This window comes from Notolabrus celidotus, chromosome 10 (genome assembly GCF_009762535.1).
Source record: "Notolabrus celidotus isolate fNotCel1 chromosome 10, fNotCel1.pri, whole genome shotgun sequence".
Lineage (NCBI taxonomy): Eukaryota > Metazoa > Chordata > Actinopteri > Labriformes > Labridae > Notolabrus > Notolabrus celidotus.
Window position 1 is genome coordinate 8,209,816 of NC_048281.1, and position 141,620 is coordinate 8,351,435.

Here is a 141,620-nt window from a genome sequence, read left to right on the forward strand (position 1 = left end):
GCGTTAAGGTCAAGTAGTTGTTCTGTGTTGTAAAAGACTGGCAGTGGCTTGTCTTGTATTTAAACAAAGCAGTAGCACATTTTGTTATGTTGGTACTATAATTGAAGAAAAATACTTTGCACTTCTACAAAGTATATCATGAGACAGGTGCATAAACGAGGAGTAAGTCCATCAAAAATTCATGCAAACTGCTTTACACTGTTTCACTGTCAGAAATACATGTTCTAAATATTGTACATTTAAATACTACTTTAGAAAAATATCTCCTTTTTGAGTCCTTGAAGGATGAAGCTTAGCAGATACATAAGTTGCAGCTCTGTTGAATTATTTGTGTAAGTTTTAACAATTAGGCACAGGAATAAAACTTCTGTATGATACTTAAGTGGAAGTAATTTCAGAAAATGATTAGTGGAAGCAGGACAAGTACTTAAATGTCCTTTAAATGCCCATTCATGTCTGTGTGTGCACATACTTAATGCCATCCCTGAATACGTTTGTGCCCCAATAAAAAAGTCTGGACACGCTCCTGGTGATGAAACAGTTCTGCTGCTTGAAATCGCATAAATAAATAAGCTAAAGTTCTGTTTGTTGAATGTCACTTGAAGCAGGTGTTAAGAAAAACAAATTATTTTGATTACCTGCATATTTACTTATTTAACAACCACTTTGTATAATTCATACAAATATGGAGCAATTACAAGTCAATAAACTGCAATGATAAATATATCTGACTTGTATTTATACCATGATATTTAACATATATAAGGATAATGTATTTTTATTTGATGGTGTGTAAACATAAACATAGAATAAGAATAGAACAAAGTAAACAGTATAACTACCAATGTCTGTAAATACAAAAAGAAAATAGGGACATTAAATAAAGAACTAAAATCCACACAAATAACAATTAAAGTGCGGAATATTATTTCATTAAATCTGCAAAAGATGTTTTCTCCTTAGGTGTGCAAGAGATATTACAGCATTTTAACCCTTCTGTTATCCTTGGGGTCAATTTGACCATTCAATGTTTAACGTCTCTAAAAATATGGTTAACATATTTTTTTGCTTCATATTTCATGACTTTCCTAATTCAAAGGGGACAACTGGGATAACAGAAAAATGTATATGATGATATGTTCCAATGTCCACCATACATTTTATACACATCTGTGTTCCTTGGGGTCAATTTGACCCATGGTTGTTTGAGCTGTTTAAAACATAAGAAATATCTACTTTTTACACATACTTGTTTTGGTTGTTTTTGGATGATACTGAGGTCCATGTAACATGCAATTGTATTATCTAGAAAAACCTCCCTCTGCTTTGGGGCCCTAACCTGACATCACCATACCTGTTGTACTGTGAGAACTTCTGATAGGTCAAACAACATGAGACAGGGGGGACACTTCTTTGCCATGAGAACATTGATATTTGCTGTAATGTGGGGTGGGAAATATTGTCCTGTGAAGACATTGGTGATTCACACAACATAGGGGTTGAGCTGACATATAGAGGAATGCACAGCTCAGTAAAAATTGAGGATAACAGGAGGGTTAAGATGGTTAAGACCAATAGCTTAAAAAACTAAAATTGTTTTAAAATAAAATAGAAATAAAAATATATACTGTAATTTTCGGTATTAATCCTTTATGATATTTTGTTTAAAGTGTAATTCTCCTATTTTTCATCTTCCCCCTGCAATAGAAGAGAACGTTTTCGTTAAGGGTAAGTACGGAAGAGAAGTCATGATATTTCTGTCGTTTTAACAGTAGCTGTTACACTCCACACCAGCAGGTGGCGGTAATCATTCAGCCAACAAACAGGTTAACATAGAAACCGACGAAGAAGAAGCTGCGTGTCAGAGGTCAGAGTTCAACTCGCTGAAAACATGGTTGAGCACGGGGATATCCGCGTGGTTCACCGAGGAGGCAGTAAAATAAACTTCAGGGAGCCTGTCATAACCAATGATTCAAGGTTAGTGTGTCTTTACACAGCGGCGATGTTTAATATTCACTTTCAGAGACTTTGGCGCTTTTATAATGGTGTATACGGTTAAATGAAAGAGCCGGTGCTAGCTGTTAGCATTAGCCGACATGAGTCTGTTGCTGTTTACAAAGATGCACCACGAACTTTTCTTACCAACGCGACAATTCGCTGTCACGGAACGTTAACTGACGTACATATTTTCTGAACACTGTAATCTCTTGTTGTGTAAACCGTAATTTTCTCAGTGAGACACTTGGTTTATGTTGTTTCAGGTTCCTGTTGTGCGCCTCAGGAGAGTGTGTGAAGGTGTTCAGCACCTCCACTGAGGAGTGTATCCACGACCTGCGGGGACACACCGACCTGGTGACAGGTGTTCTGCTCAAACCCTCCAACCACCTGCAGGTACAGTCATCTTAACACGGAGAAACACAGAGAAACACAGAGAAACACAGGGGGCAGAGGAAGTTAAGCTCAGTCTTTAGATGTATGAACAAGTTTAAGAGGGGTTCCCTTGATGTGATAGTCTCCTGATATTAATGTTATTGACAGGATTTATTTGGTTTAATTGCACGTGCTGGAAATACATGTAATATAATAATACTTTGTAGTAACTTAAAAGATAATCTAATTTTCCTTAGTCTGATTAATAACTCTAACTTTGTTTTTAGAGAGACATACAACCTATTCAGACATTGCCTGTAAGATTTGTTTCATACAAAATATGTTTAAAGGCTATCATTTTTAATTAGGGGTGCAATATTTTACTCAAATATTTTAGTAATCGAGTATTCAATTGATTATTCTTGTGATTAATCAAGGAAGGTAATTCATTTACCTCAATGCTTTTTTAAAAATGAGTGTACTTGAGTTATTCAATGAATTGTTTCAGCTCTATTTTTAATACCACAGTAAAGCCTGGATGAATAAATTGTTACAGGAAAATAGAGAATGGATTTATTTTTGCTGTAATGTTAGCGTTAACTGTTTCTGAAAGCATTGAAATGATTCTTAAATCAAGCAATGCTTGGAGGCTTTAAGTAGAATAGAATATATCTTTATTATCATCTCTCAACTCATTTTTATTCATGTAGCACCTTTCATACATTCAAGCATGCAGCCCAAAGTGCTTTACAGAAAAAAGAAGATAAAACACCGGAGAGACAGAAATAAGCAGTACTAGGTAAAAGTGGAAAGGAAAGGGATATAGAAAACTTAACAATAAAACCAGGACAATTATATTAATAAAATAAAATCATTTTAATAAAATCAATAAAATAAAATCAGATAAACAACAGAAACATAAATATAATATAATAAGATAGAATAAAATAAATAAGAATGCTGTTGAAATAATGGTCATAATGTTAATAATGCAGTCCAGGGCTAAAAGAGAATTACTCCAAGTTAAAAGCTAGATTTAAAAGGTGAGTCTTAAGTTTACCTTTAAAAACAGTTGTACATTGTACAACGACATTGAAGTGCAAACCTTATCAGAGCAAACAGATGCATACAAACAGCATCAGTAAAAGAGTAAAGTCACAAAACAGTAGATAACATGCATCCATTAAGATGTTCTTGAGCTTTGTTCTTGATGTGATGAATATATTTTCATTTTAAAAAATGTATCGCATTACACAAATTTTCCGATGCTAAAAAATATGCTTTTAGAGAGAAGGATTAAAGAAAGGTTCAGTGTCTGTAGAGATTACGTTGTTGAATTTTGTTCTGTGTTTGTTGCAGGTCTACTCTTGCTCAGCAGATGGCACTGTCAGACTTTGGGACTTCACAGATGGCATCCTCATTAAGGTGTGGATTCATTCTTTGTTTTATGCTTCAGTGTTTTCAGTCTGTGCAGGACGTATTCCTCTCTTCCCTTACGTTTGTTTTGTGTTGTGTTGGATGTTATACACTTGTTCTGCTAACATAATGACATCTCCGTTACTCTCTGTGTTGCTGTTCATGGATTAGATCATGAAAGAATCACCTCACAGCCAATTATGTAATTTTTCGATTTATTGGTTATAGAAGATAAAAACTCTGATAACACTCGTGAACACATACATTGATTGGAGAAAGACTTCTCATTTGTGTTTTCAGCATCTGTTGATGTTTTTATGGACATTACTCTAACATGTTAGCCACCCTGTATATGGGTTGATTTTAAAGCTGTAAGTTCGGCGTCATGCTCCTTAACACATTCATTAAGTGATGATGGAGAGTCTTTGTTGTATGTTCTCTGATACCCCGTGCTCCTGATCTCTGACAGCTGTGTGATCTCTTCTAGACTTACGTTATTGGATGCCCAATCTACTCCATCTATGCATCAGCAAACCATGAAGGAGTCATCTTTATTGTTACTTCCACAAGTGACAAAAGATCAGGTAGGTTTGGTGTTTTTTTCTCTGTGTGAACATTGCTTCTGTTTAATGTCTGAGCCTTCTCAGCAATGTCTCAAAGTCCCCTGTGCTTTCCCTGATGACTGCAGTGAACAGTTAAATAGTGCTGCTCGAGTAAACCTTGAGTCAACTCGCATTTTGTCTGCTGAGTCTGCTCTTTATTGTCTTAGCAAAAGGATCCCTCAGTGTTCATCTTTAGAAAATTATCATGAGCCGAGTTAGCTTTAATGAGTAAGCCTAGTGAGTAAAATGTTGCGGGGCATAAAAACTAAAAATAAATAAATCAGCTAATGCAAGAAAACAGAGAGGTGTTTTTATGTTATCATCATCCAAAACAAACAGACCGGTTCATTTAAAACCGTAAAATCAATGAACTGTGCAGTTTCCCTCATCAAGAAAAGGTGCTTCTCCAACCGTCCTCAGGGCTCAGGAGCTGTGGACCAAACACTTGATCTTAATTATATCTTATATGAGCTCTTATGATGTATTGTTGTTTCATTGTCATGCTATCATGATCTGTTTTGACCTGCCTGGGACTACAGATGAAGATTAGCCCTATGGCTAATTCAGGCATATTTACATTGATGCAGCGCTGAAATGTTCATTAATATGCACTTTCCCTTTTTAAATGAATAAATAAAATAAATACATTTACCAGGAGAAAAACATCTTTATACAGACAAACAGTGTAACGTAAAATAAAAGATGTAAGTATCTCAGTATGATCAAGTTGGTCTGAACTTCTCCACTGTCCAGCTGACAGCCAGGCATTTAGAAACCTGATAAACTTCAGTCTTACAAGTCAAAAATGAGACCCATGTAGGTTGATATAGGGCTTAAATGTAGGACTTGAACAAATTCAGCAGCTAACTCTGATGAGACAAACTTTTGGGTCAGGTAGAAGAGTAAATTTTGACGCGGGAGTTTTCAAACCTGAGCAAACAGTGCAGTAAGTTATTCAGCTACATGAGAGAAAAGAGCGACGGTATTAACTAGCAGAACAGAAATGGTATCAAACACTCTGTGATGTACTTGTTTGCTTGATAGTAGCACTAGAAAGCTTCCAGCAGCCTCTTATTAGAAATTAAAGTTGGTTGTTTTGTCTAAAATGAAACTTCCTGAACAAACTTCACCTGAAATTTTAGACTGACAACTGATTAGATTTTTAAAAACATCTGTGTGTGTTAAATGTTGGGGCTGTGTCATTGCATTTATTTTAACATGAGAAATCCATTTGAACATTGGTTCAGTCTGTGTGTTACTTTTAGCCCACTCCAGTTATTCCACTCTCTGCAGGTCAGATCAGGGATCAGAGAAACTCTTTGCCTTTTATTTCAGTGTCCCTTTTTCCAGATTCTTCCACTAGGAGGCGCCAAATATTCTCTAATGCGTACGAGACAGAATGTGGGTAAAAGGTCACTGGGTAAGAATGTGCATTAGGCTAATGTTTGATTGTTTGTGTGTGTGTATGTGTGCGTGTGTGTGTGTGTGTGCGCAGAGTTGTTCCAGCTGGTTGCCGTACATCTGCCGCAGAGTGGAGATCAGCTGGTGGAGGCCCGAGAGCTTTCTGCCGTGCTCGGGGACGTCAGCTCCAACCCAGCGGCCACTGACTTCGGCAGAGGGGTACAAACATCTCCGCTACAACAAACACACACCCACACACACTACCTGGCACAGATACACTCCTGAAATTTAACTTCCCCACTGAGTTAGCTGAAGAGAGTATCAGAGGCAAGAGTTTGTTGATGTCATTAGACTTTCCTACTCTGACAAAATCTAATGATAAATAAAGAAGAAAGTTTTTTCTCCTTAGATGAAGCTGTAATCTTGTTTCAAATTGTATCCGTCTCCAAAGTCTCAAATCCTAAATCTAGTGTAATGAACTTCAGATGAAGAGCTGTCCCTTTTAAATGGGATCATTAGCAGCGTTGTGTTTTTAATATTTTATAGTCAAAGTTAAATGTTGTGTGTGCTAACTGAAAACAAAACCCCAAGAGTCTTAACCAACTGTTCTCTTCCTCATAGGGGGAATATATCGCTTCAGCTGCAGGTTCACAGCTGCAGGTTTACTTCTTCAAGAAGCAGAAAGCATACAGGTGAGCAAAGGCGGTGTGTGATGCTTCAGCTGAGACTGAGTGTGTGTTTTATTCATCAAGGAAAGTCACTTCACAAATGCTGCTCATAGTTTGTAGTAAAGTCATCTTTCTTTCACAGAAAAACACTGTCTTAACCTTTATTTGAGCATAAAATGATGTTAAGACGAAGAGGGCAGCTTTTTCATTAGTGACTATATTTGATAAATGTGATGCTCAGAGTCCTACGTTTGGACAAAGAGTCATGCTCAGTGATACTTTCTGTCTGAAAAATAGGTTTTCCCTCAAAGAAGACAACAAGAAGGGTGGAAAGAACACATTCACGTGTATCTCCTGTCACCCAAAAGATGACTGCATTGCCACTGGACATGAAGACGGCAAAATTCGCTTGTGGTGAGTGAAGTGACAGCATGGCATCCAAGTAACCACACTGACATCATGTTGTTAAAATGTTCTGATTACTTTTGTGACAATATCCACAGCATGATGGGTAAAACTTTGAATCTTGTGCTCCATGTTTACCTGCCCTGATCTTTCCACAATGTATAACTAAGCGCTTTGGGGTCTCTTCATGCTCCTGTGAGGAGATTTTAACTTCTTATGAAGGGGGGGGGCGCCATAATCATCACAAACCAAAGTTCCTAGCAGCTTAAAGTTGGAGAATGTGGTTCATTAGCTGAGGCAGAGACACTTTATTCCTCTGACATCACTGTCCATCATTTCAGGAGAAACTTTAACCAGAAGAAGGAGTACACGTACTCCACCCTGCACTGGCACCACAACGCTGTCAGCTCGCTCTGCTTCACCCCAGAAGGTGAGTTCAGTTTATGACCTGTTTTAAGATGTTTCACTCTTCATCTTTGGTAAATGGAGTTTGTGACGTGTTTAATATATAATTGAATCAGTTTTGGGCTGGTTGTGTGGGAGTAAAAGTTTTATGTATACCTCTTTATGACTTCCTACAGAAACTGAGACCATAAACAACAGGACAGATGAGGTCTTGTTATTTTATGTTTGTGACCACTGCTGCAGGGTAGAGGTCAGACGATGTGATAATCTGCAGGATGTATCATTAGTGATTTGGTGAGAAGGAAGCAGGAGGAGAGTTTTTCAGAGAAGTGTTGGGACAGGACAAGATCAGCAGAGTTATAAAAGAGGTGCAGCTTTGTCCACAGCGGGCGCCACAATCAACACAAACCAAAAGTTCCTCATAGGAGCTTTAAGTAGAAGTCATCCTGTCCTGTCCGTGCCTCTGCATCACTTTCTTCTTCTCTCGTCCAATCAGGTACAAACCTGCTGAGTGGAGGCATCGAGTCTGTGCTCGTCCAGTGGAGATACAACCAAGAGAGCCAGCGGGACTTCCTGCCCCGTCTGGGCGCCGCCATCACACACATCGCCGTCTCTCCTGATGGAGCGCTGTACTGTACCTCCCACAGTGACAACAGTAAGGAGCTGAAGGATGTAACACACTCAGATGAACAATAAGCTCTGTGAATGATACATTCCAATCTGTTTATACTGATATAAAGTGAATAAACATGACAGTTTGAGGGATTTGATGGATTATCAGCTCCAGCGTTAATTCACTTTTTGGCCTCTTGGCTGTAAACCTTCAAAACTTAATTTATGGAGCACTTTTCTAAACCTGTATTACAAAGTGTCACTACAACAAGTTAGGAATGGATAGATTTTTTTCCATTTTTTTTTCACTTCATACAAAAAAATGAAGCGCTTTACAAGTCCTAATTATTGTTATTATTCTAATTGCTCTTATTATTATTATTGTTATTATTATTATTATTATTGTTATTATTATTACTATTATTATTACTATTATTATTATTATTATTATTATTGTGATCCATATTTTTATCATATTTTTTTTATTTGTATTAATATTGACATTATTATCCATATTTATTTCATTATAATTTTCTTTTTATTATTATTATCATTATTCTTAGATAGATAGATAGATAGATAGATAGATAGATAGATAGATAGATAGATAGATAGATAGATAGATAGATAGAAATATGTGAAATTAATACAAATTTAAAAAACAAGAAAAGTAGTTAGTATAATAAAAATTAACAGGTAATCAGAAAAGCACAAAGACCCGCTCGAGAGCAAAGGGATAAAATGATCCAAAACCCAATTAATGTTGTGTAAAATCCCAACAGCAAAGTTTCGATCTGAAGCTCACGTCTGCTTTTCTGAAAATGCTGAGAGGAATGTGAAATTGCAGCACCAGCTGCATCCTTTAAATGTGCTTATAGACTGCTTATAAGTGGTTTTTTTTTTTTTTTTTTTTTTACAGTTTTTTAAGAACTGACTTTTAACTTGTAGTTTGTGTTTGTTGGATATCTGGTGTTTTATTTGTATTCTCTCAACTTGCACCATGTACAGTTTTAGCAATTCTAATTTAATTGAGAAATAAAGGGCTTTCTATTGTATTCAAATCCAACAACATCCCCAGAAGGACTTTATACATAAAGTATAGGTATAAATAAACACAGCCAGTTAAAGGATAAATGTACAGTTTTGAATCCCCATCTCAGACCTCAGAATGAAACTGAAATCCTGAAACCAAAGCTCCAGTAACTGATTCATGTCTTTCTTTGTTTCAGAGATCACGCTCATCCAGAGCTGTGTCAAAGTGTCAGCTGTTATTCAGGGTCTGGTCAAAGGTAAGTACGGATTGTTTTTGGCACGGCACGTACATCGACCATAAACATGCCGTGCGGCCTCATAAATGATGGAAATAAAGAATAAAGAAGGGTCACAGTTCCTGGAAAGCAATCAGGCTTCTAAGAAAAGATTATGACATGATTTAGGTGCCAAGTTGAACTTACTGTTGAGTCTAAATGTGATATTTAACCTGATACACCTCGCCTTCTGTTATATCATTATTTGATGTCAGTGTTTAAGAAGGCAGCAGAATAAGTGAGAGGAACACAAGGTCTCATGTGAAACCTCATTTTGTGTCATTAGACAGAATAAAACATATATCCTGTTAAACCAACCGTCTAATAAATGTGTCCCTCTGTCCCTTGTTTCAACCCGTTCCTCCTGTATATGAATAACAGTTTTTTATCCTGGTGTAGGAGACAGTGTGAGGACCGAGCTGATGGTGGACCCTCGCAGTAAATCTCTGGTGCTGAATGGGAAACCAGGTCACCTCCAGTTTTACTCCCTCCAAAGAGACAAGCTGCTCTACAATGTGAGTTCTCCGCTTTGTTATCTGAGCCCCTGAAGATATTACTCAAAGTGTAGAACGAGGAAGTTTGTGATTATTATTTCCTCACTTTGAAATCGCTGCCCCTGATGTAGGATAAATGTGGTTATTACAACTCGGACACGACTTCAGCCACAGCAAATCCAGGCCAGATCCAAATGAGTTCCATAAAAGGGCTTGTTGTTGTAGGTGACAGGTTCAGATTATTGTTCAAAGTGTTAGAGGATAATTATGTAGGGTTAGGGTTAGACTTTTGTTCCATGTATACAGAAGTAAAAATGACTTAAGAGTGAGTCTCATCTGTTCTCCTGAGTTTTGGCGTGATATACTAAACCGACAAACTTACAATTAGAGACACCGAGTAAACAAGCTTCTCCTCCATGTTGACTGGTTTGTTGATGGAGTTGGGAGGCTTTGAAGAAAGGGATGTGGGATACAATTGTATGTATTGTAACTCCAAAATTCTCTCTGCTCCTTAAGTCATTCAAACTCAAACTATATTAAAATAAGAAATGGGCCAGATTCAACTAAGAACTCTTTGGCTTGAACAGTACTAATATTATGTATTTTCTCTGTGTCTCCTGCAGCTGGACATCGTGCAGCAGGAGTACATCCATGAGTCAGGTCTGCAGCAGTTTGAGGTGGTCAAGGCGGCCTTTGATGGCTCCGGCAGCTGTCTGGCTACAGTGGAAGAAAGAAAACAGAAGGTCTCTGAGCTGGAGCTGAACCTGAAGCTTTGGGCATTTGATGAACAAACACAGAGGTACGAATGTCTGCGTGACGTTTAATGAATGCAGAAAAATCACTCTTTATAATCTCAGGGTTCAAAAACAAACCAGCCACCACACAAACCTGTCCAGGAGTCTTATTTCACTTTAAATTCATGTTTAGTGTTCATTTTTCTCCCCCTTGTTTCAACCACGACCTCATAACACACCTCCTGTTTCACCTGCAGTTTTGTGCTGAACACAACCATCTCGGCCCCCCATGATGACCGGATAACAGCCATGTGCTTCAGCCACACCACAGACAGCCAGACCACCATGCTGGTCTCCACCAGCAAAGACGGACACTTCAAAGCCTGGCAGCTTGCTGGACCGGCCCACACAGAAGGTGAGCGGCAGTCTGCTTCACTTTTTGACCATTTCACAAAAAGCAGAGCCTGGCTGTGCTGCCTTCAGGTTCAGTTATATTTGCTGCATTATTACCAGATTTATATATGGATCAATGAACCATCAGGGTGATCTTTGAATGATCTTTAATAATCAAATATCAGGTAAGAAACAGAAACACCACAACAGATCATGACACCTGTCCCACCATCACTGCCATGCAGTTGGACGGTGTTTTAATCCACAGCCTGTTGTACAACCATGAATGTGCTCATTTTTGATGTCTGTAAGAATAAAGTCACTTCCCTGGTACCAGCCTCTACCACTTTGACTTCAAACCCGTCAGGTTTAAGTCTGAGTCTCTCTCTAATCCACCTCTCTCTCTCTCTCTCTCTCTCTCTCTCTCTCTCTCTCTCTCTCTCTCTCTCTCTCTCTCTCTCTCTCTCTCTCTCTCTCTCTCTCTCTCTCTCTCTCTCTCTCTCTCCTGCCTCTTTAACGTGCCAGCAGATGAAGGGCCGTCCTGGTCGTGTGATTTTGTCGGAGCCTATCACAGCCTGGTGCCCGAGTGCTGTTGTTTCTCAGCCGACGGCTCACTGTTGGCCGTCAGCTTTCAGGAGGTAGTGACCGTGTGGAGCTCGACCTCATGGGAGCTCCTCACAACTCTGTCCCAGCCTCCAGGAGCCATCAGGTTAGAGGAAACACACTGACCAACATATCCACACATTCACAAGACTAGGTGGTGAACTTCAATACCAGGAAATATCTCAAAATACTATTTAATGCTTGGTAAGGGTCTGTTAGTGACACATCTTCCCATTTGTAGTCAAATTAAATTCTACATTTATCTTATGAGACAGAGTAGGAATTTTGTTTCCTTTCATTGCTTTTCTCCTTTGCAGAAAAACACATTTACTCTGCAAAGAGTTATTTTAGAAGCAGGTATCACATTTTACTGAAAATTTTGACTCAATTTTTTAGGACCAACATTCGCCCTTTATAGCAAGAAAAATGCATATCACATTGGATGCATGCAAAAACACGGAATCTATCTTTGTGAATAAGTAAGTAGTGTTGTGACTAAAAACCTTTAACACAAAACTACAGACTGAATACTTAGACATGTCTGCCTCAAGTGCTCTACAGACCTCAATCCATCCATCAATCCCAGGGGTCAGACAGGAGAACTCTTGGAGGTTTAAAGAGATCCAGTCTCAGTGTTTTGTAACATAAGAAGCCTGTTTGGTATTTTTACTTTCTGTCAACTTGAAAATACTTTCTTACCTCCCTTTCCCATCTCTTGTTCTCAAACCTACACGTACTGAAGCACGAGTGTTAACAAAAGTGTACGCTTCTAAAAAGAACACTTGTTTTTACTGAACAAGTCCTAAACATACCTTTGACAGTTTTGAAATGAGAACTAATCATAGTTATGGTTTAATATGGTAAGGTGCATTGATGTGACACAGCTTCTTTAATATTGTCACAGTAGATTAGCATCTGTCTGCGGCATTAAGGAAGTCACATTCTTTTTGTTTGAACCTTCAGTTACAAAAACTGAATTTTTATGCTTTAATTTAGGAAAGATGTCCAAAAATGATCCAATAAGTGCCGATCCAGAGACGGAGAATGTTTATAAGACAATCTTCCAGCGTTGTGTGAAAGACGTTTTACAATGAGCTACATTATAAATCAAAGTTGGCTTTAAAATCAATCAAAAGATTTATTAAATGAATATTTGCTGCTGTACTTGAAACGGTTTAAGTCGTCCATCCTCAGTATAGTGAACTGGAAACACTGGGAGTTGAGCTTGTTCTTAAAAGAGTCCTGCAAGTTACAGCTGACAGTGATTTAAGCCTCTCCATTCAGATTTCCTGATCCACAGGCTGTCTGAGCGATTAACTGTCGGGGCTCCTCTGCAGAGGACTCCATTAAACAGTTAAACAGCCCTCTTTTCAGCACTCTGGCAGATGTCCACGGTGTTGTTACTCACAGCGGACGGGAGGCGTAGCAGCCTGTCAGCCTGCTGAACACTGAGGCTGCTCACAGTTTCGCAACGTTGCTGGAGTCTCAGAAATGTTGGCTGATGTCCCCTCTCTCTGAGGACAGGGCCCCAAGGCCACTGAGGACATGAAACTACTGTTGTTAGTTTCTGTACCACTTTTTGAGGAAAACTCTGGATCGCTGAGTCAGCCTTTGACTTGTATTTGATCTCTAAAATGAAGGAACCAGCTTCACTAGACATCATATTCCTTTAACCGCATCAAACCAGACTTGCACAATCATAGTGTGCACAGTCATTGTTTGATAGAACTTACTAAAAACTGTGGTAGCTTCAGCCGTTGCTCTTTTTGCAGAGGGAGTCTTTCCTCTTTGGTATTCTCATGTTGCAAGCTTGTTGCAGATGTCGTACAGTGAATGTGCATGCAGCCGCGGTTTTATACTAAAGACTAAAATGTTGGATCTGTATCAACAAGTACCTCATCTCTGCACCGATCTAAAGACCTACAGCCTTTAAATGAAATACTTATTACTAATACTGAATATCAGGAATCTGAATCAGTATCAGGAAAGATGCTGGTATCAAGACATCTCAAATAACCAAACCGTCCAACTGATCTAGAAAGAAACTTTTTTAAGAGCCTTTTGCAACAGAAAAATATGGATTCCACGTTTGCATCATGTTACACTTTCCTGTATGTATTCTTCACGTTGTGTTCAACAGCTTCAATTTGGTGACAACTCTCAGGCTGCAAGGTGTGACGGTTACCTCGCGGGAGGACATGTTTGTTTGTGTAATCCTGTTTGAACTCTAAATAAGCACAATAGCTAAAGTGTAACTTGTAAAACCAACACAACTTTTAGGTTGTGGAGCATTTCAGGACATATTGGCGCCATCACGACGCCACATCAATAAAAAGCAAGAATACTAATGTTGGTGTGTATTCAGACCAAACTATCTGTGTCTTTGCACTCTGCTATTAGAAATGAGCACATTCAAAAACTAAAACAAGTCCAAAGGAAAAGAAAAGGACAGGGCAGATCAGTTTAACTCGGAGGATAAATCACATGCCCCCATGAGGCTATAGTGGATGAAGCCTGGGCTGCAGGCCTTGCTGCATACCACTCTCCCCATTTTCCCACTCTGTCCACTGGCCTATCTCACTTTATTTGTATTTATTTTATCATCATTTAATAGTTTATTTTATCTCATTTTATTTATTTATTTATTCACTGGCCTATCTCTAAAAAAATACATAAAAGCCCCAAAATAAACGTAATATTTGTTTTTGTTTAAATATAGGTTTTTAAATGAGTAATTGTTGATGGGTCAAAAACTTTTGTAAGTTTTTAAAGCTTTTCTTTTTTTTTAGAATAAAAAGGTTGAGATTCTATTTTATTTTTAAATTCTTGATTAAATTTGAATCCTTTTATGAATAGTTAAGATTTATAGACTTACAGAACGCATTCAAAACTAGCCTTAAAAGTAAAATCCAGATTAAAGGAAAATTACAACATCAGAACTAATAGGTTTTTTTTTCTATTTCAGTGCTCTGAAGGTTAAAGGTAGAACAAGACTGAAAGGATCCTTTGTTCAGAGCAGACATTTAGGTTTGAATTAATAATGCATAATCAATGAGCTGCCTTGCTCCAAAAACTCTCTCACCCTCAGACTCCTCTGAAGCAGCAGCTTCCCGTGTTTTCCGGAACTGAGCAGGAATTTCTGTTCAAAGGACTTGAAAATTAAAGAAGGGAAACTGTAAGACATGAAGGGTTTATCTGTTGTGACAGCTGCGCGGTGCCCTTACATAACTACCACCTATGGACGTGTAGATTTGGGTCAACTGCTCGACCTCCACCTTTAACTTCATCGACCCCAGAAGCTTTACATGCTGCTGAAAAATGTGCAGCTTTTAGTCTGATAACGTGGAGATAAAGTCTCCAGCCTCGGCTGAAATTTAAGTCTGAAAAAAGATGGCTGTCAGTGATCCGTCAGTCAGACATCAATTTTCCGGATGTTTGCTTCTTGGTGGGAGTTCCTGCTTGCGTGTTCCCATTCGAAGCCCCCAAAGCTCCAGAGGAGAGTACCTCAAAAGCTAATCCTGTGAAATATGTGTGGTGTGGGGGGGTGAGCTTTGGATTCTTGAAAGTCACTAGAAAAAAGTTTTTTTTTTTTCCTCCACCAGGAATCTTTGTTTTGGGCGACTAAGCTGCTCCAAATATCTGCTGGGAACCACGGCCAACAACCTGCTCTGCTGCTGGAACCTCCTCACCTGCTCACGTAAGACTGCGTGTGTGGTGTGCATGTCAGAAAGACAAGCTTGCAGCTTCATGTGGAAACGTATTTTAATTTGATGCACAGACATGAATACGTTTTTCTGTCTCCTGCAGTGGAGTGGAGCACCTCGATGGATGTCAGCCTGCTGCTGGCTGACCAGCTCTCTGAGAACATGGCGGCCTTCTGCGGTCAGGCTGGAAACACAGACTGTGAGCATGAAACGCTTCTTTTTAAATAAAGGACTGTCTCACTTTAGGTCAGCCTCATGGTCTGAGGCAGGATCCTTTTTAGGCTAGGTCCTTCAAAGAATACTGCCCCTGAGTTGGGACACAGATATTTAAAATTTTAAAAGTTATGGAATGTTCTGCCCTTCTTTCTGTCCATCAGTTTCTCTATAAAGTGTGGAAATCAATGCTACCATGTAAACGTTTCTGCTGTCTCTTCTTGTTCTCTGTTTTTCAGTGTTTGTGTTTAAGCCCAGTGAGCCTCGTCCGCTGTTTTCCCAGAAGGCTGTGTGCTCTGGGAAGGTGACTCGCGCTGTCTTTGCCCCGAGGGAGGAGATGCTAGAGAGCTGTGAGGAGAGCAGCCAGTGGCTCAACAGATCCCAGCTTTACTTCATCACTCAGTACATGGTAAACTCCTCCACCAGGAAATCACACACAGTTTTAGATGGATTAAAAAAGAGAGAGATCTTTATTCTGCTGTTCATTTGGAGAAGATGCAGCAGGTGAAATTACAGGAACTCTGGAGCTGATCTTCTCTGATTGGTTAGAGTAGAGTAGAGTTCTCTGATTGGTTAGAGTAGAGGTCTGGTTTGTTAGAGTAACTCGACCTCAGTTACTTTATTTCAGTTGTGTTTGTGCTCTTACGGGCTTGATTAAACAGTCTGACTGCAGCAGGAAGGAAGGATTTGTAGTATCTCTCCTTCACACACTGCGGATGAAGCTGCCTGTCACTGAAGGAGCTGCCCAGTGCTGTAACATTACTATGTGAGGGGTGGGAGATGTTTTTTATGAGAGTTGATAGCTTAGCCATCATCCTCCTATCCCCCACCGCCTCCACAGCTCAAAGAGGGAAACCCCGAGTTTGTAGAGCTTCCTCCTGTCTGCAGCCGTGATTCTCTTCCTCCAGTTTTCGGTCTGGTCCAGTTTATTGTTAGAGTCCACAATCTCTATGTTCCTTTCCTGGATGTTCACCATTGTGGGAGGAGCTTGTGCCTTCCGTGATCCACCACCAGGTCGTCTGTTTTCCTGCTTTAATCTGACGGAGGTTCTGTTGGCTCTGGTCCACACAGTCATGGGTCAGTTCTCTGTGCTCCTTATCGTCTCAATCAGTGCTGAGGCCGACAGTCTGAGTCATTTTTAACATTGAAATTAAAACAAAGCTGTCTTGCAGAGTCTTACTGTCCCGCCAGACACAGAATCACAACTGATCTCGTCTTATCTGAAATGAACCTTTTAACTATTCACCTCATCTCAGAACTTCTTCTCAAGGATTAAGACTCACACACTAAGTCTTTTCTGTGTCGAGTCGCAGCCCGAAGCTGGCTCAGACCTCTTGACTAACCCCACAGGGTGCCTGTATGCCCAACATATAATTGTAGATCCAATATAAGGTTAATTCCATAACGCCATACCTTGTCAGAGAAGAAGACACATTTACACACTGACAGTCTGGACAAACACTTATACTGGAAAGGTCCCAGTAAGCAAGGTGTGTTTAACCATCAATCATGAGGGAGTTTGAGGTAAAACTCTGAAAAGCTTTCTATATGATCTTTACTGAGTATTGATGTCGTTTTAGTATCATTTTGTTCATGCTGTTGTTGTCTCTCTCTGCAGGATCTGATGACGTTCACCACCAAGGCTGAGGAGGACAGACTGATGGCGTCCAGCAAACAGGTACAGCTCACCTGAGCTTCAACCTCTGCTCAGCAACAACTTTTTCATTACTCAAGTTTTTCTGAAACACAAGACTGTTTTTGCGTGTTGATCATGACCCCAGCAGTTTTTCTTGGCACTGGATAAAGAAACTCATACCTGGTTCCTCCTTAGACTCCTTCCTCATTCTAGCTGAGGGAATATGGAAAAGAGATGAAGGGGAAACTGATGACTGTATCATATTAACTCACATGTTGTGTCTGGTATGAACACGAGTTTGACTGAAGTCACAGAAACTAGTAAGAAGAAAGCTAATCTGTCCCGTAAACAAAGGTTCGGTGGATTCATGCAGCGTCATGTTTTTAATTTCTGTTCATAAAATTAGATGAGAGAAAACTGAGTGCTACTAACCCCCCTCCTTTTCCTCGCTCTTTGTATTTGTCTATACAAACACAAACATCCTTGCTGAGGACTGAACTCTGACCTCTGTTTTCCTCTTGTTAAGCTTGTGATTGATGACAGCGTCGCCATGACACCATTCTACCTGTTGCTGGGAAAACACAGGCAACAGGAAAACGAGGACACACCCAGCAGCCTGTCTGCAGAGAGAACAGCTCTACCACAGGGATCAGCTGCTATCAGAGAGGTCCATTGTCATCTTTGTGTTGTCTATGTGCTGATGCATCCAAGTTTCAATGTTTGCTTTAATTTATCGGCTTTTTAAGCTCAACAGAAAAATATTTGCTCAGTAAATGTTTGACATCTTTGTTGTTTGTTCCAGTTTATTAAGACTTATTGTTTTTCTTACAGCTTCTGCAGACACCGGCCCACGTCTTGCCCTCCACCTCTTTCCTCTGCTCCATGTTTGTACGGTCTCTGCTCATCTCTGTTAAAGACACAAGGTCAGTGATCCCAAGTGCTCAGAAGAGCTTTATAATAATAATAATACTAACTGTATTTATATAACACCTTTAAAAATAATTGTTTACAAGGTACTTTGACAAATAAAGCATGTTTTGAATAACAAAGTAAACCCTTTGACAGACAGGGAGGAGACATTTTAACACTGCAAAACAGAATACAACACAAGAGGTTAAAAAGAATACACGTAAATTAAACAGAAGGAAGAAGTGACAACAGACCAATAAAACTTTTTTTCAGAGGTTTTTCAAGGATAAATAAAACAAATAAATAAATAAAACTGGATAAGTAAATAAAAGCATTAAAAGGACAATAAAAGAGATTGTCAGAATGAGAGGACGACATCAGGAAAAAGTGAAAAAGATAAATTAGGAACATTAAAATTATAAATGAAATAAAAAATTAAAACAATAAATAATCAAATACAATTTAAAACAATTAATTATCTGCTTTGAGCATCTTTTGAGATTCAACACACTTTCAGAGTGAGCATCCAAAAGTTTGTTCTTTCGCCTGGAATAGCTGAGCGAGTAGTTCTGTTTTTATAATCCTGTTACATATATCTAAGATAAAATCAGTCAGCACATTTGTTGTTCTGCAAGAAACATGAGGACTTCCTTCTCAGGCCTCATAACTCAGTACTTTAATGACATTGTTACATCACATGAACATGCATAAGGAAACTCATGGTCAGAATGAAAGGTGGCTGCAGGAGATTATTGTTTCCTTTTTCAGTTGAAATCAATTAAAAACCACAACAACTGCGGCATAAAGGACATGAACGATAATCAGGTTTACTGTTATTATTACACTGATTTAAGAGACATGAAGCATTTGAAGATGCTCCAAAAATGGAATCATAACATGTTGATGTAGGGCAGAATTTTCACTGCAGCTGAAGCCTTTACACTCCCTTTGATTCTGGAATAATTCCAGTATTGAATCAGTTGCATGTGTAAACTTCTAGTGTTAGGCATATAAAATACTAAAAATGTTCCTGTTTTCATCCAGTAACCATCACGCGCCTGACTTCATGAACCTGATTTAGAGAAAGTGAGGTTGCTGATGGTTTATTGTTGACCCCTTGTTTATTTCATAACTGCTCTGAAGTCAGCGTGACTCGAGAAAAAACTGACACGTGAAAATCTATAACTCAAGACCCTTGGCTTATAACGGAGCACATGAAAAAACTGTGGTCTTACTGGTTTATCTCTGGAAATATGCAGACTCATGTTAACTTCTTTTTTCTGCTTCTGTTCTCATGGGATCAGAGAGGAAAACAAACAGGCCGAAGAGGAAATGGAGAGTGAGAAAGAGGAAGAGGATTCAGAGGAGGAAATGGAGTCCAGCATCTCGAAACCTAAGGAGTCAGTGGGAGTCAATGCTGCAGAGTCTGCAGCCCCCCCTCTGACTAAAGCTCAGCTCAGAGAACTGAGGAGGGTGAAAAAACTGGACCACAGCTGGCTCTCAGGCCTGCTGGACCCCTGAACATGACTGTGCACAAAGACAGACGCTCACTGACGCAGTGCTGAGAGGAAGTGTTCATCATGTCTAGATTTTTTTTCTTTTGTATGTTTGTTTTATTGTTTTACACCATTAAAAAGAAAATATGTAGAAATGTAAACAAATATCTGTCCAAATACAACGCGGACCTTTTCAAAGTCTAGTTTTCTTGGAAAATAAAACATTTCCTGTGTTACAGATTTGTTGCAAACTGCAGAGAGTTTTCCTCTGAGATTTCTCTAAATCATCCTCCAGTCCTGGAGCCTCTACCTCCACATTTGCAACAAGCTGAAAAACGCTCTTTTGGATATAATTTTCTTTATTTCTTCTTTAGACCAACCACAAATCAATGATTAACTTGCTGCTCAAACACAAGCATGCTGCTCTTTGTGACGTGTGTGAGCAGAGTGTTTGAATACTGTAGGTACAGGGGAGTCTAGAAACATCAGCAAAAAAAGAAGCCTGTAAACTTATTCAATGCTGCAAGAAGTTTACTCAATCACAACATTTCAACCTGCTGCTGCCAAGTGATGTCTATCACCTAACAAAGACCAGCAAGTCAAAATATGGAGATTTAATAAACTACTTGCAGCAGTGAGGAAGTGCCTTTTGTTTTTCAGCTCCAAAAATCCCTCCTGTTAAAAGTCTCTTACTTTTTATCTACCAAACCTTCAAGCTTCTGCAGCATTGAAGCATCCCCATAATGCTTTGCAGCAGATTTCATGCAGATCACTGAGGTGTTTTTTTTCCTAGAAGTTTTTGGTTTAGATATTTACTTCTAACAGTTTAAGGGCTTGTTTAAAAAGACTCTGTGTTCAGGCTGTGTCTCTGTTTTCCACTAAGCTTGGTCAAATTTGTGTTTTTACTTTGACCACTTTAGCCTGATAACCAAACAACTTCCTTACAAGGTGGGAAACACTTTTTGAAACTGTGTGTACATCCCCCTTGGTATCCAAAAAGTGAATTTGTTTGTAAACATTTTATCCGCAGTTTTATAAAGTTTTTTCTTGTGAAATAAGAGGAACCAGTCAACATCTTTTGAACTATTCCCTGGGGTTTCAGTACCTATAGATTTAAAATTATGCTGAATGAAGTAAAGTTGAATCTTTAACACACCTTCATCTAATATGCCATTATAAAACCTGCATGATTATAAATGAGCTTTAAACAAAGTTTAAAAAAAGCTGCAGGGGTTTAAATTTACACAATAGTTTTTTAAAGTCAGTTTTTTGCTGTGTACCATTGTACAAAGAAATTGGGGGCATGATCCAAACATTTTATTTATTCTGTTTCCCTGTTATCAGAAGTTAATTTCAGTCTCTTTCTTGTGATCTTTTCTTTAACATCAGATAATCATAACTTAAATCATCACAGCTGCAAAACAGAACAGAAATAGTCTTATTAATGGGAGCTATGGCAGCATGGCATGTTGTCTGATATCACAGTGAGCATTCTGTTTATCCCCTTGAATTATCCCACTATTACAAGATCACAAGAAAACGCATTGTGTTCTCAAGATAGAGATTAAATTGATATGTTGTAAGAGGAAAAGCAGCTTTTTCATCCTGAGATGATGAGAAAATGAAATTTAGACCTCAAGAAAGAAACTGAAATTAACTTATCACGTTAAAACCAGCGTTTTTATCTGGAGATGATGAGATGAAAAGCTGATATGTTGAGAAAACAATGGAAAGAGTCGTTATGAAGGGATTAATGCGTAATGTATGGATGGATGTCAGCTTAGGGCTTGAACTCTAAAAGTCCAGTGGTATGTAATGTGAACTTTCTGTATGCATCTTCCTGTGCAGTTACACATTTTTATTTTAGTACTCTTTTTAAATTCTAATAAAAAGATGTCTGCCTTTCTTAAACCTGTCTGTCTCACTGACTTCTAACCTGTTACACAACGTCAGTGTGTCTTCCAGAGTCCAACCTGAGAACCTTCTTCATGGTCAGCACTGTGATGTTATTCAGTGTAGAGGCACTTAGAGGTTATATGATGTATGTTATACAAGCAGATGAACTATGAGACATTCATTCATTCAAGGTAAGGATCAAAAGTAGGCCAAATTCATCTTGACATAGATTTTAAATTATCGCCTGTATTTGTTCCTGGACATGAAACTGAAGATGCGTCACTTTCGTTTGTTTCTTGGAAATCTTCCCCGTAAAACTTTGATTGTTGGAACACGACCTGGCACAGTCACGTTATTGGTGCTGTAAAGTCAGGCTGCACTCAGCAGACTCTGAAATCTTGAGTAAATTGTCAGCTGAAGGAGAAGGTCACGTTTGGTTAAAACATTGCACTTTCATCTCAGCAGTTTTTAGTTCCTTTCTTTATCAGGTGCTCGAGCCCGAAGCCTTCCGCCTCCGAGAGCTGATCCATAATGCTCTCTGACAACTTCTGCATTTAACACAGTGAGGAGCCTATAGGAGCCCTGCGGATCAATCTGGGTCACTGTCTATACTGTCCTTATCCAGTCCTGAGCTCTTTATCTGTCAGTTTTACAGACTTGATACGAGCAGGGCTTGGATTGTAAAACAGATCATGTAAGCCAAACAAAGAGAAAGAAGTCCCTCAAACATGAAAAGACAGAAATCATTAAAATGACTGAAATGATTTGTTGTTGCCCTCTTATTCACCACAGTCAGAGGTTATGTCCACTTATGTTGTACTTAGGATAGAAGCCAAAAAGCCGTTATCAGAGAGTTCAAGGTCACAAACGCTTTCATCATCAGGAGTCTAACACAACATCTTAAAACAAACTGTTTAAATTAAAATAGGCCATATTTTAAAGCTCCTGTGATGGGTTTGAGCAGTTTATGGAACAGGCTGAAATTAATATTGATGCATCTGTTTGACCCACGAAAGCAAATAAGACCATCAGAGACAAAGCTGATTGGTTGAATAAAGTTATTTATAACAATTAAAAGCACTGCCGCAGGGGAGGTCTCAGTAACAGTGGTTGACAGCATGCTGTACGTACAAACAGACAGTTTTTACTTTTACCAAAGCAAAGGTTTGTATTAAGATGTAAGTGTGGCAGGTTAAAAAGCATTATATAAGTTAAAAAGGTTAAAAAGCATTATATAAGTTAAAAAGAGTTTAAAAACAGTTTATTAAGTTCATTGTTTATAACAAAAGCTAAAATCTACATTGTGTCTAAAAACAAAATGATTTCATAAGTTCTAGAGAGTGATTAAAAATCATATAGAAACATTTAAGTCATTTGAAATACATAAAGTCAGTTAATGGTTAAAAACAAACAGTAATTACGCTAAGAGTGTTTAAATATACTGTTTACTATGTTTTCTATCGTTTAAAAGTAAGATTTATTCATGTTGATCTGTGATCTACTTAGTAGTCTGTGTCAGATGTTCATCTGTGATCGATTGCTTCGGTCTCCACCTGCAGAGCAGGGAGATCGCGCTCTTTTCTATATTCTATTAAACGCTCTGGATGAGGAAACACAACACGATCACGCTCGTGATTCTTTCTTCGCTTTTTCCACGAGTGTAACATTTACAGTGGTGGACAGTAACAAAGTAAATGTACTTGAGTACTGTACTCTCAGTGGTTTAGTCGTGCCTGTATATCGTGCGTCTCCACGGTTGAACGTGGAGCAAACACAGAGCAAATTTCACTCAGATCAGGCAGTTCATGTAGAGGTGGTAATGATGGCTGTAATCCTCCACCCGAACACCCATGGCCATATCTTCAGCCCGTGTCAGAGGTTTTTGAAATGAAGAATGATACATATGGTTTGAAATGTTCTCCCTTCTTCCCACTCTGCACAAACATACAAACATTCACTGTCAAATTCAACATTTGTTTCATTCCAGATGAACATTTCAAACTAAGTTGTCTGTGCTTGGAGTAACTTAGTGTCTGTTTTTATTCCATGGTATAGTTTTTAGAGATTTCAAGTAATGGTTTCTAAATAAACATAATGTGACTGAATGTACTTCCATGTATTCTTGACTGCGTTTATGTATTGTGAAAATACAACGTTTTAAGATATTTTAAGAAGTACTTTGAATACTTAAGCATTTTTAAAAGCAAGTACTTCAGTACTTTAACTCAAGTAATAATCTGACAGAGAAACTTTCACTTGTATTGGAATAATATTTGACATGGAGTATCTGTAGTTTGACTTCAGTAATGAAGCTGTGTACTTTGTCCACCAATGGTGATAATAAACCTGGTCCTATTTGACACAAGTTTTGGTCTATATGACTTTAATTACTGAAATACATCGCCTAAGCTAGCAATCACAAGATGAGCTGCAATGTCTGCATCAGAGTTTGTTTTTGATACTGATGGGCTAAAATGTTCATTTTAAGGGTTGTAAAACATTTTGTTTTGGTTTATAGAGATTTATATTCATCTTTAAGGCTGGAGGAGCTTCATCATTGTGGCAACAAACATAAACACAGAGTTTAAGTTTGTGAAAATCATGAGCATACTTTCCAATATACATGTCTCCCCAACCCTAACCCTAATCCTTGTGTCTGTTTTATCGTCCATCCACCCACACTTATCTCCTCTTTATTTGCTGCTCTTTAACATTCTCATCTGACTTCATTGTTCTGATCATTTCTGCAGCACCTAGACGACTTTAGAGGGTAGATATATGTGGTTCTGGGGAGGGCGTAATTTTCCCCTGAGGACAGTTTCAACAATAAATACTCTCTTATTGTGTGTGGCTCGGTTGCAGTGGGACTTATTATCACTTTGTCAAATAAAGATGAATCAATGAAGTTTTGAATTAGCTGTACTTGTAGATATACAACATGTTCAGCTACAGTCCACCTTTCTGTGTTGTTGCCATGGCTATAAGAAGTGGAATGCATGAATTGATCAGTAGACTGTTTTGCTGTGACATCACAGTCCTGAAGACATCCTGCGCAGGCTTTAAACCAGGACTTCAATCCTGTTGGAGCTTGTGGGTTTGTTGGTTGGAGATTAGAGAGAGATAGAGATCGTTTTTTGTTTGAGCTACTGTGTTGTATTTTCCCTTTACTCATGGAGTTCATTGAAGCAAGTAACGGTATTTACAAACCGATCAGGGTGCTGTTTGACACACCCATTTATGAGCGTGCCAAGCAGATCTGCTGGCATGTTCAGTCATACAAAGCCAAGGTGGCTTTCATGGTCGAGCTCCTCCATCTTCAGCAGAGAAACAAGCTTCCATCTGAGCTGACTGCTGAGGCCATGATCGACCTCTTGGTGGAGGACAGCAAGAGCACTACAAGAATCCAGCTGTGGGAGTTTGAGATGGAGGATTTCGACAATGATGTCAAGCCTCTACTCCACCTGGTTTGGGAGGTCAACACCAGCATGCTGAAGCGGGACGTCGAGTTCGAGGCAAGAAGACTCCTCGACTCACCAGCCAGCATACCTGCCTCCTTTAAGCACCCCAAGGTCGTCAGGAAAGCATGGGAGTATGCTGGGACTCTTGTGGAGCAGCATCAAAAGGCTCCTGGGCCAAAACAGCTTGGCCCTCAGGACGTGGTCTTGAATGTGGTTCCAAAAGTCCTGCAAGGCTTTTGGAGACCAAAAGGACCCATTCCCAGAGAAATGCCATCTCAGAAGCTCAGTGAGATGGCTGTCGGAGTCACCAAAGCTGTGCTGGACCGTGTCTCCACAACACTGTCGTCAACCCTCCGGAAAGTCACCTTCTCTCAGTCTGTGAGAGATCAGATGGTCATCGAGATCGACAAAAAGGTCAGACAGATGTACACAGCGGACACCCTGAGGAGGAAGCTGAACTCCTTCGAGGCTGAGGTGCTAAAGATCCTCACCTGGTTCACTGCCAATTCCATCTGTGAGCTGTTTGAGCCTCGAACGCAGACTGTCATCCCTGCTGCTCATCCTCGTACCCTCATTGCCGTCAAGGAGCCAGATGTAAACCAGGCCACACAAATCCCAGCTCCCGCTGTAACCCTGCCAGCTGAACCTCCAGTTAAGGTTTCAGTCCTGGAGGGAGAAGTCATGGAGGAGGAACCATCTGATGAACCAGACTCTGCAGTGTTACGAACTCCATCACCTCCTGCTATCCTGCCAGCTGTTGCTGTTGACCTGGCTTCAGACCTGGAGGATGAGGTGGTGGAGGAACAGTCCACCAAAGAAAAAGAACCTGTCATGCTGGACCATCCAACAGCTGTTGATCCTGATGAAGATCCTGCTGTGGTGCCATCTCCACTACCTCCCTTTATCATGCCAGTTGAACCACCAAACATGGTCTCAGTCCTGGAGGATGAGGTGGTGGAGGGGCAGACCAGCAAAGAACAAGAATTTGCCACGCTGGACCATCCAACACCTGTTGATCCTGATGAAGATTCTGCTGTGGTGCCATCTCCACTACCTCCCTATATTCTGCCAGTTGAACCACCAAACATAGTCTCAGTCCTGGAGGATGAAGTGATGGAGGAACAGTCCACTGAAGAACAAGAACCTGTTAAGCTGGACCATCCAACACCTATGATCCTGATGAAGATCCTGCTGTGGTGCCATCTCCACTACCTCCCTATATCATGCCAGTTGAACCACCAAACATGGTCTCAGTCCTGGAGGGTGAGGTTTGTGATGTGAGGACCAGCGAAGGACCTGCTAGTGTGCAACCTCCTGTGATCCATGAAGAAAAACCTCCTGCCATCAGCCAGGTACCAGAAGAACCATCACCAGTGTCCCCTGTGGGAATGACTTCATCGCCTCCTGCTACCCTGCCAGCTGTAGCCACTGCCATGGCTTCAGTCCTGGAGGGTGAGGTCAAGGACAAGGTCAAGGTCCCAAAGACCAGAGTCCAAAGGTTCCTAAGGCGGCTCAGAAAGTTGCTGTGCTGCTGCACTCTGCCCAAAGACGACTGAGCAATCATCAGTGTCATTATAAATGACATATACCTATAAATAATTGTTCATTCAAAAACTAAAAAAAATAAAAATGTTTCACTGCAGTCCGTTTTCAGATGTAATTTTCACTTGAATATATTGTGAATGAATGAAATCTAATGTAAAGGTGTTCTCTGACAGGTTATTGAAGGTGCTTTTCATCATGTTGGTCTATTTTAAAGCTGTTACAGGGACTCTGTCAATGTTAGAGAGTTTGAAGGTTTTAAAGACAAGAAGTTTTCATGCAGACATTTTCATACAGCCAGAAAAACACTCGACACAGAAAATATAACATACAATGGTTGATCAGAAGCTCTTTTGAGGTACAAAGGTTTGGTCTTTTACTTCCTTTTTCAAATGTTTAACATTTTTAAACTCAAAACTTGTTGGTTTGTGTGAACTAAAAGATGAGCCTCTCTCACTGTGCAGAGATGACGGTATAACTTTCTACAGTATGTGATCGTAAGTGATGGTGCTTTACTGCCTCACTGCAGCTCTTTTTAAAGCAGGTACCTGTTCCTAGAGTTAAGTTGGGATCCAAACTCTTGCCTGGTTTGCCTGTCACAATGTTTCCCTTCTGGCTGTAGGTAAAATACTCGATCTGTTTTCTTCTCTCAGTGGTGACAGAAGCTGGGAAAGTTGGAGACCCTCTTGCAGAAGTCTTTTTCCGTGAGGAGTACATTCTCAACAATGCTATAGGTACGATTATTCAGAGTTATACCTGTGTTATCTATTGAATGGAGACACATGAACTTTATCAGTTTGTTTATTTTAAGTCAGATTTATTTCTCGTCTACATCTTTAATTTTGTCCTTCAAGAACATACAAGAAACCGTACATCGCTCTTACTGATGGGATTAACGATGGGAGGAGTGAGTACTTTGATTTTTTGTATTTAAATGTATTATTTATTTTTTCATTTGAAAGGGCAAAATAACCAAATAAATACAAACAATATTCTTAAATCAAATCCTTTTTCAGTTATTGTGAACATGTTAGTGCAAATATAAAGAAAGAGGTGCATGGCTGTATCCACTATACCCAGGGGCGGATCTAGAAAAATATTTATGGGGTGACAAGAGGGGGGCAGTACATTTTTGAGTGGTGGCAACATGGCAGATGTCTATGTGCTGAATTCATTTAAAAACGTATACTTTGGTCAAAGCTTGATATTTTTTTTACAATGGTTGTTCTGTTTTCTGGATGTCTTTTTGAGTTGATTTGTCCATATATAAAATGAGGGTGTATTCCTGCTTTGATAAGGGGGCGCCCCATCCCCTCAATCAGACTATGTTAAATGATGTCATTTGTGGTTCTTATTTAGTTGTAACTTTCATACCCTGTGGACCAGCTCGACTGCAGATCATCTGTGATGACTCTGGCTCTGTCTTTTCCCTCTCACTGTCTGGAATCTGTATGTTGTCTTCTTGTCTCTCTGACAATGCTGTCCCTCTTCTATCTCTTCATTACTGTGTTTTTCTCCTTCCATCTCTTCCTGTCTCTGACCACCTTGGCCTTCCATGTTGATACTGACACTGCTCCTCCTCTTCTCCTTCTGCCTGGTCTTGTCCCTGGTCATCTCCTCCATCTACCTTGCCCAGTTGCTCAGACTTTATTTTTTTCACTTTTGTCTTTGGTGAGAAAAAACTGCTAATGTCTTTCCTCTTCATTTCTGTCGGTAATGTGCGTCATCTCGTGCTGCATTCACTGCAGTCGGTAATTCACATAAGTGTCCAATGAGGCATAACTTTTCTTTGAATTAAATCCTTCCAACAGGGGTGGCAACAGGGGTGGCCAGGCTGTGTTTTAGGGTGGCACTTGCCACCCTATGCCACCCCTGTAGATCTGCCCCTGACTACACCCACATGTATTTAATGTATATACATACACTCGCAGGACCTGATGCAAAGCTAGCCTGTAAAGTTAACCAATTTTAATGATTACAGAAAGTAATTTTTTTGCCACATTTAGTGTCAACAGGCAGAGGGGAAATGTTTAGCACGACTATCTATCTTCCCTAGTGCTGCATTCGTTTAGTTTTAATCTCTCTTGTTGTGGGGTATTGACCAATCAGAATCAACACAGACTGGTGATGACTAAGAAAGCTGGGTGATAATATATTTTAAATTGATTATACTTCATATCTTTTATATTTAACATCCACACTTTATAATTGGAGCCTCCCAACAAAAACCATTCCACACATTTGTACTTATTTAACCAAAGTGACCATAAATATATTGAACCTTAAAGACCATCACGTTTATAGTGCATATTGCCTAAAGTGTAAGAATGATTAAATGATCACAAAGGCAGTTCACATGCTCCACGCCAAAACCCTTCGCAATGTGTTATGCAAAAACCAGGTCACTCTCATCCTTTCCCTTTTGGCAGGCATGCAAGTCCAGATCAGCTCAGCTTAAAGTCAGAGAGTTTAACACCAGTTGGAAAGACAGAACGAGAGAGAAAGAAAGAAAGAAAGAAAGAAAGAAAGAAAGAAAGAAAGAAAGAAAGAAAGAAAGAAAGAAAGAAAGAAAGAAAGAAAGAAAGAAAGAAATGAGCAGCTAACTCTGCTGTGGTATGTGACCTCACACAGCAGCAACAAAGCTCAGGCTGAGTCCAGGAAACCCTGTGAACATACTACACTGTGATCGTTCACAAACGCACACACACAGATTTGCACACACACACACACACACACACAAACACCCACACATATACACACACACACACAACTTGAGACAGGCGATTGTAAAGGTTTTCTTTATTTATAAGACCTCATGCAATACAGTACCAACATGCTCATACTCAGTGGAGTGCGATTTTGACATGACAATGATTTCTTTGTTATTTAATGCCTGTGTCTATGAAACTACAATAACACTGATATATGCTGTATGTACAAAGAGTTATATATTCAGATCAAAGCAGTATTAAACACGTTTTCAAATGCAGTAATTGCTTTGTACACAAATTTCAAGAATCGTAAAGAAACACTTGGTATATAAAAATGTAAAAACAAAAAAAAGACATCTCCAGACCAACCGCATGACAACAGTACACACATTTTTTTTCCATTTTCCAAGTGTAATCGACACATAATGTTATTTACATAGAGTTATGGCCATGTGTGGTATTCCTGAATCAGCAGACCAGCCGTTTTAAGAGCTGGTTTTCTTCTTGTGCCCAGACCGAGTCTGTGGTTACAAAAATAAATGGTCAGTGGAACATGAAAATTAAGCTCCATTCCCTGTGAGTCTGCACCTTCATGGCACACCTGCAGACACCCTGACACACCAACACGGCATCCAGAAGGTTTGGTGGGAATGTGCAACTAGAAGTGGCTTTTGTTCTCCTACATCTGGTGTGCTTACTCCTGTTGCCAACCTAAATATCTCCCTCCCTACCTCCCACCAGAATCTGGCTAGACTGGCAGGATTTTACCGTCAGGCAGGATGCAGCTGGCAATGTCTGGATGTAGCCACTTGTGTGCGTTTAACAGCTGATTTACATTAAGGCGATAAATCACTGAAGGTCAGAGGCGGAAAGGAACTAGTTAAGCTATATTGGTTACTTCATTAAGTCGCTATTATGGGGTTCGGCTGTTATTACATTTTAGACCTCAAAAAATAAAAAGCTGAATTTAAATGCAATATAAGACGGCCGTACTGATACTTCTTAGGCTTCTTCTGGTGACTACAGTTAGAACATTTTAGGCAGTTTGTTGTTTCTAAAACTGTGACTCTTCACTCTATAACTACGTTTCAGTGTTTTCAGTTATCCTGTCATATTTGCATACGTCCACATTTAAATAACCTCACTTGGAGTCTTTTATGAGGCTCACAGCCTACCCTCAAGAGAGACGAAGCCTGCAAGAAACTTTCACAAGATATCCTCAGGTTGATCCTGTAAAGCCAAATGTTCCAACCTCTGCTTATGATTTTAAGAAATAAGAGCTAAAACCCTGATCCAGTCCACATCCAGGGGCTGATTTCACAAAGAGCACTCGACTCTGACCCTCACATAAACTTTACAGTTCAGGCTTGTCATAAGCAAGACCATGGTGCAATGAATTATGATTACATTTATCTTATTTAAAGTAAAGAAATATACAACTAAGTGACTGCTTCCAACTGGTAATTTCCATATATTCATGCAGAACATGTTTATCTTTTGGAAACAACAGTTACAAGGACATTTCACACAAAACAATCCGGGAGAGTATTAAAAAGGACAAACTCTGCAGGAAAGTTTGAGTAATGATGGATATGTGGCCTGTGGGTGAGGGGATACTAAGAGGAGTATGTGGGGTCAGTAGAGGTTTAACTTCACATGTCTTGGACCTGATTTAGTCTGGGGGTAAGGATTAAAATGAGTCAGTGTTGACTTTTGTGAAATGGAGCTCAAACAGAGAGCAGACTGTCGTTATTCTACGATCCAGTCCAAAGCATCTTTGTGAAAACAACCTCAGTCTGTTGGAAATTCGCTGCATGGATCAGAGTTTGCTGATGAAGCTCTACTGCTTTTCTCTTTAGGGATATCTGAGGTAAACTTGAGGTGTTTTTGTTTCCACAGGACTTTGTTTAATTTGTCCTCATGGACACGTGGTGCTAAAGGTTAAATGATGTGCCTTTTTGAACTGAGACTTCCCCTCAGGGCCTGAACAAAGACTTTAAGTGATTAAACTAGATAGAGCATGGAGGGGGAGGGGGGAGAGGAGGGGGTCAGGACTTCAGCCTTGTGCAAAAGTATTGATCAAATGCCTGATCACGCGTTGGGTGTAATGACAGACGTCAATCACTTAAAGTGCCGGTGTAACAACAATCATGATTCTAAAATTACTCAAGGAAGAGAACATAAAAATCAAACAGTGACAAAATAACACTACAAATGTAAACTACGGCATGATTCAGGTACAATCTCAGAGTGGGTGCGAAGTATTCGGATTTACAAGGTGTGTATGAAAGCTTTAGTGAACCTACACAGCTACTGTCACCTGATGTAAAAATATAGATTTGGAATGCTCCAGGTTTCCCTCACTTCCTTAAACGCCACATAAAGACTTTGACTTTGGTAACTGAGAGAGATCTTGACTAAGGGTGCATAGGATTTCTCATGTTGCTCTTATGGCACAACTGCGACAATACTGATGATACATTTCTGTATTATAAAAACCACCATCTGCATCTCCTGAATAAATACAGTAAAGAGCTCCAACCATAGACTGCATGTGAGAAGCTGACAGCTGCAGAAGTTTTCTCAAGTGCCTTAAACTTGCATTCCCTCTAATGGCCAGCAGGGGGCGACTCTACCTGTTGCAAAGGTTGTCTAATTGTATTCAAATGTTTATTTTTAATCTGTTGTTTTGAGTCTTTATCAATTCAGTATGTTATTTATTTGTAAAACATGATCTCATTTAGAGTCAAATCAATGAAGAGTCTATTTTTTAGGTCAAGACTACAAGACGCAACCACGGAGACTTTAAATACATCTTGCCTAACATTCAATGCTGCTTCTTTTTTACCAAGTACATGTAATTTCCACCTTTTCCAGTGTCAGCCACTTTTAGCACCCTTACAAGTCACACCCCTGCTAACCGAGCAAGCACTGCTATAGATTGGTAGCTTAGGGTCTGCTTCTCTTCAGATCCACCCTGTCATCCAAAAACGGTCACTTCCGGCTTTAAAAAATCAAGATGGCATCTAACAAAAGTCAAACCCTGACATGCAGTCTATGACATCGCTTCTCATAACCATGTATAAAAGAGACTAGATCCCAGTTTTGTGTTTGGTTATATAAAAAGTATCTTCCCACCCTTGGCAGGAAGACATCCACAACATGCTCTTCATACATGTATGCTATCAGAGAACAGCTAGCAGACACAGCTACAGCACCAACAAAGTAGGGGACGCTGTCTTTTCGCCCTCAGTTCCTGCTTCCCTGCAACATTTCTCCCTCCTCCTGTCTTGTGGTCAGCTGAAGCACCTTTGAAATCTTTACAGCTGAACCTCAGGCTGTTTGGAGGAGAGAGTTTACAGTTCTTTTATCCCCTGACTTCTTCAGCAGGACTCACTTTGGGGTCTCAAGCGTAGTAGCGATGGATCCTTGTTTGACAGTACATGTATGTATCAGAGAGCGTGGACTGAGGCTCGTATCTGAAAGTTAGAGAAACCCTGCCACATCCTACGTTTGACTATGGATTAGTTTTCTATGACTGCAAGCTTTCTACTCACCTCCATCTGCCTATGATTAATGCTCTGTTAATGGCTACAGTATGCATAGCATGTTAGGTTACCTTTCTCTGGCTCTGTTAGCATTCTGTCAGCTACAAGCAAAGAGGTTAGTTAGATAAATACGATGCAGGGTTGGTGTAAGGCTTGAGAGATATGTACCCAGGACACAGTCTCTTTGACGTGGTTAGACGGTTGTAGGAAGTGAGGGGCTCTCCACCGTCTCCACCTTCTGCTCCGGCGAGCAGCAGAGGAAGAGCCGGCTGCCCAGGTTCTTGAAGGCAAACCCAAAGTACATGATGTGACCCATGGCCACGAAGGAGACAGAGATGATGACCAGCAGGCCGAAGGCCTCCGGGTTTGGCGCCAGAATCACCATGATGAAGTGCAGCAGGTCTAAGAGGTAATTCATGGAGTTCTGGACGCCGTTGATCACACCTCGCTCCGACTCGATCACATTCTCCTGGATGAGCTGGGTTACTGTCAGGTCAAAGGACCACAGGCCTGCAACACAGAGTTCAACAGTCACTCTAATGGTATTTTTACAGCGGCTGTAAAATGACTTCGTAAGACAAAAGAAGCGGTAGTGGAAATTGTCAGCAAATAATATTGGAATCAAAGGTCAAAAATATTGCTTCAACATCCGCAGAGGTCCTGTTTGAAATTCCGGTGACTTATAAAAAAGGTTCAACCTGTTGAGCTTCGTCAGGATGTCATAATTTATGAAACAGCCTTTTATAATCGAATGACAGGATGCAGGCTTGCCAACAAAGCATGAACATGCTAATTTCCTTAAGATAAAACCAACTTAGACTTCAAACCACGTATTCAGCAGAATCAATAATCGTTTGCACTTTGAGCTTCTGCTCTGCTCCAAAACAAAATCATGTTAAAGCCCCTTTGAGGAGTTTGAGACGTTTGAGACCGGTTATGAAACAAACTGGAATTGAGTGATGCCTTTTTATGACCCACAAAGGAAAAGAAGACCGTAAAAGACGAGAGACACATCGTCTATATTGTGATCTTTTAGGCTGTAATGACTGTGAGAGGGTGGTGGACGAGCCGCACACAGCATGATGAAACAAGATCACAGAGAGGGATACATTTCACTGATATATGATTTACTCACCAACTCTAGCAGCAATGACGCCGGCAAACAGCAGGCTCACAGACATGTAGGACTGCAGGGGGGGCATCACTTCGGTTGGTGCAGCAGTAGTTGAGTTTCCAACAAGAACAGGAGAGAGGATGTGGTCAGCCTCAGGGAGCGTTGTCTCTCCCATCAGGTGGGTGTAAAGGTCCGTGAAGGGCGACACACTGAGGTCGAAGGGGCTCCCGGGAGCAAAGACGGAGACGATGCACAGCATGAGGCAGGACAGCTGGGCAATGCCCGAGATGAAGCCGGTGCGGATCAAGCCACACTTCTTACGAACCCAGGTAAAGGCCACGGTGCCGCAGATGCCCGATATGGCCGAGGCCCCCATCAGCAGACTGAGCACTGAGCCGTTCAGGCCCTGCGTGTAGGCGTAGCCCGTGGTGATGCAATCGAAGCCCAGCACCGTCATGTAGAGGAAAGCCAGGGACATCCCGGCAAAGAAGATGTTCTGGTTGTAGTAGGCCACCCAGCCGGCTTTGAGGGTGCGCAGGGGTTCGCTCACTTGGTGGCAGAAACCGTGGTTCTTGGGGGAGTCGGGTTTAGCTACAGCAGAAGTTTCATTCATCAGCGGCTGAGACGACTCCTCTGGACTCTGGCCGCTCTCCAACTCTGTGAAGGGGCAGAAACACGGAGAGGTTCAGTCGGATCATCACACGCCAAAAAGCGAGATGCTTATTAGCAGAAATAACATCAGACTCAAGCTCCTTGAAGTTACCTTTGGGGGTGCCGAGCTGTTTGAGCTCCTGCTGCTGCTCCTTCTGACCGCCTTTCACCGCCAGCGCTGGTGTCTTCTGGTAGACCTTCCAGAGCAGCGTGTACTCCAGACACATGGAGCACAGGTTCCAGCCAGAGATGAAGCCGCAGCCGATAAAGTGAGAGCCAAAGGACATGATCTGACCCACCAACATGGGGGCCAGGATGTTAGTCAGCTGGTCGATGATGCGCACGGTGGCATTCATGTCTGTTTGAAGCAAGAGTGGAAGAAGGTGTGAGTTCAAAAAAGTCAAATTTAAGTCTTAATTTCAGCTTCAGTTAGCTGCTCCAGTTTGAGCCGTGATCTTTTGTTATTAGTTATATTGATCAAATGCATCCTCTAATAATTGCCATTCAAGATAACCCAGGAAACCACACGTTATATTGTTGTATCCGGGTCCATTTACACAACCTCAGGTTTTATGACAGACCTGGTGCGAGCACAGCTGAATAATTGAGGTCATTGAGTTCATAAGTTCTTCATTTTTAATCATGTGAGCAACCTTTTAAACATTTTACAACAATCTTTAAAAGCAGCAGGAGCATAAAAGATGAAAACGAGAGTGAGTCAGCGTCCAGGGTTCAAAGTCTGTTTCCACTGCAGAGATCTGATAAGTGATCAAGTGAAGCCCACGTTCGATGATAAGCCAGAGAGAAGGGAAGAAACACTGACCTGCCAACTTGCTGCTGTCCTGACCCGCTACAACCACCACCCAGTCCCTCTGGATGGTGATCGATGTGGCCGTACTGGCCAGGTTGGCGATGTTGGCGACGGTGATCACCAGGATGTAGCAGGTGGTCTGAAAATTCAACACAAAAGAAAAAAGGTTATTTTTAATTGCAGTTCCTCCGTGTCTACCTGACATGTAATCGAGACAATAAAGGAAAGTCAGTAATGCTCTTAATGTTCTCACTGTCAACAGATTTCAAAGAGCGTCTAATATCAATGGTTTAAAGTTTTAAACTTGTACGGTCTGATTAATTGTTTGAGGTTCACCACATTCCCAGATAGTTTTGAGTTTTTTTTAGAAAGTTCAACTGGAAATAGTATTCAGAGTTCTCAAGCAAATACAGTCAAATCTGACCTTTTTATCTCAGATAAATATCTCCTCAAGTTTCTCCCCACAGACTGAAAACAAATGTGTTCATCCCCGCTGGAAAATATTCCCTTAAAGGCACTTTTCATTCACTTCTTTACAGATGTTTCTAGAAATTACTGTGATAAAGGGGAAAAAAAGTTTAACCACTCATATTGAACCAGTTTGTACCGGTCATTCACAAGTTCAGGAGGAACCGTTGGTAGGGCTGATTGTCACATGAAGGTCATGGGAAGCCGTGAAGTATTTTAATTCAAATAAATAAATGAGTTAAGTATTGTTTGTCTGTTAGCTTACAAAAAATACAGAAAATGTAACACGAGACATGACAGGATTTAATCCAAAAATGTAGTTATTTTCAAATTTAAATGAAATCATGAAACTCTCTTTGTCACGTTAAATCATAAACTCAACTGGAAAAAGAGACAGTTCCTGAATGAACACCATTTTAGTACATATTTCACCTGACACCAACAAAACATTTAATATTTGATGAAAGATTGACAAAGCTGCTTTCATGTTACTGTTAACAAACTTTCTAAAGAGAAATTACTAAAATTATGTGAACAATTAAGAGGCCTTAAAGTGAATCTCAGGCTGCATCATGAGACTTAAAGAACAGCAGTGACAAAGAAAGGCTTATAAAAATTATAATACATAAACGTATGAGGCCGACTGCTCAGTTTGTTGGTGTGTATGTTTGTTGTAGCACAGCTGCTTCAGACACTGAAACAACAATTCAACAGGTCAGGCTGCATTTCTCTCCCTCACTCGCACTCTCTCTCTCTTTCCCCCTCTCTCCCTCCCTCTCTCTAAGTCATGTGACCAGCCTTGAAGAACCTGCTGACTACACAACCCCTGGCAACACACTCAATCTCCTGTTTCACCAAATCTCTCTCCACCTCCACACACACACACACACGCACACACACACACACACACTTCACTCTAAACACTCTCACATGGTTAAAATCCATCCCTCCACCTCCCCCTGGGGACCCGAAGGAAAGGCGTTCCACAAATGCAGAAAGCAATGCTGGAGACACGTTCTCGCTGACAGACAGGCTTTTGTTTTCGGACCTGACATCCAAAGCAGTCTCCAAAGATGGATGGAAACATCTATGATACGGCTTCACGATCAATCTGAATGTCAACAAGCCTTAATTCAACCTGGTGCATTAAACCAGTTCTTTGATAAAAGGTCGATGAGGAGTATATTAGTGCTGAAGAGAAGCCAAATCTTGATGTCCACATGCATGAAAACATCTTCTCTCAAACATCACAACTTAGTTATTACATTATCGTCTGTCAAACAAAACACCTGGTGTCCAAATATAATAATAATGACAATAACAATAATACATTTTATTTAAAGGCGCCTTAGTAATCAGTCGTTATATTGCATTTGTAGGTCGTGTCCCAATACCCTTTGTTCTGTCAGTGATATCTGGGTCAGCTTTAAAATCAGGTCTGTCTCTTTGTAGGGACGGGGACTCCAAAGATAACACATAGCTCAACAAGTGTAAACAAGCCCCGAGCTAAACTCACACCAGCTATTTGTTCCTGAAGACTGTTGAGGACCAACTTCTCATTGGTTGCTTTTTACATGACACAGCAAGTTATGTAGGCTTGAGGTTATGACACTAAAATCCCTGTTATTAAATAATGACTGATTGATGAATCAAATTTAATACTGCTAATGTAACCCACTTTTAAGCGGTTGATTTTCTGGCTGCAGCTTTCTTAAACACTGTTTTGTGTTGAAGACAGAGTTAACAGTTTAACGTGCTGAACTGGGAAAGACTGCTTTTTGTTTCTCTGCTCCTGACTCCTGGAACAAGTTGCAGCAGCGTCTTGAATTAAATGCTCTTTAACCTTGTGGACAATTTAGAAACTTAATTTTTCAACCCTGCTTTGTTACTGTTTTAGCTAGGTTTACCTGTATATATTTATTGTATCATTTTAATTAATAGTCCCTTCCTATTTTAGGGCTTTTATAGTCAATCACATACATCTCCTTTTATTTGTATTATTTTATTTGATCTTTTAATTGCTTTTTATCTCCAAATAAAAAAATAATCCTATTTGATGACTTTTGATTCTCTTGATGCCTTGTTGTTTTTTTTTGGTTTTTTTTAAATGCAACTGTAACTGACTTGATATCATTGTAAATGAGGTTTGCCCCTCAATGATCTCTGGAGTATAAATAAAGGTTGATTGATTTAAGTGTCTCAGCTCTGCATATCAAGCTACGTCCTGATGACTGAGGAGACTTATAGAGATAAATTGCTCACTTTTATTAGAAATAGTGCATGCTGCAAAGTGTTCAACCCCTTCTTATAACTCCCTGGAGCTAAGGGAAGTTGTGACAACTTTGTATTGTAGTTACACAAGTAAAGTGAATTTTTATTTCTGAATGTTAAATTAAATTATCTGTTCAAATCTCTCCAGCTATAACATATTTTTAAAGTTCACTTATCAATAATGTAAGGCAAATAAAAGGAAAATGTTGAGCACCATAAAAATAACAAAACGGAGGGAAAAGTTTTCTGATGTCTAATTTTACAAACCACATATTTAAGTAACTTTCTTGATCTTTCTATTTCAGGTAGTAGAACAGTCTAAGGTCTTAAATGACTTGTTTCATTGTTCTGTAAAATCTGTTACAGCTGTCATAAACCACACTGACTCCGGAGTCCATATCAGCTAAAGTAAGCAGGTTTCCCTCCCCGGGGTCAGAGCGCTGAATGAGAGGAAAAAGTCTAAAAACGCTTTCACTGAAAGTCACATCAGATCATGTTTGAACAGCCAGTTAGTAAGGATGGCACAGGAGGGGGATCTCACCAGAATCCATCCATTGTAAAGCTCCACAAGCTGTTCTTTGAACTGGAAAACAACCATCAGGAGGATCCCACACACGATGACGCAACTGTTCTGGACGAGCAGCGAGGTCTGGGCCACTGTGGAAACACACGAAGGACATTAGGGACAGAAATGTGGTCAAAGACAACAGATTCCTGTCTGATAAATTAGTTCATTAAGCGCTTTAACAAGACAGTTGGAAAAAAGAGTGTCTTTGCCAAATTCTTCTGGATAAACTCTCAACAAGTGGAGCATTAAAGCTGTGAAAGTGAGGGGGAATCACTGAACTGTGAGGGTGTTTTAAAGTGCTCCACATTTATGCTTTAGCATCAAATCGACAAAATGTTAAACTTTTATCACTAATTTTTATTATTAAATGCCGTTGCCTTACCTTTGAGTCTGGGATTCCTGTCCACCCAGTTCCCAATGATGGCTCCCAGCAGCAGCACAGAGCCGGCCACAACCAGCCCGTACACGGCCGTGAGCAGCAGGCTGTTCCCATACAGCTCCACCAGGAACACAGCCACGGCGAAGTTCCACATTCTGTCACCCTTTGGAAACCAAAAAACATATTATTAATCTGCCATTTGACCTTCAGTTCAAAACCTCCCAGTTTGTCCAGGTAGGAAATGTGGTGCATGAATAATAAGAGCCTCTTCTGCCTCATTGAGCTGCAAAACACCCTATTTGTAGTGACAAGTATTTCGGTGAACCACACATTGAAAACATGTCATTTTGTGTTGTAATGACAGCTGTAACAAAAACACAATGATACAATAGTGTATTAATGTTGTATTACATTCAAGTTGGCACAGAAAAGCCTGTCATCACAGAAAGCATGCCAAATATATGATAGTGTGTATTTGAACAAATATGTTGGGAACTGTGAAAACTTTTCATATGTGCAATATCTTAAACCCAAATACCTATTTTCCCGACTGGATTGAATATATTCAACACCTGTTTTATATTATTGCTATATTCATATTGTCTTTTATACATATTTTCTACCTGTTTTTATTGTATTTGTATTTATAACATGCACCTTCAGGAGCAGTGCTTCTAATTTCATTGTACACCTGACAATGACAAATAAAGGCTATTCTATTCTATTCTATTCTATTCTATTCTATTCTATGTAATAGTGACAGTATTCACTTACCCATGTTGACAGAGCGTGTCCCATGTAAATAAGGAATTTAGCTGAAGTGAAAAAGTCTCTGACAGATTCTGTGAAGATTTAGAAAAATTCATGTTACAGCTGATGCTCCAAATACATGTCTTTTCATTCATGGTGAAGGAATGTTTGGTTTAAAAATAAAAGCATGAAATTAAAAATAACCTACCACAACAGGTCTTCTTGGGACCAGAGTTATCCATTTTAAAGCTGTCCAAGTGTGAAAAATAAATCAGATATTGTTTTTCTGCTCCTCTTTTGTAATGTGACGCTGAGGGAGATCGACCCAGCTGCTAACACTGCATCCTCCAGTCTGCAGCGACGCTTTCTAGAATAAAGGAATAACACGGCGTTTCTCTCTGTCCTCCTCTCCGAACTTAGCTAACACTGTAGCTGAAGTTGGAAAGAAATGCTTTTAGAAGCGAAAAAGCCGGCTGGTCTTGATAAGCACGAAGCTGCAGGAGCTGTGTTCCTCGGTGCTCCGGTGCTCGGTTCCCTCCGTTCTGCTGCTCTCTGTTTACGTCCCGCCTCGAATATACCCACGGTGTCACGTGATCTTATTTACGTTCCGTCAAAAACAGACGAGGTGCTCGTATCGCGCATGCGCCAAGCTGGAGAATAAGAAAAGCTGGACCTTAAAAAAAAAAGCTGTCTTTGTCATCAATGTCTTAAATCTACCTGTTTACCTGCAAGCGTGAGCCTCAACAATGAAGCCAGTCAGACCTCAAACCAAAGAAGTGCTGAAGATATTACATTTAACAAAATCCCTACAGAAATATGCGTCTTTGTTTAAAGCTAATTTTTCAGGAATATGTTTATTCACCACTATATTTACAATTAGAGTCAGTATTTTTCAGTGTACTCACTTCTGTAAAATAAAAACATTTCTTTGCAAGTCCTATATTAAAATTCTATGTATGCAGTTATTTAACAAAAATGTGCATGCTGTATAGTGTTATATTATTATATATGTATTTCTACACTTTAATATGATAATGCAAATGTTATAAATATACTGTTATGCTGCTTTAAATTGTTCTAATACTTAATTATCATATCTAATGTCACCATCTTCTATCTATCCTTACCACTTTAACCTTCTTTATATATAACCTTAATTCCCAGTGCTTTTGTACATAGCTAATTCTAACTATTCTTCGGTTCATACTTTATTATTATATTTTATTTTATTTTTTTCATATCTATATTTTATTTTATTTTATTTTATTTTATTTTATTTTATTTTATTTTTTTCATTGTATTTTCTATTTTATTTTATTCCTTTCCTTTCTATTAATATTTTGACTTTCTTACATACTGTGTATAAGAGCATACTGTAATAACTGAGTTCCCCCTGGGTTAAATCAATCAGAATCAAAATCAGAAATACAGTGGTGGAAAAAAGTTTTTGGACACCCTTAAAATTTTACACAATCTCAAATATCATCATGAAATATTTGTGGAAAAATCTTTTTTGTGTTTCAAGCATTACACAGACATAAACAGATACAAATGATATATTTGTTGTTTATTGTTTACAAGAAAAACTAACCAAGCTCAATTCTTGAAAGTTCCAATATGTCCGTTCTCAACATTGTCAGTATCAAAGACAACAAATAATAGAATGTGTTCAAAACTGAACAAAAATAAATAAACCTGGCTGTGACTGTACTAAAATAAATTGCACTTGAAGACTAAGGGTGATTCTCAATGCAATATTTGGGGTATATTTCCACCACTGTACTTTATTTATCACAGGGGGAAATTCAGTCTTTAAAGTTGCTCCTATACACAATAAGTAAGAATATCAGATGATATTAATGGAAGGAAGTAATTAATAAGATGTTAATACAAATACAATGAAAATAATAATAACAAAAGTATGTAGAGAAGACAAAATAAGCTATGTAGAAAATACGTGGTTGAAGTCCCCGGAGATCAGGAAGAGGGCACCCTGGTGGTTTTGTATATATGTCATAAAGTATTTCTGATTCTGATTCTGATTAATGTCTTACTTTCTGCAAATCTTATCATTGCTGCAATTGCTACTGATACTACCTGTTCTTATATAACGTTTGATATACTTACATCTGTGCAAGCAGAATTCATTGCAATAATTTGATATTGATTTAGGTTGTCTAACTATTTCTTGTTTTATAGACCTACTACATATTTGTATGTGTAAAATCTAACATGCAGAGTTATTCCAAAGTGGAACAGATGTGGAGAGGAAGAAAATGTCGATCCTGGATTTAATTGCTTCCACTGATAATTGCTCTGTGTCCAATACTTGAGTGAATTACTTTCCATCACTGGCTGATTGCCTGAAGAGGAGTATCAAGGTGTTACCAATAAAACCATAAAACCCCTTTAATCACAGGTGAGTAGGTTAAACAAGGTCAGATTCATTCCACAACTGTGTCACTAATGAACTATGACCAAGATAAACTAAGATTCGTGCCATAAATTCAGAGCAATGAAACAGCTCCACCTTAACTGGAGCAAAGTTTCAGATGTTATTATTTGACCTTCTCTAAATCCAATAAATCTTCAAGGCCTTTTATGAAACACAACCTGCACTGTGTTTTAATATATAAAAGTAAAGATAAATACTTGATGTTAAAACAGAACAAACAAGCAGTGTTAAAGTAAAAGACTATCCAAACCTGCCTAATAATAGAGGAATGTTGGGCGTGTTTGGCAGCTGGACCTGGCATCCCTACCCGACCTGGGGAAGATGTTTACCAAGAGCTTGGCAGTGAACAAAGAACAAAAGTGAACAAAGCACACCTTTGAATGACTTGCATTTGTCCACCTATGTCAACAAAACAGGACCACAGCGATAATTACCAGCTACATGAATAAGGCCTCCTTGGCCTGAATCCATAAAAGTGATAAACACCAGCTAAGAGAGGTCATGGCTAATATGTTCCTTTAACACTGTACGAGGATGCACAAAAGACTATAAAAGATGTACAGCTGAGTGAGACCCCCTGTGTCCAGTGTCACTGCTTTAACCTCATGTATTTCATATGTGATGAATAATACCAACACTAAGGTATGACAGGTGTGTGAGCTGCTTGCTGCAGCATCTCTCCTGTGTGGTTTTCATTTAATGCCACGAAGAAAAAAAGATTAATTATACAGTAAATTTGATCTAATGTAGCCATGCAGCAGCCATTTCCCTCTAATGACGTGCTCAGGGTGAGAAATTTGGTAATATATTATTTTCTGCTGTATTTTAATTGAATAGAGAATGAGATACGTAATTTCCTATCTTATCATGTAGCACAGTTAGCAATGATTTGCAAGGTTAGATACAAGGGGCTACCTTTGATGTTGAAAAATGGAGCTAATGCTGAAGTGCGAACAACTGCAGTTCCTTGAGTGTCCACTTGAGGCTGGCCCCAAAGGACAAGGACATCCAGTTCTATCACACTGTCATAGCAGAATAGAACATGTGTAGCTATTAGCTTTTCAGAACAGGCTGTCAACATGTTCATTTTTTGTTGTAAAGAACGCTTTTTGAATGGGTGTGTAAGTGGTTTCCGAAGCCAGCTTCAAGTGGACACTCGAGGAACTGCAGTTCCACTTTGGCTTCATTTCTCAAGACCAGAGGTTGGCACTCGGCCTCAACTCCACCTCTTTGCCTCTCTCTTGATTAGCCAAATTTAAATTGGAATCAGCATTTCCATTATGGCAACTACCATCATAGTGCTTCATAAATACTTTCCACAACCAATAGGCATCACTGATACTACCTGATGTGATCAGAAGAACTTAAATCCATGCTAACTGTAATGTTAGCTAATGTTAGGAAAAGTAAATAAGTCCACACTGACTTTCTCGCTCAAACAGTGCTCAAACATCTAAGGGGAAAGTCCATCACACATAACCACCCTCACAAACGACTCTTCTGCCCTTCATGCTACATAATTTGTATGTCCACCACAAAAATGGATCCCGACTGACTTTCAATTGGCACAGTTTCTGTGGTTCTGGTTCACAGTCTTAACATGCCACCAACACACAATGAGGTATTAAGAAGTTGTGGTTGTTTTAAGCATTTTCCTTGCAACCACACTGTAATTACTACAACCTGTGCTATTACGAAATTCTGTGAAATCTAATCTCAGATTACAGAAGTATTTGCTGGCAGGTGTATTGATTTTGTGTCCAGACATGAAGGTGGATTTATGCACTCATTTAAGTATAGATAGAAAGGCCTATAAGCTTATTTTGCAACATTTCAATAGCTTTAAGGTTTTAGCAATGTCTGCCTCTCTAAATTCTCAGATAATGCACAGTAATTTTAATCTATCCTGTTGAGAATGCAGGGTTAGTGTGCAAAGGAGTGTCGATGAGGGTCCATGGGCTTCCTGTTGAGTCAATGTAGCTCTGTATTATTTTGTTTGGTGTGTCTCCTCTATCTGTTTGGTGTGTCTCCTCTATCGGTTCTTTCTCCAGCCAAGAAGGTCATGTTAGCCTTCTGTTGGCCAGAAGGCTGATATTGTTGAATTGGAAGTCCTTTGTCCCACCTACTCATTCGAGCTGGAATGGGTAGGTAGGAATGGAGTTGTATTTTCTTAAACTTGAAAAGATTAGGCTGACCCTGAGTGGCAACACTCATTATCTTTAAAAATAAATCTGGGATCCTTTTTTTATCTTATGTTGATAGCTCAGCTTGCTGTGTGTTTTTAGACTGAGCGTGATGCTCAGTCTGTTGGTATGGTCATGGTATGTCTTACTTTGTTTAAATTATTGATTTCATCTGTTTATTTTTATTATTCTTGCTGTTTGTCTTATGTGCTCCATTTTTAGAGTTCTATTTAGTTAATCTGGAGAGAGTATGTGTCAGGGTCGGGGGTTATTTGTTGTTTTTTTTGTAAAAAAAAAAAAAAAAAAGGAAAATGTACCAACCTCTAATTTTGGATGTGATTGTTTTTCTCTGTGAAAATCAATAAACAAAGTTTTTAAAAAAATGTATCTCTTTTATTGTCTTTTTTTTGTTTAGCTTAACCCTTGTTCAACACTTGTGGAATTATGTAAAGAAGATATCACATAATCACCATGACACTAGTGCAGTATTGTATTGTGCAACTCATCTCTCTAAAAGTCTGAACTGAGTTGGGAAAATAACTTTTAGGTTTTGTGCACCTTTTGTCTGGAACAATCTGCAGATTGATTTTGAATTGCATCTTTTAGTTAGCCTGAATGTTTTTAAATCCTTGGTGAAACTTCTTGAATCAGTATCGAAATGATTTAGTTGATCACTTTTAATGTGATGAGTGTAATTCTTTATTTTTGAAACTTTGTGTTGCTATTATTCTTGGCAAGACCTCCCTTTGACTCACCTAGCTATATAAGATGCATGATTTAGCCTATGGAACTATGACTGTAAGGCCAAACCTCAGTGCTGCATGGCTCCTTATAAATCTCCATTGTATTATTTTTACACATACAGATGTTAATAGTGACTTTCTGACCAAGCACAACATGTAGGCCACTGTGCCGTCTCATCATATGAGTGAGCAAAACTGACATCAACAAGGAGCGTGAGCACGTCTTTTCATGATCCCAGTGTTGACAAAAGGCACTTCTGTCCCTTTGTGATCTATTCAAGGATCACAGAGAGCTCTCAGCCATTTGAAAGTCTGCACACATTGAGCCGGTACAAACAGATTACCAGCCGCACTATTAGTGGGCCACTGTGTCAACCAGGTACCTGTCATCAGCGGTCAGACGGCTGCTGTGTCATTTTGTGGCCATGTGACCTGCAGGTATGTCTGCCCCAGATGGAATCCCTTTTCAGTCAGGCAACAACAAGAAGTGTTTACGTGGGCTAAATTTGGACTTCCAGTACAAAAATATGAGAATGACTTACCTCATGTGGCCCAACATTCAGAGGCCACAGCCAAAGAAGAGAAAGACTCCATGAAATCTTACCTGAAGAGCCGTGCACCTGAGGCTGGATCCGATTATTCATCTATTCTTCATGCAGGGATTCTGTTCTCTTGTGTGCTGATCTTTAAGACCTTGTTGCAACAGAGATAAAAGGTATTATAGTGCAGCTCTATTGGCTCAGCAATTTCATGGACATATAGCCTGAATAACAGAGGAGGGGCTCTTGAGGTGTCCCAAGATCTTATGACGCTGGACACAGTAGGATTACAAAACATCCCAGTGACCAAGAAGCACTAAAAACAATGATTATAATTATCACCTCCACCCATTTTTGGATCATAACAGTGGGTGACTTTTAACAGTGTGGTCTCATTGTTGCAGAAATCCTCCACCTGAGATCTGAGATTTGGATGTGTGCCCGACAGAGAACGATAAACATCTAAGGTCATTGCACGGTTGTGACAACCTGACCACCTTTCCAAAAATGACAGCCCGTGTTTCCAGGGAATGAAGCGGTAAACACCTGACTGCTGGTTCAAATCAATATATCAATACAACATGGCAGCACATTGGGATTAAACCAACGTGAGCCCCCAGACAGGTGTGTTTGCAGGTTTGAAGGTTACTCGACACCCAGATGGAGCAAGATCAACAATTGTGTCATCTATGTCGGTAATTTCTCTTCAACAGATGTTGACCTCTGCAGGGTCAGTTAAATCTCAGGTCTTCTAACACATTTCTTTAATGTAATGGTTCCAAAGTAAAAAAGATCAGAGACTTTCATCTCAGTCTCCGTAATGAGGCCACTCCTGACGTGCATTACACCTGCATTATTTCTAACAGCCAGCAGGAGGAGACACCACAACAGTTCTACTTTATGACGCTGTCTTGGTTGACAGTTTGCAGTGATAACGGCTTTGTGATCACAGGAAGCCATGCCCTGATTTCTAATCATCATTCTATAACTGGAACATGATTTACAAAACCAACATGATGCTATGCTGAAGATGATTTGACATGTAGATGAAGAACCTAAAGCCAAGATTTTTTATTCTATCATGCTGAGGTAATAAATTAACTGCAAAGTTGGGTGTGCTTCACTTGACACCAATATGGTACCTCTGCTAAACACTGTTTTTAAGTGGAATATCTTGACCTGTCATGAGCCCTAAACTCAATGGGGCTTGCAATTTTCATTACAGGGATGGTTTGGAAAAATTTCCCAAATTATACTGATTTGCTCACTTACAATGCATATTTAAGACATTCATATAACTGGGTTTCATGAAGGCATTTTGAGATATTCAGGCCTCAGACAAACCTGAGGTTGCAACAGCTTGGGAAACAGCTCAGTGTTGTTTCAAAGGTCAAAAACAGACAAAAATTAAAAACAGATGTGATAAATGAAAACTGTGATATGTTCTGTGTTGACTTTGTTTCATTTGCAATGCAACAAGCAAATGTATTCTCTGAAATAACCTAAACCTTAAATCATAGGGTGTCTTTTAAAAAAGATATTCAGAGAACTGTGAGAAAATCGTTTGAATAAAATGATCCAATATTTTTGGCTATCTTATCAGAGACAACAAGATCTCATTTACACCGCACAATTACTGTTTTGGATGGATGAACAATCAAAAATGCAATCTCAACAAAGTCCCATTCAACAGGTTAAATGACAAGAGCCGCTCTCCCTCCAAAAAAGTCTCATTCAACATGCAAATGAAGAAGCCTCTTCCCTCAAGCTTCTCAAGCCTCTGCAGGATTCTAGAAATCATCTGTGCATGTGATGGTGAAATGCACAGTGTATGTAGAGGGCGTGGTCTCAATAGCCCAGCAGTGTGCTATGTGCATGTGATTAAGGAATAGCATAGATATTCAACTGTACTTACTACTCAACTGTAATCTGTCAGGATTGTGCTAAAATATATTTCCCCCAACTATATTTAAGTTCCCTATTAAGAGCCAACCTTCAATTTAGTAAATTCCTGTTTTATTCTCGTTTATTCCCATAAATTCCCGTTAATTCCGATGGACTAAAACAAATTAAAATGCATTGCGCTTCACTCGCCCACCTCCAGGGGGCGATACTGCCAATCTCGACAGTTCGACGACTCCGCACCCGGAAGAGCTGTAAGAATTGCATGGCATGTGAGCGTCTGCCAACTTCTGTCACCTAAAAAGAACCTGTGATCTGCGTTTGAGGACTTCTCTTTGGCCAACATGTCTTCGAAATGCCAAGATAACAACGACAACTTTGAAGAACAATCTACAGTGAAGGAGGAGCTGAACAGAAAGGTAACTTTAATGCTGTTAGCTGATACAAATATGAACATGCAGCGTTTCTGAATCATGTGACTGTTATTATCAGACTCAGGAATATAAAGAAACTTGGGACATTGTTTTGTTGCCTGAATAATTTGTTTTATCCCGTCAGTCATATGTCTAAAACAGTGTACCGCTATCATGTTCACAGATCAAGGAGCAGAAGGTTGTGGTGGACGAGCTTTCAAATCTGAGGAAAAACAGAGTGAGTAGAGAGTTGAGGTACCTCCAGATGTACATAAAACTGACTTTTATTCATTGGATTGTGATTTTGCCCTGTTAAATATGAAGAGAGATGTAAGTGAAGTGAATAAAGAACGTGTTTTGATCTTCATATTTATCTGTATGTCCCCTCAGAAAGTCTACATCCAGCAGAGGAACAGCAACATATTCTTCCTAGCAGACAGAGGTCAGACACTGAGCTCAAGCAAACGTAAGTTCAGAACTGAAAACTTCCAAAAATAAACGTTATTTTACTAGATCAATAAATTAGGCTGTACAAATAGAAAAGAATCATGCGTTGTGTAATCTTTAAATAATTTTAGGGCCAGGTATAAAATTAAATGTGGTTAAAATGTTATAAAGTGGAGAGAAATGTGAAATTGGTAAGCATAAAGTTGAACTTTCACTGCATGTGACAGAGATAGAACATAACAAAGCATTTTGAAAATAGAGTAAGACTTTTGAAAATGAACATTTCACTTAAGCAAAGTTTTGACAGGTCACAAAAATAAATCTTCCTTCTCTGATTAAAAAATATCTTCCTGTGTTTTGATAAATGGAATTACTGTTTTGAACTCTTATTCTTAACATGCACAAGTAGAGTTTTATCTGGCTTGTAGGAATAAAGTTAAAATTCAAAAATGCAACTCTCTGATTTATTTTTCTTAAACATGACATTTCAACTTAATTCTCAAAGTACAAAATAAAAGATTGCCCTCATATTTTTATACCTGGCTCTTATATTCTTCAGCATGTTGTGGATCAACTTTTTTTTTTCTGTCTCCAGAGGAACTGGACTACATGAAGAAGGAGCTACAGGATATGTGAGACTTCACGGCTCGGCTTGTCTCCGCAATAATGTGCGGCATATTTTGTCTGCTAAGTGTTTCCCCCGCTCAGATTGAGTGGGACGAAACGGTTCATGAACATTTGAAGAGAAGAGGACCCAACTTCAGTCAGGATCTCACAGTTGGAGATACGAATCCAGGTTATCAGTGTTTGTTCTCTGCCCATGTTCTTCACATGAGAGGTCTCCTCACTCCTCAGCCGGTTCAGGACGATGCCGGAAATGTCCTTTTGTGGAATGGGGAGATTTTTGGAGGCGTCCCTGTGGCGCCAGAAGACAATGACACCGCTGTGGTCTCTCAGCGTCTTTCCTCCTGCAACAGCTCTTTAGAGATTCTATCCATTCTGTCCTCTATACGTGGACCATGGGGGTTTATGTACCTCCAGAAGTCTGCAGACTGCCTCTGGTTCGGCAGAGACTTCTTTGGTCGGAGGAGTTTGATGTGGAGATTTGATGCAGACTTAAACGCCTTGACTCTGACTTCAGTGGCAGCCTGCAGTTCTGGACCTGATCAGTCTGCTTGGAAAGAAGTCCCAGCAGTTGGTGTGTACAGGATTGATCTGAAAGCAGCCACAGAAGCTGGTCCTATGAAGATTGAGGTTTTCCCGTGGGCTCGTGGGCTCGTTGATCTCATCTCAGGCTGCAGTGAAGCTGTTTTGAAGTCTGTGCCGAGCGGTTGCAGAGCTGTGATGAACCCAGAAGACCAGGTGCTGCCCTCACCTGTATGTCCTCTCAATACATCCATCCCAGAGTCAATAAATACAGAAGAAGTTCATCCAGACTCATGCTCCAACGATCTGGAGCAGCTCCTTGCAACCAAAGAGAAAAACAATGAAGTGAATCGTCTTATCGATGTTCTCAGTGAGGCAGTGAGACGACGTGTTCAGTCTCTGCCTTTCAGGATGCAGGACGATAACCCTCCTTCTGACGAGCAGGCTAATGTGGCTGTACTTTTCTCAGGAGGTATTGACTCAATGATTCTAGCTGTGTTAGCTGACCGTCATATCCCTGCTCTTCAACCCATAGACCTCCTCAATGTAGCCTTCAAACAACTGGAGCCAAAGAGGCAGAAAGAGTCTACAAAGAAACCTAAAAAGGACAAAAATAAACCGACAGATGAGAAACCTGGAGCTGACAGCCAGGTTCACAATCCTTTTGATGTCCCAGACAGGATCACAGGAAGAGCTGGTCTCAAGGAACTGCAAGACTTGAATCCTGAAAGAAGGTGGAACTTTGTTGAAGTCAACGTAACGCAGGAGGAGCTGCAGGAGAAGCGGCAGGAGCGTGTTCGTCATCTGGTGCATCCACTGGACACGGTGCTGGATGACAGTATCGGATGTGCTGTGTGGTTCGCAGCCAGAGGGAAAGGCTTCATCGCAGAGGAGGGAGAGCAGAGGCCCTTCACATCAGCAGCAAAGGTGAGGTGCAAACTTCCAGGAACAAAGGATGTTAAGATCAGATTTTTAATTTATAGATTTGAAGAAGTAAACAGTAGACTCATAATTATTGTTAAATAAATGTTTCCAAAATGCTTCCGATAATATTAAAAAACAACTTTCTTAAATGTTTTAGAACTGCCATGACAAATAGTTCTTCCTGTTGCTTCTTCGTCCTGTAGGTGATTTTAACAGGGATTGGAGCAGATGAGCAGCTTGCAGGTTACTCCAGACACAGAGTCCGATTTAATAAATCTGGATTCGAGGGACTGATCCAGGAACTTGCCATGGAGCTAGATCGGATCCCTTCCAGGAATCTGGGCAGAGACGACCGAGTGATCGCAGACCATGGGAGAGAGGCAAGGTAAGTCTGTTGTAAGAGTTTCTTTAAGTATATCTCAGAAGTATCAGCTTTTTCAACCAGTTGAACTCCATCAAAGTTGTTCTATGGAGCAAATTTTTACATTTATATTTAGAAGTCCTCTCTGCAAAGTAAAAAAGATGCACAATTTGCATCAATGTTTGCTAGCTTCTCCTCATTCAGAAGCACACCTGAGGCAAATATTAAACTGCAAAACTTTGTGGTTGTATTTGCACATAAATATCATTAATGTCATCCTTATCCTGGGACAAAATGTTGATAACGCAGTTTATCTTCATCTTGACTTGTGGTATATACAAGATAATGAGTCACTGCTCTGGTCTTTGTAGGTTCCCCTACTTGGATGAGGATGTTGTGAACTACTTGAACTCTCTGCCCGTGTGGGAGAAAGCAGACCTGACGCTTCCTCGAGGCGTCGGGGAGAAACTCCTCCTGAGGCTGACGGCGAAGCAGCTCGGTCTCGGCCAATCAGCCATCCTGCCAAAGAGAGCAATGCAGTTCGGCTCCCGCATCGCAAAGATGGAGAACAAACACGAAAAGGCCTCTGACAAATGCAACAGACTCTTTACGGAGTAGACAATAAAATAGAATCAGTTTAATAGAAAATATCTGTTGTAAAATTACAAACAAGAAATACTTAAAGGCATATTTATAGATTTTCTGTCACAGACACATTCTTCAAGTTAACCGATGATTCATTTGATGATTTTTATCTTGGATGTTTCCCAACATGATGAATTAAACGTGTGATTTTGTTCTTTTGAATTATGTCTACACCATGTAAGACTCCACATCTTGTTTTTCTTTGAAGTAAAGGTCACACTCGATGTAGGAGGGCAGGTTTCCAACGTCAAAGCGCCCACAAATCTCATGAACGTAAACCGGCTTCCTGAAAAGAAGAGAAGAAAAAGAGAGTTAATAGGACATAAATATTGCAATTCAAAACCTGTTATTTTAGCAGAGTGTCAACATTATTTTACATCAATGATCAATATACTGTAACAAAGCAGATTCTGCACTGGAGGACACTGAGGGGTCGCACACACGTTACCTTGGAATCAGCCATGACACAAAGTTACCTGGAGCGTCCTTCTCTTCAATAGGAGCCTCCTGTGGAAAACAAGATGTTTAGAATGAAAGTGAAATTCGAAACAAACACACTTAATTCACACTCACTCTTAAATATTACACGTACCTTCTTTTCCTCCATGAAGGTGTCCAACAGGGGAAGGCTTTTCTTAGAGAACACGTAGAAACACGGACACTGAAAAACAAGGGGAAATCATTAACGTGCCTGGAAATTTAAACTCGATGTAACTTGTTTCTTGTGTTCAACTGTCAGCTCATTGGGAAGCATGATTTGTAGCCTATCACAGGGTTCCCACGCGTCTTGGAAAACCTGGAACACCTGGAAAACAGTTGACCAGTTTTCCAGTACTGGAAAACACCTGGAAAATGGGAGAAAAAGTCAAATGTCCTGGAAAATCACATATAGTCCTGGAAAATTATTCCAACATGGCTGCGTGCGACCTGACCCGATTAACAAAACACATCCCCATTCATTGAAAGTTGAGTGCACACTGTGCTGGAAAAGACAGCGACACTGCACAACTTTTTTCACATCTTTTCTCCTTCACTTCATAATCATGCATTCACAGAAAACGGGGGTATATTGTTTATGTTTTATGGTACATTAACCTTGTAGAGTGCTCTATTGATTCAAAGAGTCTTATATTTAAGTTATAGTGTGACCAGTGGAGTCGGGCAGAGAGCTTGGGGGTCTGTGCCTCACAACTTTCTCTGCAGGCTGAGAACTCAATTACCGTACTCTAGCTCAGTTGTTCTCAAAGTGGGGTCCTGGGACCTCTGGGGGTCCGCGAACCATAGCGTGGGGGTCTGTGAAATAATTTGAATAAATTTCTAATAAATTATAAAATTGTGCTGTGTCATTAAAAAACAGCATATACACCATTCTTCTGATACCATTTGGTGTCTGAAGGGATATGTGAGTCTTGCTCCTGTTAATTTTCTGAAAGCGTTTCAGATAAATTACTTGAAAAGTATAAATGCTGTCATGTTGAGTCCACAAGGAATGAAATGACCCTCTGTTTTAAAGGATACAAGTGGTATTTACTTGATTCAAATTGAAGTGTTATCTGTTTATCACTATGGTACAGGTCTGAAGGATTTACATTTATATGTTTTACAATACAAATAGTTCCAAGGGCAACTAAGAGTGTAAATGGTAGTAAGCATGTTCTTTAGTGATGGGAAGTTTGGCTCTTTTCAGAGAGCCGGCTCTTTTGACTCGGCTCCCAAAGAAGAGCCGGCTCTTTCGACTCCCGAACGGCTCTTAATTTAGGCTCTTGTGTAGCCATATATTTTACCTTAACTTTGCAAAACTAATGGTTTGTGTTGAAAACCCTTTTACGTACGGTGTTTTTATGAGAAGACTTATAATTGACCAATTTGGTGCATTTATTCTGTTACAAAACCATTCACACCCTAATCCCAGGGTTAGGATTGTGATTAGGGTTAGGGTTAGGGTTAGGATTAGGGTTGTGATTAGGGTTTAGGGTTAGGGTTGGGGTTAGGGTTAGGGTTAGGGTTGTGATTAGGGTTTAGGGTTAGGGTTGGGGTTAGGGTTAGGATTAGGGTTAGGGTTAGGGGTGTGATTAGGGTTTAGGGTTAGGATTAGGGTTGTAATTAGGGTTAAGGTTATGATTAGGGTTAGGGTTGGGATTAGGGTTTAGGGTTAGGGTTGGGGTTAGGGTTAGGGTTAGGATTAGGGTTAGGGTTAGGGTTGTGATTAGGGTTTAGGGTTAGGATTAGGGTTAGGTTTAGGGTTGTAATAAGGGTTAAGGTTATGATTAGGGTTAGGGTTGGGATTAGGGTTTAGGGTTAGGGTTGGGGTTAGGGTTAGGGTTAGGATTAGGGTTCGGATTAGGGTTGTGATTAGGGTTAAGGTTATGATTAGGGTAAGGGTTAGGATTAGGGTTAAGATTAGGGTTAAGATCAGGGTTAGGGTTGTGGTTAGGGTTAGGGTTGGGATTAGGGTTAAGATTAGGGTTAAGATTAGGGTTAGGGTTCGGGTTAGGATTAGGGTTAGGGTTAGGTTTAGGATTCGGGTTAGGGTTAGGGTTAGGATTAGGGTTCGGGTTAGGGTTAGGGCTAGGATTAGGGTTAGGGTTAGGGTTGTGATTAGGGTTAAGGTTATGATTAGGGTTAGGGTTAGGATTAGGGTTAGGGTTAGGATTAGGGTTAGGATAATGGTTAGGGTTAGGATTAGGGTTAAAATTAGGGTTAAGATTAGGGTTAGGGTTCGGGTAAGGATTAGGGTTAGGGTTAGGATTAGGGTTAGGGTAAGGGTTAGGATTCGGGTTAGGGTTAGGGTTAGGATTAGGGTTCGAGTTAGGATTAGGGTTAGGGTTAGGATTAGGGTTAGGTTTAAGGTTGTGATTAGGGTTAAGGTTATGATTAGGGTTAGGGTTAGGATTAGGGTTAGGGTTAGTATTAGGGTAAGGGTTGTGATTTGGGTTAGGATTAGGGTAAGGATTAGGGTTAGGGTTAGTGTTAGGGTTAGGATTAGGATTAGGGTTAGGGTTAGGATTAGGGTTAGGGTTGAGAGTAGGTTTAGGGTTAGGGTTGGGATTATGATTAGGGTTAGGATTAGGGTTAGGATTTGGGTTAGGATTAGGATTAGGGTTAGGGTTGAGAGTAGGTTTAGGGTTAGGGTTAGGGTTGTGATTTGGGTTAGGGTTAGGATTAGTGTAAGGATTAGGGTTAGGGTTAGTGTTAGGGTTAGGGTTAGTGTTAGGGTTAGGGTTGGGATTATGATTAGGGTTAGGATTAGGGTTAGGATTTGGGTTAGGGTTAGGATTAGGGTTAGGGTTGAGAGTAGGTTTAGGGTTAGGGTTAGGGTTATGATTAGGGTTAGGGTTGTGATTAGGGTTAGGGTTAGAACCAGAACTAAACGTAAGCAAACAGAACAAGAACCAAACTCAAGCAAACCCAACCAGAAACAAACCAGAACCGAACCAGAATCGTACCAGAACTGAAACCAGAACAGAACCGAACAAGAACCGAACCAGAACCAAACTTAAGCAAACAGAACCAGAACCAAACTTTAGCAAACCATACCAGAACCGAACCAGAACCGAACCAGAACCGAACCAGAACCGAACCAGAACCGAACCAGAACCGAACCAGTACTGAACCAGAACAGAACCGAACCAGAACCGAACTGTACCAGGACCGAACCAGAACCGAACCAGAACTGAACCAGAACAGAACCGAACAAGAACCGAACCAGAACCAGAACCGAACTCAAGCAAACAGAACCAGAACCAGACTTTAGAAAACCGAACCAGAACCGAACCAGAACTGTACCAGTACTGAACCAGAACAGAACAGAACCGTACCAGAACCGAACCAGACCATACCAGTACCATACCAGTACTGAACCAGAATAGAACCGTACCAGAACCGAACCAGAACCGAACTGTACCAGGACCGAACCAGAACCGAACCAGAACTGAACCAGAACAGAACCAAACAAGAACCGAACCAGAACTGAACTCAAGCAAACAGAACCAGAACCAAACTTAAGCAAACCGAACCAGAACTGTACCAGTAATGAACCAGAACAGAACCCTACCAGAACCGAACCAGAACCATACCAGTACCATACCAGTACCGCACCAGTACCGAACCAGAACCGAACCAGAACCAAACTCAAGCAAACAGAACCAGAACCAAACTCATGCAAACAGAACCAAACTGGAGCAAACATTATTAATGTCCTCAGGTTGACATTGAGAAAAATCAGATGCTTCAGTTTGGATGGTCTGATCTGATTTCTCCTCTTAGTGAGTATTTGCCCGGTCTTCAAGAAGACTCTCTCTGAAGGAACAGATGAAGCCAGGATACACAGCCTCCCCTCCATCACCTGAATCCTATATCCTCACATATGATTGGCCGCATGGCCGCCATGCTGACAAATCAAAACAAAGTTCTGGTGAGCAGAGCTGGGGCTGAGCACTGTGAGAGCTAAGCAGCGAAAGGAAAAAACTGGGAGCCCGCTCTCTCTAGATGCAAGCCAGCTCTCCTGATTCACTATAAAGCATCGGCTCTCAGAGCCGCAGCTTTTGATCATGACACATCACTAATGTGCTTAATCTGTGTTACAATTATGAGGGGGCCTTGGACAATTTTCTCACCTGTAAGGGGTCCCTGGCTCCAAAAAGTTTGAGATCCCCTGCTATAGCTAGTAGGAGTCCAAATCCCAATAGTAAAAACAAACGGAACAAAAAGAGTGACACAGCTGCACAGAAACTCCACGTTGTAGACATTGCTGATCATAATAGACATCGCCATGCAGGAAGACAGTTTACATTTTTTTAAACCTCTGAGAGATCTTCAAATACAGAGTGCGTCTTTACACCGGTGCGATTTTTTCAGAGTTTACGGTAACTCAAATTTAAAACGTTGTTTTATATCGACCACTTAGCAGGATGAATATCATGATTAAGCAGGTATATTTTGAGTTTGAGTTGAGTTGAGAAACATTTGCGGCCATTTTTGTCGTTCAGTTCTATTTAGGTCATTAATGCACTGATCCTCTGATCATTATTATTATTTAATTATTTCAGTAAGGCAGCTTCCTGATTCCTTTGCAGGCTCTTTTTTTCTTCTCTTTTTTTTTTTTTCTTAGCTCATTTTATATTTTTTGAGAAAAGAGAAAGCTGAGATGTTGCCCATCATTGTTACTTGGTTGCACTAATAAAGTGAAGTGCTGTACAGCTGGGGTTGCATTATTCTATTATCAATTTGCCATAATTTTTAAGTATGTAAGAGATGATTTCATTGATAGCCATACACTACATGTCTTTCAATGTAGACTTCCACTGAGAGGAACATATTAGACTATTTAGGAACTAAATTAGAAACTAAATTTAGACTGTCATACCAGCTTGATCATCAATGAAAATGTCCTGGAAATGTCCTGGAAAATGATCTCTGGAAAAGAGTGGGAACCCTGCTATCATAACCTCAGATCCAGGTTCCATGATTAACTATTACCAACACTCAGGCAGCCCTTCATGGTCTAATTCGCCTCAACACAATGGGTTTAATTTGAATTAATCACCGCTTTCTTTAACACTCATGGACATTTATTTATACACTGATTATGTTGAACTTACTGCTCTCCTTGACTTTGTCTCAGAAGGAAGAGGTTTCTCCTTCATGCACAGGATGCGAAGATCGCTGTCTACTTCCAATATCCCATATTTACGAGTTTCTGTCCAAACACAGATTTGATTTTGAAAAGGCTCAGCCACATTTAACATTTCAGTTTTACACTCATGGGGTTCATTTGTTCTGTACCTTAAGATGAACTCACCCTCCTCTTTGCACTGATAAGACAGAACCAGGCAGTTGTCCTCACACTTTGCTTGGAGGTTAGAAAATCTCTCTTTGATTTTGCTGAGGCTGAAGTCTTCTTTGAAGAGGGTGTCACTGTCACAGACAGAGAGAGTTGTATTTATTAAACAAAAGAAGAGTTTATTCAGCACATGTTAAAAAATGCTGCTTGTATGTATAACTCTGAGATCTGCTTAAAGGCTTTAAAGTTGAAGACTCTTATATATGTAACTGCAGGATGTGGTTCCTAGCAGCTCTAACATACCCCCCAATGACGACGACATGGTCCTCGATCTTGAAGTGCTTTACTGCAAGCTGAAGGCAGGCCACAGCACCAAGACGGTCCTGTTGATACAAGAAAGGAGGCTTTGATCAGAAGTTCAATCGTTGAAAGTAAAAGGCTTTATCAGATTTACTCTGACTGATGCAAACGATAAAAGAAGTTTAAACAAAAAGAAGAAAAACTGTATTTTACATCATTGCTGCTTGTCTGATCGCTGAGAATCTTCACATTTGTGAAATGTGAAGCCCACTCTTCAAACGCAGTGCAGTACAGAGCATTCGTCTGTGGAGGAGAAGACAGTTAAAGGGAGAGAGAATGTCATCAGCCTCAAACAGGTTTTCACATTTATAAGAGATGAATTTCAGCCCTGACTAAGTTCAGACGAAACTGAACTTTAAATATGTTAATTTCTTGCAGTCATGGGTCAAACTATTGCTAAGTTTGACTGAATTTTAAACTCCTAAAACAATAAAAGCAATATTAAACACAGACTGCTCATTCTGTGACAGATTTCCAGTTTTCTATCTATTTTTTAGGCACTGATCTGTAACTAAAAAAACACATAAGAACTATGCAGATGTTCAACATACAATAATAATATAATAATCAAAGATTTTGTCAAATGTATAGTATAGTATATGTATAGTTGATTTAATAATGTTTCTACCTTGTTGTAATTCCCAATACGTTTTAGCTGCCTTTCCTCAAGAAGGTAGAGCAACATGTGAAACTAATAAGAGAGTTATCTAGATTTTTGATATCGCTTGTGTTTTTATTATGCAACATACTCCCTTATCTTTAGTTAATATGCTATACACTAAATCTGCCTCCAACGTTGAAAATAATGCTTTATAAACTGTGTTACTAAAATGTTAAGCTTCGTTTTTTACATCATCATAGTCATTGTATGTTGATTCTATTTTGTAATGCAACTACAAACTAATACTTACATAAGTTATTTATAAGTTAAAGTATGTGCATATTATTTCCCTGCTCTATAATGACTTTAAAATGCACAAAATAAAAGTACATCAGCTTTGTGGATAATCTTGCACTGTATTTAAGAAGGGATACACTTCAATGCACTGTTTACTCACAACAACATAGATGCCGTCCACACATCCAGAGGAGGTCAAAGCATGAACCCAGTGTGATATTAGAGCACACCTTCCCACTGGCAGCAACGGTTTGGCAACCCCGGCCAGGTGAGCGAACCTCCCGCTGCTGTCTGCCACCACATCCCTCTGGAGCCTGGTTCCGTACCCGGCGGCTAGAATGACAGCTTTCATTTAAACTCCAAACTTAAAAGATTTCGATTAGTTTTAACTGTGTTATCAAGTAGGGAATGTACTGCCTTAATATGAGTGGGGAAAGTGAAGTCGGAACACAGTCCACCGAGCAAATTCGGATAATCTCGCGAGATTTGCAAACGTTTGTCAAGTGTCCAGCAGGTGGCGCTGTCTCTGTCTATGTGCTGCGCTTTTTATAATAGTAGAAGAAGAGTGATACCGCTAAACATGGTGGCTTCCCTATAGAGCTAGTAAACTTATGGAATATCATGAAGATACAACATTATTAAGTCTTTAGCATTGTTCCCATGTTATTACAATTTACAAGGATATTTAGACTGTGCAGCTGTGTAAGTATCACACATCTGTTGTTATCATTCGAAATAACCAGCAGTGTTATCAGTACTGTTAGCTTCTTGCTAGCGCGCTAACTTAGAACAAAGTATGTTTGACTGAAAGACTCAGTTCTAAAGCCTGAGTGTTTAATGTTTCGTGTCTGTGATATTTTAAAATATAATTTCCCTATGATAAATAAAAAAATAAACCGAGTTAATTGAAACTGTAAATGTTGTAAATAATGATTAGCACAAGTCAAAGCTGCTGTCACTTTGTGTTCACTGAACATCATTGAAGCTAAGCTCTAACGTGCTTGTTTACTTCTGTCTTACAGTTCATCACACAGGTTTCAGAGTTTGAAAGAACCTTGAAGACGATGTTAATCACACAGTGAGAGAAGCAAAACAACATCATGGAAGTTTCTGGAGACGAGGGGGACACTGAAGCCCCCCATGCCATCGATATGACCACCAGTGAAAAGGTGAGATGTCATTTCTCTGTCGGATGTCAGGTGTTGTGTTTTGAGACTCAATATTTGCTTTCATTTTCATGCATGAACCAAATATCCATAATACCTTACTGATCTGTGGCTGAGTAAGAGTTAATTATGATGTATTCAGTAGACTAAGACACATAGCTGTCAGATTGACATGAATTACCTTGAAACGTGTTGAAATGCTTCTCCAGTTGCACGTGTGTTCTTAACAAATACAAATGAAAACTTAAAGAAACAAGATATATGTCCCAATTGTTATAGCCCAGACACTTCCTCGTTGTGTTGTGAATACCTTTTTACCTAAGTAAGCAAGCGTTTGCCTTTCCATCCAGGTGGTTGAACTCCTGAACCAGGCTGCTCTCATATCCACAGATGAAAAACTTACCGTGCTCAAACAGGTCAGTTTACTTTCAAATCAGGACTCAAGTCACATCCAAATTATTGTTATGAAGCAGTTAGTGCTTTGAGAACAAAACATAATCTCTGCACCTTTCAGGTCCAGGAGCTCATCACCAACAAGGATCCTTCTCTTCTTGACAACTTCTTGGATGTAAGTAACTCCAGTTTTTCTAACGTACTGTTGATTGACCTGAACACATGTTTTTCTGATGGGTGCGTGTGTACAGGTCACATTCATCACTATTATTCCATTTGCTTCTTTGCTCTGTAGGAGATGATCGCTTTTCAGACCGACAAATCTATTGAAGTGAGAAAATTCGTCATCGGCTTCATAGAGGAAGCTTGGTGAGTTATTAACCACTCATCTTGTTTTTGTAAGATAAAATACTAACAGTCTGTCTGAGTTGTTTTCTGTTTTGTCTCCTCCAGTAAAAGGGACAGTGAGCTCCTTCTCAGGCTGATCGCTAATCTGAACATGTTGCTGAAGGACGAAAGTGTGAACGTGGTGAAGAAGGCCATCCTCACTCTCACCCAGCTCTACAAAGTCACTCTGCAGGTGTGTGATTTAGCAACAAGAGTTAGACTTACTGTCTAACCTGGTCTTTTATAACCCTTTACTCTTCTTCCTCCTTCTTGCTAGTGGTTGGTGCGATCTAAAGCAGTGTCAGAGAGGCAGGAAGCATGCTGGGATCTGGTCACACAGATGAAAGGGGATGTTCTGGCCTTGCTGGACTCTGAAAATGATGGAGTGCGCACTCATGCCATTAAGTTTACCGAATCCTTAATCATCACTCTTTCACCACGGACATCAGACTCTGACATCCCCAAGCGACAGGAGGGAGACATCAGCCTGGACAAAGTTCCCAAAGATCACTCGTACATCCGCTACAGTATGGATGCTAAAACCCTGACGTTAAGGCTTAAGTGTCTTAGTTCAGTCTGTTTAAACTTGTGATTTATTGCTGCTGTTTGAATCCACAGATGTTTTGTGTGAGGAGGGAAAGACTGCACTGGAGAGGCTGCTGAAGTTTATGGTTCACCCGGCCATCTCCAGCATCAACCTCACCACAGCACTTGGCTCCCTGGCTACAATCGCCCGTCAGAGGCCGATGTTCATGTCCGAAGTGGTGCAAGCATACGAGATGCTGCATGGTAAGTGCTGCTGAGTCGGCTTTGAGCCATGTCTCCTGTCACAAAGCACCCATAAAGAACGATGATTTCTTTACCTGAATTCTTCAAATTAAATAGATGAATTGCGTCAAAATGTTGAACGTGATTGTCACGTTTATTTCTTCTTTACCTTTGTAGCAAACCTGCCGCCCACCCTTGCAAAGTCTCAGGTCAGCAGCGTGCGAAAGAATCTGAAGCTGCACTTAGTGGCGGTCCTGAAGCATCCCTGCAGCCTGGAGTTCCAGGGTCAGATCAGCACTCTGCTACTTGATCTGGGAATGCCCCAGAGTGAAATAACACGATCAACACCTGCACCCCGTGAGCAGCGCAAAAGGCCGCGCCATGAACAATACAAAGAGGGGAAAAAGGTCAAGATGGGTGAGTGATGACTGCACTTCCAGATATTTTGGTAAAGTTATTATGCTTGCATACTGTCTTGTTTCTGCTTAGGTATTCATCAATACTTTTAAGTTTACAGTTAACCCCTAAATCAGTGAGAGAAGTACCTCAAAGGTCGTTGAAGTCGCTTGTAACGGAAGTCAATTAACCATATCGTTATGTTACTAAATTAGGTGGATAGTTTTAAATCTCTTAAACCTAAAAAAATATAGAAGTCAGTTTGACAGGATAGTGTAGCGCCCACTGAGGATTAAATGCCTTTTAAAGCACTGTGAGGAGTTTTTAACTCATGTTGAAATACTCTCACTCTTACACAAATGCCTATTTTGACTGCTGTGTAACATATTTGGCTATTAGTTCATATTCTGGCACATAAATCTTTGAATGGTATAAGCTAATTCTGATGGAAATCCAACCTTAAAAAAGTGTCTTTCAAGAACACCTGAGGTTCCTCCCTGTTTCTTGAAAACGTGTTTTTTTTTCTGTGTTCAGAGCCTGCCCTGATTGAAGATGATGAGGACAAAGAGGAGCCGGCCCCTCTCTCTGTTCCCAAACCAGCCCCTGCTCCAGTCGCTCAGTCTGCCATCGACCTCACAGCAGAGTTCCTGCACCCACTGCTCAACGCTGAGAACGTTGCCAACCTGGTGAGCAGCAGGGGCGTCTTCACTGTTTATATCTGTGCTTTAAGCCAGACTGGGTGAGTTCAGCTCCTATCTCTGTGAATCTGTCTCTTAGGTGCTCATCAGCATGGTGTACCTGCCTGATGTCATGCCAGCATCCTTCCAGGCCACATACACACCTGTAGAGTCAGCCGGCACTGATGCTCAAATCAAACATCTGGCTCGCCTGATGGCGACACAGATGACAGCTGCTGGGATCGGTCCAGGTTAGTCAAACATACACACAGACTTCCATCCACAGTTTTTGTTTTGTCATCAGTTATATTTTAGTTTTAGTCAGTTTTATTGTCCTCAGATTTGAAGGAATCCTGCATTAAATGTTTACCTGTTGACTTAATGGTATTGACTAGTGTGATTATGACTCTAACATGAAGCATAATGTCTCAGGACTTGAGCAGTGCAAAGCCAGAGAAGACGAAGCAGGCAAAGAGGGAGGCAACGAAGAGGAATCCATTGGTAAAGATCTGCTGATCAAGCGTAAGAACCTGGCAATGGTGGGACAGGCCATCTCTGTGGTGGGAGGTTACCAGGAAAAGGCTCCGGCTCAGGAAGCTCCCGCTACAGTCAAGAGGCTCCCTGAACCCATCCTCCCTACGACACAGCCAAAGTGAGTCCTGCTGCTCAAATAGAGATGGATGAAATATTGCAAGCTTCACCTCAATGTGTGAGCCAGACTAACCACCCGGTGGGATTCTGTTCTGTTACAGAGTAGCAGGATCGAGTGGGAGGAAAAAAGTGTTCCGACTGTCAGATGTGGTCCAGCCTTTGTCAGAAACCCAGATTGAAAAGTTGACCTCCAAAGCAGTGGAACGCATCCTGCATTCAGAGAAGGCCATCGCTCAGAGCGGCATGTCACATGTAAGATTTCAATTTTCTTCTTTTCTTCATACAATGATTTATTTATTTATCGAATTTATGAAATTCAGACCATGCACATTAATGAACTTATCGGCAGTATGCTTCAATGTAAATATGCTGGATTTAGATTTCATCTGTAGTCCTAAGGCAGGTGCTTAAGATGAATTCTAATGTACGATTACAGAACATAGAGGTTGTGAACACTTTTTAGAATAGGTCCACTATCTGTGTTTTTCGACCGCAGGAACTTTACCCCGGACCTAGGGACTTTACCCCTCAACTACGTGTGTTTCGACTGAGGGACGAGGGTCTAAATTTAGTTCAGGGGTAGTTAATCTCCCCTCTGAAAAGCCCCTACTTCGGGGGTAGTACTTTTCAAAGGTCCCGGGACTTTTGGGGGGTAGGGCCTGCAATGCTGAACGTGTCTGATTGGTAGATTACCTGCAGTGTTTTTATTCTGCCCGCCATCCACAATAACATCACACACATCTGTGATTCACTTGATTTCTTTTTCTTTCATTAGTTTTTATTTGTTCTATCTTTTTTGTATGTGTGTGTACTTTTCAAAAGAAGAAGCTGTGATTCTCTTGACTAAGCAGCTTGTAACAGTAGTCTTCTCTCAGTCCACCGTGAATGCGTCTCTCCCGGTGTTGCGGTTTTAAAAGTGACCCTGTAAACTGGAGACCTTCAGCTGAACGCGTCAGTGTTTGTGGAGTTTACACAGCTGTTGAAACACAGAGGGAGTTCCTGGGAATGCAAACTAGTTTAGATTTCAAAATATCCTCATCAGATATTTAATGATCGTCTAAAGACGTTTATGAGGGATGCATCCAGCTGAAAGTCGGCAGTTAACAGGGTCGCTGTTTAAACCAAAACACTGGTCGATTTCTGCCACGGCTTTTTGAGTTAAAAAGGATTTTAAGCCGTGTTGAAACGTCTTTGCTACTCGTGCTTATCTCCTCTCAAGTGTCAATGTATGAAATGTTTGAAAACACAACATAAAGGGCAGTGAGTTAACTTGAAGTGAGCAAAGTTAGCACCACATAATGTGTGAAGACCTCTGATTCAAACTGCTCTAAGTCATGTGCATAGAGTTTAATACTATGGAGAAGTTTGGGGGAGGTTTTGCAGATCCATTGGTACAAATGTTTCACTGAATCTGTGCTGCAGGTCAGAGTGAAGCTCCTCTCCAGGCTCGTCACACAGTTTGAAGGGATGATGAAAGAAGATGTACTGGGATTCATTCTGGATGACATCAGGACCAGGAGCGACCTGGCCTTTTCCCTCCTCTACCAAGAGTACAACACTTACCTCAGCCAGCTACCGTCTGGACTTCTGGACAGCTATGACCACTGTCTCTACACGCTGCTGTCGGGCCTGCAGGAGAAACCGGAGCAGAGAGACGGGTGAGACTAAACAACACTGAATGATCAAAGTGCCCTGTTGAGATTGCTTATACTCTAGCCATACTTAAAGACAATAAAAGAAAATTAATTTTTATCTAAAAGTGAGTCAAACCTTCATATTTTCTGTCTCCTGCAGACTTTTCACCAAACTGGTCCTGGAGGCTCCCATCATAACAGAATCAGCGTTGGAGGTGATACGACGTTACTGTGAAGACGAGGTGAGACGTAGACGTAAGACAGAGTTCCTTTTAATAAAGCCACTTCTCTACCTGTCCCCTCACCTGTTTATTATGACCTTCGTTTCAGTCCCGGGTGTATCTGGGCATGACGACTCTGAAGGAGCTCATCGTCAAACGTCCCTCGAGGCAGTTTCAGTATCTTCACGTACTTCTGGATCTCAGCTCACATGAAAAAGAGAAGGTGAAACATCTCTAAATTTTTCATCCATGTGTGACATACTCTCACAGTCTGCTCAGTTAATGTGGTTATGATATTTCTCTTTGTTTTGTTTTTTTATTTAGGTGCGGACCACCGCTCTGGCTTTTCTGAAGCGCATGTATGAGAAGGACCAGCTTAGAGACTACATTGAGAAGTTTGCTCTGAACTACATGCAGCTTCTGGTCCACCCCAACCCTCCGTCTCTGCTCTTCGGCGCTGACAAAGACACAGGTGTGGAATACGTTTGAAGATAAATTCAGTAGTACCTTAATAGCAGATGCTCCTGATGAATCTCACAGGATATTAATGATCCATGATACCCTTGAAAGACCTTTTAAAGCTGATTTATACTTCTGCGTCTCCCCTACGCAGCAGGGGCTGACGCGGACATGAGCACTACATAATTCTGCGTGGATGTGTCCGTGTCGCGCAGCAATACTCTGACAAAACACTTGAGGGCAGTGCGGTCTCTCTGATAGCCGGTCGCCTGCTTCCAGCCCTGCTACGATCTCTGTTCACTTTTCCACAGAGATTCAGAGCGTGTTATGTTAATCTGCAGCTGATACATGTTGCTGTTTATCATACAGACATGATTACATGAAGAATAGAGAGGAGGAGATGAAATACACGGCAGATGAGCGGGCGATGTCGGGGATCCCGGAAGTGCTGTAAATGCAGGAAATACAATGCCGCTGAGCGGACCAATCACAGGGCTTGCGGTCCATGTCGATTAGACGCATATTTACATTTTGGAGGAGGTGTGTATCAGCTATGTGCTTAGACCTCTGCGTAGTTACGGGAGCTACGCGGCCCCCCGTTGTGGGCTACGCCGTCGATTCAACGCAAAAGTATAAATCTGGCAGATTTACAGGTGATAATAAAACAAATGTAAAGTGCTTTAAGATTTGGTTAGATTTGCCATAATACAGATTTAATAGATCAACTGACTGAGATGAGTAGTCATGAAGACTTGAATGCTTGTCTAGTGGATTCAGTGAGAAGAGAGTTGTCATTGTTGTTTTTTTATAGGCCCTACTCACCACCAGAAGTGTGTTCAGGGTTCAAGGCTGTCTCTGTTATTCCTGCAAAGAGCAGTTTGTTTTGCAGTAAAACATCCATCAGCCCAAGAATGAATGCAAGATAAAAGACACTACAATACACATAATACTCATGGATGATAAATACAACAGTTCAAAATTAACTCAAGCCCTGAAACGAGTCGTTTAAAAAGCAAGTGGCAGCCATCACAAGAGCAGACCTTCACTCCAGCAAGCAGCCAGCTGATCTTGTGTCTTGTGTGTCTTGTTGACGTAGAGGTGGCCGCCCCCTGGACTGAAGAGACGGTGAGACAGTGTCTGTTCCTCTACTTGTCCCTCCTGCCTCTGAACCACCGGCTGGTCCACGAGTTGGCTTCTGTCTACACCGAGGCCATCGCTGACATCAAGCGCAGCGTGCTACGAGCGATAGAGCAGCCTGTGAGTCAAACCTCTCTCTTAATCTGTGTTAAAACTGTTGCTTTGAAAGATTATCTTTCAATTCAATAAACTACATTGCACACATCTATTGAAATGTGCTGTTTGTGAACTTGACCAACAAGTGTCCTTTCCCCGTTTCTGTAGATTCGTGGGATGGGGATGAATTCTCCTGAGCTGCTGCTGTTGGTTGAAAACTGTCCTAAAGGAGCAGAGACGTTGGTTACTCGGTGTCTGCACATTTTAACAGATAAAGGTAAGCATCACATTTTATCTATGCAACAAGATTCAGTTCAACAAGCTCAAAATGTAACAAAAATGATTAACCTGCTTCTCCCCTTCCCCCTTTCAGTGCCTCCGTCTCCTGAGCTGGTGGAGAGGGTCAGAGACCTCTACCACAAACGGGTTCCTGATGTTCGTTTCCTCATTCCAGTCATAAACGGTTTAGAAAAGGTAAAGTGATGAAACTCATCCTGTCACTTCATCAGAGGCCAGTGCACACAATCTAACAGAATCAGTAGACACTGGTTTGGAATAAGTGATGTTTGTTGTATGTAATGTAAATAGCAGAATGAGGACGTTTTGATAGCATTTTTTAATCATTATATTTGTCAATCAGCATATTTCAATATTTCTCAAAATCAGTGTGTCCAAGAAATATGCTTTGAATTCCCTGCTGGATTTCACTCAGCGTTTTTCTTTGTGATTGTTCAATCAGAACGAAGTCATCCAGGCTCTGCCCAAGCTCATCAAACTCAACCCCATCGTGGTGAAGGAGGTTTTCAACCGTCTGCTGGGCACTCAGCACAGTAAGAACTGTTTATACTTCACGTTACTGCATGTCATCCAAATATTTTCACATAACAAACTCTTCTCCCACATTTACAGTTTTTAAAAGAGTTACCACAGAATTTAAACATTAGTCTATTTAATAGTTCATTTTTAGAAAGTGTTTAAAGTATTTGGTGTTGTTGTCTGTCAAAGTAAGTCTCATCCAGCTGATTTTAACAGTCAATTGTCTTTCTTTAGCATGCTGTTTAGTGGTTTAGTCTTATACCTACCCCTACCCCTAATATTCTGATCTTGTTGCTGTTGGTTTTGTTTGCTTGTGTAGCTGATAAAGAAGACTCCGGATAATAGCAGTCTGTTTCATAGCCAGTTATAAATTCCTCACAGGGGCTTTAATAAAGAAAAAATATCAGAAGATTCTCTTTTCCCGTTGTGTTCCTTCTCTTGATTCTTCTTTTCATTCGTTTTTATTATAAATGACAGTTTTGCCTTCTGTTTTTTGGGGAGGATCTCTTAAGGTTTGTGATGGATTCCCTCTGTTGTGTGTCTTTCAGGTGAGGGCAGTTCATCCGTGTCCCCTCTCACACCAGGAGACCTGCTGATCTCCTTACACAACATCGACTCCACCAAATGTGACATGAAGTCCATCATAAAAGGTCAGTGAAGTCGAGACTAAATCCTCAATGCCAGATGTATTTAGTTTGTTAAACTGCTTCTTCAGTCTGACTGGTAGTTAACTCATTGCACTGATGTGTGTTTTCACAGCTACTAACCTGTGCTTTGGAGAGAAGAACGTTTACACCTCAGAGGTTTTGGCGGTGGTGATGCAGCAGCTGATGGAGCAGAGTCCCCTCCCCATGCTGCTCATGCGTACTGTCATCCAGTCCCTTACGATGTACCCTCGACTGGGAGGCTTCGTCATGAACATCCTGTCCCGCCTCATCGTCAAGCAGGTCGGCATCAAAATAACGATGGGTTCTTTGGCCAGGATTGTCCCTGAGTTTTCTTGAGTTTATCGTTTAACTCGTTAGTTATTTAAAGCCTATCACATGCACAACCTGAAGCATTAAAAATGAACATTTCTCTAAAAATACCAGACTTGAAAAACTTAAGAACTCAGCTCTTTTTGTAATTGTAGATTGTAATAACTTATAATAATCACCATGTTTGGTCTCCAGCAACACTTCTGCTGTCTCACTTTGGTTGCTGTTCCTTCCTGCAGGTGTGGAAGTATCCCAAGGTGTGGGAGGGATTTGTGAAATGCTGCCAGAGGACAAAGCCTCAGTCATACAGCGTGCTCCTCCAGCTGCCTCCTGCACAGCTGACAAGCGTGTTTGAGCGCTGCCCAGAGATGAGAGAGCCTCTTCTTCAGCACGTCCAGTCCTTCACACCTCATCAGGTACGAGTTGTCCCCGAGTTGTCCCCAATGCACATTTAACACTTCCCTCAATTTACTGGAGTTTTCTTATGTACCAAATATCTTTGTTTTTTTTAATGCAACAGCAAGCTCACATCCCTACCTCAATCATGACGGTCCTGGAAGCAAATAAGAAACCAGAACCACAGCCTGTAGAGCCCGTGGAGGAGAAAGAGGTAACTGATAAAGATAGAAGAATGATACAAAGGACCTTTTCCTGTCATACACCACATTCACACCACATAACTCAGATTTCTTATGTATGTCATATCCAGAAGACAAAAATAAACCAGTCCATGAGTTTGTATGTAAGTGTGCCTTTGTTTAATCCTAAAGGTAGAACCAGTTCCTGTCCCCGTTGAGGAAGAAGCTCCCAGTGCAGCACTGAAAGGGCCGGATACGCCAGAACAGCAACACCATGCAGTCATGAACGAGGAGGAGGAACCAATGGAGCAACAAGAGTCTGAACCCGTGATTCAGGATGAAACTGTTGACGCTGTTTCAGAGGTAACATCAATATATCTTTGGTCTCTATGGTCTCTGAAGGATCAGTTTTGAGCATAAATGCAAAGAGAGAGAAATCATAACTGAGTCAGACTTAATAAAACACTATGCAAACAAAGAAACAGCTCTCAGTTAAATTTGAAAAAATCAAGATGTTATCATAAATTCTGTTCTCACTAAAATCTTCCTAAAAGTGTAATTCCAAACGCTTTGCATTGATGCAATATTTTATTCTACTCAGGAGGAACTTTCCAGAGCAGAGAGGACGCCATCACCTCAACCAGAGCCAGAGGAGAAACCGATGGAGACGTCTCAGTCTGAACCCTCAGACCTCCAGGAGACAGAAAAAGATGTAGAAGCCGACACTACTGAACCCGAGGCTGGAAGCGGGAGTGAAGACGCAGAATGATGACTTGAAATTAAATGAACATTTCTTTCTCCTCTGAAAACATCCCACAGATTTCCCAAGATTTATTTCAATGTTTCTCTTCTCTTTTTTGTATTTGTAGGAAACAGATTGTGAGGAAAAAATATCCATGTTTGTTGAAAGCAATCCGCAGGCGTTCACGTCGGGATGTGTTGGAAAATAAATAATCAAAATGTTGGTTTACTGTGTGCTTCAATTCTGTTTTGTCCACTTTTTCTATTGATACATTACAGGGATAGTGATTCTCTGTCTCATTAAAAACTGAATTGCTTTTTTAAAATAAAGGTGTATTGCTCCTTCAAAGCCATCAGACTGTACTGAAAGAAAATAACTTTACCTCCCAGAACTCAGGAGTTTCTATTCTACTGCTGCACAATTAGTTAAAACTGTTGTGAGGAACTTTTTTTTTGTCTCGATTCTGGTGCCCCTCTTGTGGACAAAGTGATACCTCTTATCTCTTGTCCTATACACGCAAGAGTAGTGTTTTCAACAAAAGCCTCATTCTGTTGTCTTCAACAGTCAACTTTATCATGCAATGTGATTATTTCCCATGAAAACAGTCATATAAAGGCTGTTTCTGAAGCGAGATATCCATCATCTGGTCTGACACCTACCCCCTCAGGGCGGTTTCAGGCATTAAAAATGACAACAGAGAACGTGTTAGTGTTGTTGCTGATGGACTTGTTTGCTATTGAAAGTCATAAAGAGGCATCAGTATCATTTTCAGTCTGTTTCTCAGCCAGTTCAAAACTCCTCACAGGGCCTCTTATCTATATTATTTTGTGTTATATTGATGATGTGTTTATTTCAAGTTAACCTTTTGAACCAACCAAAAAAGGCCAGAAAGGCGTGAGTGACTCATCAACCAGCTGCAAAGTTTTTCCTAGCCTTACATTTAGAAGTTTATGTCTACTGTGGTCAAATTTGGGCTTTTTGTCACTGAAGGGACTAAGAATTATGGAGGAAGACTAAAAGTCACCAGGCTGACACGCTGTTTTTCCTCAAAAAGTGAGCTAACAGAAAGATTCTGTCTAGATGCATAATGCAATAATAATTCAAAGAGTCCTGTCTGCATTCAGTTTCAGTTTCATTTCTTGGTTTATAGGAGAGTTCCCAAAGTGGGGGCCAGTGGTTGTTTTATGCATCATTGAAATAAAAGAATATATCAACAAAAATAGTAGTTACATTTGAAATAAAACTTTTTCCATTAGTTTTCTGTCTTTCTTTGTTGCCAGATGACTCAGGTTCGGGTTAGTTAACAGTTAATTATCGAAAGCATCAGTAGCAGCAGGTTAATTCATAACAGCAAAGGACACACAGCCGTGTCCATGCAAGCTAACTTTTTGCATACCAGTTTTGAAGCCACATTAAATCACAGGAGGGGTCGAGAGTCTTTGGCATCTTTATTTTATTTTGGGGGTCATGGGCTGAAAAGTTTGGGGAACTCTGGTTTACAGCATCTCTTTAAATGAATCTTATGAAATGGTGAAAGCCAACTGAATTGCACACAGTTCTACTTTTATATTGTGAACTGAAATGTTTATTAGATGAGTGTAGACCTTTGTGATCCTGGAATTTTCCAATTTATGCCTTACTTTAGTCAATCACAACGCCTTTTATAATTAAATACACAGTTTTTTTATTCATACCACTAGTATTACGACGTTAAATTGTTAATAATATTCAGATAAGTTCAGTTCAGATTGCTTTATTTGCATGGACAGTTTGCAGAGTAAAAAAAGATTAAACTAAAAAATGCAATAATTATAATAATACATTGTTTCATTTTTTATAATTCAATATAATTGATCCATACATAATAATAACATTATAATATTAAGCTTTATTCTGAATCTGTTTAAATCGACAGAATAGTTCAATAAGACCCTCAACTCATAATCCGCTCCCCGGGACTTCATTTCCCAGAAGCCTCTGCCGCACATAAGTGATGTCACCTGATAATGAAGACAGGAGAGTGTGCTAATGTTTACAACCGTTGAGCTGTCAATTTTATCATAAAAACTGGGAGTTTATCGATTTTTCAGCAGGAAACGACAAGATGAATCAACAACGGTGCAAGATAAATGAAGTCTACTAACATTCAGGTAATAATTGTTCTTTAATGAGGCGTTTTGTCAGGTAACCAAACAAGCTTGTTAGCGCTTGGCTTGTCAGCGTTACAGACCTGATATTGATAAACTTAGTGTATCGATTTTATTCTCTGACTGTATCTGCTGTGATTAGCTGGACTTAACCAACTCATTTTGACGAACTATCGTTAACCTTACATTGGAGGAGCAGATGTAGCATTTTTCTCTAGTCTGTCACAATTTAACTGCTGCTAAAAGTGCTAGCTAACAATCTACTTGGCTAGCTTTTAGTTGTTACAGGAGAGGATCCTGTGAACACCAAAGTTTGATTTATCTGCTCATGTATGAAATAAATGGATCCTGTTTGTAGCTAAGAGCAAAGCAGTTCTGGAGTTGTTTGTTTTGCATCACCCACAGCTGACATTTAACTAGCTGGTAATTATCAAAGCTAACAGTTTTAGTTTCTCACACAGAGTTATATATAGCACACTGTTAAGTTAAATACTGGAACTCTAAGGAGTGGGTTAAAAGTGTAAGTGAAAGACAACTCTATGATGTGAAAATATAACAGGATGAGGAGAAACAGTGTTAAAATGTTGACTCAAGGAGTTTGGTAGAACTTCTCACATGTGTTGTGCAGTGTTTATGGAGGGAACAGACGATTTGATACCCAACACGTTACCACTCACAGTGATTATCATTTGCTAGACACTCATATAATGAAACATCACAATGTCTGATACACTGGAGAACACAAAATACATCTGAAAGGTGAAGTGCAGGATTATTGTCATGTGCAATCAGAGGCTTTTAAAGAAATCATGAAGTCCTGGTGCATGGTGGGTCATTTTGTCTCACCCCTACATAGTATTATGGGTATTTGTGCAAGCAGTGCAATTATAACTTTATATATATATATATATACTAAATGGAGAGCCTTAATTGCTTAAGCAAAATGCCATTAATGTCTGAAATTAACACTTCTTTTCAAAATCATGTGCACACCGTAGTTAGGCAGCCGCAGTGTCTTCCTGCTTCCTGCTGCAGCTGTGATGGAAAATAATAACACCACTGCTCTTTGAATGTCACATTTCACTTTAATACTCAAAAAATACTCTCAGGCTAAACCGGCAAGTCAAAAGTAATATGCTTTGTGTGAAAGCATCACCAAAGTACTTTGAGTTTTAACTTCCACCTATAAGCTGAGCATACAGGTGCTGCTGATGAGACTGATGTCAACATTACAAAAGCCGGCAGAGCACTATGTAGAAGTCTGCAGATCGCTGCAGACCTGTGGATGAAACAAGTCGAAGAAGTTAAATCATTAGCAAGAATTGCTTTACATTGTTAGAATGGATTTAAACAGTTCTGAAATGTAAAATAATGGAATTGTAAACACAAGATTAATCTGTTAATTGGGAATTAAAATGAATGAAAAAAGTCATAATTTGTTCGCATTAATACCAGTGTTTTTTTGTGTCCATATTCTTAGTTGCTTGTTATAAAGAATAACATTTCTGCCTTGTCTTGTCTTTTCTGTGGCAGGTTGTCATTGACTGGGAGTCCTATGGTTTCTCTTGAAGCTCTGCTTTTCACAGTTAATCGGAGCCGGCATCCAGAGCGAACTTTTAGGAGGGTAAATTTTGTTGTTGTTGTTATCTGAGCCTGAAAATGACCTTAGCATCTTGTCACTTTATCTTGTAACTCATTGGTTTTCTCCACATCCATCATCAGTGCACAGATGGAGTGGGTGTTCATCATGAACCGGATGAGCTCTCAGGGTAGCTCTTCTGCTCAGAGGAGGCGGATGGCTCTTGGGGTGGTGATACTCCTGCTGGTGGATGTCATCTGGGTAGCGTCCTCTGAGCTAACGTCGGTAAGGACAAAGGAACAGTCAGCTCGTTTTCTACAGCTGTTGCAGTGAGATATATTGCAGATGACACTCACAGACTAAAATTAGATGTTCTTATCAACCAGTGTGCATCTTACTCTTTGTACAAAGGATCTATCACCATAAGAATCTTTTCTGTATGTTGTCATACATTTAGAAAAACAGTCTTCGCCTGAAAGTGGCACAAACAAGCAAATTCTTTCAGCGGGTGCATTTTCTCGCAGGGGATTACGTTGAAGCCATTCCAGCAATGTTGCAGCTGACGGCTGAGGCGATTTACTGGAGCAAATCCGTAGTGGTTCTAACTTTCTAGTCTTTTAAACCCCAAAACATGAGACATAGAGCACTACCCTTTTACTATCACTAAAGCCACTTTAAGTGTGATTCTAAAAGTCAGAATCGAGATTTATACATGAATAAACTTGCAAGTATTAATAGTTAAGTGCAAGATCATTTTGACAGCTGCTCCTCTTTGGAGTGTTAAATTTCTTATGTGTTAACTTAAGTATTAAACATTGCAGGTCCTCAAATGTCTCAGTGTGTCTACCCAATAGTTACTAAAGCCATGAGTGAGATGAAATGGACTGAAGAGCTCAGTGATTCCTTCTGAAGTTAAATTGTCAAGTGTCATTATTAGGAGTAAATATCATTTGTTGATTTCCGACTCGACAAACTTGAAATGCAAAAAACAAACACGTGTCTGTTCATGACAGAGGAAAGTGAATTCGAACAGAGAGTTCAGACCTCTGAAACCAAACCTGGAGCATGAAAATAAAGACTTCACAGCTCACAACATGTTAGTTCACTGATATAAGCTGTTGCATTAATAGCCTTTTCTTGTTGCTTTCCTTCAGTACATTTTCAAGCGACAGGAGTACAACAAACCCTTCTTCAGCACCTTCACAAAGACCTCCATGTTTGTACTTTATCTGCTGGGTTTCCTGCTGTGGCGTCCCTGGAGGCAGCAGTGCACGGGCACTCTGAAACGAAGGCACTCTGCATTTGTAAGTATCTATTGCACACTCTCACCACATGGGGGCAGCATGTTAAAATGATTCTGTCCTCCAGACATTTGTGACATTTTACAGGCTGAAGATACAGACTCATAAACAGTGATATGGTTTGTTGACTGTTTTCTGAAAACTTCAGTGAGAGGAAGTTATGGAAAGCCTCAGAAGTAATTGATTATCTCTCTTTTTTAATGTGCCTAGACATTTGATGGCCCAGATACATCATTACATCTAAACATCAACCAGCAAAGTTCTTTTGTTGCAAAGCAGCCTGTAAGATGCAATCACAGTGAAACACAATCCTGTCTTTTTCTTCAGCTGATCCATTAAAGTTGAAGGAAATGAAGTTACAATTAGATTTTGCTTTTTTGTTTTTGCAAAGAAGACAAGTCTTTCCAAACAACACAAACGGAAAGCTTTACTCAGATTTCTTGTTTTTGGTGTGAAGGGTGATGGTCTGAATGTTTCTTCTTTCAGTTTGCTGATGCTGAGGCCTACTTTGCACCCTGCACTACAGACAGCACTCTGCACAACCGCTTGGTGAGTGTTGAAAAACTCCTCAAAGGAAAGTTACGTATGGTGTTTCAAGTGAAGCTCACTCATGTTCCAGTATTTTGTGAAGTTTTGACCATATTCATGTTTATATGGTCATGGTTGTATGGTAATATGATATATTCGGTCAGCTGTTATGCCTTAAACTACATATTGAAATAATGTGAGTGCATAAAAACTAGTTTAAAGTGAGCACAGGAGTGTAAGTTCAAATGTTAAGCTAAAAGTTGTGAAAAACAATAATTTAAAAGACTTGAATAAAAGTAATGTGAATAAGCTGAATTTAACAAATGAATGTTTTAAATAATTTGCCAGGAGTATTTGATATATATTTGAAAAACCATGTCCATAGCAGAGACTCTTCAAACAAGGTTCAAGCAAGGTTTTGAAGCCAAACGATGGCGGTCACAATATTGGAAATGCTGACTCATCATAACAGTCCGACTTTCTTTTACTCGTGCACAGAGTGAACCGCTCTACGTTCCTGTGAAGTTCCAGGATGTACCGACTGAACATTCAAACTGTTTGATTGAAGGCTGCGAGTCTTGTGAGTATTAAGTTGATGTCTGTGTTTTAAGAAAATCACATATTTAATATCAATCTGTCTATTAACTGGTCCAACACTGTGCTCAACTTTGAATCACAGAGGAGCCCAGGAGAACGCCTAAGGGCTCAAGTTTGGACTGTTATAAATTAGATAGTGAACAACAGGGGGGGAGCGTCAAGCTTGTGAAAGAGATCAAAACATTGTTAAAAGGCCAAAGAAATACAATATTTAACAAGAGGAAACTCTGTTTGACCTTTTTCTGACCGACAGACTCTGTTCTTTCTCTGCTCTCTTCTTTCACAAACCATCCTGATAAGAACAAATGATCAGAAGAACTCTGCTCTGCTCTGTCCTGGTTTTAGGCTACTTCACAGAGGAATGGAAAACTTGATTATTTCTTGCAGTTCTATACAAGATGCTGTTCAGGAAAAATGTAACTGAGCTCAGTGTGCAGACCTGGCAGAGAGGCAGATCAGATTTAGTGGAATTAATGTTCTTAAAAAGTTTATTTAATGGTTTCTCTGGTTTCTGTAATGTCTGTGTTTCAGGCCTTCTATTACATGTGGCGCCTGTATTTAAAATATTTAAAATAAAAATGTTAGTATTAAAATGTTCCTGCTATAAATCCTAATGGAGTCTGAAAGTGACATTCAGCGTTCTGTGTTTGGGCCATTTTCACCACCCAGCAGCTTCCAAAAAGCAGCGTGTACGCTTCAGTAACATCATGGAGGTGCGTCAGCTTCCCTCCACACAGGCCCTGGAGGCCAAACTGTCCCGCATGTCGTACCCAGCTGCCAAGGACCATGAGGCCATGCTGCGCACAGTGGGCAAGCTCACCATCACTGATGTGGCTAAAATCAGCTTCTTCTTCTGCTTTGTGGTGAGTAGGAGTCAGCTTTTGTTTTTGCATCACTGAGTCAGATTGAAGTTGTGATGATTGTTCAACTTAACTGAAACTTTTTATATCTCATCAAAACGTTGAAGAGGAGATAAACAAGTCAGAAATGTAATCAACTTTTAAATTCAGGGTTTATCTATTATTTATTTATTGTAAAAATCATTTGTAATCTGTCTGGGTTGCACACAGTGTTCCTCCTCCTGTAGTTTTAACCTTGCCCTACCTTTACTGCACATTACTGCCATCTCCACATCTAGTTTCATTTGTAGCCATTTATTTTAAAGTAACCAATAACACTCAGAATATAATATAATTATATAATAATATTTAAAAGTTTATTTATATACCAAGTGTCAGTGTTTGTTTTGTTGAATTTATGATAACTTTATGTGTTTTATTGCATCAAAAAGAGAATGTGTGTGGACATGGTTGAATTATGTGTGTGAGCAGGCAGTGATGCTTTATGAGCATCAAGACATAACTCATGTTGCCTTTCTCGTGATGAACTGTTTTTAATTAGTGACTCATCCTCTCTGATTTTAATAAATAACCTCGGAACATATTAAAGCAAAGTAAAGCACATAGTTCTAAACATGATCACTTGACAATTTAAAGAGTTCAGAAGATTAAAAAATTATTGAAGCATGGTCATTTCATTGTCACAATGCATATTTGATTTCAGAGTATCTTAGCTCTAGTCCTCTGAAGACTTTTAAGATTATTGACCCTGTGTCTATTTGATGAATTAATATTTAATGAAAGCCTACAACTCTGAAATGACACTTTGCCATGGTGTCAGAGAGGTGATACATCATACATTTAGAGGTGATGTATCATTGGAGTGTAAATGTTTCTGTTTTTGACCATCCTCCAGAAGTTGCAGCTTCTTTTACTTGAAGCGCTCAAGCTTTGGAAGCACCAGCTTGCCCCTGTTCTTAATAATATCAGGATCATTAGTATTTTGTGGGATTATTTATGCAGAGATGAGAGGGGTCAACCGGGCCTGGGATTGGAACCAGGGACATGGCAGTTCATAGAAGGGACATTTAACCTTTTTGCTGACTAACCTCTGTCTATCCAAGTAGATCAAATAATGTGAATAACCTGTGCTGTGGGAGCTAATCTCCCCTGTGTCCTCTGAGATCAGTGCAGTTGAAAAAGCTGTTGCTGCTCCAGCACCAGCGCTGTTTTTTATGTTGGTGGTATCTTAGAAAAACTACAGGCTTTTCCAGCTTCTTGTCTCTGCTTTAATTTATGGCAAACTGACAAACTATGCCACTAACAGTATAAAGTGCAACCTTCAATATGAGTGCCAAGAATGTTAGTGAGGAGGATGTACTGTATTTTATAAGAGTACTGTAGCGACTACAAAGAGCCAAAAGCTGCTGAGAGGCTGAGGTCGGGCCTAGTAAAGTGTCTGACACGCTAAAAGCAAAAATCACCAATGTACAAAAAAGTAAGCTTAACCTTTTACTAATGAAAAAGGATAATTAAATCATGATAAAGTGCACACACAGATGATTAAAGTGATCAAAGGAAAATAGTGGTCATCAAAAAGTATGGAGACCCAGCTCAGCCCCTCTCTCTACCTCCAAACAAAAGAAAACAGGTGGCCTAAATGAACAGAATATACCCGCCTCTAACACATGACCCATAAATAACCTAATTAGCTGAGCCCACAATAAACCATATCATAAACAAACAACAAAAATAACACCACAAAAAATATACAGACAATAACCCACTTGAAACCTCAAAATAAGATACTATAAACACTCAAATCTTTCATGTCTCCTACAGGCACAGGCAGACTTGTTTCAGTATTTATCCCAAATGTTCGAAAAAGCTGCATCACAAAACAGTCTCTGCAGCTCCTTGTGTGCACTGCGTCTTGGTTCATGAAGGCATTGAGTGCGTGTTTAGCTCAATGTGCCGGAGGACTCTTCATGTTAACACTGTCTGAGGAATTACTGATTAAATTTCTACATTGACCCTTAACTCTGATTGGGCCTCTATGGCAAACATTCACTCTCACACTTACGCCACAGGGCACTTTTGTATTCTTACAAGTTTTCTATCCTCTAAGTTAAAAATGAGAGTCACTTTATTCTTCGTTGGCATTATGTCATAACAAACTAAAAGCCTCAGAGATGAACACTGTGTTGAATATGTTAAGCTAGACGGTATTTGTATCAGGGCTGTTTTACTGTAATCTGTTTATCATTTTGTCTGCTCCTCACAAAAAACATCACATTAATGCCTGTGTGTTCTTTCTTGCAGTGGTTCCTGGCTAACCTATCCTATCAGGAAGCTCTGTCTGACACGCAGGTCGCTATTGTCAACATTCTCTCATCAACGTCAGGTGACTCTCTCTCTCTATCACTCTGAGGCTTCATATTAACACTCTAAAGTCTGAACTGCACTGGTTTAAATAAAAATGTGTCTTTGATAGCTGTGTTTATTAGCCTGCAGATAATTAACTCCCAGCTCTCTGGTTGGTTTGTTTGATGCCACAGGTGTCTGATTCACCTCTTCTCTGTCTCCTCTTCCTCATTCCTCAGGTCTGTTCACGCTCGTCTTAGCAGCAATATTTCCCAGCAACAGCAGTGACCGCTTCACCTTGTCCAAACTGTTAGCTGTGGCTCTGAGGTGAGGGGCTGGCTGAATGTGTTGAGTTTATTAGAGCATGTTGGGAAGGTTTCAGAGCTCAGTGTACACTACCAGTCAAAAGTTTGGATACACCTTCTCATTCAATGGTTTTTATTTATATTAATTATTTTCAACATGGTAGATTAATACTGAAGACATCAAAACTATGAAATAATCTGGTTTTGCCATAATCTGGATTACAACAGTAGTCAAATAGGGCTATCCATTGTGTACCAACCCTACCTCTGAACAACACAACTGATGGTCTCAAACACATTAAGAAGGCAAGTCATTCTACAAATGAACTCTTGACAAGGCTCATGTTAATTAGAAACCATTCCAGGAGACCACTTCATGAAGCAGACTAAGAGAATACCAAGAGTGTGCAAAGCTGTCATGAAGGAAAAAGGGGGCTACTTTACAGAATCTAAAATATAAAACATATTCTGCTTTGTTTTGTTCACTGAATAATTCCATATATGTTCTTTCATAGTTTTGATGTCTTTGGTATTAATCTACAGTGTTTCAAATAATTAAAATAAATACAAACCATTGCAGGAGAAGGAAGTGTATGTTTGGAAGGTTGGATTTATTTTACTTTGATCTGTATCTCCTAGATTGTGTCTCAACACCTTTCGTCTTTACAGCTATTACCTGAAAAGTAATCTCCTTCCATTACTCTGACTCTAATGTGTGTCCACCAAATCCAACCCTTTGGTCTTTGCTGCATACCGAAGCACATTATACTAATCACAGTCTGACCCAGATATTAGTTTTCTGTTAAAGTGGTTTGTAGCAAAACAATGTAATCAACTACTTTACTCACATTAGAGCAAAGTAGTAGACTAGAATGCAGGAACACTGAATGGATCTGAACGCATTTGTCTGAATCATTTAGATCTCACTCTAAAGTGCAGATCTTGATAAAGTTCTGTTCCCTAATCCTTGTGAATTTCTTGTGTAGCATGGGAGGTGTAGCCCTCGTGAGTTTCTCCAGCATGGATAACCCTGATGGAAAAGGAGTCTCAGGTAACCATTGAGACAGCAAGTCGCTGTGTTTTTGGATTGAGCTCGACTCTCATGAATATAAGTGATGAATCAGTTTAATATGAAATGTTCTTTCCGGATGTAATGAACGTTAATATTTCCATTAAGGTTCTTTGTGGTCGCTTGCGGGGGCAATGCTGTACGCCGTCTACATCGTAATGATCAAGAGACGAGTGGATCGGGAGGATAAGCTTGACATTCCCATGTTCTTTGGTGAGCTCAGTGTTTTTGTCACCTCAGACAGCTCTAAATATGTCCTCTGCAAGCCACTGAGTCTAACTTCTATGCGTCTCTCAGGGTTTGTGGGTCTGTTCAACCTTCTGCTGCTGTGGCCCGGCTTCCTTCTGCTCCACTACACGGGCTTCGAGGCCTTTGAGCTTCCCAGCCAGCTGGTGTGGACGTACATCCTCATCAACGGCCTCATAGGGACTGTTCTCTCAGAGTTCCTGTGGCTCTGGTGAGTGTCTCACTCCTCCATGAATCATCCCAATCTGCATTTAGTTGAATTACTCTTTATACCCTTGTTTGTTTAGTTTTCTAAACTGAAACTCGCTGTGTGATTATTTTATTTGTCTTAAGCTTGTGGGATTAGTTTTGGTTTCAATGCAGCTACTGATGATGATGATGATGCTGTCTCTCCAAAGGGGCTGCTTCCTCACATCATCTCTGATCGGAACTCTGGCGTTGAGCCTCACCATCCCGCTCTCTATTATTGCAGATATTTGCATGGAAAAGGCAAGTTTACAACACCGGGTGATTCAGCTTTAAATAAGATTCAAGATAATGTTTTATGGCCTCAGCAAGACAGCACTTTGAGGGGAGTTTGTTAGGAGAGATTGCAAGAGTAAAAGTCTGGTCAATGTCTGGAAATGTCAAATAGAATACAAGTATTACAGGCTTAGAATTGACTGCTTCAGCCAGCAGCTACAAAACACTTTTTAAACTCATCAGAATTTACTGATAAAAAAATAAATAAAACTTCCTCACACAGGAATTACTTGATTACCGCCTCCTTGACTTGTTAATTTTTAGCAATTACACAAATATTCAACTAATATGTTTGTGCATCCTTAGTTTTTTTCAAAGGAGTCTGGTCACTTTTGAGACAGTGATAAAACAGCTGTTCCTGGTTTCTATAAAATGACCTTACCTGGGGGCAAATAACCATCAAAGCATGTCAGTGGCAAGCACAGGCACTCCAGTAGTTGTTCTGATTGGGAGCATTTCATGGCACTCAAATCTAATTTTCTTATGTGTGTGGTTAGGTACGTTTCTCGTGGCTGTTTTTTGCTGGGGCGGTCCCTGTCTTCCTCTCCTTCTTCATCGCCACACTTTTATGCCACTACAACAACTGGGACCCAGTGCTGGTCGGACTGAGGAGAGTATACGTCTTCATTTGCAGAAAACATCGAATTCACAGGTACACACAGTTTGACTCTACTGAGGGTTACAGGTGACACCATACTCTGTGGCAGACAGATTTTGTGGATTATTGCTTGCCTTGAAGCAGCGACTAGTTTTATACATTACAAAAAAACTCTTAGAGAGTGTCACCGGTTCAAGCTTCAGTATGAAAACATAAATAAAAGAGAAAACATCTTCACACTTAAAGCAAGGTTGCAGAAGCAGAGCCTTTGTGAAACACTTTCCAGAAAGCAAAGATTTTTTGAGCTCCATCAGGCCAAAGTTTAACATAATGTAGCTGCGTGCTTCACACACAGAAACAGAAAGACCTCCACAACAGAGCTAAACTCAATCAGTAGATTTCCTTTAATTTTCGAATCAGAACGAGCACTTTTTCAACCAGAGGATTAAAAGACACAACTGTACCACTTGTTAGATTTTTTACATTTTTATGGTTGCATTTTAACATTTTCATTGTTTACCTGGACCTCTTTAGCAAGGAACAGCTCATACATCTCATTCTTGAAGTCACAGTCAGTGGACATCTGTGGTGGTTGAGCTTTCACATAGTTGTCCTCAAAAACATCTGAAAAAAGGAAAAAAACATTAATGACTCATCTAATTAGGCGTCTGACGTCCCCAGAAGAGCTGTGGAGCAGTGGAGCAATGACAAGGGCTCCATCCGAGGGAAAGAGGTCGTCACAAATTTGTAGGGAAAAATAAAACTGTTGAATTTCCTTCATTAAAAAAGTGACATTTTGCATTTCTGGAGACACCAACACACCAGAGGTGGAGGTTTTTGACTGATGCCTGCAACCTCATCTCACGATCTATCACAAGCAAGTGCTTTTTTAAAAATTCATAGTGGTTAATTACAAAAAATGTGCTCTATCAAATGATATGAGGAAATAAAAATGTGTATTACCGCTGTCCAAGAACAGCCACTTTGGATGTGTAGCTATCTAATCTGACTCATCACATGACTGCATTCCTCACACAGCAGTCAGTTCTGGGGGTGTCTGTTCTTCAGCCGGGGCTGTTTGTCACATTGAATCATTTTCCAGACAGACTGCCTCAATAACGTCAAATGTGGTTACTATGGTATTTGTGACGCAGCTGTAAAAAGAGTGTCAACAGACACGCATGCTTAATGGGGAAATTCTGCTTCTGTGAACTCTTCTTGTTAAGAGCAAATGGAAGTTAGTTCTGCACACACACACACACACACGCACGCATGCACACGCACACACAAAAAACAGGAGAAGCATTTTATCACAAAGTAAGACACAACATTTTGTGGGCGCAGGATGTACACCACAAAAGGCTTTTTTTGTGCGTCCTGATGCCTTGAATATGCATGTTTGAAATCGTGCATGTAGCTCAAAGAAACCTCTATGGGGAGGGTTATTTTATTTTACCCTTTTTTTTAAAGGCCCAAAATATATAAATGGGATGCGCGGCCAGTGCGTATGGCCGATTTGGTGAAATTTTGTGCATTTTAAACCCCCCAAAAATCCATTTCTTGTTTATGGCGAGACATGTGCGTTTAATGCATCTCCTGCATGTCTGCCACGCCCACAATTTATAGATTTTGCGAAATGTTTCTGATACCTCTGAATCATCAATGTGTTTACTACAAAATGTGTGTGGTTTAGACTTGATCGGAGAAAAGACCGAGGGCAACATCTCTTGTGCCATCTTCTTGGTGAAAAACTGAAGAAAAAAAAAAGATTTTTCATGGACCTTTGTTCTATCATGATGATCTATCATGGTTATAATTAGGACACACACACACACACACACACACACACACACACACACACACACACACACACACACACACACACACACACACACTCACACTCACACACTCACACTCACACTCACACTCACACAAATTTGAACCAGGCTGAGTAAATTTCCGCTGAAAATAATGTCCCCGAGCGCACAAAAGAAAAGCATTTGCGATAAAATGTGAAAATTTAGCAAATGGTTTTCAGTCCAGTTGTTTAAAAGTTGAAGCTTTTAAACTTTTGAATAGAGTGAATTGTTTTTTATTGTATTGTGGCGAGTGACCTATCAAAATGAATCGACCTTAAAACTCTTTTCTCCTCTGACATTCCCACAAGGACAACAGAGTCCATTTGTAGCCTGCAGCCTCGCTAAGTTAAGTCTGTAATCAGATGTCCATGCTCTACTGACAATCCCTGCTGTGGCAGTTATCTCTCCATTCTTCTGTGAATGCTCGTTCCCATTTGGTGACGGATGATTACAGTAATGATGCTCGTCGAAATGATGACAGTGATGATGATTGACACTCTGTTTCCGGCACACACAGGCAGCCTGACGACAGCGAGCAGTGTGAGAGCCTTATTCCTCTACAGACCGTCTCTCCCAGTGAAGGAAGCTTCTGCTCCTGATCCAGCAGTCCAACACAAAGTAAATGATCACTCTCACTTTTATAACTACAACCTGTGTGTTCTTTACAAGTGTGTCTGTTTGAGCTCAGTTCAGTCTTTTTGTTGAGAAACCAGGTGAAGAATCAGTATTGAAGCAGGGCTATCAGCCGCTGCAGACAGGGTCCATTTTATCAAGTAATCCACCCGAAGTCCGACCTAACGATAATGCTGGTGTAAGTTTACGCTCTATTTAGAAAATGTCCACTGCTTTCCTTTGTCCTCAGAAAGACCATTTGTTTTTGCACATATATGTTCTTCCACCTGCAGTGCACTGATCAGCTAACTGGGTCTGTGATGTTTGAGTAAACTGGACTTTTGCCTAGTGCACTGATTTATTATAAATATTTATATTTTGCATCTCAGTTTGAGGTCATTTTAAAGCAACATTCGGCTGACTCAGTGAGGGTTTGGGAGCAGACCTGAACAGCTGATCAGTGCGCTGCAGGCAGCAGGACATAGTCAGAGAGTAGTGCTAAAATATACAAGCTTTCTGATGGCAGCGACGGTCTGCAGAAAAAACAATGTAAATGGAATGTACACTTCCACAGCTTCTCTGTTTAGTTTCTCTGTAAAGTGGCTGAGATGACTTGGATGTCCTCTGGGTAGTACGCTTGTTGACAAGTACCTCATACAACCTGCTTTAATGAACTGTCCCTTTAAGTCTAACACTTATGTTAAAAAGAGAATAAATAGAAAATAATATCAACACTAAATAAAATATTGAAGATGGCAGTTTTAGTTCCAAGAGTTAAAATAAGTACACTACTAGTCAAAAGTTTGGACACACCTTCTCATTCAATGGTTTTTATTTGTTTTAATTATTTTTGACATTGTATATTAATACTGAAGACATCAAAACTATGAAATAATCTGGTTTTGCCATAATCTGGATTACAACAGTGGTCAAATAGGGCTGTCCATTGTGTACTAACCCTACCTCTGAACAACACAACTGATGGTCTCAAACACATTAAGAAGGCAAGTCATTCTACAAATGAACACTTGACAAGGCTCATGTTAATTAGAAACCATTCCAGGAGACCACTTCATGAAGTAGACTGAGAGAATACCAAGAGTGTGCAAAGCTGTCATGAAGGAAAAGGGGGCTACTTTACAGAATCTAAAATATAAAACATATTCTGCTTTGTTTAACACTTTTTTGTCAATTAAATAATTCCATATATGTTATTTTATAGTATTGATGTCTTCACTATTAATTTACAGTGTTTCAAATAATTAAAATAAATACAAACCTTTCAATGAGGAGGTTTTTCTAAACTTTTGACTGGTAGTGTATGTACAAATTGAAAGTGCTAATGACAAACATAAACTTGTCTGCAGCTCTGCTTTTACATCTTCCTGCTCCATACCGCTTCCAGTTCTCCTACATAAAGTCTGCTGAACCAGCAAGAGTTATTTAAGACCAAAGCAGAGCTTTACATTAAGAAGTTTTTGGTATTGAGGTCCTGTCTGCTGCAATGAAGGCATGACACTTAATGAATACATCATATTTTGATATTTTTGCATCCTAAATTATGGATTATTTGTTAGTTGATGAGTCTCAGGATTTCCCTCTCTTGTTCACTTGTTTCTCTCTAACTGTTTGTCTTACGTCCTCACTGTTTGGACGAGGTGGTGAGTAAGACAGCAGACTAGCAGGAGGTAGAGATCATCATGTAAATATTTTAGATAAGAGACCGTCCACCCACTCCACACAGTCTGTATCACACTGAAGTCACCCAGCTCGTCACTATTCATGGGTCGAGACTCTGCCTCACAAAGCAGCACATTAACTACCAGCAGGGCAGAGAGAGGTTTGAACTCAGCTTGAGGTTTCTAATAGAAGCAGAATGAAAACATTTAAAAACAGACTCAAGCCTGGCTGCTGGGTTTGCAGTATCCGGAGGAGTAAATGTAAGAGCAGGAGCATGATTGTCCAAGTCTCCCTGAATGTAAACTTTCCTATAGATCACATGCATAATTATTTAAAATCTACAAGTGTTTAATGCAGCAAAGTCAAAGTTCTGGTGTGGAACTACTAAATCTACAATGTTTTGGTAGTTTAAAGGTTGTCAAGGTCAAAATATCGCCTTTCAAGTACTGGAATAACAAGTGTTTTGTCTCTGTGCTACCAGAAAGAGGCAAACAGTGCCTCATGTGATGTCACTAGAGTCAGCAACATTTAAGATTAACAGTTAAAGTGTGAAAAATCAAATAGCGATATTTAAGTAAGAAAAAGTTAGCTAACAAAACCTCCACAGTCTGCTGCTCCTTAAGGAAACCGTTCAGCTGAGAGTAGAACAAACTATCTGTTTTTAAAATTGCAGTATCTCTGGCCAAGTTGCACTCTGGGTAATGTAGGCAATATTTAGCCAGTGAAGAAGAAAGCATGGATTAAAAAAGATATCTCTGGTTCTGAGGCATCAGTTGTTATTCCAGTGTTCCTCTAAACATGTGAAGTTCTTCAGAAAGAACTTGAGTTTGCTCATTCAGTTTTCTCACTCTGTTTTCTATTTGTCTCCAAAGGTGGTGAATGCAGAGCTCGCTAAGCTGACAATCTGGAAGCTTTCAGAGACATTGAACTACCCCAGTGCCTCCTACTAAATCTATTTATTTTCTACAGTGTTGATATGGCACTCCCATTTCTACAAACTCATTTTTATTTCCACATGTCAGTCGACACAGACTGAGTTTTGTTTTAACATTATTGATGTTTTCTATGTAAAGAAGTCCTTTATGGTGCTCGAGGTGCTGGACGATACCAGTGACAACTGTAATGTCGCGACCAAATGAAACGGTACATATTGAACTTGATTCTAACACTAACAGAAGCAGAGTAACTGTGTTTATCTGCAGAAATCTGAAGGCTTTGAGCTTAGATATATTTTTAGGACGTCTATGTTTGTCTAGAGGCCTTTTGAAGCCTTGCTGCTTGTTTGTATGTGTGAAGCAGAAACAATGCATTGTCCCAGTTGCCAATCTGTCCATTTATGTGAAAGTTTTAATTTCTCTTTTCTGCCTTTGATGAAGTAATGAAGTGATGCTGCTTTCACATGGACTCAGGAGGATGGTTGATGGTAAGATAAAGATGTAAAGATAGGTTGCTTATTTGTTTTAATTTATATTAAACTGAACATTGAAGGTAACGTTAGACAAAGTGAGCGGGGATAGCTATGTTCATATTTCTGTCTTCAGTCAGCTCTCCTTCTCAGGCTGCTTTCACATCTGTGCTCGCTAACTATCAATATTTCCCTGCTCTTAAGACCAGCCTGAAACCACACAAATGTTTTTACCACAGTGTTAACAGGCAGAGGGGACATGTGTCCGTCTCCTTTCTGCAGATTCATTGGTTATGACATGGGTAACCAGGCTGTCCATGTTGTGACTTTTCCTATTGAGATTTAATTTCCGTTGTTATGAGGTCTTGACCAATCAGGATCAAGTATTTAACTCTGCCGGGTAAATATTTGATTTAATATATTTTATAATTTGTAAACAGTAGCTAATAGCTTTCTGTCCTTGTAATAACTTCCATCCAGACGGTGTTGTTTGTCTTCCATTAGCCTTTTTCCATGTGGATGCAGCAGAAGCCTGTTGTTGCATAAACACACATCATTAATGAATTTTCGGCTGATTTCAACACCTCGGTCTGTGGAAGTTAAAAACAGTCTGGAGTGCTATTTTAGTCGTTTACAGCCTCACACACATTTTCAGCGGCTTGATTATGTGTGAATCTTGAATTAGCCTTGGCAAACACTTTAAATGATCAGATAATCTTAATGACTGTGTTGTTTTCATGGGCAGTACTGAGGTAGAGTTAGAAACGCAGCACAGGGATGAGTTCAGGTTACCCAGACTGAGCAGCTCGGGTAATAAGAGACCTGTTAAAAGTGACCAGTGTGTGCTCAGAGGAGTTCTCTACTGTCTTGGTGGTCACTTTAGGATTTTGAAGTCTAGAGTGACCACATATAGATAAAAAGGTGGATATCATTATGCTTCTATCGAGGGTTGGCAGGTCAATATGGTGTCAAACTAAGGTAGCCTCGCTCTAAAGGGCACACTGCTTTATCGTCTTTTTAACCCTTGATATAACCATTATTCGTAAAATGAACATCGTGCTGTATTAGGGGAAACTTAAAAACTTGCACATAAGGCAGTTAACGCACCATAAAATGCTAACTGAGGTGAAATAACAAGTGGAGAGCAGGATCATTCTCTTTCCATGTAATCAGATTACATTTTACTCTACAAGTGTTAGAGTTGCCCCCTGCTGGTCACAAAGAAGAAGCCAGGTTCAAAGCACTCCGGGTTTGTGCTGCATTTGCATGAATTGAACAGTTGATGGCATTACCGTCGACAGTAGGAAATATTTGAACTTTTTGCCGTCCCTGCAAACAAATTTACGACTTAATGTCATCCACTCTCTCAAACAAAGAGACCATCAAAATGTTAAACTCCTGCACACTGTCAAACTTGTAAAAAGTATGTATATTAGCAATAATTCGGACTTAGACATTGACCGAAATGTCGCTAATAAATATAGATTTTTGCAGGTTGGACAGTGTGCCGGAGTTTCACATTTTTGATTGCCCCACTCCTCTCCTTCACACCCGTCTTGTAAATATTTGTGCAAAGCTTTTTTTTTGAAGGAGAAAACACAAGTGACCTGAAAAACGAGCTCATCGTTTTGGCTTGTAACATACTACCTCTTTTCCAAGTTTCTCTTCCACTGTCCACGCTGGAGATAAACTATTGACCTCATTTATTTCCAGCTTTTTCAAAGATTTGATCCCGTTTTACAATCACAACGTCACTCGAAGCTCCTGTGGGAGGTTTTCCTCTGTTTCCTCTGAACAGTGATTCCTCTGTTGGTCTTTTAAAAGTAAAAGAAACTATCAATGAAAACACTGACATCTGTTGTTAATTCTAATGCCATTTACGACTGTGAGGAGTTGGGTGTCACATGATCTTGGTGAAGATAGAGGCCCACCTGGAGTGATACACTTGTCCGTTAAAAGAAGAGGTATCACTTTGTCCACAGGGGGCGCCAAAGTCAACACAGACAGAAAGTTCTTCACAGGGGCTTTTGCATGTTTTGTATATCAGTTCTGCCAAGCTGTCGAAGTGTTAGCTGATTTGTTTGGAGAGCAAAAAGTTCAAATATCTTTTAAAGCTGGTCCTCAACGACATTTATTCTCTACTAGCCTCATCAGATTTAGTCCACAACCAGTTTGCCATCCACCGTCTTCCTGAGTTCATGTGAAAGCAGAATCAGCTTCACTTTTGGGAGCAGAGGTACCATTCTTTCCCCTTATTTACAGTCAATGGTCTTAATCATCTTCTGTCACAGGGAACCTTTCTAAGTAGGAAATGAAGAGTAATGAAATGACACTACAGCATCACTTTCTTTACATCACCACCTCCTCCTGTCGGTGAGTGTACTTCTGAAAATGCTGGATCATGATCACAAACTGTGACAGACGTGTTCTTTGTGTTAATATACTGATATCAAGCCTTCAGCTATAAGCTACATGATGCCAATAACGGTCGTCTGCTTGTTTTTCCATAATGGGTGTAAATACTGTAAACAGAGACACATCACAGAGAGTTGTTTTATTTGTGCGATCAGATGACCACTACACTTTACGTCTCTGAGATTGTGTATCATTTTATATTTTGTGAATGAACTGCCAGATGAAGAGTTTGCATACCAGCTGTTTTTACTTGTATCTGAGATTATATCACAATGATTGGTTCGTTGTAAATGATTTTTTCTCTCTTTAGGACACAATGATTTATCTACTGTTTGATTTTATGTGTTTAAAGAAGCATTTCTCTGAGCAGCCTCAGTATCTGTCATCTAATGGAGGGTGTAAACACTACAGCTGAAGGTGAACTGTCCCTGTTAAATGTCAGCTGTGTGGACGTCTTTATGGAGTGTTTTTATTGCACTTAGGTGTTAAGAAGAGGAGGAAATAAAAGCGCCCTGGGAGGTTAAATGAACGAGCTGAGCGTTTAGAATGACTGAAGTAATCTAGTTCATGTTCAACGTTGCACTTTCAGAAGTTTTGCCAATTAGTCCCTCCATCTGTCTCGACTGAAACATTTTGAATGATTAGTTATAAAGTTTCCCGTGTTGCCTGCTTCGACTTTTAAAGCTGTTGTTTCTTTTCTCTCGATGGTGCTTGTTGAATCTGTAAATGATTTTTTTCTTTCTCAGGTTTTTTTGTCTTTTTTCATATCTCGGTTATTCTTTCGTTTCTACGTGTCATAAATGATGTTAATGTAAAAGAAGGCTGGAAAGAGTCCCTTCCATTTTATCAACCTCAGCTCTTGAGTCATCCTTTGAATCTGAAGTCTGTTTTCATACTGCACTATTAAAACATATCTTTTTAAATCTATGACTTGAACTGTGTTCCTCCACATGTATTGTTTTGAATATCATGTTTTAAGATTAATTGTAAATGTTTGTAAATTGTGTTAGAGCGGCAGCATCTTTTTTGGGCATACAAGGTAAAGTCATGATTAACTTCAGTCTCAAAGGTTGAATGTGAATGAGATCTAGAAATCTTGAAACTTGATAATGTGATCCTGGGAGGCAATCATGTTATCGAGCTTCACTTTGTCTAGATATTATCCACCTGATCCAGGTACAAACTTTTTAAGATCCCCCAATCTGGACTACCAGTACTCCAAATGAGACTTAATACTACACACATGGTCCACAGGGGGTGCCAAAATCTCCTGGAACTGAGAGATCCTGACAGCTGCTGGAAAGGAAATATTTAAGGTTTGATGTTAACCGCTTAGTAATTAATGAGGGTAAGTATTTTATTTTTGTATAATCTTAATGTCTACTTTAACTGCTTTGTCACTGTGATGCATCAATTTAACAGCAACATATTAAAACAAATGTATTGAGTATCAACATTGTAAAAAAAAAGGTTTCTTTGACAAATTAAAAGGTTGTTTTGCATTTTTCATGAAATACAGCTTGAATACATCACTGCCTCAATCAGAGTAATCCTAATTTCTGGATCAAAGTTATCCCAATCCTTCTGAAAAGTTTGGACCAACACAAGCTGTAGGTTTTATCCAGATAAAGACCAAAGACTGACAGATCACCTGACCTCATCCTGTTTTGTCCTTTTCCCTTGAATAACCCAGTTTCAAGATTTGATCCTGTCAGATCACTTCTCATCAGCTGGGCCAAACATGAATTACCGAGGCATGTGGACAACAATGACGCTACAACCAATCAGAGGAATGAAACCTGAGGTAATGTAATTGAAAAATTAAAAAACTTTTAATGTCAATTTTAAAAGCGGCATAAAGAAAAATAATCAAATGCGTGTCAGTCCTTGGCTTTCATCAGTATCTTGTTTTGGAACTTTATCGTGAGTGCTGGTATTTTTAAATTACATCGTCCACTTTGGGTCAGCTACGAGTATTTTAGTAGTAGTTTGAGTGGGCACGCCAATTCTCTTTCTAAAGAAGCCTGAGGTAAACATAGACTGTATAAAACATTGATGTAGCCACAGTGATGTCACGCTTTGGTTAGTGGACAGATTTTCTGAAGCCTGATGATGGCGGTCTCAACCTAACTTTCAGTCAACACTGAAACAAAAGGCAGATTAAAAATGCAATTAGTGGACACAGGCCTTAAACTTATAGAGGTCCAGACTCTCAAATAACCTGTCTGACTCCATACGATGCACAAGCTTTTAACAACCCTTGCTTTGCTTCATGAAATAGCTTCAGTTGGGATTATTTGTATTCACTGACAGACTTTCAAATCATTTTCTGATTACAGTTGTTTATCATTCTGAAAAAGGAATAAATATGAAAAGCTTGCAAGTCCTTTGCATGGTATCCAATTACATAATGTGCTGAAGGAAGCAGAGCACTATTAACACATTCAACCTCTTCAGGGCGTTCATTATGTTTAGCTGAGCCACACAAAAGCTCCAGCCTTTAGAGAAGTTTGTTTGAAAGTAATCTGTTCATAATATATGAAAATATGTCCTGGCTTTGATTTCTTTCAAAGTGCATGATTGCAAAAAAATCAGGTAGCTTGTGTCAGCCAAATATAAAGCAATTAAGGAGGAATAGTTCTTGTGTATACCAATGAATAATGTGATCTAAATTAAGACAAATGGCCTCAATGTTGAGTGAATCCTGCTTTTACAGAGAGAAGAAGACATTTCAGGGTGGTAGAGGGTCAGATATATTAGTCCAGAGTCCTTTCAATCTCCTCAGTGTGCAGCAGAGACTCAACATCCTGTCATGTAACATCTACACTTAACGACATCCTCATCTTATTTTGGAACAGAAACATTTAAGACATGTCTCCTTCATGTTTGTGTAACGTGTGATCATTTCCCCGTTCTTAAAACAGCTGTGAAGTTTTCCGGCTCGCCCTCATGTCGCTGCTTGTCGTGCTTTTATCTCAAAGTCACAAAGTCAGTTTCATGCAGTCACTCACACATCATCGCTTCATTACTGGGATATAAGACGTGTGGAGTCCAGCTGTTTGTAATTACAGACGTGAACACAACAGAAGATAATCCAGATGAGATCTTTGAGACTTTAATGAAGAGGCTCATAACAAGTAATCAACCTTGATTTCTTCCTCCAGCGTTCACAGTGAATGATTGTCTGACTGTGAGGCCATGCAGAGCGCAAATGTTTAATTTTAGGCTTCTGGTAATAATCAATCACAGTGAGAGGGCTCTCAAACCTTCTTCATTATCACAGTCAACCTGTAGATTTCATTTCAGGAGTTAAAGCAGAAGCAGCTCTTTTCCTGATGAAGAAGAAGAGGAAGGTTGTTTTTATATAACGACAAACTGAAGGTAGAAGGATTTAGTCTAATGGTCCTTGTTAATGACCAAAGAAAGTTTAAATCTTAAATCATAGTCATAGATTTGTTTCTGTTGAAGTTTATGCTGCCTTTTTTAAGAGTAATGAAACATTTAAGAACATTAATAAGAAAAGAGAAGCATGGACAGACTTCTCTTTGATTTCAAATCCAAAAAATAAAGTATAAATATCGAAACTAAACTCAAAGTTGTAATGTGTGTGTCAGATTATTTTGTCATTTGCAATTTAAATCTAAAGTCAAATACCAGTGCAAAGGTCAAAGATGTGGGAGTTAAGTCAAATGTTAAAAGATTAGCTCAAAAACTGAAAAAAAAAAAGTTCAAAGGTCAAAAAAGTGTAAATCTGGAAAGAACAAAGTTGAATTAATTTACACTATAAATGAAGTGAAGAGGATAAGGGTCAAGTTTGGACTGAAAAAATGAAAGATTTGTTTATTTTATTGTTTTGTTTTTTTCTCGCTGGTAGAGTTGGCTGTCTCTTAATCAGTAGGTTAACGTTTTGATCTCAGGTCTCGCTGTCCACATGCCAAAGTGTCTTTGGGCAAGACACTGAACCCAAAAGAACTCCTGGAGGCTGAGCCAGCAGTGTGTTAAGTATTTGGATGGGAGTATTTAATCAGATGGGTGTGTGTGTGAAAGGATGAATGTGACATGTAATGCTAAAAGGACTCTTAAGTGGTCAGGAGAGTAGAGAAAGAGCTGTATAAATAAAGTCCATTTAATATTTAAAAGGAGAGCAAAATTTTAGGAAACAACATTTTGAGAATAAAGTCAAATTATATAATACATATATAAATAATTAATATAGAAATTTAAAAAACCTGGACATATATTGAAACAAAAATAGCTTTTCCAGAATAACTTCAACTTTTAATATAAGGGCTAAGTATAAAATGATAAAAAAAAACATGATGTTATAATTATTTTTATGGGATTTTGAAAATTAATTCTATAGACGCTTCCACTTTACTGTGAAAAGTTACTAAAATATATAATGTCAATTAAAAAAAAAACGTCCCCCTTTTTAATTTTTTTTTTTTCATTGTCCTTGTCCTGAACCAAGTTCTTACTTTATTCTTGACATTCAGCTTCATTCATTCATTCTTTAAATGCAAAAAACTTTTCATCAGGTGGAGCACTGGGGGCCTGGCAGTTTCAGCACACACGCCATGTACAGCGGTTGCAGTCCTTGTTACAGCGGTCGCTGGTTCGATGCTTGACCATGACCCTTTGCTGCGTGCCCTCCCCCACTCTCTACTCCCCACATCTCCTGTCTCTCTTCTGCCCTCCTATCAATACAGGCAAACATGCTCAAAAAATACAACTTCAAAAATAGCTTTCATCTTGTAACTTTCTTCTTGTAAACATGGCTTTAATAATCTTCTGTGTTTTCTGGCCAGAGGATGTAACCTCTGAGTAAAATATGTCTGCCTCTCCCACACAGCTACGCCTGGCTTCTTTCATCCCTGCTTCTGTTAGAACTTTTAAACTTCTCTGCAATTAGATTTATTTTTTCATAATCAAAAACCACCTCAAAGTTTTCAAATTCTGACTTCTCTACCTCTCTAAACATTTACTCTGTCTTATTTCCACAGTGCTCATTCTCAGCTGTGTCTAAGCAAACTTTTAGATTTGAAACCAATCTATTTTATTTCAGACATCCTGTTTTTTTCTGAGCTGTAGCACCTTTCTGAAATCTCAGCTGTAAACTGGAGTAAAACTAAGTGTTTGTTTTAAAAAGAGGCCTTTTAGTGCTGCTGATTAAACATGAAACCACAACACTCATGCTGCTTGTTTGTAGAGATTAATGTTTAACAGCCTACTGAGGTGGGAGGAGGAAATCTTTGTCGTCCTGTGTTAACACTTTGCTCATACTGAAGTGAAACCACTCCTCACTCGGACCTGCATGGACTCTCTGGGATCTCAGATGATCTTTAGGAATGGACCAGACTTAGAGCAGAAAAACTGGACTTAAGTGAGCAAGAAACTGAACATTCAGAAGAAGGAGACCTGCTGAAGAGTTCATATTTTCTACAATAGAGTTTCATGAGTTCAGATGACTCCTGTGATTTAGTTTCCTCTCTGCTCTGACACTCTCACTGAAGGATCAGACTCACAGACAACAAGAAGTCTTCATCGTGAGTTGTTATCTTGGCCAACGGCTCGACTCTGGATCTTGGCTCTAATCAGGGACTCGCCCTGCTGGACTGATAAGCTCAAAGAAAAAATCAATACCTGAAAATCTGAGCTCACGTCTCTGCAACCATGAGCGAGGAAATTGAGATAGCAGACGAGAAGGACTGGCATGAGCTTGAACCCAACTACCCGATCAAGATCTTCCTCACCGTCCTCTACAGCCTCATTCTGGTGACAGGCATTGTGGGTAATTCAGTCACCATCAGAGTGGCGCACATACTGAAGCGTAACGGCTACCTGCAGAAGAATGTGACTGACCACATGGTTAGCTTAGCATGTTCAGACATGTTGGTGCTCCTCATTGGCATGCCTGTGGAGCTCTACAGCGCCACCTGGTTTCCATTTGCGTCAGCTTCAGGCAACGCGTCCTGTAAGATTTACAACTTCCTGTTTGAGGCTTGCAGCTATGCCACCATCCTCAATGTGGCCACGCTAAGCTTTGAGCGCTACACCGCTATCTGCCATCCATTTCGCTTCAAAGCTTTGGGGGGGAAACGTACCCGCGGACTCATCACCTTCGCCTGGCTGGCATCCGTGCTCGTCGCCCTGCCTTTGCTGATCGCCACAGGAACTCAGGGACACATCCCCTACCGAACTGATACACCCGTCCAGAATCTGACCTTCTGTACCAACCTGAGGGAACACTGGGTGATGTACAGGGTCAGCGTCTTCGTGGCCTTCATCATCTACATAATTGTGTTGATCTGTGTGGCCATCATGTGCCGGGCCATGATCCTCGTCCTTCGGAGACCTATGGGATGCGTGGATGAAGGACCCAACGGAACTCAAAAGGCATCCAAGCATCAAAGTCAAAAAGCGAAGACCGCCAGGAAGCAGACCATCATCTTTCTGGGTAAGTTGTTAATTAATATCTTAAAAGAGTACAGTAAATTCTGAAGCTATTTGATTGGACAAGAGGCATTTCACGAGTGCTGAAATAGACCTTAATCTGGTAGCGTCCACTGTCCTGTATCATCCTACTCAAGGTGGGAAGTTAAAATGCCTTTACATGTCCTTTCTGCTTTGTTGCAAGTCATTTCCAGAATCTAGTTGTTATAATTTCTCTGCTTCTCTGTTGAATGGCAAAGGACAGTACTCTATACAGTGATCATTTGGGGAAGTCTTGGAAATTTTGTAGTCAAATCAACATATTTGACAAGCAGACAGGTACCTTTAGGGCCTGTGTCCATTAACGGCAAATTGTGTCACCTATTTTCTGTAAGGAACCAATCCAGACAAGCTCTTTCAGGACTCTTGAACCCCAAAATCCCCATGATATCAGCTGCTTTTTGAAAGATCACCATGCTTGCCAATGCCCAATCTCAATGTCCCCCCAAAGCCGAAGCACTGAACCCTCAATTGACCAATTTGCAGAGACTGGAGCCTCCCATCTCCAACCTTTTCACTAACCTGAGTTTCAATAATATCTGTGTTTGAATACCTCTTGCTGTTTATGCATCCATGAAAGAGTGAAAATCTCTGAAAAGTGCAAACCGAATAGTTGTTCTGGTGCCATCTTGTGTGTGACTGTGTGATGTTGTTATATTACCTCTCTGCTCTGGATGCTCAGACGTGTCAGACAGTCTCTCCATCTGTTTACAACAGCTGGAGTCTGAGCCACAAGTGGAAATGAGAGACAGAAGTTCAGACTGTTTCCAGTGTTGTGACCATTTGAATGATTGATTACCTCTGTTGATACTCTTACGCTGCCTTTGTTTAGGTGTTGTCACGAAAGGAATTATTGCTTTGGAGACAAGTTCAGTCCTCCCATGCTGTCCAGACTGTGACAGTACGTGACTACATGATGGTGCAGCGGTTTCTGGCAGGAGCCTTGCTTTGGAGCTTGCATGTTCTCCTAGTGCATGTGTGGGTTTTCTCAGGTGAACAAGTAACCCTAAACTGTAGGTTTGAGTGTGTGTGAAAGGTTGTAGTTCTCCATGTGTCCAGCTCTTTGTGATCCCAAAAAGGAGAAGAGGTATCCATAATGGATAGATGGATAGATGACAGGATGTTAAAATGTGTTAAGGTGAGTTTTCAATGTCAAAGAGCTCCATGCCCCCTACAAATATCATACAAAATGGGGCATCGGTTTAGCTCTGTTGATAGAGCAGACATCCCGAATACCAAGGCTGCAGTCCTGGGATCAATTCCCAGCCTCTGCATGATTTGGAGCACGCCATCCTCCCTCTCCTCACATTTCCTGTTTCTCTGAAGCTGTCCTATCAAATAAAGGCTCACGACACCTCACTCTGATAAATTCAAACAACAGAATGTGCAGAGTGTGAACATCCTGGGGACATCAATAGCGTCCTGGTCTAGTGGAGATCAGACGGCAGTGGGTGGGAGGAGGGAGGGACTCAGAGATGTTATCAGACGCTGATATGTCCCACAGCTGAGATGCTAGAATGAAATGAGACAGGAGACACAGAGACACAGAGTCCCTCTGTCAGACAGCAGAGCGGTCACATAAAACGAGAACATGAATAAACACAAAGCTGACAACAACACGACACACCAGAGATAAATCACACACAGGAAGAGGAAGCTGGTTCAGATCACTCACTGTTTCACCTTTACTGTTTGATATGTCATATCTTGTGGGTGAAACTGTTACTAAATAATGGATTTAAAGGAAGTATTGAGAGTATTTGTTTGTCTGCAGTGGCTGCAGCAGCAGACGATGATGAATCTCTGATGCAGACACTTTACAAGAATTCTTCTACAAGTTACCAATTGATTCATGCTGGAGGATTTGAAAGTGTCTTCAGGGGAATTTACGTTTGAGTAACTAAGAAAGCCCTGCAATCAGCTGGGTGATTTCTAAATTCGAAGGCAACCTCTTGTCTGAACATTCCTTCTAAAAAGCAACAACTCAAACATGCATTCACAGCAGATCTACAGGGTTCAAAATAGAAAAAATAAAAACTATAACTTTATTTTTATGGCCTAAAATCATAACATTTAAAACGTTAACAACACGACAACAGGAGATAAAAACATCTATTAGGCATTAATATGAATAAATAAATAAGTCAATCAATAATAAATACATAAATACATAAAGAGGGAGACTTGGCCTTGACAAAAAAAATCACAAATGATAAGTAATAAATATGAGATTAAAAAGTCAAAGTTATGAGACTCTGACTTATTATTATGAGTTAAAAAAGTAGAGATAAAATGTCCTTATCATGACATAGAAAATCATAAGGATACAGGAGAGCAAGACTGAACTAACTGGTGAAGAAGGCAAGCTCAGTCCTGGACCCTGTGGAGGTGGTGGCTGACAGGAGAACTATGGCCAAGCTGTCGTCTCCGATGGACATTTTTTTCCTATATATATTCTTGTTGGAATTCTTGTACTGTACACCTTCTTGTTTGCTGCTGTAACTCCATGAATTATCAATTTCCCCATTGTTGGACGAATAAAGGAGTATCTTATCTTATAATTGTGAGATAATATGTAAAACTTTTGAAATACAATGTTGAAATTATTAGATATTTATTACTGTGGGATTTGAAGTCACAAGTATGAGATAAAAATGAATATCTTATAATTCTGACTTTAAATCCCACAATTTTGACTTTTCTTTTCTAACATGTTCAAAACTAATGTCAAAACTCACAGTCAGTTTGAGAAGCTTTGAAAATATCTGACTGCAGAAACTTTCTCAGAGAGAGGCCACATGGACAGAGAAGTAAACCTGCAGCTTCGTGATAACCATCATCTTCCTCCCAGCTGTTACCTGCAGCTGAGGACAAGACTCTGTTTTTACACCAGAGGGCATGTGGCAGTCAGCATGGTGCACTGACATCTGCTTCACATGGAGGTCAGGAGAGGATCTAATGTTTTTTTACAAGCTCACGTCTAAAGTAGAAGCATGCACAGTTATGGCAGCATGTAGAAGTTAAACTCCCCCCTTTGATGCAAAATGATTGATTTCTCCCCATCTGCAGGAGACTGAGTTAGATGTTTAAGAAGATCTTGACCTGACACATCTTCAGTAATGAGACTTTAAAACAGTCTGTGCCTTGGTATCAGCACACATCCCCCCGCTCTTTGTTTGAACACAGTCAGCTGTGATGTCATGTTGAATAAGTATGACACTGAGCTACAACAAATACACCTACGCAGGTGTGATTCATTGTGTTAGAATTCACTGTGCACTCACAGTTTCAGAGGTCACTCCTGCTGTTTAATCAGGTAAATACAAAGAATGCTTTGTATATGTTACTTTATAAAAAAGAGGGTTGCTTCCATAGACTATAATGAACGTAGTATCCGTGACGTCACTCATCTGTTTCTGAAGCGCTGTTTTGAGGACAATTGGCGGCAGCCATATTGGATATGTTGAACTCCACATATCTGCTGTCAAGCAAGTGTGACGTAAAGAGGCGGGGTTTGAGCCTCCTATCCAACAGCTACAGTGTTCCCGCCTGTCAATCAAGTCAGTTTATAAAAAAATTCACCCCCCCTCACAGTGTGTGCGGATCGAGAAATGAGCTATCCAGACTACACTCGTTTTTTGAACCAGGCTGTAAACATGTTTATTTCTGCTGTACAGATCGTCTTTTTTGAATTGGTGTGTATGTGGTTTCCGGTACCTCCGGAGCCGTTCTCAAGCAGATCCTTGATGAACTGCAGTTTTTAACACTTCTGCATTGGATTCAATTCTTGCAGTTAGAGGTTGCCGCTTGTTTATTTCCCAAGAATTCAAAAACGTACTTTTTTGTGCAATAGTGATTTTTGCTTTTAGTGTGTCCGACGATAACTAGGCCCAACCTCAGCCTCTCAGTAGCTTTTGGCTCTTTGTAGTTGCTACACTGAGAAAAAATTCCAGGAACTTTTGTTTTGTTTTTAAAATGCCAAATATCACAATGTTTCTCAGAGTACCTTGGAGTAACACACAGCCAAAGAACCCCACATTTTCTCTTCCCCTCTGGGGAAACTTCATGCTGAAAATTTCAGGCGCAGGCTGTCCTGAAGCCTTCTTAACATTTTCAGGAGCAGTGTGAAGAGGGTTGTTGATAACAGAACACACAACAGAACAGTAATAAAAGCCCCCCAACATTTAAAATCACGTACAGCATCAAAAACAAGTCCAAACTCGTCATTTAAACTCCAGATGGTTGAACACTGAAAGGTGTTATTAAACTGGAGAAAATGTATGGCATGCCTTCTTCACAGTGTCGAGTGATTACTAAGACCATAACAAAGCTTCAGACCTCAGGAAAGACATGAATCAGCCTCACTGAGCGCGCAGAGACATTTAATCAGGCTCTCCTGTAGAGAAAAATACAAGCTGACTTTCTACAACATCCTCCACCGTTTATCTTTGAGTGAAGAACTGAAAGTTATCTGACTGAACACAATGGGTTGTTCCTCTTTGATACATCATTAACAGAGGATTATACTCCATGGCCGTTTTTCACTCCTTGACGACAGCGATTTCTGATGGTTCTAGATAAATCAGAAACAAGAGGTCAGTTTCGGTCAAACTGAGTCTCTATACTCATTAGTCTCAATCCCTGCTCAGCAAAGTTTCCAGATACAGCATGGTTGTTCCTGAGCTGCTGTGTGGATGGGATTTTGAGTTTTCCTCACTCCAGGTTTAACTAATATTATGAAAACTGTCAGTGATATAAAGTGGTCTGAAGTTGTAGTTAGATTTAATGTAATTTACAGCAGATTACACTTCAAAACATAGCTCATAAAAAACTGAAGTCAAAGTCTGGAACCCGTCAGTCCTCCTCAGAGATGTTTCATCAGCTGACTCGTGCCGTCTCTCCTCGGTGTGTGAGGATGAGTCGTTTACGCTTTGTGTTTTGTCTCATTTCAAACTGCGTGGGATGTTCTCAGGACACACTCCATCTTCACACAGTTTCACACACTTTACTGCTCGTCTTGTGACCGACGGAGCAGAATATTGATGTGTATAAATATTGATGAGCACAGATGTAGAGCAGTTTGGGAGTTTCTCTTGATTTGTATAGAAGTCATGATGATGTGATGTTCAAACCCTGATTTAACCATAAAAATCTAATACCAAAAATCTGATCTATCTCCTACAAATTCTGTATTTTTACGCATGTTTCTTTAAATAGAGATCCGCTTCTGTCAAATACACTCATTAGATCATCAGTCAGTGACATGTTCTCTGTCTTTGGGGTTGTAAAAGCTTTTTATAAAGTGAGTTAATTTCAAATTACTTGAATATGTTTGCAGTCTCTTTTTGATTCTAAATATCAGAAGGTTTGGTTTTGATTTGAGTGTTGAAGCACCTAATATTTGTTTTAATGTTCTTTCTGTTTTTATTTCCGTAACTCAGAGCTTGTAATGTCCTTTCTGTCGGCACTTTAAAGTCTGTGTCTTGCATGAAAGGTGATATAAAAAAGTGTATTTTACTTCTATTATTATCTGAACTACTAAGAAATTCATAACCGCCCAGTCTTCATGAATAACTCAAGCGGCAGTAGCCCCAATAACTGGACTTCCCTGAATTCATAATGGAATATTACATTAGTGAATCTAACCTTGGGGGTCATGACTCCGTCTTCTGGCATCAACAGTTTCTCTCTCTTCCTCTCTCTCTCTCTGCTGCCGGAGTTTCAAGAGTTTCAAAGTTTGAATTTGAATGAAATTGTTATTGAGGGTTAGTGTGTTCACTTCCACTCTGATGCTCGGTTAAAAACCTCTCTCCTGTTGTTCACACTGATGTGGGTTATCGTCTCTCAGGTGGTAGCGCTCCTGTCACCGCTGCACTTTGCCTTCAAAAAACTTTTAATCCTGCTCGGGGTCTGCGACTTCAGAGAGTAATTAAAAGTAGAGAACATCACTGTGAAGTTGGCCACACATCACATACGGGACTCAAGGTTAATTACTTTAGATTTTCCTTGTCAAAGTCACATTCAGGGATGAATATTTATTCTGTTTCCTGCCTTCAGCCTCTGGACTCTAACCTTTGGCTCTCTGCAGACGGTGTGTTGGAAACTCTCTGTGAGGCTGAATAGATGAAAGAGGAAAGAGGGCATGGACATTTGGGATAAATAGAGTGGTGCATTTTAATTTTGTGTCTGGATGATTTTCAGTCAGGATGTTGCAGAGATAATTCTTTGTCTCTATCTGCTTTGTGAGTATGAACACATTCCATCATCCGTCCATGTTCTTCCTCTTATCCGAGGGCGGGTTGCAAAGACAGACGTCTGGACAAGTCAACCAAGACATCCCTCTGCCCAGTAACTTTTTCCAGCTAACAACACAAATAAAACAACAAATAAAACGGCCTGCAGAACTTTAAAAAGCTGGAGGTCCTGTGATAAAGTCTCTCACTGTTAAATGTTTATTGTCCCTGAGAGGGGAGGGATTGTTTTTAATCGGTGTTTAACCCTCAGCTCTGACTCCGTCAGAGATTGAAAATCGAACCCTCTAAATAACTATTTATGATAATAATAAGCATGATATTGTATAGTGAGCGGGAAGTTATGCAAATTAGAATCCTGACAAGGAGAGACAAGACCCCCCTGCATCCAACGCTAAAGAAAACTGAAGTTAATGGGTGTAATAAGTTTCAATTTTCGTTTTTCCAAATTAACAATGATGTTAAAAGTGAAGAAGAAAGTAAAGTCAATAATTAAGCTAAGCTTTGATTATATCCCCTGAAGTAGCGCCCGTTTATCTGTTTGGAGTCCTGATGGTTTCTGTTCAACAGTAGACACTGGAGGTTACACAGAGGCTTCACTCTGTTCTTACTTTGTGGTATGAAGCCGAAGAAAGAAAGTAATGATCTTGTGATTTGACACAATAAGGTTGTGAGGTCACAGTGACTGTTTTTCTTGTAATCACCAAAGCTGATTTGTGATTGGTCGATGCTGCTCGGATAGCAGACACACTCATTTTTAAAGTAGAAGCTGTAAGCAAAGATTAATAACGTGTCGACTTCTGATGGTAATTGGACATGAACATATAGACCTAGATTTGCCACGTTACAATCGTCGTGAGACGTGAACATATTTACAGAAATTAGTACTTATTTAAACCCAAACACAGAAGTCCATAACCAGACTGTCCTGTCTAAAGTAAACAATCGCGTTTCACATCCAAATCTCAAAACGTGAAGTTTTATAACAATCTTTATTTTCAAATTCTAACTAAATGTTGAATATGTATCATTGCCAACCTTGACTGTGGAGCCCTGCAACTTTAGAAAAGGTGCCAGAGGGGTGACTACATTTTCATATTTTGAAGTTTACTAACTCTGCTGTTTTAACGAGCTGGGGGAGAGATTCTGTTGACAATGCACAATTGAATGCTCCCCAAGTGCAGACAAAGTTTGTTGTTTAGTCGTCATGCAGGAAGTAAATCAGTATAAAGGCTTTGGTGACAACATCAGTGTAATTCCTGGAAGCTCAGAAACAAACTAGACTCTCAGGCAGGGAAACAGAAAGATGACAATAATGAATGCACCAATTGTTCTAATCAAACATTTCTAATTGATACAGTCCAACAGCAAGGAAACCTCCGTGTGGAGCATTTCTTCAGGAACTTTCATAACTTCCCCTTCCTCCCTTTGTCTCACCTGTCTCCATCATCCACCCTCCCTTGACCTGCAGAACGAGGCCATAGCTCATGAACTGCAGCGACAGTCCAATCACCTCCCATGAACCCCCATGCTTCAGATCGATGGGGCTTATTTATTGTGTTGAATTCAGATCCTGCCTCCCCTTCAGCCTGTGCATGTTGCCCTGGTGGCTTCCTTCACTCCCTCTTACTATCAGATATAAAATAAACCTGTGGGAGGATTTGTTGAGCCTCTTTGGGCAGGTCGATGAATGCGTCTCACCATCTCTCCTCTGCTCTGATTGACAGCTGCAGACTTTAGTAATAAGCTCCTGAGCCCGGTGGTCCCTCGGCGGCTAGCATCGCTAAAGGCAGTGTTCCTGGGAGTGACAGGCTGCACTCAGAGAGCCGCCCGGGAGACGATCCTGCAGATGGCTGAGGGGGCGACTGTGTGGCTCCTCAGTGTGTCAGCGCTCAGAGGGGAAATCACAGATTATATACAGTGTGGGTGTGTTTACTTATCTGTTTTACAACACCACACTCTGCAGCATGCCAGCATTCGACACAGACTCCTGGGAGTGAGTGGTGTTTGGATGATGGGAGGTGATCTGCTCCGAATCTTATTCTGATACTTTCCTGCAGCTTGTCACTTAGTTTCCTACTTTTTGGCCTAACATGAAATATATATGAGAATTTAAAAAGTTGTAACTCCTTTAAAAACTACAAAATTGACAAAAGTTGTACTTCTTCGGACAAAAATGGGAGACATTTCTTTGCTGGGAACAAAAAAAACTCACTGTGGCAAACTGGATCCGTGAAAGGGTATTAATTGATGACTTTTTAGCTACTTTGAGCAAGTTTAACAAACACACTGCAATGACAGAAATGTTATAAACTGCAATTCATCAAGAATCCGCTTGAGGCTGGCTGCAGAAACACTGGAAACCACATAGACACCAATTCAAAAAAGGCAATCTTTACAGCATTAATAACATGTTTACAGCCTGGTTCAAAAAATAGCTTGGCTCTAAGTAGCTCATTTCTCGATCGGCACACATTGTACAGGGGTGAATTTTTTTCTAACACGACAGTTCAGAAGATATTAAGATTACGAGTTTTTGCCCAAACAAGGACATGACTAACTTGACTCCTGGATGGGAACACATAGCTGTTGGCTAGGAGGCTCAAACCCCGCCTCTTTAGGTCAAACTTTTTTGGTTGAGTTCAGCATTTCCAATATGGCTCCCGCCAACAATTGGCTTTAAAACAGCGCTTAGGAACAGATGGGTAATGTCACAGATGTCTCAGACAATACGTCCATTATTTATACAGCCTATGATTAGCACCTTACAGAGTCGGTGAGAGTTTGGTCCATATCTTGTGAGGAAAACAGGGATTTAGCTTCTTAATGATAAACACTAAAGTCATCAGGTTGTTGCTGATTTCCTCTATCTGCTGTCTGGTCTGTTCAGATTGTAAACAAAGACCCCATCTGACATTTTCCACTGCATTTTTGAGCTGGAAACCTGACTGGGGAGTCTGGAGTTTGAATGAACACTTTTCAGTCAGGACCACTCTCGTCAAAGAGAATGAATCATTTGCATGCAATAAGTTATATTTGATGGTATAGCTCTGTTCTGGGGGTTCCATGCCCTCCTATGTGCCTATGTGGAAGGGCAAAGCCTGAGGTAGGGAGAGCACACCTCCCTTCTCTTTCATGTGCATACATGGAAAGCCAAGGCAGGGAGAGCAGCAGCAGCTGGAGTAATATGGGCTCCAAAGGGGATGTGACAGGCTGAGTTAGTTGAGGAGTGCAGTGTTCATTTTGTCACATCATCCATCCTTTATTAGTCTGACATAAACATGATCCAGTTATTTATCACAGGCTAAAGAAGAAGAAAAGCTCAACAAGAGCAGCACAGAACAAGATTATAATGAATGATAAGAATTAAAAACCTGCATGAGAAATGAGTAACAGACAAAAGACAAGGTTTCAAGTCTCCAGTTCTGAGCAGGATCTGAACACAGCAGAGCCCCTCTCTTCTATCACAGCCCTCCTGAAATTGTAAAATTGCTTCCTCTACTAATGAGTGACCTTTTGTTTAGTTGGATGATGCTGAGGGTGAGGCTGCAGGCTGCACACAGAGCAGGTGGAGTTGGAGGAGCTTTTTAATGTCCTATGGGATGCAGCGCTTCAAGGAGCTTCAGCTCAATCAAAACAAAGCAGCATGTTTTATCACATTTAGACTGAAAAGTCATTAAAAAGCAGGAGATGAAAACAGGGAAGTGCCCTGCAGTAATGCTGATGAATCACAGTCACACATCATTCCTGCTAAAAGACATTTGTTTCAATGTTACTGTGTCCCTGCTGTGTCTGCATAATGAATTAGTGTGCTCCATCATGTCCAAAATTCAAAACACCTTCAATGACTCATGTTCTGCAAAAGATGAGATGAAATAACACAAGAACAGTACTTAGAGTGTTTACTCAGTGATGAACACTGAAAGATATATAAAGAGCTAAAGAGAGACAGAGTATTGGACTTTAATTGATAAGGTGAGAAGGATCATAAATGTGATTTTTGAAGCAAATTGAAGAACCTGCTTCTTTCCAATAAGAGAAAAATAATATGAAAGTTACATAACAATGATGCCAGAAGAAAAGCAAGAATATTAAAACTGCTCACATGAACAGATCTGTAGAAGACTTTTTGTCCAACCTAGGACAGCTTCTTTTTTGGGAACTCTTGCAAATATTTTTCCACTTACAGTGAATTTATCTGCATGATTTGTTTACTCAAGGCTCATTGTTATGATTTAATATCGCACTGTCATAATTCAAACGACTAAAGTAAAAAAAAAAAAAAAAAAGCTAAATGAACGATTGATCATATCAATTAAATGTAATTAAAGCAACTTTATAAATCTCTCTAAGGAGGACAATAGCTTTGGTGCAGCTTGTACACACAAAATATATTAATGTAAAATCTGGAATATAAATTGTACCAGTTTATCAGACACAGTCTGTTTTGGGGACCTCTTAAAGGGGACGAAGGTATAAACTGAAGGTCTTCCTGCATGATGATTCTCATTGCATTTAGTAAAGTCCACAGCATGCAGTTTTTTTGTAACTCTTTCTGGTACCGCCTGCTTTCACCATGTTGAGTCTGCTATCCTGCAAGCTAACTATACTGTAGTTGAGCTCAGCCTTTGGTAACTTCGATAGTTCTGGGGTGTAGACATGGTTGTACCACCCATCTCCGCTGGTCACTAATTGTCTTGAATTTAGAGGTCCTTTCAGTCAAACCAGCACTCCACAAGATTTATTTACTTACAAGTAAACTACTGGTTTCCATAAATGCATGATTCAGACCTCATGAGGGAGAAAAGCTGTTGAGGGTCTGATCTTGTTTGCATCTCAGCATGCTTTACGCAACAAAGCAGCTGCATGTCTTTTGGAGTACCATCCTCTGAGTTAAATACTGTAACATGATAAAATACCTCTCTACATTTTGCACTGGTATATCAGTCGCACAGGTGTATAGGATGTAGCCTGAATTTTAGATGGACAAAGGTGTAGCAAAGGCATGTTATACACAAATTATTATAGTTCACATAAGAGCTGAAATGTGACATCAGGTTTAAATGAATATTGGTACTGAGCAGACTTACAGACAGTCCTGATGAATAGAACAACATTTGTAGAAGCAACAAAACTGTTTTGGTGTTTTATGGAATCAATAAGTATAAAAAAGGTACATTGAGACAAAGACAGTGATGCTTTTTTAAATCCCTCTTCACACACAGTTTATGTCCTGTAAAAGATACATCCATGGGGCACCACTTTTGCTCAGCGGTTATATTCTGAGGCTATAGTTGATGAAGAGGACGGCCCAAGTTTAAATCTAACCTGTGGTCCTTTGTTGCGTGCCATCCCACATTCTCTCTTCCCCAGTTTCTACTACATCCTCTGTCCTGTCCTCCAAATAAAAGCATGAAAATAACCCAAAAAGTAATTTAAAAAAAGATGAATCCATTCCAGCAGAGGTTTTTTTTTTTCCCATTTTGCAGAAAAAATTACAACAGAGTAGTAAGATGATTCTGCATTGGAGGGATGAGAAATAGAAAAGCAGTGTTTCATAAGGTCAGCTGGCGTTGCATGCTTGTTTCTCCACAGAGGAGAGGGAGACATTGTGTTCATCTCTCTCTTTGTTACTCTACTCGTTTAATAAATGAAGTATTGTTGCGACACCTTCATTCAATCAGTGTAAAACCAACACCTGTCTCAGTCTGGAGTCCCCTCCATCCTCGCAGTGATTGATTCAGCGTTTGTGAACGTGCTGAATGAAGAGATGTGAGGACACTTCATGCTACTACAGCCTGTGATTGAATTCATTCAAAGTAATCTATGTGGTTATTTAGTGAAGTGTTGTTCACGGCTGAAGTTCTTTCTGCTGGTTTTTGTCTTAAGTTTGGTCTCAAGAAATTCAATTCTTGGCTTGCTTTCCTTTTGGTTATGAAATTCTGTTCATCTGACACAGTCTTCGCTCTGTGATTCATTTGTGAGACTTCTTCTGGCTCTGTTCCCAAATGTGACTTGAAATGAGGGAGCAGGGTTTTAGATTCTCTGCTCATGCTGTCTGGAACCTTCTGCAGGAGGATTTGGGTCTGAGGGAGCGGGCTGTAGATGCTTTGACTGATGACTTTGTGTTATACGATCCAGCATATGATGATCTGTTTGTAATTGTTATGTGTTGTATATTTGTAGCTTTGCTACAATGTGCTGAAGCTGATCTGGACCAGGACGCTCATGTAACAGAGATTTTTAACCTCAATGAGGCTTTTCTGGCTAAATAAAGTCTTCATAATAATACAAAAATATATTTTAGATTTGAAATGTTGATAAGATTGTAGATTACTCATCTTAAAGTGGATAGAAGGTGTGTTCAGACCAAGCAGCAACCTCTTGTATCCAAAAGAGAAGGCAGTGCAGAAGTCCAGAAAACTGCAGTTCCTCCGGTATCCACTTGAGGCTGGCACCAAAAACCAAGGGGACCCCATCAGAGCCTGTAATAAAATGCATACTTAAAGGTGACATATCATGCTTTTTTCATCAATATATATTGGTCTAAGAGGTCCCCAAAACATGTCTCTAAAGTTTATGCTCAAAAAATCACTTCGAAATCAAATTTTGGCATTCCTGAAAAACCCTCTTCTTCAGCCCTGCTCAGAACGGTCAGTTTTCTCTCTGACCACGCCCCCTCAGGAAGTGGATGTGGCCTCGGCTGTCCAGCACGTTGATCTAATGTTTACATGTTGGCTGAATATACACACTGCTTACAGGCGGCGTTACTTCAACCCTCTGAATTTGATCCAGAATCTGATCCTGACGGGGAGGCGCCTGCAGCAGGACCTCTCTGAAGGATTGGTCACAGATTCTGTGTTTCTTGTTGTTTTATTTGTCAGTATGTTGACGTGTGTCTTGGTACACAGCGACGAACATGTAGCTATGTGGCTATGCTAACTAACGCTAGCACTCATCCATGATAAATAAAAATCATCCACTAGATCTTCAAATCTGCAGACGTGGGGAGTAAAACCGACCTCCGCTAGAAAGGCAGAAGGGCCTTTCTGAAGGATTGGTCACAGATTTTGTGTTTCTTGTTGTTTTATTTGTCAGTATGTTGACATGTGTCTTGGTACACAGCTATAGCTTCAAACATGTAGCTATGTGGCTATGCTAACTAGCGCTAGCACTTTATCATGAAAAATAGAAAAATCATCCACTAGATCAATATGCAGACGTGGGGAGTAAAACCGACCTTTGTATTTATTAAGAAAGCCTACAACTAGCATGCCTCCCTCCTAAGCTCCTTGTTAGCACACGTGTGCAGGTAATGAAAAACGGAGGAGGAGTTGAGTTGTATTTTATACAGTCTATGGGCTGAACAAGCTCCGAGCTCTGACTCCGTGACAGACCGGATGTCGTTATGACCTATGAAAAACACGGAAACTGAAACATCTCGTTTCACATACATTTACAGAAAGGTATAGAAATCAAAACAGGGGCAGAATGGATTTCTTTCATTTTCAGGGGGTTTGTAGACATGCCAGGGAAACATATTTCAGGTAGAGAACCATTAAAAAGTTGATTTTGCATGATATGTCACCTTTAACAGCCTGGTACATTAAAGCAGACTCGTTGTATACCTGAACAATGGTTACAACCATTGAAGTGAGCCACGTTTAACCGTCACAGATGCTGATTAAAACACTGAACAACACTCCGGCTGATATGTGGGTACATTTATGATATGACATTTATGAGCAGTGGTATAAAGTCTTGGCAAACACAATATGGACATGACCCGAAGATTAGTTCAGCTCATGAGGAGCACAAAGTACAAGTTTGTTAACATATCATTTACAACACTGATAAGAACTCGTTCATCCACCTCTAATATATTTGACCTTAATGCTCACTTTAAAACCAGCGAAGCAGAGCTCTGAAGGTTATGATCTTTTATCCTCTTTATTTATAGATATCATTGCATCACTTTGTTTTGCATTAAATCTTAACACCAGAGTCGGCACCATGTTTAGGTTTTATGCACAGCAGATGTTGTGGACGAACTCTGCAGGCTGGAAATATAACCTCATCATCTGCAAACATAAGATTTATTATTACAAGATTATAAAACCAACACCAACAGATGTTAACAAGCATTCAGCTGCCTCAGTTACGAAGACATGAATGGACATTATATCTCTGCTTTTTATAACCTCATTAATGACACAGAAGAGTTGTCTTACCTGCACAGACTGAAAGTCAAACATAACAAAACTAACTTAAATTTATTTCTGGTTATTATCGCTTCCGCATCGGCTTCATATTTTGAGACCACAGGTTGCCGCTTTGGAGAAACAGTAACACTGTTGATCACAGTTTATGAATTTTAAGCAACATAACTTAATCCTGAAGTGTTACACGTTGAAACCTATCACTGAATTATTCTGATTTAGTCTCTTCTCAAATCAAATGATCTTCCTCAGAGTTAAACCACAGCCCTGCAGAGAAACATCTGCACAAATTCAATAGACTTTTTTTTTTTTTTTAAGTTTTAGCGATAACAAACTTAAACCCTCAGAGCGAGATTATCTATCAACAGTCAGCGTGTCTCCATGAGAAAATCTCCTCTAAAACGATCAGATTACTGCCACTATGAATAATTCTCCTCTGAGACTTACTCCAGTTATTCAAGAGCTTTAATGTCTGAGGATCTTCTGCTAGACGATGGATTAATTCGTTAACACTCTTCATGGGTTACATTACCAACATTACCAACAGTATCCTCTCTTAATGTGCATCTTTATCCAAAGTCTGAGTGGATATTTAAACCTGATCAATAAACAGGTGCTGGATATCTCACCTCAGAGTTCACTGACTCTGTTTCAGTTTGTTTTCCTTCACCAGAACAGAGACGGTTTGTTGTAATGTGTGCCTCCACATTCTTTCACTTAGTCAGTGTAAACAGATCAAACACACATTGATGTAGTCTGTCACATATGATTAGAGAAGTATGAAGCTTGGCACCTTCATCTCGTTAAAAACAAATGACTGAAACAAATATTTCGCTCCTTTTAAAATCAACTAATTGATGAAATAAATTAAATTTGTATTCTTTTTAATTTCTTCTTGGAACATCAAATATTTCAAATCCCCACTCTTCCTGTTTTTGTAGTGTTTGCACAACTAAACCCTCATTCTAGTAATTCTCATCGTCCAACAACAGGTGGAGGGTTGTACAGCTAACTAGCTTAACCACCATGCTGGTAACTACTAGAAAGCTAATGCAAGCAGGAACTATTATCTTTGTCTCCAAGCTCCAATGCTCCCCAACTTGAAGTCCAGCTTACACATGTGCAGGAGAAAATCAGATGTAAGAGGTATAGTTTTTACCAAAATCGACACAAACAGAAAGTTCCACACAGGAGCTCTGGTTTTTATCAATCAATCAAAACAAACCAAATCACAACAAATGTTATCTGAAGGTCTAGACCGTACTCTGTTATTTTATTACCAATAGCCCAAAATGAAGACAGGATAAGGTCTAGTCCCCTCTTATAGACAGGACTCAGTCTGAACTCATCTTAATCCACAATGAGCAGAGCACTTTGCAGCATTTAGCAAGTTACAGTGGCAAGGACAAACTTCCTTTAACAGGCAGAAACCTCCAGCAGGACCAGACTCATGTTAGACACACATCTGCTGAGACCATGTTGGGATCATTAAAATCACAGATTACAGTTCTGATTTTCTGCAACATCACCCTTTAAGTGGTGTGAATAACATAAACATACCCGTACTCGTATTGAAGTGCTGTATGAAGAGGTTAGAAGTGTATTTTATGGGCTCATAATCATGCAGCAAAGAAGTGAAGAAGCTCACTCCTGAACTTCTCTCTCATGATTTATTTACAAACTCGTCTCCTCATTCATTAACACCTCATTGAGACAGTTTTATAGATTTCACTTATCATTTAAATCAATATGCAATCAGGCTGAATGAAGCAGTTTGTGCTTGTGATGAGATTCAACTTTCACTCTTCAGTTCGACGTAACCTGGAGGAAATTTTTCACTTCTCTGGATTACTCAGTTTGAGACTTCAGATCTATTTCCAATCACAGAAATTAATAAAACAATAATCTGGTGAAGCCCTCCATTTGAGAAGTCCCTCCTTGGTTCATGAGAGATATTTGGATTTCAGAAGAGCCCTGCTGAACATTCATACAGTGTGCAGTGGAGCAGGTGTGTGGTTTCTCTGGAGCTGACTGTCTGCGTAAAGTGAAGGTTTACTATCAGCTGGAACAGAGCCAGTTTCACAGTCATCATTACGTAAATATCCATGAAATCACACAGCATTTAGTAGAATCAACAGGTTTGGACCCAGACTATTTAATGAAACTGAGGGCTTTTTTTAATTTAAATTTTTAGGTGTGATGCTGCTCAGTCGGAATCTGAGTTTGATCATATTAACTCCATATGAACTGACACTGACACCGATATTACCAACCTTATCTTCATGCTCCAAATATAAGATTTTTAGACCCCTTTTCAAGTTTAATTCTTAATCTCTCTTAAAAATAAATCATGTTTTTAAAGAAAACAAGTTTACTTGATGAAAATAATGAACACTGAATAAAACACGCTGGGGAAGGTTGACAACGATCTGACGAAGAGAGAAAAAAAGAGAGAGGCTGTTTTCAAAACGGCCTCCTGCATACTATCTACTAATGTAGTAGGCAGTAGGTACTGCCTACTACATACTGCATTTGAATTTAGTCTGTAGTATGACTGTTCTGTTGGATCTGATCTGCTGGGTCAGGCGTCACTGGATTTCTGGTTTCGTAAAGCAGAAGTAAACAACGACCAAGTTGATAGAGAAACTGCTTCTTTAGCATTCACTAATAATTTTCAAAAATGTTAGAAGTGGTTCATATGTAATTCAAAAATGTTCACAGCACATAAAAACGTAGTTCCCCCCGTCAAAAAAGAAGAAAAAACAAAAAGCAGAACGAGCGCTGTGCATTGTGGGAAACAGTACCTGAGGGAGACTGGTCCGATGCATACTGAGAAATTTTCCCGAATCAGTACGACATCCGGGGAGTTTTGGTATACTGCAGGTTTTGCTCTTTTTCACATATTACATACTACATACTGAATTTTGACCAAATCAGTACGTACTACTAGTATAACAGTCAGTTTTGAAAACAGCCACAGACATGAATTACACTGAACCTAATCAAGACACAGTTGTGACAAACAAGACACAGGTGAAACTAATCAAAGGTAGGGAAAACAATCAAAGAGGCGGGAAAACAAACAAAGACAGGAAGTCAAAATAAAGTTGACACATTGGGGCAAGGACTACAAAATAAAACAGGAAATACTAAGCACACGAGGACTACAGGAACACAGGGGTAATGATTAAAAATTGGGACATAATCACTAATAAATACCAGGAAGAATAAAACGATAACTCTTAACTTTAGCACAAGGGGCTAGAACTTCCAAAATAAAAATCAAAGCCAGACACAGCACTACTAAAACACAAAACCAAACTAAAGTAAACCATGACAGTTTCAGTGTTTTGTCTGCATTAAAGCCAGAGAGAGGACCTGCAGAACTTCTGCCCCCATCCTTCATCTCTGATGCACGTTTGATGACTAAAGCTGAAAAACGCTGACCACAAAAAGTCTAAACTTTGTGTGTGATCTCATTCACACCCCAGAATTATAACTTAAAGGAGAGAAGATTAATCTTTGCAGGAGAAGGATCCAGTCTTATCTCCTTCGTTCATGGCTGCAGGTCACATTAATGAAGACTGCTTTCTTTCTTAAATAATGCTAACTTGACACTGTGGCTCTCTTTCCTCCTGTCAGCGTGCAGCTACCAGAACTGAAATCACACACACTCCAATTACAGCAAAGACACACAATTAATTGTTCCAATAATCTGGTTTAATTGCCCTCTAATTAGCAGAGAGTTATATTTTGCCCATGGTAGGGAGGCAGCAGGTCCTTGTGTGTGTGTGTGTGTGTGTGTGTGTGTGTGTGTGTGTGTGTGTGTGTGTGTGTGTGTGTGTGTGTGTGTGTGTGTGTGAGTGAGAGAGACAGAGAGAGCTTGGGGACATCACTGATGAGATCGTCAGCACAGATTGCAGTTTTAAGGCAGGCGCATGCAGCATGACGAGAGTTGAATTATCATAATAATAATATAATTAATCAACAAAATGTGAGCCCTTCACACACACCCAAGAGTAGGACGAACACACTGACACACACACACACACACACACACTCACTTTGTCGACTTCAGCTGCATACACTCCTCTTTCCCCGATCTGTGCTGACTCAGTGGCAATTTTCCAGATGAGCAGCTGGGCTGTGATCAATGAGCTGGCGTTATGAGATAGGTAGGACCAAAAGAAGAATGAATCTTAAAGACAGATACTGACATTTCAACAAATGATGTTCTGCCTTAATCAGAGTAGGACCTCCAATAATAAAGGCTGCCTTGTTGGCTAATCAGCAACAAGCTGCATCATCCCTCTGAGTGACATTTTTGTGGCTTCATAAATTGTTGAACTAAAGTTTTAAACACCAAAATGAATGCATCATCCCTTCAGCTTTCATACAAACTGGCCCAGTTGAGTGTGCGATGTTGATAGTATTCATTTGTAGAGTCAGTTTTATTTATGAGGGTGGCAGAATAAAGGCTGGCAGGGTTTCAGATGCATGTACAGCAGACAGAAAGCTGGAGTTACAAGCTCTCTAAATAGAAGTCAGGAGCAGATTGACCAGCTACCAGGGTCCAAGTTGTGTGCAAAGTGTGGAGCGTGTTAACAACCATGTTGTTAATTCTTCAAATTACAGTGGAAATAATCAGTTGATGTAGCGAGCAGTCACTCTGTGGGAAATTAATCAGTAACATATTTGATGAGCCGTTATTATTCAAATCACTTTTCAATAAGCAATCTGAACAAAACATCCTTGTTCAAGATTTTTAACGAGAAGTTTTCTTCTTGCTTTTTTTTTAATGGCGATGAAACTTTTTTGTTTTTTTTATTGTTGTTGAAAAACTAAAATCAATTGAAAAATGCGTGTTTTGTGTGTTTTCCCAAAGAGTCATAGTTCTGGGTCAGATACCACCTTCTTTAAGTTTAAAGTCCAGCCTTGCTAGAGCGATTTGAGTCTGCTAACCAAACACATGCACAGTTTTTCTGAGTAGAGGTGCTAACGTGAGACACAGGTAGCAATAGTTAAGGCCTTTAGACTTGCTTTACAGTGATCAAGAGAAGTCCAGGTCTCCTCAGGTCAGAGCTGTTTTGGTCTTGACCTTGTGAAAGGGGGCCGACATGCAGTAGTAGTAGGACTTAAATCTGAAGCAGATACAGTGAAAGTGACCGATGTGTTTCTGGCCACACGTCACTCCTCTTGAACTTCCCTTTAAGCTTTTTTTGGTCTCAACAACATATCCAGTATATTGTAACATAAGCTTGTTTTATCTGACTGACACAACCATGTAGGTTTCCAGAAAGTGAGTTCAGCAGTGGGAGCAAACAGTTCCCTGTGTAGTCTTTCATTATAATTCAATGTTCACGTCTGAAAATGTCACAGGTTTAAAAATAAAAATAAATCTCAGCTTTTAAACTGAAAACTTGACCTTTAATGGTGGCGCCTCCTCCCATGTTAATCCATGTGTGCGTTTAAAATGCCAGAGAACAACTCATCATCCGCCATTGTGTCAGAACAGTATCAGTGTAGTTTGTCATGCTCAAAGGGAGGCTGTCTTTATTTAAAGCAGCCATATTTGATCAATCTGTGTGTGATGATGTGACATACTGCAGAATCTGATTGCTTCCTCTTCTTAGATTTTTCCATCAAGATCTTGGCAGAGTCATATAACCAAAGAAAATGTCTCAAAGGTTATATTTAAATCTGGCATTGATGACTATTAAGGGTTTCTTCAAAGGTCGAGTGGAGAATACATTTACACATTTTACCGAACAGAAGGAGGGCGTTCACTTTGAGTGGACTGCGGCTGCTAGTAGCGCCAAGAACTGTGCATCATTTGCTCCTTCTATCTACTCAGTTTCATTGTCCAGTTCACAAAGCATGTTAATAATATGCAGCCTTTGCAGTTTGCACTTGTTTTGTGTCTAATTGTGGAGGTGAGCTGTCAGCATCTTGGCCTGAAAATGATTTTTTGGTTCAGTAAACAAATTTTTTTCCATTTTGTTGCAAACTTCATCAAAGTACTTATCTCAACTACTTGTATTACGCTTGTGGTGTAAAGTTGGTCCTATTTCATTAATTAGGTTTGCAAAACTTGAAATTATGGGTTTGAGGCTCGGCTAAATTATTTGAGTATGCTTCAGGCAGTGAACGGGGTCTCCAACTCAAATCTACAGGGGTCTTACACACTTTCAATTTCCCACATGTGGCGCCATCTCTCCTGTCCTGTGTAGATTGTATCGCCCTTAAAGTAAGTGTTTTTTTTGAGTATTGTATTGAAAGTCTAGCTTTACAGTTGTTCAATTGATGGTGAGTTGATTACTGGTTAATGTAACTTTAATTTGTTTAGTTAGTTTAATAAGACATGGTCATTACCAATAGTTAGCCGCCTTGAACATTAGCTACCTTGCAAGTGGGAAAGCGGTGCAATAACGTGCAGTAACAAAGGGACATTTTCTGAACAAAAACTAATAAGTTGGCACAACTTTCACTTCTTAGCATGTAGAACTCAAAACTTTAAGTTACACTACATATGAATGTTAAGTTATCTCTACACAAACTAATCAGTTGGCTCAAATGTAAGATTTCTAGTTAGCCTCAAATCTCAAAAATCGAGTGCAGACAGTTACCTTGAAATTTGAGTTTTCACAGCTTTTTCATTTTAACAGTGTAGAGCTGTACAGAACGACACTGTCCACTGTCATTCTACAAGAACTCAAGAGCACCACATTTACAGGAAATGTTATTTCCTTTCTGCGTAACACAAAAAAACTGAGCCCACGTGTGCCCCGTTTTAACCATGGAAATACTTGAACTGATTCAATCCCTGATTAAAATGATAAAAGTAACATCAAACTCTACCTATAGGTGTATTAATGTTGTTATGATCGCTGGAAAGTTTATGCATATAGTTGCTTAAAGACACTGGAGTTACCACCATCTCAGCAGTCAGTAAGTTTTAACTTTGACCATGTGAGGCTGTCAGCAGCAGGATTTGAAAACTATTGTATTTTTTTTACAATTAGGTTACTTTTCATAGAAAGGGACCAATTCTGCTCCCAATAAATGCATGATGGCTCATTTAGATCCGTGCAAAGGCACCAGAGCACAGGGATGCTATTTGCTCTGCAGCACAGTTTGTGGTGCATTTAACCCTTTATCTGCACTCAGTGAATTTAAGTCTTTTTGTCTCCTTCACACAGATTTAGAGAGCTATGCAATCATTTTGTGAATTAGGCCCTGAGAGTCATTTATTTACCATTGTGGCTTTAATTATCATTTAAACCTCAAGGGGTCAATGAATAATAGAAGTCGTTTTTATCTACTTCAAACACAGACAGCTTTTGTCCCCTCAAATGTCTCTGTTTTTCATTTCTCTCCCGTCTCTCCTCACCTTTTATAGAGGTCATCAGTATTCCTGGCTTGTTCTCTTTTGTATCTCATTCTCCCCTTCTGCTCGTAACTTGTTTCTTTGTACTTCCCTCTGTATCTCTGTCTCCCTCTGTGCTCTCCAAATAAACTTTGGTTTGACTCTTAAGTCTTTTTCGATATGAATGTCCTTTGTTTTGAAAGTACATGACATTTTATCTCATCTTTTATTTTATTTCAGGTTGTTATGCATAATTCAATACATCAAAGTAGTCTTTTTATGTTTCCTCTGTGATTTCAACATTGAAATCACTGTATTAAGGAGTTTGCATTCACAGTATTCCTACAATAAACATGTTCTGAGATGGAGACAAAACTATACCTGTGTGTAGTACAGTACAAAAAATCTGTCCCTTGATTCACAGGTTTGAACTCGTCACATTTCAATACATTTCACAACATGCCTGCTTAATTTCTGAATTTAATTTCCCAAGTTACCAAATATCATCAAAAAATGTGCTGATGGGATGTTTGTTGGATATATTATGAACTTTTTGAAAGCGGTCATGGAGAAATGTTGTAAAATGTTAAATAGTTAGTCAGTCAATAATCAGTCAACTGTTTTAGTTTCAGACCACACAGAGATTGAAGTCCCTTTTTGTTAGTCAGGACACAGATGTGCATGTTGGAGCAGAGGAAATTAAGTTTTGCTTTGGACAAACATTATTTAGAAGAAGCTCTTTTCAATCATCTTTTCCATTTCCCTCTTGTTTTCTTGTGAGTCTGATAGTGACCCTGCTGAACATCAGCATGCATACCTCTGGTAACAGGCCTCATCTTTCTTAGCAGCTTAAAGGCATCTGACACAGTGGTAGCCTGATGAAGTGGTGGCTGCACATGTTGAATCTGTGCAAAGAAAATCTGCAGAATTTAGACAAATAGCTGAGTTTAACTACTGATTGAGAGGGCAACATGCTGAAATCAGAAATACTTTATTTATCCCGGGGGGAAATTCAGTCATTAAAGTTGCTCCTATACACAATAATTAGGAATATCAAATAACATTAATAGAGGATAGTAATTAATAAGATATAAATACAAATACAATGAAAAGAATGATAATAAAAGTATGTACAGAAGACAAATTAAGCTATGTAGAAAATACGTGGTTGAAGTCCCCGGAGATCAGGAAGAGGGCACTCTGGTGGTCTGTCTGGAGTCTGGCTATGGCAACGTTGAGAACGTTGGACGCCATAGTCGGGTTGGCAGAGGGGGGGATGTAAACAGCTACCAGTATGACATGTGAAATCTCCCTATGCAGATAATATGGTTGGAGGCCCACAGCGCTCTCTGTGCTATCCCGGTCTGCCCGGACAGTCTGGAAGCCTTCAATGGAGATGTTGTGGTCGGGAATATCCTGATGCAGACACGTTTCTGTGAAGCACACCATGCTACATTCCTGAAACACAATGTAAAGTTAGCATGTGGATAGTGGCACAAGATGAATAGTTAGAGGATGCTCCAGAATCCATGACAATTCATCAAATCATTGTTGAGACCTTTCATTCAAAATTAACAGTGCATGTCAAACAGTCTGACTAGCCCTCAGATGAAATAGCTAAAACTATGCTAAGTATTACGTTTGTTTCAATGTAGTCAGTAGTCCCTTTCAGACATGCACTTCACTCCTGGAATTGCTAGAAATCGATTAGATGGACTTCAGCTAAATTTTTTGCTGCAAGCTCTATAACACAAAATAATCCAGAAGAAGTCGGAGCTAAAGTGTGAACGCAGTAGGAAATGATGTTTGTGACTGTTGCAAAGCCAGTGGGATCTTCTTGTGCTTAGGAAGGTTCTGCTTCATAGTCTGTTCTCTTTTCTGCTGTCCAGATGAGTATTGATTCGACCGGTTACATGTTGCAAAAAAACCCAAAACGGTCAGTATAGTGTTGGACTCCTTTGCTTCGTCCACCATCTTGGATTTCGTACATACCTTCAACAGTGACTTGTGTATCCAGTTATGGCTGAAATTGCCGCTGAAAAAGCAATGTTGCAGAGTGCCGGTTTAGCTCGTCGAAGTGCAGAGGCAATAGTCCTCAAAGTAGTCAGTACCTTTAGCCCTGTGTCATTCCTCCCTCTCTCTTCCCTGTTTCTGACTGATACACTGTTTGTTCTTTCAAGGGCATGGAAAAGCAACCCCCAGAAAAATCTTAAAATAAAATAATAACAATAATTCTGCCATGACAGCCGACCTGTGGCTTGCTTTTCTCCGCCTGTAAATGTGATCGATATTTTCTGCACTGATGAGAAATTCCCCAGAAGCACGCTTCTTTCCTTAATGGCTACAATATTTTGCCCAAAGGACAACTTTTGGTGACAAATTGGAGAGTCTTTTTAAACATCCCCAATAGATTTGTTTGCACCTCTGAAGCATCTAATAGATCATACAGGTGAAAATCAATGAAATACACTTCTGGTTGCTAAAATCCCCAAATTTCCACAAAATTGCAGAGAAAATGTCCTCGTGTTGTCAGTGGTTTCTCTGGCCCTGGAAAATGTTTGAGGGAAACAAACTCAGACATGGCCTACTTCAGCGAGTAGCCTGCTGACACTTAAGATTAGAGCGGAGTGAGAATCACTGCTGCCAACACAATCCAGGCACCTGAACACAAATCTTGAAGTATACCTGTGTGCAGAGATACTAACACGAGGAGGTGAATCCTGACAACATAAACACATATAAAGCAGGATCTCTTATATCTGCCTCTTTTAGGATTTTGCGTTTCATTTTCTCTTTCTTCATTCATGTGTGTGAATAATTTCCTCAGCAGTCTTGGGTGACAGGTTTTAAATAAATGTGTTGGTATTTGTTTACCACAGCAGGAAATGATGTCTGCAGCCAGATCTTTTTGTGCATGTTGAAAGGCTGTTTAGTCACAGTGTATTTTCCATTAAAACCACAGCAGGGGAAATGTATAAACACCAGATTACAGAATAAGGATGTGTTTGTCTTTCAAAGAGAGAGCACATGACTCAGGCCTTACAGATGAGATAAGTCAGCAGCTTGTCCAGCAGTCAGAGAAAGCATCCTGTGCTGCAGAGGTCAACGTCCTGAGATTCACTGTAAACTGTGTGGTTTACTCAAAAGTGCAAGAGCAGCCTCTGTGGGTGTTTGACTGTACAATAAGAATAAGAGTTTGGTATCATCCAAGGTGGTGACATGATTAACAAGAGGAAAACAGGAGGACAGGGTGCTCATGTGGATTACACAGAGTACACTTGTAGATCAAAGAGTAACTGTCGATAGAGGGAGGCCTTGGAGGCAGTCTAAAGGCACACATACTAAAGTCAAGGATTAAAGTAAAAAGCCTTCAGTTGTAGAGCATTTATCACAAAAGACAAAAACAGGAACAAAAACCTCTTTAAACCCTGATGTGATATTAATCAGGTGGGAGGAAGACCCTTTCACTTATAGATGTTTAACTTCATCCTCAGCTCGAGTGAGCGTTCCTGAAGAAGCCTGCATGGGTTTCCTCTGTTGGTGGTTATGGCCCTGTCACACCTTCACAATTTAGCCAGTGTTTTCCTGACGTATCAAAATGCCTCTAAAATTCTGACATACTCTGAATTATCAAAGTTTTTTTCAATTTTCAATTCATAACTTATGCCCAGCTATAGTCATTTTGTGCAAAGTGCGCGGCAGCGTAGTAACACAGACGAAGTGTCTAAAAAGGCCCCCAGCTCGTTAATGACAATTTATACATTTTGAAATTAGATTGCATTGGTGATTGAAAAACTTGTGTTATTAAAAACTCTGCAGTCTCTCTCTGTATGATGAGCCTTGGAGAGTGTCAGAGGAGTAAAACCAGCAGGAACACAGCCTCTGGTCTTTACAAGAAGTTACACTTATTGACTGCGCTTTCAAAAACGTAACAATTTGAACTTCATTTAATTCAACAACAGCAGCTTTATCGTTGAACACCACCAGACTCCGACATGCTGGCTTCAGCTTCTGTTTCAGAGGCTCTGCTGTTTGACACTGACTGAGGGCTCCAAGGCTTCTCACACTCACACACACACAGACACATAGCTCTACATGTGAAGGTGTGTCAACCATCGCATAACTTACCTACAACTTATGGCAGGCGTATGCTGGACGTATGATCTATACGACGACATATACTAGTGTGCTTCAGCGTGCTTCTAACTTATACAAAACGTACCTGTAACTTATGCAACGTACGCCACAGCCTCGCCTATTTTTTTATACGCCGGCATACGCTGGTTAAATCATCATGGTGTGACAGGGGCCATTGGTATTGTTGCACTTCAAATGATGAGGACAAAACAGATAAGTCTGTCATTATTTGTCATCATGTGTGGGCTCTCTCACATTCTCAACATCTGTTGAAAGTCTCTCAGTGTGGCTGAGGCTTTCACTCTTACCTCTTCTTTCCCTGAGTTGTGTCTCTAACTCTCTCTCTCTCCGACTCTTCTTTCAGGTCTCATCGTGGGATCCTTGATGCTGTGCTGGCTCCCCAACCAGATTCGTCGTCTCATGATGGCCGCCGTGCCCAAGTCCCGCTGGACCACTTCCTACTTCCGGAGCTACGTCACCCTCCACCCTGTAGCTGACACTTTCTTCTACCTCAGTTCTGTCCTCAACCCTTTCCTCTACAACCTCTCCTCCAGACAGTTCAGGGAGGTTTTTGTGCAGGTGCTGCGGTGTCGCCTCACCGTTGAACACATCAACAAGCGCACGCTGCAAAACTCCAAAGCTGTGTCTGGACGCTCTCTCCAGCCCCTGCTGATAAGGTCATTTCGTTGCAGTAAGGTTAACCGGCCCACCATTATTCAGGAGAAAAGCCCTCCCTCCTTTTCAACCTTTCAGCAGCAAAGTGACTCAGGAGTCGCTTCAAACACAGACACTTCTGTTGAACTCACTGAAGAGTCTGACCTCACTCTCACAACAAAGACAGGCGTACCATCAGAGAGTGAAGTATAATGTGCTGTACAGTTTAATGCAACAGAGAAGAGGAAAACAAATCGATGATGTGTCGCGATTCCAGAAACAATTATATATATCTTTTACACACTAAACACCGAGAGTCAAGGCAGACGTTCCACTGACAAATCACGCTTGGCTGAAAATGTGATGGGACACCTAAAATAGATATTTAATTTAATAATATTAACAAACAAAAGCTCAAATATTAAGTTTAGACATAAAGGCCTCACAGCTCGACTTCATAGGCTGTATTAAAGAAGTACAGAGCCGTCATGGCGCCACCATTGGACTTATGAACTCCACTTTTCAAGCCTTTCGCTTTCACAATCTTGGTTTTGATGCAAGCTGTCATAGAAAGTGTATAATTTTATACTTTTACAATTACTTATTTTGTAACTGTACTTTTGACGATAATGTAAAGGACATGAAGAAGAAGCAGCAGTGTTCCTACCTGTTTTAGCAATCATGACAAACTGAAATGTATTAACTTTACACAAAACACTAAGCCTGAGACCACACTAATGTTTTTACCACAGTGTCAACAGGCAGAGGGGCAATGTTTGGACTCTTTTTGATTGATTTGATATGACGTGTGTGTAATCAGGCTGTTCTTGGCTTCACTTTTGTAATGAGAATACATATTTTTTATATTTTGGAGTTTTGACCAATCAGAATCAAGTATCTAAAATAGCTGGATGATAAATAAACGTGAGGATTTTCTGCAGCTTGATGAAAGAAAAATCCCAAACTCATGTTTTTGGTTTAAATGTGTAATTATGTTATGAAACGCACAAACTTACTTAGTCAGTGATGTTACAAACACATTAGTTACAGCATTAAGCGCTGGTCTTACGTCATGAACTGACATAAACATCACATTAAAACAACAAAGTAGAAGAAAGTCCAGAGAGAGGCTTCACAGGACCACAAGGCTTCATAGTTTGAAATACTGGGCTTCAGTCAGAGCTGTTGTTTTTGTCAATTTGGGAGTGAGAACAAGCTGGTTTCATTTATCAAATACAACATACACCGTCTTCTCTACTTATAATTACAGCAACACTGGTGATTATTCCGGGTCTTTCCCTGAAAAACATTGTCTTCGTCCTTGTAGCGCGAGAGTAAACAAAGACAGATGAGACTGAGCCACCTGCTACCCCACAAAATAGCCAGAAGCTGTTTCATCCCTGACACCGTCCTCCACATCCCCGTCCTCAGCTGCTCCTGTAGCTTCGCAGCGATCATGTTTGAGATATGAGATGTGAACGGATTTGAGTTCTCTCTGCTGTGTAGATTTTTTAAACCTTGTGAGCTTTGGAGGCAAGCTGCAACATAAACCCAGGCAGTCAAGAGGACAGATACTGTACACAGTTTCCACAGGCCTTGAAGAATATACATGTCAGAGTCTTCAGCTCCTTATCTGTGTCATGATTTGTCCACCGTCAAGACAAAGAAGCTTCTTTTTCACATTTAACCTCAGTCTTTCACGGCCTGTCAGCAGAGCACAGAGGACAGTAGGAGGACAAACACATGCAGCCACACATGTGGTGTGCCCACGGGGAAAGCTGCAGACTGTTGTGGTCGTTTCTTCTGCCGGGGTCCATTACACAGCGGCGTGTTACAGCAGGTGATGCACACGGAGTTGAGCTTGCCGGTGCAGAACTGCTGGTAACCAGAGGAAGCGATGAGACAGGCTCCTGAAGAGGCGCAGGACTTACGGTAGTGTATCCCTAAAAGAGAAATAAAAGGACGAGTTAGGGTTGAAATCAGAGGATTAGGGGCTGTAAGTGAGTAAAGAGAAAGACAGGAAGACAGAGGGACAGGGTACGTTAGTGAGCATAATAACATCTAATCTTCCTCAATGAGGAAGCAGCTTTATGAGGATGAATAATTAGGCTGATGATCTTTTATGGTCATAATTTTTAGCTGTCCTTTGTGTGCAGAAGAATTGTCACCATAAATGAGTAAAACTGATGTCCCTCTTTCTTTGCAGGGTTTGCTGTTATAAGATAAATATCAGTATAATGGGGTGTGGTCATTTAGATGGCATTTCAGCCATTTGGTATGATGAGTATGATGACTTTGACAGCCCAATGGACATTACTGCATGCACAGGAGTTCCTTAAGTCCTTTCTTGACCTCAGGTGTGTATAAAAGGCACATTTTAGAAAACAAAAATGTAAAATTGACATTCTTAGGCTTATCTGTATCTGGCTCAAAACATCCATATTCTGCAGGAAATGATGAGTTTAATGGCTGCATGTAATTCGCAGCAGAGCTCCAGATCAGCCAGATCCTAAAACACCTGAGTGACTGTGACGGTAAATCAAGACTTTGAATTGTATCTTGACAAGATGCATCAAAACAAGCAGTCAAACTCATATTATTTATCATCATCTGCAGTATCTGCAAGCACATCAGAGACCATAACAGGTTTAGAACCCAGAACTACATCCTCACAGGAGCAAGCGCCTTGACCTGAACAGTAGAAGCAAATCAGTAATGGTCTGGTTTTTCCCACAGCGTCCTTCTTCTAACACTGCACAGATGTTTTGTGATGCCTTCAGTGACTTTAAGCACTAAAGTTATTCCTTTGTTTTCTGATTCTACAAATGTGTGTCTTCATGACAACACTGGGCTCAACTTTAAATCCCCTTCAGACACGTTTAATTCTTTCCTCAAGTAACCTCGAGGCTTAAATTTCTGTGAATAAAAACTTTATGATTGAAAGTTTTCCCCGTGACATCAGCCCGGCTCTGTCCTGTTCACGGTCAGTCTGTGCAAAAATAAATGTGACGGTTCGGTGAAAGAAAAATCCCCAAATAGTGAAAAAGTCTATTTAGAGTGACGGTCAAAGCTCCTCTGAAAAGAAACCATCTCACAATAGTTGACTTATCTCCACCAGGCAGCTCTAACTCACGTCACACAATGAGGGAATTCAATGAAGACCCTGAGCTGTGACCAGTTTACCCTTCAGACCCCTGAAGAGTTTAAAAACAGGACTGTAGCTCCAAAATATGGAAGAAAACTGACGTTCACAAGACGATATCATTAAAAAATAATATTTATCTGATACTAATGTGTGGCATTTTGAGCTCCTGTTATGTCAGTAATAACAAATACACAACAGACAGCACTTAAAATGCTGTAAATAACTTTTCATGGACACCAACATCTTAAGTGAATGTCTTTGATGATAGCAAACTACATTTTATAGATTTTGAACTAAATATTTGATCCAAATCATTTTTGTAGTTCAAAAACAGAAAGTGTATAAAACATAGATGTAGTCTCAGTGATGTCACCTATTGGTTTCTAAGTCGAAAGATGGTTGGAAGCTCCAACACCCACACCTTTCAGTCATCAATCATCATGAATGAATCTACACCTGTGAGCTAAAGTTCAGGCAGGCACCTGCGTCACTTTCACAAACACCTGACGACCATATCCTCACAATGTGGTGATCCATTTACTCTAAGATTTCTGGTCTCTTCCTCTGCAACCACTATCCTGCACTTTCAGCCTCACCAGTTCCCAGCATCCACCTGCAGGCTTTGTCTAGGGGCCAGCTATATCATCTTATCATGCCTCAAATTTCTGCATGTAAATTAAAACTACGAGGAGTGATGAGGTCAGAGCCTGGATGCCAAACACAATGTTCTGCAGCTGCAGTAAACATTGCAGTTTCATTTCATTGGCTTCATTTTTCAGCTTTGAGGTTGCTTTTTGGGTTTACAATCCAGAGTCAGACAACAGAACAAATACTTCACTTGATGATGATAGGCCTTCAAAGTAAAATAGAAATGTCCAAAACTTTCTTGAGCATGTGTTTGAAATGAAAATCTTAGTGAACTGACTCCTGTCACTCTGCTGTCCTGGAAACATCTGATGACAGCTGAGAGAGCCGCTGAGAGGAACTTGAGTTTCTGTCAAACTCGTTGACCTCAGTGGTCAGGACAACACAATCTTCGTTTATACTGTCCTGTTTTATGATGATAAATCTCATCCTGCTCTCCTTTAACTATCAAACATATTACTCATTGTAAATCTCTGCTGTGGAAAATGTAAACACAGACTGTCAGCAGTGTGCTATGACCTCATCTAACACTGACAAAGTGGGAGCAGGAACAGGCATCCAAAACAACCGTAGGAGTTGTCGTTCTTCTTGTGATGTTCTCTTTCGCTTTTGTAGATTGTTAAAAAGCATCCATATCAATATCAGTCTTTCTCATAACGAGCCGAAACTCCTCACAGGAGCTTTAAAGCTTCCACAATACTCAGTTTGGGCTTTCATTTTATTATAGTGAAATAAAGAGCGAGGACTCTGGGGTACAAAGTGATATGGAGGGTTAAATAATCCTGGCAAACTAAATCCAGTATCTGTAAATAAAATGCCTCACTCTGGAGCTTTATTTAGAGAATATTAAAGTCAGTACTTTTTGGATCCTGTGGGTATCCTGTACATAAAGCTTGTTGGAACATGTCAGAGTTGTTTGCAGGATTAGTGGAGGGAGGCCTTAACATTTGGCTGACATTTTACTTCAAAGGAATTTAGATACGAGTTCATGAACTTTCAGTAACCCTTATAATGTGTGACTCCTCTCTGCAGCCAACGGTGTGCAACGGATACCAGCACAGTAGTACCAACAGAACTGCATGTTCATTTAATCTGTGCATCCTTCCATGTCCTCAGACTGCAAATATCAGAGAAGGTCCCAGAAGGTGCTGAGTAATCCAGGGGAAACATGCTGTGAAATGTTGCAGAGATCTGCGGGGAAATGTCCCGTCTTCTGACAAAGCTGGGAGATTAAAACCTGACTCACGCTGAATTTATATCTCAGATTTGAGCTGTGTGACTGTTGAATGATGTCAGACACTTCTGAGGATGTGTGTAATTTTTATTCAGGGTTTACCGGCAAAGTAGCTGATTATATTATGACGATGACCCAAAGAAAACCTTCAGGACAAACTCGTGAAATAACCAAAAGTAAAGGTGAAAGCTGTATAAAGAGACTGTTTTTATCATGAGCATTAATAGAAGAAAAACATCGACCAATAACGCAGGCAGTCAGTGGAAAATGAGGTGAAGAAGTTAGAGTGTCACTGAGAGAGAAAACAGATCTGATGGCTTTTCCCTCCTCAAACAATCACTTACCAATCAGATGGATCATTTATTAGCATGCACGCCCGCAGCAATGCTCCTCTCCTCTTCAACTTCTTAACACTCATCAATACTTTCACCTTGAAACTTAACTTCAGTTCAATCAGGTTTTGGCTGCAAATAAATGCATTGAACTCCTGAATTCTGAACCCAGTCTGAGTAGATAAAGTCGGTTTCAATCTCTGCTAATGACTTAGCCAGCTAACAGGGTGGCCCAAATGTCTGCACACACCCACTTACACAAATACAGTCTCTTGGAAAAATAAGCTTTTATTTTTGTTCAAATCCCACGGCGGCCATCTTGCTAAAATAGTTTAATCACGTCTAAGTAATATGTTCCAAGTCATAAGTGGTATCCACCTGACACATTGAGGTAATTTCACGGCATTGATAAACAGTCACATGAAAATCAGGGAAGAGATTGACAATTAAGTTTAGAAATCACAGATGCGACAGGAAAGGAGAAACGTTTGCACAAGCAAAATATTTGGCAGCACTAATGTGAATGCAGGTGTGTATTTTTAAAACTACAGGCACAAATAAATAAATCAAATATATCACAAGTTTGACGGCCTGAGATAACAGAACTTAAATCAATACGTGTGATATTCCATCTCATTTCACAGACAATGACCCTGCACACTTTTCTCCAGAGCAGCTTTAAACTCATATAAAGTCAGAATCATGCCGTCTGAGGATCTCTGCTCCCTCCGTCTTTCAAAACTCATCTCGTCTAAAAGCTGGGATTTCTAAAACAAACACGGGAAAGAAAGAAATAGAGCAGAGACTCTGCAGCAGATTGAGGTCAATAACTTTCAAATTGAACCATCTGTCCGGAAATTTAAAGGAGTACAGAATAATTAGAAGGATCAGAGAAATCTTTAGATAAACATTTATTTACTGCAACTTCTTTCAGTCTGTTCACAATCATTGTTTTGGCAACTTCAACATTTAATTATCCTGTTTGTTCAAAACGCTGAGGAAATCTCTGGAAGACATCTGTGTAAAAGCTTTTAACACCCACAAAGTATTTTTGCATCTGACTGAATTAACTGTTCTGATGGGAGGAGCTGTGTATTTAATTATGTTTTAGCTCCTATGTCCACCATATAGCAGATTTAATGAATCGTCACTTCAGGGAAAGCACCCACAAAATTAAAGATTGGCTTTGTTTTCTTCATACAGACTTTGAAAAACACTCTAATCTACAAAATCTTCTCAGTTTGTCTGAAAAAGAAAGTCCACGAGGAGTTTTGAGCTAAACTTGGAAATATTTCTTTTTCAATGGTTATTCAGTTCCCTTGAAAAGGGCAATACTTTTCCAGGATGTATGAAGTCTCTGTGAAGTTGACCTCTGAGATAGGAAACAAAACATCAATCCATCACTTTATCCTATCAGGCATTCAAATGATTTTGTGTCATAATAGGTTGTGTCCAAAAACACTTTTTAAGAGCCCTTTGACCACTAAAATCCAATCAGTGAATTCACGAGTCTGAGTCTACATTAGTCATCACTATAATTCCTTCCCTCAGGTGTTCCTGAGATATCATGAAGCCTCGAGGAACGCTGTCATTGAAAAAGAGGCTTCAGAAAGCAGAGTACTCGGGTATTTCCTGTAGAGCCAGAGATGATGGTCATGATTTTCAGGACTAGTGACTCAAATTGGACTTGAGGACCGACTGCATTTGGAATCACAAGATGGAGAGGAGGACTTATTGACTGATGAAGACTCTGTTATTGTTTTGTCATCTTTTTTAAAAGGCAATAATTATTTACTCAGTTTCAAGCAAGGACTCCTGTGTTCACGTGCATGCATGTTCACGTTTTGCCTTGTCCAGCAACAGCTCTTAACAGAATGTTTAAATAGCTGTCGGGGATTGTGAGATTTTCTTTTTAAGATTTCAGAGTAAATACAAATAAGAGCAGAGCAACATCTTGGATCTGTAATAGAACCATGGAGGAGAAGGCAGGAACAACCTCAAACTTTAACAGACTTCTGTTCTGGAAACACTTTGAAAAGTAAGGGAGATGCTAAAGTTATTGGACTGTTACTGTTAGCAAGCTGCTAGCTAATGATAATAGACCAAGATGTTTGCTTATTTGAAATTTGAATGAATAGCAGGTGAGTTTCAGGTATTTTTAAGGTAGACGCCTGCAGTGATCCCACCACAGCAGAATTGATGAGTGCACCTTCTCATTTAGAGAGGCGTGGTGCTCATGTATGTACAGTGCTGTAACTTCACAGGTGATTTTAACCTCCTAACATGCTGACAGGATCAGAATCTAATGCAATAAAATTAAATATGTTTTCTAAACGTCTAAAAGTTCCCACACTGTCAGTCAGGGTTTGCAGTGAAATGGTTTATTATACTATCACAGTATTTGTATGACCCAAAGCTATACTTCCCAAACTGTAACAGTGAAGGTGTGTTTGAGGACAGAATTTCAATGACTTCTTTTTACTCTCCCGGGTTGTGTGGACACGAGAAATAACAATCTAGCACATCTAACACAGCACAGCCACAAATAGAGCGGAGCTGTCAAAGTAGATTAATGTGAAAGGACAGTGCAACACTTTAAATACAATACTAACACTGTAAGAGAGGCTCAGGAAACACTTCAGTCCTGCTGGGGAAAACGCATCGCCCATTGTGCTCCAAAACAAAGGTATAATGTATTTATTTAGGTTATTTTAAGGTCTTGTGATATCTTAGTTCATAGAAAGTGAAGAGGATAGTCATTTAATGATCATAAAAGGCTCTTCCTCAAAAGTAATCCATATACAGATAGACTATTTGTTATAACTGAAAGTCAAATACACTAAAATACACAAAAAAAACAATAAAACATCATGAAATATATTAAACAGTGCTGTAAAATCTGTAATATGAGTCTCCAAGTTTATAAGATGTAACCATGTTCCTGCATGAAGACTTCATTGCGTTCAGTAGCGAGCAGTATCTGTGCAGATGTGTAGCTCTTTTTAGCACCGTCTGTCACCTCTACCCTGCCAGCTACATGTATGATGGTTGAGCTATCACTTACTGTGAAGCCACATGAGTTAGAGCTCCCCCTGCTGACTGGTTTTGGGACAGAAACATGGTTTATTTTGTTATAGTTAGTTCTTGTCATGCTGATTTATGTCTTTGAGCTATTTCTTTTTAAGTTTAGTTTTACTATTTATAAATATGATTGATTGACAGCTCTGTTGACAAATGCTCCTTAAGCGTTCTTTACCAGATTATTAGAGTAAAGAGGGAACGCAGAGAGAAAACATGGCAAACACTAACACAAGAGTCATTGAGCTTTCCATCCATGAGTGTCTGCAGTGGAAATGTCAACACCTGAGTGTTTTGACATCTCATTGGTAAGTAAATGCTTGTTTGGTTAGCTGAAAGAGTGTGACATCAGTCCCACAGCTCTACCAGCCAGCTCACAGAATTAGGCACGCCTTGGCTGCACCGGCGCAAAATGTCAGCGCCCATTGAGGTGGTCTTTAGACCTCATGCCGCACAGTGGGTGTAAATGAAGCCATTATTTATTTATCTATTTAACCTACCCAAGTTGGTCCCATTGAGATCAAAGATCCCTTTTTCAAGTGAGACCTGGCAGAGACAGTCAGCAGCAAAACAACCCCACAAAGTTACAGATAAGATGAAGTACACTTTACAAGCACAACGTTTGTCGCCGAAAAAGTCGTTACCTAGGAGGTAGTTGTAGCAAGACACACTAAAAACAACACCATCCTAAAGATTAAACTTCAAAGTCTTTCATTTTAGATTTAAAAACATTCAGTGACACCAGCTCCTTGAGTTTCAAGCCATTCTGCAATACATTCCAGGCTGAGGGTGCAGAATACCTAAAATCCCTTTTCACAATTTCTGTACAAGCTTTTGGGACAGAAAGCATAAAAAAGTCCTGGGAACGCAGTAAGTACTGTCCAGCACATGCATGTGTGATAAAAACACAGAGGTAGTGTGGCCATGTTGTCTATTCTGTGTACAGTCAATGGTATGGACAGTCTCACTGCCTGCAACAAACATGCCAAGGCTTGCACCTTTCTCCTCTGTAGATCATTTGTTGTCTTAAATTGAAAAGTCATTTTAATCAAACCTTCACTCGACAAGGTTTAATAATATTAAACCACTTTATTTGTTTAAATGCATATGAATCTTAAAGAGCACAACATTGACATACAATCATGTTTGAAGTCTTTGGGTGTATTTCATATTAATGGAGTGGGGATTCAAAGATTCAGCACTGTAGTTCTGCAGTTGAGTTAATTTATCGGGGTAAAGGGCAAAGTATCAAGTTCTGCGCACTGACAGTTTGGTCTAATGAGAATCGGCACAGCCAGCTGCACAGGGAAGAGTTAGCAGTGTGAGGTGTCAGAATGTCTGGAGAAGTTTCACTTCGAGACGTTTCCACCAAAATAAATCAGACGATCACTGCTGCTGCTCGCATCTCTGCGGCTTCAAAGAATCAAGCCAAGATCCAAATAGATCCTATTAACTGCTTTTTGTGACATGCATTTCTTTTTATCACACTTTTAGATGAAACCTTGAAGGACTTTCCTTAACTTAAGTGGAAAATGAACTTGAATGATGAGGAGTAATATTTACTGTATGTTAGATCTGTGTCAGTCTTCTCAGCAGAGTTTATTATCCGTCTAAATCAAACCTGACAACGCAGTGAAAATAGATGGCGGTAGTTATACGAGCAAACATAAAGATGTCGTCTAGATAAATGGTCTTGAGGGATGATGACATTTTTTACAGGTATTTTTACCGATAAAGCTGGAATTTAATGAAGGCTGAGGCTGATTTAAGAGTGGAAAAAAACACTGATGTGGAGGCCGATAAAGGACACTATAGGAGAATCAGTTTGCTCAAATGGAAAAGCCTCTTACAGCATGCAATTGAGGACACATCTGTCTGATTTTTGAGCAGCAGGACTGATTTTGAAGTTTGAAGAATTTCGGCTCCATCACTCTTTGTTTGCCGTGCAGTGTACAAGTGACCATGAGGGTCGATCACGGCCTGATCAGCTGAATGTCATGCAGGTTATGTGTGCGTTTTTAAACTTTCACTAGAAGTTGGTGAAACTTTTCAGCTCCTCATTACTAACTCAGATAATTAAGGAAAATGTTGATTTGAGAAACATCTTAAGCCTCACAGCTGAAGTCTATTTACACTTTGTGTTTCATACAGCTATCCAAATCACAAACAAACTTCTGCAGCAATACACAGTCAATCTGTTCATCCAAATTAATGTTCAGCACTGTGACAAACCACGTTCTCATTTCCTTTGACCTGATACAGTAAATTAACTTTTGTCAATTACAAAAGCTAATTTAGATAAGCTGTGAAATCCTGGACACGAGTGCAGACGCTGCTCGACTCCTGCTTTCTGCTCTGTGGTCTGTTAGACCGAGCAGAGCAGCAGGACTCCCATCCACCCATTACACATTCTGACAGAGCATTCGTCTGCTGTTTCTGTCTTTGACTGTCTAAAACCTGTCTTAACTAAATTTGATGCAGAGAGATTCAGAGGACTCTTGGGTCTAATTTCACCTCATGGCAATCACAATATTCACAGGGCGGCCATTTTTTCTGACCTCTCCTCTCTTAATGGAAGCTCAAATGCTTTTATCAACCGGAGAATGTCTAACTGTTTTATTCCTGATCATAAGTACACGCTAGAAAACAGACAAGTTGTTTTTATTTCACGCCTTCTAGATCAGGGGTTCCCAAATTGGGGGTCGGGACCCCCTGGGGGGTCGCGAGACACTAAAGGGGGGTTACGAGAAGTCTTCCAGAATTTTGAAAAGATGTTTTAAGTAATCTAAAATTGCATGTTTTACCCATTGTTATGCAAAAGCATCACTAGGATCAGGTTAATTTATAACAGCACAGGAAACACAGCTGCATGTGCTAGAATTTTCTGCAGACTAGCTCACTAGCAAGGACCAGGATGTAATTTAACAAGGATTTACTGATTGAACTGGAATAGTGATTCTGAATTTGACTTTGAACTTCTAGCCGTTACTGGTTTGGGGAAGCTTCAGGGAATCCGCCGTAGCTCCGGGCACAATGAACCCCTCTTTAAGAGCCCTTTAAAGTAGGAAAGAAAGCAATAGGATGAAAAGGGGAGGGAGGTAGGGGTGTGGAATCGGAGAACGAAGGGGGAGGGGGGAGGGGGGGGTTAATTTATAAGAAAGCCGGAAGAGGCTTGGTTGAGGTGGGGTCCTGCTCCTAAAACTCAGCTATGTAGCACAACTAAATGAAGTGTGAAGCAACATTTAATTACATCGAGGGACTGTGTGGGTCGCGGCCTGAAAAGTTTGGGAACCCCTGCTCTAGATGGATCAGTAACTGAGATATGAATAGAAAGTAAAACTCTGTAGAGACATCCGGCTGTGTTTTTAAGTTGAAACAACATGTACTCTTGTTAGAAAACAGCTAAAATTAACATTAAACCAGTTCAACTCAACGTTTTAAGTTTGGTTACCAAATGTTTCAATAGATCCAAATCTCTTCTATTGAATAATGATCAGTTTAAAGTAATTTTAGGAGTTTTTGAATAGCTATCCATTTACTTTTCAGTCAATCAAAGTGGTGAAATGATAGCAATCTGTCATATCCTCTGCTTTAACATCACTTCCAATGATTACAGAAAGCCCTTCAGAGTATTATGGTGTGCTTTTTCATAAATTCAGTCACTCATGTTCAGAAATTAACTCTAAAAAATAGAACAGTGGCAAGTTTCTCCTCCATCATTTCTCCACTTTTCCCCTCCATTGGATTAAGTGCAGAGGACGGTGAAATGACAGCTGACATGCTGAAATGTGACCTTCATACTCCTTCAAATGCAGTGGGAGCAAAGCCATCCTCAACAAGGTAATAGTGCACTTTATGTCATTTCTCAAGACACAATCAGAGAGGAACCATGATGATAGTTATAGAAGATGGGCTCAGAGAGGGAGCCGGTCTTGTCTAATGCTGCACAGAAGAAAAATGGCCGTCATTGAATAGAGTCTTGGTGGGTTTTTACTCTTGAGTAATGCCCTGAAGTTTTGGCAGGCAGCCTCTTTCTGAGCTGGGATCAATGTTGCAGAGGTGATGAAGATTGATAGAAATGCCCTCCAGATACAGAGACCAATCAGGTGACAAAAACCAGCCCAAGTGAAGACGTATGTTAGCGCTTCTTTGTCCTTTATCTACATTGTAGTGGTGCATGCAGAGTCAAAACTTTAGAGGCGCTCACAGTGCGGGTATAGTTCAGCTTAGCCAAACTGATTTTTATTCTCATCACTTTAACACAAGCACCAAGGAGGCAATGCAATTTTGAATGTATCTATAGCATTTGAAATAGCAATAAGGTGCGGTCAGTTGAGTTTCTAAGCCCTCCTTTTCTTGCAGAGCGGCAATAATGATAACACTCAGAGATAAAGGCTGGGATGTACATGAGCATTCATGCGAAAATTTTCTTATTAAAGAGCTGTCGACTCTATAGAGCCGTGTGCCTGCACTTTAGATCCAGAGCAGCATTTCCAAAGACAGCAGCTTATTGCTTTTTCTCATCAGCAGTAAAGATAGGAAAAAATGACCCTCAATTTTTGCTGGGTGTGAAAACGAAGTAGACCTGGGGCGTAAATGTGACCTTTATTGTCTAGGATCTAACAACCTTCAGCAAATAGGCCTGTAAACACAGCAGAGACACATTATTCATTACTAAAGAGGCAGCATTACAATGAACACCCCCTCAAAGCCTGAAAACTCTAATGGTGAATGAGCACTGCTTAGAAGTCTGTTCACGTATTCAGAGCAGAGGTTCAGGTGTGCACAACTCAAGGAATTTGACTTCTTAGCAAATCTCTGCCACAACAAACGGAATGATGAGTGCCACAGAAACTACTATCTGAGAGAGACGGAGAATACATTTACCACACGATGATAGCCAACAACAACAGAGCAATGTAGAGCTATAAAATATCATGATTTACATTTATATAAACAGATAACACTGATACTATTAATGGATTAACTGACGTGTGCCCAGCTCTGTCGACTTTACATCTCTGTCTCTGTTCATCTGGTGCTGAGACTGAACTTTTAATACTTACCCCAACACATAATGCATTGTCAAAAAGTAAGAGTAAACTGGTATTATTATCCTTGTATATATCACCTTCATTCACAGCGCTTTTGTACATAGCCAATTTGAACAACTCTGTGCTTCTGTATATACTTTATTTTATTTTATTCTATTTTATTTGTACTTACAGTATATCTTATTTTATTCCTTCTTAAAGCTCGGGTTGGTAGTCACGGAAAACTAGCATGAATTTGAATGTAGCATTTCCTCAGGACTCCGTCTAACCCCTCCCCCCCTGTCCCCTCGGAGCTCCTCCAAAATGACGCCCCTGCTTACATGAACGAGCGCCACTGATTCAAGACCATATGATGGTGACTGATTCAAAACCGGTCCTCAGCACATTGTTTTTGTTTTGCACTACGTCAACTCATGTCTCACTCAGAAAACACCAAAAGAAAACACCAAAACATTCTCATAGTGAAAGTTAAAAACACAAACAATAATGAAATGTACGTGCAGGAGGCGGGTAGAACGTCAGGACGGGATTTGATTGGTTTCATAATTTGGCTCCTGAAGACAGGGATTGGTTGGTGTTTTCCAAGGTTTACTCCGTCTGTAGATAGAGGCTTTTTTTTTACACTCTTTTTTAAGAACACATTATGTATTGATTGCCATCGGCACATATAGATAATTTCAACCAGTATAACAAGAAGTGTATCTAAATCTACCTACCAACACTAGCTTTAATATCTTGACTTTCTTACATACTGTTTATAAGAGCTCTGTAATGACCAAATTTCCCTCCCCAGGAAAAATAAAGTATTTCTGATTCTGATTCTGCACCACACAGGAAATGGAAAAGTTTGTACCCATGACTTCTGTTTCAAACACTGACCCAGACTCCCGCCCTCTAATGATAGTTATGTAGCACTGAAGAGCCTTTACAGCTGACCTCAGATCAGATCACAGCAGAGAGTCTGGCTGCTTCCTGAGAGGCTGCAGAGCTCACTCCATGTGGTCATTGTGTTACACTCCAGACAAGTCGGTAATACAAATGGTTTTTCTTTGCCCCTATTGGAGCGGCTTTTTGTTGAGAAAACAATATTATTTTTTTAATTAAGAAAATGTGTCAGCCTGAGCATCCTGATGATGTGACTGCATGTGATCCCACATCTGTATCATCACCTAAACCTCATTTGTTGGTATTGGGTTAAAGGCAATCCATCCAGATTTAACAGAAGCGAGTTGCATTTACTTGAGTTTTTTTTTTTTTTAAAAAAGCAGTTTTCCTGAATAAATAATATGATTATCTTGAAATTACAAGAAAAGTTTTTAGGAAAAAATCATTAAAACCACAAAAAAAAATGATGCTTAAAATACTAGATAGCTTCCCAATGGAGTCCAACTGAGGCGCTCATCAGTATCTCATTAATCCATAAAAAAAAGAACTGTTTTTTATTCTGAGACAATTATCTCATCAATTGAGAAAAACAGAGGACGTTTTTTCTCAAGGGAATGCAATAAGCCTCTGTAGGAGCGTGTAGCAGCCAGCTAAAAACAGCAGAGCTTTCCTGCAGCAGAGCTTCCGTGGGAGAGTGGGTGTGGCCCAGCAGAGGACAGGTAATCACTGACACATGTGTCCTGTGTCTGTGAGGGGAAACAGAGGAGCATCAGAGGTGCAGGGTACCTGGGGGGGGGTTTGAGGAATTGGTGCTACCTGGATAACAGTTTTTTTCAATCCTTGTGGTTTTTTGTGACACTTCAGACTTCAGAGGCTGAAGACAACACTTTAACCCAACAGGACATGAGCTCACAACCCTTTCAAATCAAGATTGTGCTTCAATGGTGCTTCTGCTGGAAAGTGACAGCTCAACCAGCCTGGACTCTCCTCTCCCAAAATGCAAGTTGCATTCACAAACCTTCACACACACAAACACACACAAATACACACACACTTTAAAATACAATCCCGTTCAGGAACTTTGGAAATTTGACTTGCTCTGAGGACTCTGAAGTTGTGGGACACTGTGGTTTGATTTTGATAAAACTTTGATCATTTTTAATGTGAATGATTTTGTTGAATGTGCTTTGTTTGTCGAGAATTGATGTTGCAAAGGCAGATAAGTGATTCTTTGTAGCATGTCTTGTATTTTATTTGATGCCTGAGTTATCAGATCTGCTCTCAAATATTGAATGACAGATTTGGCTTTATCTGGCTCCCAATTATGTGAGACTTACTGTCCATCAGTTAAGCTGCAGTGTTTTTCTCTAAGATGCCCTGACAGTCAAAAAAAGTAAGAATAGTGATCTCCAGAGATGTGACTTACCGTCATCCTTCACCAGAACCTCCTTCTGGCACATGTCCTGCACGTTCACGGTGCAGTTCACAATAAACTCTGGTGTGGAGCAGTCGTGTGTCATCTCCTCACACTGGTAACACTGAATCTGCAGAGCCAGCCCTGCAACACACACACAAACACAAACACACACACACACACACACACACACACACACACACACACACACACACACACACACACACACACACACACACACACATACATACATTTAACATCCATCAGTTTTATCAGTCTACAACACCCCAACACTTGCTCATTTCTCATTTACATATTAATCACAGAGAAAGTTTCATCTTTAAGTGACTCAGATTCAGTTTGCTGAATATTTTTTACTTTTGACCGTTTCAAATCGATGTGACAGACTTCCTCAATTATTTAGCCACATTTCAGTTGCTGGTTTATTTCAGCAGCATGTTGTTGCAACATTTCATCATGTCTGTCTTTGATTTCACTCCATCGTCTGTAAGACTTAGTTGTTGCTTAACTTTTTTTTACTATAACTTCTAATTAAATCAGATTTCATTAAAGAAAACTCATCAGGTCATTGAGTATGAACTCATCATCATTTTGTTCTGACTGCAGCAACTGTTTTGTTTTTTAATATAACCTCAATGAAATGTTGCTTAGTAACAGCATGCATAGTTTAATATTTGTGCAACCAGTCTTTGGAAACTCTCAGAAACTCAGATCTGACAGAAAAGTCTTTACCTGCTCGTTCATGCTTTGATCTCTGACCTCTTTGACATGATGCTAAAATTACTCCCAAAGATAAGCCTTCAGTGTGAATGTGTGCAAATGAGCGAGACAGCATCTGCCATCAGTGTGTAAGAGTGTGTGTTTAAGGGCGGATGTAACAGTTGTTCAAAGTGCTCTGATTGGCCAGAAGTTGTTGTATAGGAAAGTGCAATCCATTGAGCATTTACAGTTGGACCTTGTCAGCGGTCATACATTGGAAATGAAAAGAAGAATGGCATTGGTGACGACGGGAGCACAAACCATATACTTAAATACCTCTTAACTAAAGAATGGTTCATGATGATTTGCTATCTGTAAACCTGTGTGTATTGCGCATAAGCAAATCCACCAAAGTCCTCTATTCAAACAACAGTGACAGAGTGGTTGGTATGTTGATGTGGGGCTGAAGCTCTGGATGGATGCAATGCAGGCTCATGTGTTCAGGGGAGTGTCTTTAGAGTGTTTTTTTTCACATTGGATATTTTCAAGGTCTAGTTTATTATTGCCAGTCACTCCAAATTTTCCAACATAGACTCTAAGGAAATGTGAATTCTTAGTTAGCCCACTTCAAACATCTGTTGATATACAATCACATTTACTGGATTCAAACTATATAAAACTCAGAGTTAAATCCTTGTGATTGATCAGCCTCTCTAAAAGAACATGGAGTGATAAAGCTTTTCTTCAACTGGTTTCTAATTGCAACATTTCATCAGATAGACTTAATAAAGTTACACAGATACTGGAAACTAAACTGAAGCGTATGACAGAATGTGTGAAATTATCCATTAACTGTGAACTCATCACATTAAGTCATACAGTGACGTTGCCATTCAAGAGTTAGCAACGGGAATTATTGATGCATCCTGAGTTCATTTCAATAACTCCGCATGAGTCCTGCAAAAATGAAAATCACTGAGGTGTATTATTTTAGTGAAAAGCAAACGTGCATCTGTTGCAGAATTAAACATGCTGCTGTCTCCAGAAAGGACGAGCTTCCACGTATTGTATGAGTTTTTAACATGAAGCAGCCAATAAAAATATCATTTGAACCACTTAACGCACCACTTAAGTCTGTCCATTCCTCATCACATTTTATATTTTAATGCAATTAACAACAGCGCACTACTTTTGTTTCTACAGAAGCATTTTTAACATGATTGAACTAGAGCTTCTGCAACAAATGACCACTGCTGCACGCGACCGATAAAGGAGATGCCATGGGCAGACCTGCCAGTAAACGAAAAAACGCTCCTCTTCAGTGTCACAGATCACTGCAGACTGTTAAAGAGGAGACAGGGGGTCCGTTTCGGGTGGACATTTCATGATTAGCGTCAGACTGCGCTCTGTGTTGTGGATCAGCAGTCTTTATGAGAACCTGCCTGGATCATTGAGACGCACAGGAGCGCACAGCCAAAACCATCGCTCTGGGTGTCAAAAGAGACCCACTGAGAGTCTAATGTAAAAAAAATCACATCTTCACCCATCCATTATCACCGTGATGGCGAGCAGAAACCAGAATTTGTCTTAACTTTAAAGCAGGACAACATTTGTTCACGGCGGAGGCTCCAAGCTTTGCGCGCTGCGTCTCACATCCACAGAGCCATCGCGCTCCTGCTCCAAAAAATCGCTGCTTTGGAAGTTTTGCCTAAAATGACACGTTATAAATCCCGTGCAGTGTTGGGAGATGAAGGCTGTGTGCCCATACCTGAGCTGGAGAAGAAGAGGAGCAGAGTGGAGACGCTGAAGAGTCGCATGGTCCGCTTAATGAGCCTCTGAGCAGGAACATGAGCGGCGGAGGTTCTCCGGGTCTGAGGCGCAGAGGAGCAGCTGCCAGCCCTGCATGGTGAGCCTGACACCTCCTGCGATGCTTCACCTCTCTTATCCGCCGCTGACGCATGCACACACGCGCGTGCACGACTGTACTGTGCAGCGCGTAATCAGAAGGCTCCCCCACTGAGTTGCCTAATTTGTATTATGATAATTGGCATTTATTTATATATTGCATTTTTATTCCTAACATTTGCTTCTGTTCAAACTGGTTCTTCCATTGTATGAAGTTTTATTAGAGTCAAACTGACACCAGCAGGCAGAGTAATGCCCCTTTCAGTTTTACTCCACCCTAAATCTGTCCCTTACACCCAAAGAGCTCCACAGTCAGTATTTGCTGTGTTTATAGCCCACCGTTCAACTCAAATTAAACCATAAATTGACTGACAAAGATTCAGTGCTCTGACCTCCAAAGCTCCCAATCACAGTTTCATCAATCTCAGAGCTGCAACAAACTTTATAACCTGATTTCCTCATTTGATGTCAAACAATTTATGAAAGAAATCAACACTGGACTGCTTTACGTTTTTAATGACAGCCATAATTGTTATGAGAATAACGATTATTATAAGTTATCATGGTATTATCTCAAAAAGCAAAGAAAATT

The 141,620-nt window shown here is 40.0% G+C and overlaps 9 protein-coding genes and 1 long non-coding RNA gene across 12 annotated transcripts; 7 read left to right on the forward strand and 3 right to left on the reverse strand.

Moving 5' to 3' along the window:
* The first annotated feature begins 1,811 nt into the window (after window positions 1-1,811).
* wdr75 (WD repeat domain 75) lies at window positions 1,812-21,279 on the forward strand. 2 transcript variants are annotated; one of them, XM_034693609.1, is made up of 21 exons: window positions 1,812-1,977; window positions 2,262-2,391; window positions 3,730-3,795; window positions 4,274-4,370; window positions 5,884-6,008; window positions 6,411-6,481; window positions 6,755-6,871; window positions 7,204-7,292; window positions 7,764-7,922; window positions 9,109-9,168; window positions 9,586-9,701; window positions 10,304-10,479; window positions 10,672-10,829; window positions 11,333-11,516; window positions 15,013-15,107; window positions 15,218-15,313; window positions 15,567-15,736; window positions 16,946-17,005; window positions 17,490-17,630; window positions 17,795-17,886; window positions 19,177-21,279. In XM_034693609.1, the coding sequence occupies exons 1-21, from the start codon at window positions 1,892-1,894 to the stop codon at window positions 19,391-19,393; spliced, it is 2,505 nt and encodes an 834-aa protein (XP_034549500.1). In that variant the 5' UTR covers window positions 1,812-1,891; the 3' UTR covers window positions 19,394-21,279. The 2 variants fall into 2 exon arrangements, with proteins under 2 accessions (XP_034549500.1, XP_034549501.1); XM_034693610.1 differs by having other exon boundaries at window positions 1,813-1,977; window positions 11,336-11,516.
* Window positions 21,280-26,916: 5,637 nt separating this feature from the next.
* LOC117820829 lies at window positions 26,917-28,769 on the forward strand. Its single transcript, XR_004632852.1, has 3 exons — window positions 26,917-26,998; window positions 27,119-27,171; window positions 28,694-28,769. It is a non-coding gene; the product is annotated as an uncharacterized LOC117820829 (long non-coding RNA).
* Window positions 28,770-29,046: 277 nt separating this feature from the next.
* slc40a1 (solute carrier family 40 member 1) lies at window positions 29,047-40,090 on the reverse strand. The gene is made up of 8 exons (XM_034694255.1): window positions 39,744-40,090; window positions 39,560-39,627; window positions 38,789-38,948; window positions 38,380-38,495; window positions 35,112-35,238; window positions 34,401-34,646; window positions 33,659-34,294; window positions 29,047-33,033 (listed from the first exon to the last, which is right to left on the reverse strand). Exons 1-8 carry the CDS (start codon window positions 39,775-39,777, stop codon window positions 32,717-32,719), a joined length of 1,704 nt encoding a protein of 567 aa, XP_034550146.1. The 5' UTR covers window positions 39,778-40,090; the 3' UTR covers window positions 29,047-32,716.
* A 7,261-nt stretch (window positions 40,091-47,351) lies between these two features.
* Window positions 47,352-51,469, forward strand: asnsd1 (asparagine synthetase domain containing 1). Its single transcript, XM_034694416.1, has 6 exons — window positions 47,352-47,776; window positions 47,955-48,008; window positions 48,161-48,236; window positions 48,813-50,290; window positions 50,491-50,672; window positions 51,020-51,469. Exons 4-6 carry the CDS (start codon window positions 48,884-48,886, stop codon window positions 51,264-51,266), a joined length of 1,836 nt encoding a protein of 611 aa, XP_034550307.1. The 5' UTR covers window positions 47,352-47,776; window positions 47,955-48,008; window positions 48,161-48,236; window positions 48,813-48,883; the 3' UTR covers window positions 51,267-51,469.
* Window positions 47,660-48,925, forward strand: LOC117820599 (ASNSD1 upstream open reading frame protein-like). Its single transcript, XM_034694418.1, has 4 exons — window positions 47,660-47,776; window positions 47,955-48,008; window positions 48,161-48,236; window positions 48,813-48,925. Exons 1-4 carry the CDS (start codon window positions 47,702-47,704, stop codon window positions 48,851-48,853), a joined length of 246 nt encoding a protein of 81 aa, XP_034550309.1. The 5' UTR covers window positions 47,660-47,701; the 3' UTR covers window positions 48,854-48,925.
* Window positions 51,261-58,850, reverse strand: zgc:136439 (uncharacterized protein LOC678627 homolog). Its single transcript, XM_034694417.1, has 8 exons — window positions 58,494-58,850; window positions 57,589-57,678; window positions 57,379-57,458; window positions 57,094-57,209; window positions 56,894-56,991; window positions 51,886-51,954; window positions 51,742-51,800; window positions 51,261-51,579 (listed from the first exon to the last, which is right to left on the reverse strand). Exons 1-8 carry the CDS (start codon window positions 58,683-58,685, stop codon window positions 51,462-51,464), a joined length of 822 nt encoding a protein of 273 aa, XP_034550308.1. The 5' UTR covers window positions 58,686-58,850; the 3' UTR covers window positions 51,261-51,461.
* A 17-nt stretch (window positions 58,851-58,867) lies between these two features.
* sympk (symplekin) lies at window positions 58,868-69,654 on the forward strand. Its single transcript, XM_034694415.1, has 27 exons — window positions 58,868-59,035; window positions 59,356-59,502; window positions 59,850-59,915; window positions 60,014-60,067; window positions 60,188-60,261; window positions 60,346-60,472; window positions 60,557-60,806; window positions 60,898-61,068; window positions 61,225-61,464; window positions 61,978-62,129; window positions 62,221-62,371; window positions 62,553-62,772; window positions 62,873-63,023; window positions 64,194-64,429; window positions 64,566-64,647; window positions 64,736-64,849; window positions 64,951-65,098; window positions 66,182-66,342; window positions 66,487-66,595; window positions 66,692-66,792; window positions 67,058-67,148; window positions 67,683-67,784; window positions 67,894-68,081; window positions 68,351-68,527; window positions 68,632-68,721; window positions 68,882-69,052; window positions 69,291-69,654. The coding sequence occupies exons 2-27, from the start codon at window positions 59,434-59,436 to the stop codon at window positions 69,456-69,458; spliced, it is 3,663 nt and encodes a 1,220-aa protein (XP_034550306.1). The 5' UTR covers window positions 58,868-59,035; window positions 59,356-59,433; the 3' UTR covers window positions 69,459-69,654.
* Window positions 69,655-71,412: 1,758 nt separating this feature from the next.
* Window positions 71,413-90,424, forward strand: LOC117820146 (solute carrier family 35 member F5-like). 2 transcript variants are annotated; one of them, XM_034693817.1, is made up of 16 exons: window positions 71,413-71,581; window positions 73,112-73,202; window positions 73,301-73,442; window positions 74,312-74,461; window positions 74,945-75,007; window positions 75,485-75,566; window positions 76,253-76,446; window positions 78,745-78,826; window positions 79,026-79,113; window positions 80,078-80,142; window positions 80,269-80,373; window positions 80,458-80,617; window positions 80,805-80,895; window positions 81,426-81,580; window positions 83,903-84,003; window positions 86,550-90,424. In XM_034693817.1, the coding sequence occupies exons 3-15, from the start codon at window positions 73,308-73,310 to the stop codon at window positions 83,982-83,984; spliced, it is 1,452 nt and encodes a 483-aa protein (XP_034549708.1). In that variant the 5' UTR covers window positions 71,413-71,581; window positions 73,112-73,202; window positions 73,301-73,307; the 3' UTR covers window positions 83,985-84,003; window positions 86,550-90,424. The 2 variants fall into 2 exon arrangements, with proteins under 2 accessions (XP_034549708.1, XP_034549709.1); XM_034693818.1 differs by having other exon boundaries at window positions 76,256-76,446.
* A 4,337-nt stretch (window positions 90,425-94,761) lies between these two features.
* Window positions 94,762-123,584, forward strand: gpr39 (G protein-coupled receptor 39). Its single transcript, XM_034693819.1, has 2 exons — window positions 94,762-95,954; window positions 122,327-123,584. Exons 1-2 carry the CDS (start codon window positions 95,171-95,173, stop codon window positions 122,827-122,829), a joined length of 1,287 nt encoding a protein of 428 aa, XP_034549710.1. The 5' UTR covers window positions 94,762-95,170; the 3' UTR covers window positions 122,830-123,584.
* On the reverse strand, window positions 123,582-141,130 carry LOC117820148 (ly6/PLAUR domain-containing protein 1-like). The gene is made up of 3 exons (XM_034693820.1): window positions 140,892-141,130; window positions 138,416-138,547; window positions 123,582-124,559 (listed from the first exon to the last, which is right to left on the reverse strand). The coding sequence occupies exons 1-3, from the start codon at window positions 140,938-140,940 to the stop codon at window positions 124,324-124,326; spliced, it is 417 nt and encodes a 138-aa protein (XP_034549711.1). The 5' UTR covers window positions 140,941-141,130; the 3' UTR covers window positions 123,582-124,323.
* Between the last annotated feature and the right edge of the window lie 490 nt (window positions 141,131-141,620).

Bases quoted from the DNA above. Each gene is read 5' to 3' on its own strand.
- sympk (XM_034694415.1), top strand. From the start codon at position 59,434: ATGGAAGTTTCTGGAGACGAGGGGGACACTGAAGCCCCCCATGCCATC. The intron at 62,130-62,220 runs GTGAGCAGCAGG...TCTGTCTCTTAG, and splicing joins CTGAGAACGTTGCCAACCTG to GTGCTCATCAGCATGGTGTA. The intron at 68,082-68,350 runs GTCGGCATCAAA...TCCTTCCTGCAG, and splicing joins CCCGCCTCATCGTCAAGCAG to GTGTGGAAGTATCCCAAGGT.
- wdr75 (XM_034693609.1), top strand. From the start codon at position 1,892: ATGGTTGAGCACGGGGATATCCGCGTGGTTCACCGAGGAGGCAGTAAA. The intron at 3,796-4,273 runs GTGTGGATTCAT...GATCTCTTCTAG, and splicing joins CAGATGGCATCCTCATTAAG to ACTTACGTTATTGGATGCCC. The intron at 9,702-10,303 runs GTGAGTTCTCCG...TGTCTCCTGCAG, and splicing joins GAGACAAGCTGCTCTACAAT to CTGGACATCGTGCAGCAGGA.
- slc40a1 (XM_034694255.1), bottom strand. From the start codon at position 39,777: ATGGATAACTCTGGTCCCAAGAAGACCTGTTGTG. The intron at 35,239-38,379 runs GTGAGATCCCCC...TTGAATTTTCAG, and splicing joins TTTACAATGGATGGATTCTG to ACCACCTGCTACATCCTGGT. The intron at 34,295-34,400 runs GTAACTTCAAGG...GCCCCTTCACAG, and splicing joins ACAGCTCGGCACCCCCAAAG to AGTTGGAGAGCGGCCAGAGT.
- gpr39 (XM_034693819.1), top strand. From the start codon at position 95,171: ATGAGCGAGGAAATTGAGATAGCAGACGAGAAGGACTGGCATGAGCTT. The intron at 95,955-122,326 runs GTAAGTTGTTAA...CTCTTCTTTCAG, and splicing joins GCAGACCATCATCTTTCTGG to GTCTCATCGTGGGATCCTTG.
- LOC117820148 (XM_034693820.1), bottom strand. From the start codon at position 140,940: ATGCGACTCTTCAGCGTCTCCACTCTGCTCCTCTTCTTCTCCAGCTCA. The intron at 138,548-140,891 runs GTATGGGCACAC...TGTGTGTTGCAG, and splicing joins CCTCTTCTTCTCCAGCTCAG to GGCTGGCTCTGCAGATTCAG. The intron at 124,560-138,415 runs GTAAGTCACATC...TTTCTCTTTTAG, and splicing joins GGTTCTGGTGAAGGATGACG to GGATACACTACCGTAAGTCC.
- asnsd1 (XM_034694416.1), top strand. From the start codon at position 48,884: ATGTGCGGCATATTTTGTCTGCTAAGTGTTTCCCCCGCTCAGATTGAG. The intron at 50,291-50,490 runs GTGAGGTGCAAA...TTCGTCCTGTAG, and splicing joins CCTTCACATCAGCAGCAAAG to GTGATTTTAACAGGGATTGG. The intron at 50,673-51,019 runs GTAAGTCTGTTG...TGGTCTTTGTAG, and splicing joins GACCATGGGAGAGAGGCAAG to GTTCCCCTACTTGGATGAGG.
- zgc:136439 (XM_034694417.1), bottom strand. From the start codon at position 58,685: ATGAAAGCTGTCATTCTAGCCGCCGGGTACGGAACCAGGCTCCAGAGG. The intron at 57,459-57,588 runs GTAAAATACAGT...TTGTATCAACAG, and splicing joins ATCAGACAAGCAGCAATGAT to GACCGTCTTGGTGCTGTGGC. The intron at 57,210-57,378 runs GTATGTTAGAGC...TGTCTGTGACAG, and splicing joins CATGTCGTCGTCATTGGGGG to TGACACCCTCTTCAAAGAAG.
- LOC117820599 (XM_034694418.1), top strand. From the start codon at position 47,702: ATGTCTTCGAAATGCCAAGATAACAACGACAACTTTGAAGAACAATCT. The intron at 48,009-48,160 runs GTGAGTAGAGAG...ATGTCCCCTCAG, and splicing joins CAAATCTGAGGAAAAACAGA to AAAGTCTACATCCAGCAGAG. The intron at 48,237-48,812 runs GTAAGTTCAGAA...TTCTGTCTCCAG, and splicing joins GACACTGAGCTCAAGCAAAC to AGGAACTGGACTACATGAAG.
- LOC117820146 (XM_034693817.1), top strand. From the start codon at position 73,308: ATGGAGTGGGTGTTCATCATGAACCGGATGAGCTCTCAGGGTAGCTCT. The intron at 75,567-76,252 runs GTGAGTATTAAG...TTCACCACCCAG, and splicing joins GATTGAAGGCTGCGAGTCTT to CAGCTTCCAAAAAGCAGCGT. The intron at 81,581-83,902 runs GTACACACAGTT...CGGCACACACAG, and splicing joins AGAAAACATCGAATTCACAG to GCAGCCTGACGACAGCGAGC.